This window comes from Lynx canadensis, chromosome E3, assembly GCF_007474595.2.
Source record: "Lynx canadensis isolate LIC74 chromosome E3, mLynCan4.pri.v2, whole genome shotgun sequence".
NCBI lineage: Eukaryota > Metazoa > Chordata > Mammalia > Carnivora > Felidae > Lynx > Lynx canadensis.
In genome coordinates this window covers 23,429,292-23,534,828 of record NC_044318.1, presented here as the reverse complement: position 1 = coordinate 23,534,828, position 105,537 = coordinate 23,429,292, and the positions used below count along the sequence as shown (strand labels likewise).

Genomic DNA, 105,537 nt, shown 5'->3' with positions numbered 1-105,537 from the left:
CTTTTTGACTATTTTGTTTTTCTTTTTGTATTTTTAATTCTGAAATATAGCACGCTTTCTCTCTTTTTTTAATGTTGAGATATAACTTACAAAGAGTGTGGGAAAATAGATGTGTGCAGTTTCAAGAACATTATGTAACTATAGCCCAGCCCAAGAAACAGAAGGAAACGGAGCCCAGGGGTCCCTTATGCACCCTACCCCAGGAGTAATCCCTATGCTAAATTTTGTTAATCATCCACTCTCTTACCTTTTAAAAAAGTGTTTACCATTTTGCATATCTTATCAATATATGATTGCATTGCCTGGTGCTGAATTTTATTATATGAATGGCATCTTAGTTTAGGTACACTTCTGCAACTTGCTTTTTACTCCCAACATTTTGTTTTTGAGATTATCCATATTGATGATACCTATACCTATCATTCATTTTCACAGATAAATAATATTCCACGTGTGATTATACCACAATTTGTTTATGCATTCCCTGTTAACAGATGCATGGGTTGTTTCCAGTTTTTTGTTGAAGAATCTCCCATCCCCAACCACCTCATTCTCTACCCAGAGGCAATCAATTTACCAGTTTCTGGTGATTATACTCCCAGAAATATGCTATTGCATATATTTCCCCCTTTTACAACAAATAGTAGTATTGTATGAACACTGCTCTGAAGCTTGCTTGTTTCTCTTAACAAACATCATCCGCAGTATAGCCTGGTAGTCTTTGGAACAGATTGCTTGGATTCATATCCAGCTCCATTCTAAACTGGCTATGACCTTGAATAGGGCATTTAATCTCTCTGTGCGTTATATTCCTTTTCTGTAAAATGTGGAAAGAATCATAACTCAAAGAGTTTTATAAGGACTAAGTTAATATACATAAAGCATTTAGGACTGTGCCTATTAGAACTGTAACCATTATCAATAGAATTACATCAATGTTCTCTCGTTCTGTTTTACAGTTGCTTGGATGGATAGTCTATTATATAAACATACCACAATTTATTTTAATCATAATTGATAAACATTTAGGTTGTTTCCAGTATGTTGATATTACAAACAGCACAGAAAACAAAACATCCCTACCATTTCCCACTCACAGCTCACGAGTACATCTGTAGAATAAAGTCCTAGAATTGGAACTGCTGGGCCAAAGGTATTGTATGCATTTATAACCTTAATGGATATTAGCAAATTGCTCTTCAGGGTTACATCACAGATTTTCATATATACTAACTTAAAGACATACAGACACCTGAGGACAAAAGAAGGTAAGCTACTTTGTTGTCCAGATAGATACATCACTGATGCCAGAGAGGGAAAGTGACTCACACAGGCAGTTAGTGGTGGAAACAGCACCAGAACCCAAGCAGGTGTCTGCCCTTAAAAGCCTTAAAAGATTTTTATTTTATTTTTATTGTTTATTTTTTTAATGTAATCTTTACTCCCAATGTGGGGCTTGAACTCATGACGGGGAGAGCAAAAGTCGCATGCTCTTCCGTCTGAGCCCGCCAGGCGCCCCTGAATCTTACAATTTTTTGGAGCTCATTTTAACATTTCATTATTTTGATGCTACAGTTTGCTTGCTTAATGGTAGTAACTTAATATCTAATTTTTCATTATTCGTTCCGAATTTTTCCCTGGGCTATTTTCCTAACCTGGATTGGTCACGTGCGCTGTCATGTGACCCTTGGACCTTTCTGACCTGTAATAGATCTACCAAGTGACCCCCAAATTCCTCATCTCCGAAAATGCAGCACTTGGTCAACTGCCTCTAGGGAGCAAAGTCGCGCCAGCCTCTCCCAAGAGATCGTTTAAATTACAACTAGCGGAGCGAACCAAATAGCAAACGGGTAACCTAGTCCGCACCAGTTTGGCAAACTGCTGGTTGATTTGTAATTCATCTCTTAGATGAAAGGAAGCCCGCCCTCGGTTGCGAAGTCGTCATTGGATGGCACGGCTGTCAATCACCAGGGCTATAAGTACGGGAGGCCGGCGGCTCCTCCCCCAGGAAGGCCAGGAGCGCGCGGGGTGGCGTGAGTCGGGCTGCGCGAGTCGTGCGGAGGCTGCGGTAATATCTGTTAATCCATATTAACTGGAGTAGAAAATAAAAGCGAGCGCTCCTCTCCTCTTTCCCCGTCCCTGCCGGGCAGGCGCGATGGCGGAAGCGGCGGCGACGGGCGCCGGCGGAGAGGTGGCGGCGGCGGAAGGCTCGGGCTCCGCCGGCTTGTCTCTGGGCCGCGGCTTCTCGAGCTATCGGCCCTTCGAGCCCCAGGCGCTGGGCCTCAGCCCGAGCTGGCGGCTGACGGGCTTTTCCGGCATGAAGGGCTGAGGCTGCAAAGTCCCCCAGGAGACGCTGCTCAAACTCCTGGCGGGACTGACGCGGCCAGACGTTCGGCCCCCGTCGGGTCTGGGCCTGGTCGGAAGCCATGAAGAGGCGGCCCAGGAAGGCGGCCTCCCGGCCGGGGCGGAACCCAACCCAACCTTTCCAGCCCTGGGCATTGGGATGGACTCCTGCGTCATACCCCTGAGGCACGGGGGCCTGTCACTGGTGCAGACCACGGACTTCTTTTACCCCCTAGTGGAAGATCCCTACATGATGGGGCGCATAGCGTGTGCCAACGTGCTGAGTGACCTCTACGCCATGGGTATTACTGAATGTGACAACATGTTGATGTTACTCAGCGTCAGCCAGAGTATGACTGAGGAGGAACGAGAAAAGATAACACCGCTCATGATCAAAGGCTTTCGCGACGCTGCTGAGGAAGGAGGGACTGCAGTGACTGGTGGACAGACAGTAGTAAACCCTTGGATTATCGTCGGAGGGGTTGCCACTGTGGTATGTCAGCCAAATGAATTCATCATGCCGGACAGTGCAGTTGTTGGGGATGTGCTCGTGTTAACCAAACCCTTAGGAACCCAAGTTGCTGTCAATGCCCACCAATGGCTGGATAATCCTGAAAGATGGAATAAAATAAATATGGTGGTCTCCAGAGAAGAGGTAGAGCTAGCTTATCAGGAAGCCATGTTCAATATGGCTACCCTAAACAGAACTGCTGCTGGACTAATGCACACGTTTAATGCACACGCAGCCACAGATATCACAGGCTTTGGCATTCTAGGACACTCTCAGAACCTTGCAAAACAACAAAGAAATGAGGTGTCATTTGTCATTCATAATCTGCCAATCATTGCCAAGATGGCTGCCATCAGCAAGGCCAGTGGGCGCTTTGGGCTCCTTCAAGGAACCTCAGCAGAAACTTCTGGGGGATTACTGATTTGTCTGCCGAGAGAACAGGCAGCTCGCTTTTGTTCTGAAATCAAATCTTCCAAGTATGGAGAGGGTCACCAAGCATGGATCGTCGGTATTGTGGAAAAGGGAAACCGGACAGCTCGGATCATTGACAAGCCTCGAGTTATTGAGGTCCTACCTCGCGGGGCCACTGCTACTGCTCTCGTTCCTGACAATTCCAATGCTGCCTCTGAACCTAGCTCCTGAGACGGAATAGCAGAAGTTGTGTGGACCTTAGAGTCTTTGTACACAATCATGGACGATTCTCAAAACTTTATTTTAAGAAGAAATTTCCAAAGAAGGCTGCCTGCATAGTTGTTCCGGCTGCCCTTTCTCGGTGATTTGAATCGGCTCATCACAAGCTGCACATTCCAAGGCCAGAAGTAACATTTTGGACTTCAAGGTGGGGTTTGTTCATCTCTTACATGGAAGAGAAGCAGAAAAACCTCTGTTACTTCTTTCCAAGAACAAGATGAGGCTCTTCTGGTTTGAGGGATTTTTCTTAGCATTGGGTTGATTCATGTCTGCACAGGGGGTGAGGTTATTGAAATTACATACATACCAAAAAAGGTAAATGGCAAAATGATTTAGATCAGAAGCAAATAAGTTTGGACCAATACTGTTGATAGAACTAAATTGTTAAGAGAGATCTTACATTGCAATGTCAAATTCTTTATTAGATTTGTTTTCAGAAACACTGGCTCTTTCCTGCTCTGGGCAAGAATTGAGCAGCTTGTCCAATGACTGGGAAAGGAGGACCTGCGACCATCTGATTTGGTCTCTGTTAATGACGTCTCTCCCTCTAAACCCCTTTAAGGACTGGGGGAGGCAGAGCAAGCCCCAGAGCCCAAGCCTTGATGGTCATTGAGATGTTAAATCTTGCACTGAAAATTTCTGGTGATTTAATCAATAAAGTAATTTCTAGTGAAATAAATAAAAGGGACTTTGTTGAAAAATTCTTCTGACTACTATTTGGATTCTTGGGAGTTCTGAATCTTTTACAGTCTTATAAAATGAGCCAATTGATACATTTAGAATCTGGCAAGTTGAGAGTGAAAATGTTTTCCCTGATCCTGGACCAGAGCATTTAACACCTAGATTTAGTTTTACGCCCTCCCCCTCAGTTGATAGCAAAGGACTCAAAAGGCAGAAAGCCCAAGGACTAGAGGGTGGGAAAGGAAATCGCAAAAGAAAGGTATCAACAATTCTTTAAACATTGGAAGTAGGCGGGAGAAGGGTAACAACTGACTTAGCAGAATAGGGGAAGCCAAAGTAAATGCTTTCAGAGTTGGGGAATACAAATAGGAAGCAAGGAGCTAGGCTCTGAGGGTACTAAGGGGTTAAGGGGAGGGATAAAGACAGCTACTTTTTGAAAGTTTATATACAGCATAATTACAATGAGATCTTTGAAGTTCTCAAACCTTTCCCCCATGTCACATAGCCAGATGACTGCCTCTCACCTCTGTAGGTAAAGGGAGGTTTACTTTCTGAGGAATGAGTTTTAAAAATACTGCATAGTCAAGAGACACCGCAGTAGAGAACAGAGGCCTTACCAGAAACAAGAATAAAGACAAAAATGAGACTGTCCCAGCCCCCTTCCCTAGCTACTAAAAACACCATCCAGGAAGCTTATACCACTGTTTGCTCCTCTGGAGAAAAAGAATGTGCCCAGAAAAAAACCCTATAAGTATTTAGGAAGCCCCCGGTTAAAATCCCTATATCAGGAAGACTCTCATATGGAAAGTTTCACCCAAGCACGTTCTTTTCGATGCCTCATTCTTAAATATAAGCAGTTAAGGATCACCAGACATTTGAGGCAAGCCTCTAACGTGAAAGAAGTCAAAGCAAAAAAAAAATAAAGAGACAATACAGGGAGCAGAAGAAAAACAAAAAGGTAAAAGAATATAAAGTGTCCATAAAAAGATGAGAACAAAGCACTTAGAATATAAAATATTACTAAAATTAAAAAAATCAGTAGAAGACTCTCAATAAAGTTGGGGAAGTTTAGTGGCTCAGTCGGTTGAGCATCTGACTTCGGCTCAGGTCATGATCTCGCCATTCGTGGGTTCGAGCCCTGCATCTGGCTCTGTGTTGACAGCTTAGAGCCTCAAGCCTGCTTTGGATTCTGTGTCTCCCTCTCTCTGCCACTCCCTCGCTCGCATTCTGTCTCTCTCAAAATAAACATTAAAAAACAATATTAACTTAAAATTGAGTAAGTTTATCAGAAAGTAGAATAACAACAAAAAGGTGTACAATAGAAGAAAAAAAATGTGATGGAGATCAGAGGTAAGTCAGGAGGTTCAACATCTAGAAGGAATTCCAAAAAGAGGTAATAAAGCAAATGGAAGAAAAAATTATATAAAATAATACAAAAAAAGTTTTCTAAAATTTAAAAGGTTGTAAATATCACACATCTTTTGACTTTCCAGCATAGTGAGTGAAAAATGACGTAGACTGATTGTATTAAACTTTAAAATGCCAGTGGTAAAGAGAACTGTTTTATATAAATTCATTTGAACTGCGAACAATCCCATTTTGCAAACAAGGAAGCTGAGGTGCAGAGACATTAAGACATTTGTCCAAGGTTGCACAAGCCATCTGCTAGGCAGTGTGACTCCAGAGCCCATTCTTCTGGGGAGGGGAAGAACACATAGAAAGGTCTGGGGATGGGTGTCTGGGTGGCTCAGTCAGTTGAGCGTCTGACTCTTGATTTTGACTCAGGTCATGATCTCACGGTTCATGGGTTTGAGCCCCACATCAGACTGGCAGTGTGGAGCGTGCTTGGGATTCTCTCTCCCTCTCCCCTGCTTGCTCACTCTCTCTCTCTCTTTCTCAAAAATGAATAAATACAACTTAAAAAAAAAGTTCTGGGGATAAGAATGGTATCAGACTTCTCAACAGGGAATTGGGAGCTAAAAGACAATGAAGTAATGCCTTCAAAATTCTGAGGGTAAATGATTTTCACTGTATAATTCTAAACCTAGCCACATTTTTCGAACAAGTAGAATAAAGATATTTTTAGACATGCAAGGTGTCAAAGTGGTTTCATCCCAGGGACTCTCTCAAGAAACCACTGGAAGATGTGCTCCAGGAAAACAGGGGGGCAAACCAGGAAAGAGAAAAACCTGAGCCAGCACAGAGAAGGTGAAGGGAGGTCTCAAGGTAATGGCTCTACAGCAGGCCTAGACACCAACCAGTCTGGAACAGACACAGCACACGGGAACAGGAGACTGAAGGCTCCCAGAAAAAGAAACACGGACCTGATAAGAGTATTGATACATTTAATTTTGTGGAAAATTGGAAGGTTAATGGAAGATGGAAAATGGATCAATGCTAATTATATAGAAAATTAGCAAATGAAAATAAAAGGAGGCAGTTATCAACGCCAATGAAAAATGGAACCTTGTGTGATAAATGAAATGTAATCATATATAGTATGAAGGAAGTCTACCTTCACTTCACTACCTTGCTAAGAGCACTGTGGGGGGGGGGGTGCTGGTGAATTTCAGCCTTCACCTTCCTGGGTGATCTCAGATAAGTCTCTGGGCCTCAGTCTCTTCACCTGTAAAATAGGCATAGCCATATCCACCTACAGCGAGGAAGTCATGGAGGGGATCCCATAAGACATGCTCCTATGAATTAGTATTTATTAGATTACTCAAGTACCAGGCCCTGGAGAAATAAGAGCCTACTAACGACAACAATTAATCAGTTTAAAAAATTCAATCAGTTTTTCTCTTGCCCAAAGCTCTTACATCGCTTCCATAAAATCCCTGCTATGTATCTCCAACTTCATCTCATGGCACTCTCCCTCCCTCTCTCACTAAACTCTAGCCTATTAGCCTTTCTGTGTAGGTCCAAACAAATCAGGATCCTTTTTATTTGCAGCTCCCTCTGTCTGGAACCTCACCTCTCAGGCTTACCTCATAAAATAAATAAAATAAAACCTCAGAAAAGCTTTCTCTGACGTCAACCAACACCTGGCTACTCTCCAACTCATCACCTTGTTTATTGGCTTCATAGCTCCCAACCTAATGTGTAATTATGTGTAATTGTCTTGAGAATGTGTTCGTTTACTTTATAAGTGTCCCTTTTTGCCAGTATGTGAGCTCCACGATGGCAGGGGATGTTCTGTATCCCCAGTACATAGATCACTGTCTGGTCCGTAGTCAGTGCTCAGAATATATTGAATAAAAGAATGAGTAAGTGAGTGAGTGAGGGGTGGGTACACACTGGGGACCCTAGCACCCTCTATGTCCACACTTTCCTTGCTCTTGGTGTCTCCTAGTGGTGGAGGTTGGTACCACCAAGCTCTTAAGACCAGGTTTTGGAGGACAAATTCAGACCTTAGTTCTGTTTGTTTTCATACACAGTTCTTCCAACAGGTTGGAGTGGGCGGTACAAAAGGAGGAAACTGATTGGGTGCTTCCCTGGCCTGAGTTCTCTCAGTTAACCTAGAAAGGGTTAGGGGTGGAGAGCAAGATAGGCATCCAACTTCTCCTTGGGGAGGAGCTGGGCATAGGTGGGGTGGGGGACAGGGCCTTGGAGAGAAATCATAATGGAATCACAGGTACAGAGGTAAGGAAGAAAAGAAAAGAGGCATGGAAGAAAAGAGAAAGGAAACCAAAGCAAAAAAAAAAAAAAAAAAAAAAAAGAGGAGAGGAAGTTGAAGCTAGAAGAAAAGAAAGAAGATGAAAAGATAGGACAGAAGGGCAGAAGAAAAGGCAAGGTGACCTCAGCACACACCAAGCATATGGAGCTGCCTCTTTTACTCCCTTGCAGGGGGGGGGGGTAGGGAGACTACCTTCACCTGCTAAGAAGCTCTGGGGCGGGGTGATGCTGGTGAATTTCAGCCTTCACCTTCCTGGGTGATCTCAGATAAGTCTCTGGGCCTCAGTCTCTTCACCTGTAAAATAGGCATAGCCACATCCACCTACAGCGAGGAAGTCATGGAGGAGATCCCATAAGATGTGCTCCTGTGAATTAGTGTTTATTAGATCTATTTAAGTACCAGGTCCCGGAGAAATAAAAGCCTGACAATGCTTCTGTCCTCCAGGAGACTCAGTCTAAAAGGAGATCTAGAACAGGGACATCCATCACCCCAAAATCAATTGAACTCATTACCCTTAGAGCAGGAGTCACATGCTCTACCAACTCTACCAGCTCCAGGAAGGACTTCTGAAGGTGGTGGGGATTCCTTGGCCTAAATGGGCTAGTCTACAGATTTCTCAAAGCCTCTGTCATGACTCCCCGCTGAAAATTTTAATAAGAGCAAATACTTATAGCAGCACCATTTCTGCCACCCCCCAGTTCAAAACCAACAAGGTCTATGGCTCTACTTCCAATAAGAACAGCACTGCGGTACAGACAAAAAACACATTGTCCCTGTCCTCCCAGCACACACGTGAAGGGTCCTTGGAGGCCCCCTAGGCCAGAGCCCCATTACATAGATAGAGAAATCAAAGCTCAGAGAAGAGAAACAATCTTCCCAATCACCTGACTCTTGGTTTGCCATGATACTCTATTGTCTCTGGGACCTCAGTAGTCCAGGTTCCCCCACCCCAACACCACCATGGGTCTCTGCTATTTTGTTCTCCAATAACTGTCATCTCCTCCACTCCAGGGTTTCTCAAAAGCCTTACTGGGACCAGTTGCATCGGCTTGGCTGTAGTGGGGAAGGCGGCCAAACTCTTGAGTAGCAGAAGGGCGGCGTGTGCATGTGAATGCTTGCTTGTCCCAGCCTGCCCATCCTGTCATCAAACATTTATTGGCCTACACTGAGAAAACACCTTTGGTTTGAAGACTAGGGCACCCAGTCCCTGGAGAGATAGGCTCATGAAAGGCTAATCACAAACATGAACCAAAAGCCAAGACCACGCACACTGAGGCCCTGATGAAAGCAGGGAGGTTGGATTGCTAAGATGTGTCGGAGGAGAATGGAGAAAGGTGAATTAACATGGGGGTGAGGGTGCAGAAAGAGTTTGGATGAGGGGTCCAGATCAGGGGACCAATCATATGTTCATGTCTGTTCCCTCTCCTGCGTGAGGGCCTTCCCCACCCCTCCAACACTGTGCCTCCCACAAAAAGCGCCTCCTCCTTCCTGTCAATCACCAAGGACCATCTGACCTGTGAGCTCTGGTCCCTGATTCTTCAAAAATCTGAGATGCAGAGGACTCCTAAGAAAGCTGTTTTATATTCCAGTAAAAGACTTTGGGTTCTTGTGCAGAGAAGCTTAGCGAACATCAGGGTAGGTGCTAGGGAAGGTACTTTCAGTTCCCAGGTCCATAGGCAGCTCAATGTTCTGAACTTCAGACCTGTATGGCCACCTGCCTACTGGACATCATCCCGATGTTCTAGAGCCATCTTGACCCGAACATGCTCCAAACTGATTTCATTATCTTCCTTTCCACCCCAATTCCTGGGTCTTCTGTGTTCTCATTCCAGCAAACGGCAAAACTAACCATCTATTTACTCAAGCCAGAAACCCAGGAGTAACCCAGAACTTCCTCTTTCCTCCCAGCTCCCATATCCAACTTCTGTGTTGCCTCATCCATCAGCAACTTCTGTGCTCTCATCTTATCCAGCGGCTTAGTAGCATCCAAATCAGATATTTACTCATTCTGGAACACTCTCCTCTCTTAGCCTCCCTAACACCACACTCTCTTGATTTTCCTCCTGTCTCATCTGCTTTTTCTCTTTTGCCCAACTGCTAAATGCAGAAGTACCCCAGATCTCAGTCTTGTCTATCTAGACTCTTGTATTAATTATTCCTCTTCAGGCCCATGACTTTAAGTGCTATCTAATGACTGAGACTACCAAATCTGAGTCTGAGCCCTGATCTCTCCTCTAAAACTTAGGCTCATAAATCCACCTGTCAAATTGATATGTAGCTTCACCTTGCTTTGCTTTAAACCAAACTCCTGATGCCACATGTGTTCCTTACCTTCCTCATCCCAGTATGAGTCACTGTCCATCCACCATGTTGCTCAACACTCAAAACCTGTAAGCCACACTTGCCTCTACCCTTTCTCCCATGACTCTTAATTCAAAATCAACAAAGGCTATAGATCTACCTCCAAAAATATCTCCCCAATACATCCACTTCTCTCCATCTTGACTATCAACCTGGCCCAGAGTCAACATCATATAACCCCCCTGCCAAAACCCTCCAAAGGGTTTCCATAATACTTAAAATTCCAAATCAAATATAGGATAAAATTCATGGTTGGTTGATCTGATCTAGCCTCTTGTCACTTCCCTAATACCATATCCAACCACTCTTCCTTGCTCACCACATTCCTGCTACACTGGAATTCTTTTTGTCTTTAGAACATGCAAAGATTTTTCTGCTTTAAGCATTGGTGTTCCCTCTATCTAGAACTCTATTCCCCTTGATTTTTACTCAGATTAAAAGTCACTTTCTTAATGACAAGTAACAGAAAACCCAACTAAAAGTGGTTTGATTAATAAAATGATTTATTTTCTTATATAACCAGTGTCCTGAATTAGGACTTTTCTGGAACTTGTAAAAATAAGTGTCCCCACAATTTTATCAAGGATCCAGGTCCTTTCTATCTTCCTATCTGCCAATCCCCGTTTGTGGGCTAGCTCTCCACACAAAGATTCCTTCACATACTAACATCTAAAGGCAGAAACATCCTGTGCTTTTTTAAACAAAAGAACTGAGAATCTTTTCCAGGAGTCTCCAGCAGACTTGCTCTAACTTCTCATTGTCAAGATCTAGGCCACATGCTCACCCATAAACTGATCAGGCCAGGGCAATGGGACATGATCAATCAAGTAGAGGAGGGTGAACCCGAGAATAAAACCACAGTTGTGCAAGCATGGAGAAGGGGAAAGTGAAATTGAGCTGGTAACCAACAGCACTTACCGCCTCATCCCTGGACCATGCAATCTAAAGTTACTCCCACTTCCATAGTGTTTAAATACTTTTCTTCTTATTTTTTAAATAGCTTTTAAAAATGTTTTTATTTATTTTTGAGACAGAGAGAGGCAGAGCATGAGCAGGGGAGGGGCAGAAAGAGAGGGAGACACAGAATCTGAAGCAGGCTCCAGGCTCTGAGCTGTCAGCACAGAGCCCGATGCGGGGCTGGAACTCACGGACTGTGAGCTGAAGTCGGACTTTTAACTGACTGAGCCACCCAGGCGCCCCAATACTTTTATTTTTCATAGTACTTATCATTTGAGGCAATATAGTGTAGAGGTTAATAAAACAGACTCTAAAACCAAATTGCCTGGATTTGGAACCTGGCTACCACATTATTAGCTGCGGAATTAAATTACCCCATCTCTCCGGGCACCTGGGTGGCTCAGTGGGTTAAGCCTGGGACTCTTAATTTCGTTTCAGGTCACAATCTCACGGTTAATAGGTTTGAGTCCTGGATGGGGCTCTGCACTGTCAGTGTGCGGAGCCTGCTTGGGATTCTCTGTCTCCTCTCTCTCTCTGCCCCTCCCCTGTTTGTGCTCTCTCTCTTTCTCAAAAATAAACTTTAAAAAATTACTTAATTTCTGTTTCTTTACCTGTAAAATGGGGATGACGATGCTATTACCTTATAAGGTTGTTATGAAGATTAAATATGTAAAATGCTTAGAACGGCTACCCTACCTAGTTCCTGTATCCTGGTGACATTCTTGTATCCTTATAATAAATTTCCCTTTCTTGTTTAAACTCTCCATTTCTGGGGTTTTCCCCTGGGCGTCCCAGCCTCACCTCGGCCCCATCCTTTCTCTTTGGCGCCATCTGGCGCCCACGAGAGAAATGACGCGCCTGCGCTCTCCTCGCCTTCTGACCGTTGTCTCTTCCCGGGCAAATCTGGTCCCTATACCTTTAAGATGCCAGGCCAACTCGCAGGAATCTAGGGACTGGGGCAAGAGGCGAGTGTAAATTCCACACAAGTAATTGGTCTTTCCCGTGGCTCCGCCCCGGGAAGTAGTCGTGAACGCCTGTGATTGGTCGGGGGTCCTGGAGGCAGGTTCTGAGCTTGGCGCGGTGTTTTCCAGCGCATCCCGGCTGCTGTGTGGTGGGTGGCATGTCTCGGCCAAATGGGGTCGCGCGTGGGGACACGGGGGGAGACGGCACTGCTGCTGCCGGCCCCTTCAGCTTCAGCCCGGAGCCCACGCTTGAGGACATGTAAGCCGTCCTTGCCCCAGCCTGGGGAGGTCTCCCCCTTTTTCCCTCCTATTGGGACGGGTCACTCCACGTGGTCTGGAAGAAGGCTATGCTGGGGGGCCCAGATCGGCTGGCTGTCCTGGGCGAGCCATGTTAACCTCCTTATCTGCGAAATGGGCTTAGTGATGCACACCTGAGGCAGGGGAAATGGTGCTGCCGGGTGAGTGATATTAGAACCAGCCTTGGGGAAATATGGCTATTCCGGTGCTGCTTCCGCCCGGCCCCTGCCCTCCAGGAGTGGGTGGTAGGATGGGGGCAAAAGCAGTGCTGAGAGGTGGGTGACATTATTTTTTACTAGAGGAAATCAAGGAGGGCTTCTTAGGGGAAATGTTCCTGGAGCTGCACTTTGTAAAATCAGCGGAAGCAGCATCAAGAGGTGGAATAATGGAAAAGACAGTATTGTTAGGTTTTGATAGAGTTCAGGGTCTGAGTAGGGCGCACCCACTTTAGAGATGCGGAGTCCAAGTCCCATAGAGAAGAAACGGTTTGCTTAAGGCCATCCAAAGAATTAGGTGCGGAACTAATGCCCCCACTAGGTATCACTGAGATACCTGCCTGGTCGTCCACATTCTCTAACCCTGGGTCCTGGGCTTCTACTCCTTTCTTCTGTTCCAGCCGCCGCCTCCATGCTGAATTTGCTGCTGAACGAGACTGGGGCCAGTTCCACCAGCCTCGGAACCTCCTACTGGCCTTGGTGGGGGAAGTGGGGGAGCTGGCAGAGCTCTTGTGAGTAGATGGAAGTCTTTTTGGAAGAGTCTGTGTTGTGGGGGAGGGGAACATTTATCTGATCATTAAATATCCATGCCAGGCTGTGTCTGGGGATACAGAAATGACTCACCTGTCCCTGCCCTCTTGGGGCATCCATTCTTCTGGGAAAGAAAGGTGTGGAAACAGCAAGGCAGGTCCAGGTCTTAAGAAGGGATGGTGACAGCCTACCTTGACCTCTGCCTCTGGGGTGGAAAGGAGAGTATTCTTTAGGAGACCTGCCTGTGGCCTTCCAGACCGAAGAATCCTTTCCCAAGGTAGTGAGTGGGAAAGGGTAAGTTAAATTAAGGGAGTTTTTTGTTTTGTTGTTGTTGTTTTAAAGAGAGCTCAAGCAGGGGAGAGGGGCAGAGGGGGAGAGGGAGAGGGAGAGGGGCAGAGGAGGAGAGGGAGAGAGGCAGAGGAGGAGAGGGAGAGGGGCAGAGGAGGAGAGGGAGAGGGGCAGAGGAGGAGAGGGAGAGGGGCAGAGGAGGAGAGGGAGAGGGAGAGGGAGAGGGTCTTAAGCAGGCTCCATGCTCAGTGCAGAGTTGGACACAGGGATTGATTCCACGACCCTTGGATCATGACCTGAGCCAATCAAGAGTGATGCTCAACTGACTGAACCACCCAGGCACCCCATTCAGGAAGATCCTGAGACTCCTCCAGGGTAAGCTTTTCAAGAGAGAGCAGGATTTTGTATCTGTTTCGTTGTCTAGTATGTCCCGAGTGCCTCACACATAACAGAATGAGCGGCGGGCCGTGGAAGAGAGAGGTGGCGTATGAACCCAGAGTGACAAAGTTGGAGTTAGGAAGTGATGGAGTTTGAACAGAAGACCTGACAGATTTGAAGGGTAGAACGATCACTGTGTCTGCAGGGTGGATTGGGTCACCAAGAGAATCAGGGCAGGGGAGACCTGTGAGGAGGCTGATACAGATCCGTCAAAGAGGTGGGAAGGCCTAAATCAAGGCCTGAACTTTGGGAATGGAGAAACGAGAGCACAGAGATATAAGGGCAAACCATTCATTTATTGCGGTTTTGTGAGCATCAGCTATGTGCTAGGTCTTCTAGAATTAAGAGATATAGCCTTCAACAAGATAGACATGGTTCCTGGGGTGCCTGGGTGCCTCAGTCAGTGGAGCATGCAACTCTTGATCTCAGGGTTGTGAGTTCAAGCCCAATGTTGGATATAGAGATGACTTAAAATCTTGGGGATTAATAAACAACAAAAAAAAATAGACATGGTTCCTGTCTTCAGAGTGCAAGGAGACTAACAATAAATAAGCAAACTAATTTTAAAAGACCAGGAATTGTGATAAAGTTCTATGGGGAAAACAACCCAAAGTGATGAAAAAGAAAGTAACAAGGAGAAGGCTTTTCTGAGCAGATGACGTCTGTGCTGAGACCTCAGGAAGGAGCCAGCCACAGGAAGGATCTGGTGGGGGAGCAGGGAGAAGAGCATTTAACGCAGAGGAGGCAGTAAGTGCAAAGGCCCTGTGACAGTATGGCCGGTTTGCCAGACAGGACGGGCCAGAGTGGCTTTAGGTGGGGGGCAGGAGGGAGAGTGGTGGATAATGACTTTGGAAGAGGCAGGAGACAGCTCATACAGGATCTAAAGGGCATGGTCAGGCGTTTGGATTTTATTTTAAGCCCGGTTGGAGGAAATTGTAGCAGGGGAGGGACAAAGTGTAATTTCTGCTTATAAAAGATGGTACTGAGCAAGAGTAGAAGATGAGCTAGCAAGCTTTCGCAGGTCTGAGAATTAGTCTGGAGTGGCAGTGGCTAGGGCTGGAGAGAGTACAATTGGGTCTTAGCAAGTGAAATGTTCTCTTGACCACTCCTTGGCTTGGGTTGGGGCACACAGGTCTGGATGAGTCATCTGTCGGGGTCTCTTCCCCACCCTGACTCTGCCTAGGGTACAGGTGGGTTGAGTTGTCCTTGAAGGAACTTCCTAAGAGGTGGGCGTTCCTTGCTGCAAGGACTAGGCTGCTCCCAAGAGAGGCGGAGTCTGTGGTCTTAGCATCTGTGTTTGTGCCTGTGTGTTCTGCCTCCAGTCAGTGGAAGCCTGATGAGGAGCCTGGCCCCCAAGCCTGGCCCCCCAGGGAACGGGCAGCCCTTCAAGAGGAGCTTAGTGATGTCCTCATCTACCTGGTGGCACTAGCAGCACGCTGCCATGTGGATCTGCCCCAAGCGGTGCTCTCCAAGATGGACATCAACCGGCAGCGCTACCCAGCACATCTGTCCCGTGGCTCCGCCCTCAAGTATACAGACTTACCCCATGGGGCCACCTCTGAAGACCAAGCTGGGGGGCCTGCAGACCTTGCCTGTGAGTCCACAGGCCAGGCCTCAACCTAGAACCATGCGCACAGGACCTGCAACTCGGCATGGCATCTGAGAAGCAGAGTGGCCTGGTCACGGAACTTTTTCTAGTCCTTTCCTAATAGGTCATGGGCCAAGGGGCCCTACTTCCTAAGGCCTGAGGCCCCAGAACCTCCAGAAGACAGCCTCCTGGAATTTTCTCTCTCAATAAAAGTTTTGGTTAGCAACTTCTAGATTCTTTCTGGAATAACTGGGAAGGCTCTATCCCAGCAAGTACTGGAGAAGGGAACCAGGGATGTCTCTGAGCCCAGCTCCCATGTTTCTTTAGTGTACCTCCCACCTATAGGGCAGAAAGATCTGCTTTCTACCAAGATCACTGATGTCATGCAATTCCCTGACCCCGTCTGGGCATCTAAAGGGGATTGGAGGCTGTATGTAGAGTTGGTTAAGAGCCCAGATTCTGGAGCTAGGCTGTCTGGGTTCAGATGCCATCTTTGATAGTTATGAGCTGGATGACATTCATCAAAGTACTTCATCTTTCTGCACCTTGGTTTCCTCATCTAAAATGAAAATAACGAGATCTACCTCATTGGGCTGTAAGGTTTAAGTAAGCTATTTTAAGTAGAGTGCTTAGGACAGTGCCTGGCACATAGCAGGGACTTTCCAAGTCTGCAGTTACCTGTTTGCTTTTTCAACTCAGAATTTTCAGGCCCCCAGAGCAGGAAATGTCAACAGTTAAGTTGGAGCTGGGCCTAACACCCATCCCTGTCCATCAGGACCCCAGCCCTGTGAGAGCCGAATGCCCCTCTTTGTGGGCCCCCATCACAGGGATCCCCCTCCTCTTGGAGAGGGTCTCTTGCCTCCTCCCATCCTCCTAAGGCCAATTTCTACTTGTATACCTAAAGATAGTGTTGGGTGTGTATGATTTACCCGTTGTGTGACCTCGGGCACATCACTTCCCTTTCTGGGATACCCACAGCCTGCCTCCCTCACAGTGCAGAGTGATGCTGGGGAAAAAAAACAACGTTTAAACTATTTTTGCTGCCCCTACGAGCCATTTCCACATCAGCAAAATAAGGCATACCTTTTACTGATGACCTCACTCCTTTAACCAGTGACCTCTTACTTGCCAGGTAAAACACAATCCAGATTGGAACCGCTTCAGCTTTGTGTTCCCAAACCCACCTTTCCTCCCTACCAGTGACAGCAGGACTCTCATCCTTACTGATTGATCTCTTATCACATACCCTCTCCATGGTGAGTTCTCTCCTATCTCCTCTACGTAAGCAACTTCCCTTCCTTTCCACTAGCAGATATAAAGCATCATCGAGTCTCTTTCCTATTGACAAAACCCCAACAAATCTCCAGCCACTGCGCTCTCGCTTTTCACAGCCAAGCCTCTTAAAATGGATTGTCTACACCCATCCGCTGGGCTTCCTCATTCTCCTATTTATACTCTAACCCACTCAAGGATGGCTTTCACCCCCACGCCTCTTCTCACCACTTTCCCGGAGTTACAAATACAGCATCTAAGAGAGCTGACTACTCCCTCCATGAAACACTTCCCTCTAGATTTTCCAGACGAGAAACTTCCGGTTTTCTTTCTAGCTGTGGCTGCCCTTTCACGAACTCTTCTTGGGTACCCTCTCATCCACTCCAGACCTGATATCCCCAAACTACTATTTCCAATCACCTCTCTGACCCCTCTGCGTTCACTTCACCCTCAACATGTCCAGACTGGGGTGTAACCATTGTCACCACAATTCTTGCCCTGCTCCTCATCCTGTGCCCTCATCTCTGACTCTGCCCGTCATCCAAGCTAAGAAATGAAATCAGCCGATCTCTCCTAGACTGAAGTTCATGCCTGCTCACCAACGAATGCAGTGGCTGTTTGATCAGAATGTGCAGGATTTGTGCACCCTTCCAGACCTGAAGTCATGAGGACAATCAAGGGCCAATCCCCCCACGTAAAACCGGTGCAAGAAATCCTTTTGGGCTTATAGCCTCACTTGGCTCCATGGTAACTCATTCATAGCACTCAAGCCTGGGGAAAACCCCAACTTTCCTCCTCCCCTCCCTCACCTCACTCACAGGCACGGGTGGGGTGAAGATTTAATACTTTATTCACTAACACGGGCCAAGGGGTTGTAGTGAGAGGGAGTGGGCACTGGTTCCTGGGATCGCAGTAGGGCGTTCTCCCGGCCTCCCAGTTCCAAGGCAGTCAGGCCTGCTGTCCCACCCCTTTCCCAGTGGGGCGGAGAGATCCAGGGTAATGCAGCCCCAGGTAGGGGTCCCACCGTGTCCCTGCCCCCAGCCGGACGCTAGCAGCCCCACAGGGACGAGAACGGCGGCTCAGCTGCCCTCGCACTCTGGGCAGCGCTCGGTGGCAGTGGCGGCCGTGGCGCCAGGGGGTAGCTTGAAGTCCCGGCCGCAACCAGCGCAGATATAGAGACGACGCCGCATGTGCGCGCGACGGTGACGGATGAAGTGCGAGCTGAGGCGGAAGCGCCGGCCGCATTCGGCGCACGGGTAGGGCCGCTCCCCTGTGTGCGTGCGCGCATGCTCCGCCAGGTTGGAGCGGTGGCCGAAGCGGCGGCCGCAGACGGCGCACCGGTGCGGCTTCTCGCCGGTGTGCACGCGTCGGTGCTTGGCCAGAGCCGAACTCTGAGCGAAGCGCGTGCCGCAGTCGGCGCAGGCGTACGGCCTCTCGCCCGTGTGCGTGCGTCGGTGGCGCGCCAGGCACGAGCTGCCGCCGAAGGCGCGTCCGCAGTCCGGGCACGCGTACGGCTTCTCGCCCGTGTGCACGCGCAGGTGCTGTGCGTAGTTGGAGCTCTGCGCGAAGCGGCGTCCGCAGTGCGCGCATGCGTACGGCTTCTCGCCGGTGTGGCGCCGCCGATGCTGCCGCAGGTTCGAGGCGGCCGAGAAGCGCTTGTCGCACTCGGGGCACTCGTAGGGCCGCTCGCCCGTGTGCGTGCGGCCGTGTTTGGTCAGTGCCGACTTCTGTGAGAAGCGCCGGCCGCACTCGGTGCACGCGAAGGGCCGCTCGCCCGTGTGCGTGCGTGCGTGCTTCGCCAGCGTGGAGCGGCGCGCGAAGGCGCGGCCGCAGTCCGGGCACGCGTGTGGGCGCGCCGGGTCGGCCGACGGCGCTGGCGCCTCGCTCGGGACCTGCGGGGAGAAGGGGGGGGGGGGGAGACGTCAGCCCTGACTGCGGGCGGCGGGAGCCGGAGACCCGGGTCTCCGCAAGCCGCAGCCTTTCAGTTCCCCGTTGTAAAACTGAAAAAGCAACGGTGCCCGCCTCGGGACGGTTGTGCGCTTTAAATGAGACAGTATGTTAACGCACGTATCACAAGGCCTAGTGATACTCAAGCTCTTTGTTATTAATTCGACAAATATTTATTGAGTGCGCAAGATATGCCGGACTATGTTTAGGCACTGGGGATTCAACATTAAAATTTAAAAAGTCCCGCTACAGGGAGAATAGATAAGAAGTTGCTGGCATTGGGGCAGGGAGGGGGAGGCTTCATTTAAATAGGATTGTTAAGAAACCTTACTGATAAAACGTGAGCAGAGGGACCTAAAGAAGGTGAGAGAACAGGCTACACAAGGAAGCAAGGCCCTGCAGGGGGTCTGCCTGTTGAGTTCCACGAAGGGCAAGAAAAAGTGCCTAGGGCAGAATGCTTGAGGGGGAGAGTGATGAATGGGATGGTCTTGCTGGGACTCTCTCAGCTTAGGGTCAAGTGATATGAATGAGATGGGGAACCAAAAGAGGAGATGTCAGATGATTGGGAGCAGGGACCTGAACAGATCAGACTCAGGTTGCTGGGGTTGAGAACAGAAGCAAGGAGGGGAGAGGGCAGAAGCAGGAGCCCAGAGAGGAGGCCACTATACTGCAGCCGTCTCTGAAGACGGTGGCTCACACCCAGGTGACAGGTGGAAAGTGGAAGTGGCCTGCTTCTGGGTATATCGTGTAGTTGAAGACCACAGATTTGACAATAGATTGGCTCTGAAGTATAATGAAAAAGAGGGGTCAAAATGACTCCGCCCAGATTTTGAGTTTGGCCACTGCAAAAGTGGGGTGGCCATCTACAGAGATGAGGGCGGTAGGAGCAAGGCGGTAGGTGAAATCTGTTCTGGAGCATATCTGCGGTTCTCCTTGACACATCTGGAGCTCAAGAAAGAAGCCTATGCTTGGAGATGTTAATTGGGAAGCCGGCGGCCTATAGATGGTTTTTAAAGCTGAGTCTGGATGAGATCACCCCAGGAATGGGGAGAGAGAACCTGGGGCAGCAAGGTGATCAGCTAGCAAAGAAGGCTGAACGGGAGCAGTCAGTGAGGCAGGAGAGCCAGGAAGGCATGGTATGGTGTCTTAGAAGCCAGGCCAGGACCAAGTCCAGGCTCTTTAATAAACTTCTCAGAGCAAGCACCTATCATTTTTTAAGTTGTGAAGGCAAGGCCTGAAATGGGAAGTTTTGAAAATGAGCCAGATTCATGAGGTCTGAGCCTCCAGAGATAAAATCAGAAGAAATGCTTTGTAAGAGGCAGGTGAAGAGAAAACTTTTTACTAACAGCGGAGTGAAGGGGAACACTGGGGGCACAATATTCCCTCCTTAGAAAAGAGAATGTGGGGCACCTGGGTGGCTCAGTCGGTTAAGCGTCTGACTTCAGGTCAGGTCATGATCTCGCGGCTTGTGAGTTTGAGCCCCACGTCGGGCCCTGTGGTGACAGCTCGGAGCCTGGAGCCTGCTTCAGATTCTGTGTCTCCCTCTCTCTGTGCCCCTCCCCTGCTCATGCTCTGTCTCTGTCTCAAAAATAAGTAAAACATTAAAAAAAGTTAAAAAAGAAAAAGAAAAGAGAATGCTCACCCCAGCAGAAGTGGTATTGAGCACCTACCATGAACCAAACGGGCACATTAATTCATGACCAAATGAAATACCTGGTACATATTAAGGACAAGAAAGTGTTAGCTGCTCCCCATATTCAATCTCCACAAAGCAGTTACTACTATTCTCACTTTATAGATAAAGAAACTCTCTTAAAAGGGTGAGTGACAAGAACAGTGAGGCTCTTTTCTTTCTGAAGTGCAAGGATAGCAACTTCAGGTCCTTCAATATCCTTTGTAAATAGTCAGTGGCTTTTCTGTAACCAACTCAGAAACTGGAAAACAAGGCAGTTTGGGAAATTAATGATCAGCCATGGGAATTCTGGTTTAAACGTACATATAATGATAACAGTGATAACGATATAGTTAAGGCTTTGACAGTGCTACTTTATGTACATTATTGTATTAAGTCTTCCTGTCATCCCCTTGAATTGGGTGTTATCTTTTGATAGTTGAGAAAACAGAGGCTCATTGAGATCAGATTCACAAAGCCAGAGGGAGTCAGGACTGACTGTAGAGCACTCGCCCTTAACCAGTAGGCTACATTGCTTCCCTGTACTAGAACAGCCAAGACGTGACAGAGGCTGGACTCCAAGCCTCTGGTGCTCTCCAAGAGGGATTCGAGGTTAAAATACAACTTGATACTTTAAATCAAGAAACTCCGCACAGCAGATTTGGCACAGTCTGAATTCAAGGTCATACTTTCCAGTCTTGCCCTGGTTTTGACATCTGTTGTGTTTGTTTAAACATGTCGGCCATTGTGGAGAGAATTTTTCTCATTATATTTACATTTTTGGGGCCCATTTTTTCTTTGGCACCCTTCTATAAGATGACTGACCAGCCTGAGGGCTTTCTTATGCTGGGCTCACTGACTCAGGTGAAAGGAAATCTTCACGTGAGTAACCTTAGTATCGCCAGCTTAAGGACTCAGGGCCCCAGAAAGAATTTTTTTTCTTTTCTTTTTTTTAAGTAATCTCTACATGCAACGGGGGCCTCAAACTCATGACCCTGAGATCAAGAGTCACATGCTGTACTGACAGAGCCAGCCAGGAGCCCTCCAGGAAGAATCTTGGTAAGACAGGTAGGGTCTAGCTCATTAAGACCCCAAGCAAGTCACTTCCTTCCCCTGCCTCAGTGTCCCAAGGAAGGCGGGATAGGCTAGGTGAGATAAAAATTTCCCAACCTGAGGCATGCACACCCCGTACATGCAAGAGTACTCTAGGTGTTATGTAGGGAAACTATCTTATAACCATTGTGTATTTATTTTCATGGACATTAGAAAAACAGTAGATCACATGAAATCCACAATTCCATCAGCATTATTGTTTAGATGATTGTTAGATGAAGGCAGATTTATTTAACAAAATGATGTGAATCTATCGGAAGAAAAGAGTACATAAATGAGCACAACAGGTGAGCGACACACAGGTCACTGAGGCTTGGCTAGTACCAGACTAGGGGATCATTAAAGGTCCTTCCATGCCTTTAATTCTGCAACTAGTAGACTTAGACATTAGAATGGCATTTGCACTCTAACAAGAGGGTATTATGAGGAGACAAATATAATAATATGAAAATCCAGGTAGCTGAAGTTTGTGATTTTTGTCTTCCTGCTTAAGTATTTTTTTTTAAACTTTTAATATGTTTATTTTTTGAGAGAGAGACAGACAGAGTGTGAGCAGGGGAGGGGCAGAGAAAGAGAGGGAGACGCAGAACCCGAAGCAGGCTCCAGGCTCCGAGAACCCGATGTGGGGCTCGAACCCACAAGCCGCGAGATCATGACCCGAGCCGAGGTCAGATGCTTAACTGACGGAGCCACCAGGCGCCCCCTTGCTTAAGTATTTTTTTTAATCACTTTTTAAAATTCATATTCTCCTCAGCCTTTACTTTCCTAATTAACAACAACAACAAGAACAACAACAACAACAACAACAACTACTACCATTCACTGAGCGTTCACTATGTGCCAGGAACTGTGCTAAGTGCTTTTCATCCATGTTCTCATTTTAAACTCTCACAACCTTTTGGGTTAGGTATCATCTGCTCCGTTTCTGAGTAAGGAAATAAGACTCGGCAGTAAAGTGATTACCCGAGGCCACACGGCTAATCAATGGCAGAGCCAGGATTTGAACTGAAAGTCTGTCATCATCCAAAATACCTCTTCTCTGCCATGATCCCATTCTATCTCACTGACAAGTTTGAGATCATCTGCACAGCTTGTCTCCCTCCCCTGGACTTTTAGCAATCAGAATCTCCCCTCTTTTTGGTACAAAGTATAAAATAAGACCCTATCCTCTTGCTCCTAGCTACAGGAACTGTGGTCCACAGATCAACATCAGCATCACTAGGAATTTGTTAGAAATGCAGAATCTTGGGGCCCCTGGGTGGCTCGGTGGTTAAGCGCCCGACTTTGGCTCAGGTCATGATCTTACATATCCTGAGTTTGAGCCCTGCGTCGGGCTCTGCTGACAGCTCAGAACCTGGAGCCTGCTTCGGATTCTGTGTCTCCCTTTCTGCCCCTCCCCCACTCATGCTCTGTCTGTCTCTTTCTGGAAAATAAAGAGTAAAAAAAAAAAAAAAAAAAAGATGGGGTGCCTGGGTGGCTCAGTCAGTTGGGTGTCTGACTTCAGCTCAGGTCATGATCTCACAGTTCCTGGGTTCGAGCCCCACATCAGGCTTTGGGCTGACAGCTCAGAGTCTGGAGCCTGCTTTGGATTCTGTGACCCCCTCTCTCTGCCCTTGGCCGGCTCTCACTCTGTCTCTGTCTCTCTCTCTCTCAAAAGTGAATAAACGTTAAAAAACAATATATTAAAAAAAAAAAAAAGAACAAGAAAGAAGGAAATGCAGACTCTCAAGTCCCACCCCAGACCTGCAGAATCAAAATCTCCATTTTAACAAGATCACCAGGTGATTTGTATGCATGTTAAAAGTTAAGAAATCTGATCTAGAAGAGACAAGAGCAGCTCCCGAAGAAAACAGGTAGAAAAGGTGAAGAGGGGTTTACAGGCTGACAGACCATATGGGCAAAGTCTTAGAGATGAGAAAGGGTCAGGTGTGTTTGAAGTCAGGGCTTGGGATAGGAGCTGAGTGATTAGAGATAAGCCAGGACATGAGGTCAGATGGTGAGGAGCTCTGAATGCCAGGCTTAGGGAGCTGAGACTTTATCCTGAAGGAAACAGAAAACCACTCAAGGGTTTAAGCAAAGAGAGAGAGGATTGGATGTGCATAGAGCCCTCTGAGAAAATCTTTTCTATTCATTAAAGATAGATTGGATTTTGATGGGCAGTGACAGGATACTCCAGGCCCTGAGTGCAGCATAATTAAGGCCTATTTTGGACAATGACTGGCCATGAGCCTGGGTGATAGCTAAGAGTCACAGAATGTTAGCACTGGGAAGAGATTTGAGGTCACTCTTTCATAGAAACTGAGACTCAGGGAGACCACACAGCAAGTTAATGAGCTATGCTGCGGGCACAGTTCGCGGGATGTCTGTGTGTCATCCTCAATCCCAACCCCCGCCACCCCCCCAAATCCAGTAACCCAGATGATACCTTTCAGGTGGGCAGTCAAGGATTTTAACTCTCATGACTCCTCTATACAGACGAGAAAGCCAAGGCAAAGCTGGTGACTGGCAGTTAGGATTGGAACCAATGCTTTTCACTGCTACATGACACCATTTAGAGTCTAGCCCTACATACCTTTGACGACTAGACATGCCCACTCCCCATATCCTCATCCTTACCTCCAGCCAGTCCAATCAGGATTCACAAATGTCCCCTTCTCTCCCTCTTTTCCCCATTGCTGTCAAAACCTGAGACTAGGCTACCAGCCTTACCTGGCTTGGTACCTACCCCACAGCAGCCAGTGTTTCTTCTAAAGAGAAAATCACTCATGTCCCTCCTCCGATTTGAGACTATGTCTAAATTTCTATGTTGGCTTCCAATGCCTTTTACACTTTGGCTCCGCTTACTTCTCTGGCCTCGTCTCCTCTGAACCTTTGGATTTGCTATTTCCTTCTGGGAGGCCTTTCTCCTCCTCCATTTACCAATCACCAAGTCTTGAAGGACCAAGTCATCTCCCTGAAGCCTTCCCCATTGCCTTGAGTTGTCTGCTCTCCGTCCTCTGTCTAGGCCTCCGTTGGCTTCTCTGTCTGCCCCAGCCCCAGGTTTCAGCCCACAAAGTTCTTTGATAGAAAGGACTTGAAACATCTCCAAAAGGATTACCTAGTGTCCGGTCCTGAACCCCAGGGAGAAGAATGAATGTCAGCAGCATATACTTACGTTGTGTTTATTATGCACCACAGTTCTGACTCTTTACATGTATTAACTCACTTAGTCCCCACAACCTCAGGAAGTGAGTGCTGTTATGATCTCCCTTTTACAAATGAGGAAACTGAGCCACAAAGAGGTTAAGAAGCTTGCCCAAGGTCACACAGCTGGAAAGTGATAGAGTTGGAAGTCTACACCAAGCCCTGGAGTCTGGGGTCTTAAATTATAGGCCAAAGGTGGAGATGAGGGGATCCACAGAGCCAGAAGACACAGGCTGAACTAGGATGACAGGCCAAAGGAGGCCTGAGGAAAACGGAACTAAACAGTTATTTTGACTGGAAGCAGTTGCCAAAGCAGCCAGCCCCCGCCCCCTAAGGCCCACCACACCCACTAGGGGGCAGCAGAACTGTCTTTCCCAGAGAACTGGCCCCTAGCCGAACGAAATGAGAGGGAGCCTGGGCCCAGAAACCCCGCCCAACAGGAGCCCTCCAGTTGGACTCAGGGCTCCTCTGGCTTGGGGTGAGAGTTCTAGGGTTCTGGAAGTGGAAATATATACCTGGTGGCAGTTAGGATCTCCAGTGGGGAAATCTAACCCATATTGAGATCTCCTTAAAATTCCTTTCTTTAAACCTTCAAAACCCTCAGGGTAAAACCAGAGGTTCCCCCGCCCCAGGCTGCCAGCCACCCTACTCTCATCCATGCTACAGCCTGATTGAACTACTTCTCCCAGTGCCTTCCCTTCTCCCAGTGCCCCACCCACTCCCCTGGGCCACGTAAGGGGGCCATTCCTTTTAAATCTCAGACCCCCATTGGCCTCAGCTAAGCCATCCCTTTCCTAACTTTGAGACCTTGGGCCAGTCACCAAACCGTCCAGTTTCCTGGGCCTCAGTTTCCTCACCTGTGAAATGGAACAAATCCTAACTACAGTACAGATTTGCGGTACTTAGAACAGTGTCTGGTGCATAGCAAATGCTACTAAGAGTAAGGTGTTCCTAATGCTGTTGCCTACCTAACCACCCCCTCCTCACCCCTAAGTGTGCATTAATTTCCCAGCTCTGGACTTCCACACCTCCTGTGCCTGCACCCATCACACGGGATTGTAGCTGTGTGGTTACTTGTCAGTTTAATCCCGCTTGTCCTCGAGCTCCACGGGGAACCGGGGGAACCAAGGAGAGCATTCCCTGTCCAGCACCCAGCACAAAGCCTGGCAGAGCAAGTGTGACATCTGTATGATGGCAGCATGGGCAATAGAGCAGAAGGATGGGCCACCAACTTGAGATTCTAGGTCTAAGATGCAGAGAAAAGTTTAGGCTGGATTGATGGTTTGTCTGAGGGTGGCTGGACCCGACCAGACGTAAGAGAAACCAGGCCCCCTGGTGTGGGACACGTACCTCCTTGTTGTCCATGGGGATCTTGAGTTTCACCACCTCATATTTCTCCTCACCCTCATCTTCCTCACCCTTCACCAGCAGCACCATCTCCTCTTGCATCTCTTCCTCTTCCTCCTCCTCTGTCTGCTGTTCACCAGGCATCTTGGTGTTCTGGGGTGAGGGGCTGGGTCAAAAGCTCAGGACTTGCACCCACTCCCACCCCGCCCCGTGGCCCTGACCCCAGCAAGTCGGTGAAGCCTGGGCTTCTCCCGCTCTGCCCTGGTCTCTGGGTCTGCCCTCTTCCCTCCACCCAGCCCAGCCCAGCCCCACGCCCCAGGACCAGCTCCGAAGACACTCGTTCTCCCCACTCATCCCGGCATTCAAGGCCCTGTGCAGTACGAATCTCCAGCCCCAGCAAGTCGGCACCCTCCCCACGCTGAGTCACTCCCCCGCGTCTGGGCCAGAGGCCCTGAGCTCTAGGGCATGGTCTGGGGGCGGGATCGGGGCGGAGACCCCGGTGGGGTGCGCACTCACCAGCCGCAGATTCGGCGCTCGCACAGCCCCTGGCCAGGGCGCCGGGCGGTTGGGCACTCTGCGAGGCCGCGGCTCCGGGGGCGGGGTGGGGCGGGGCCTCGCAGACGGCCAGTCATTGGTCAGGTCACCTAACCCCGCCCACGAGGAGGAGGGGCCCAGAGGACCCAGGCGTCCGGCCAGAACTGCCCCGGGAGGGTGGCGAGCCCAGATCTGGCGTCCTCCGCTGTACCCCAACTCCCAGGAATCCCCGGCCACCCCATCCCGGCGTCCAAGGTCTTCGCAGTCCAGTTGTTACCTACCTTCAAGGATCGTCTCCTGTGGCCGCCTCGGAGATCTCCGCTGCGGCCAAGCGCGTCTGCTCCGCCCAAAATAGGCCACGTGCGCTCCCGCCCCGGCCTGGGCCTCTCGCTGGCGCCCCGCCTGGAGGGCGGACCCGGTTGCCTGCTCACCTCTTCCCTTCCCTCTTTTTTCCTCCTCTCCTATTTTTTCTCCTTTCCCGGCGTCGCCCTCCCAGTCTCCTGGTGTCTGGGATGTCTTGCCCCTTGAATATGTACTTCGCAAATCAACAGCCACCCAAGCTACCGCAGCCACTTAGGGTGTGGCGTGCCTACTATGCGCCAGCATTATGCTAAGTGTTTTACACACATGATCTTTGATCTGCACAAAGGTGGGTCCATTTTACAGATCAGCTATCAGAACTTGAGGGAGATAAAACCGATTTTATACAGTAAGTTATACAGTAAGAATTCGCATAGCGTCCCTGACAAGTAATAGCCTAAGTGGGAAATTAGTAGTCCCACGGGTCAAACCCAGTCCACAGAAGTATCTTGTTTGACTCTCAGGGTGTTTTTACTTTTTTAAAAAAAAAAAAAATTAGTTTTAAAAAATACAGGTCTTTTACACATTTTAATTTGCCACATTTAAGAATTGAGGTATTTTATGGGGGCACCTGGGTGGCTCAGTTGGTTAGGCCTCCGACTCTTGATCTCAGCTTCTCAAGGTCTCGATTCAAGCTCTCTGCTGGGTGTGAAGCCTACATACAAAAATAAATAAAAATTTTAAAAACTAAGATATTTTGTATGAAGAGCTGTATTTCCCACTTCTGAAAAAGATACTTAATTCTCCCATTCTACGAACGGGGGAACTAAGATTCAGAAAGGAAAGAAAAGAGAACTAACATTCAGTAATTGCTTATAATCCTTATGTCTCTATATATCAGTCCGGTGGGAATCAATAATAATGTCTCCCTCTGACAAACGAAAGAACAAAAGCTTAGAGAGCTTAAATGATTTACTCAAAGTCACATAGCTGGTAAGTACCAGATTCCAAAGCTCACGTCCTTTCGATTTCACCAAATTATCTTTCAGAAATGAAGTTACATGGGGAAGCTGGTGGCAGAGCTAGGACTCAAACCTGAGTCTCAGTCTTCAGAGGCCAGGGCATAATTTGGAAGTTGGGATTACATCTGGTAAACTTTTGTTCTTCCTCAGAGAAAGTGTGCCTGGATACTCACACTCAAGATCACCAAGACCCACTTTGGTTGTGTTCATTCTCTTATCAAGTATTTCTTGGGCTCTATTACATGCCTGGCACCATTCTGGGTATTGGAGATGCAGTAGTGAACAAAACGGACAAAAATCTTGGCTGCTATGGAGCTTTTAAGAGTGTAAAAATGGTAAGCAAGTAAGTCAACAAGATAATTTCAGATAATGAAATAAATAGGGCAAGATGATGCAGTAGAGAGTGTGGCTGTGGTTGGGGGTTTCTTTCATGTGGATAGGGGGAGCATCTCTGAGGAAATAATACTTGAGATGAATCTTGAATGGGGAGAAAGGATTAGCCATTTGAAAATCTGGAGGAAAAGTGGTCTAGACAGAACTGCAGAGGCCTAAGGTGAGAATAAGCTTGGCATATCTGAGGAACAGAAAGAGGTTTATGTGACTGGAGCCAAGTGAGTTAGCAAAAGGGTAAATCTAACATGAATGATGGAGAAGAGGTAGGGAGGGGCCAGGTTATGGCTGGAACCCCACTTCTAGCAAAAGGCAAGGCCTGCTTGCCCTGATTCAGTCAGTGAGGAGACTCCACTGGGAACAGTGAAAGTCACCCCTGGCAGGGTGTCCTGCTGTGGGAAGGCTTTGGAATAGATGCTTGCGAAAAAGGAAAAAGAGGGCTTCTGTCCATTTGCTCTACAAATGTGTACAAGCATATACCAGGACTCAGATCTAGTTTCTGTGCTTGAGAATCTTAGAGTCTAGTAAAAAAAGATTGTGATATATATACACATGTACACATACATATACATATATGAAAGGGAAAACAATAGGTATATAAGTGTTCCGGCAGCATAGTAAGATGAGTGAATAACTGAATAACCCCCTTGGAAGGGAGTGGTTATTGGGTGCAGCCCTCGCTGAAGAGAAAAATGTGAAGGACCTTCAAAGATGAGTGGGAGTTTGCCGTATTGACAAGGAAGTAGCAGTTTATGGGATTGTAAACTCCTATGAAGAGCCCATCATGTTTCAAGGACACTGTTCACCGAAGTATTCAGTGAGGCTTATTGTGTGCCAGGCTGCTGTTAGGACGGGGCGGGGGTGGGGGAGGGTGGGGTAGAAAGTTGAATTTGGAAAAGGCTTCATCTTACACCTCACCCCTCTCCATTTCACTATTTGCCTTCAGACGCACTAGAACTTTACTTCAATTCTTGGGTGCCCAAAGACTTGGTGCATACTCTTCTTCCTGCCTAGAAGACTCCAGCTCCTATCCTATCCCCCACTCCTTTTCTTAGCTTCTAGTTGCCACTTCTTTGGCGAAGCCTTTGAATCGGGCAGGATTCTCTTCTGTGTGTTTGCTTCCTGTAGAGTCCTTACTACACTTGGAATTATTTGGCCAACGTCCATCTTCTGCATAGAAACCGAGGGCAGAGACTTTGGCTTATTCATCCTCCTATCCCCCATACCCAGCACACAGTAGGTAATGCTGTTGAGTGACTAATTAGCCTCAAGAAGTTCTGCAGGTGTTAAGTATTGAGAATAAGTAGATTCTAACCCAGGCTGGAGGTTCAGGGAAGGCTTGTGGGGGAAAGTAATGCTTGAAGTGTTCTGACTTGGAGAGGTTAACAAGGGGGAGGGAGTGGGGATGGGGATGAGCATTCCATGTAAACGGAGCAATATTTGAGAGGCACAGGGCGGAAACCACACAAATGGAAGACCTTGAATGCCAAGGAGTTACGTTTTACAGAGAAATGTGGAAATATGGCAGGGTTTTTAATAGGGGAGCGACACAGTCAGATGTAATTTTACAAAGTTCGCTGCAGGCTGGCTTGGAGGTCGACTGGTTGGGAGGGGAAACACGGAACCCAGCAGGGGCAATCTTCCAAACACCCCCGGAGACCTCCATTCAGATCTGTGGGTGTGTGTGCACTTAAGGACCGAAGTCTCCAAGAACCCCAGGCTTGAATGCAGCATTCTAGGGTTTCGAGAGTGTATTTAACAATTTGGCAGAGGTGGGAAGACCGGAGGAAGGGCTCTCTAGCAAGCTTTCGTTGGTTTCTAGGGAAGCCCGGCGGATGGTTACGATCTCGCGAGAGCGTCTATCCGGGGACCATTCCCCCCACGCAGAATAGCGGAGACGCCCAACTCGCGAAGTTGCTAAGCGGGCTTGTACTTCATTTCTCAGATGGGTTAACTGCCCTCGTCTTCTTTGTCCCTGGCCAATCAGGTCAGTTCCTCTTTTCCTCCCCATTGGCGCCCTCCTCGGAAAAAGCTAGGAATTGTAGTCCTGCTCCTAATGACGCATGGGTCGCTGAGAATATATGGTTGTTTTTTTTCCAGGGACTAAAGAGGCATCCCCTTTGCCCTCCCTTTGGACTATGCAGTCAAACGACCTGTTTCCCGATAAATAAAAAAGGGCTTCAGGGAGGTGGGGTTTCCCAGTAGGCCCAGCATCAGTGTCGGGGACTTCTGTGCCTGTACTAGACGGACGGCCACCTTTCCCCGGGTACCTGTCGCCATAGCAACGGCGCTCACGGACCGCTCACCCCTACCCCAGCCCGCCCTGTGGCGCCGAGTTTTTCCTTTTAGGGGCCGCGCTCGACGTTGTGGTGTAGGTGGCGCCCGTGGACAGCCAGAAGTCAGTCAGGAGCATCAGCTGACAAACCTGGTGGCTGTTTTTTCGACCAGATGTCACACCTAGATAGCGGCAGACTATTCCAACTTCTTTATTTGCTGGGCTCAAAGAAGACAAGAGACCCTCACAGGGTTACACATGGCTTCACCTCTGGTGGGGCTTTGACATCTTTTCCACCCCTCACCCTGCACACACACAGAAGCACAGAGTCCAAGCTTCAGACAAGAAAGTTTATTGGCAAGGAGATACATGGAAATGTGGCTGTCCTGCCTTGGAGCTTCCCTGGCCTCTCCTCACTCCAGTCCTGCCCTTCTCCCAGCCAGTTTGTCTCTGCTGACGTCCACCAGGACCTGGGCTTGGCATCGAGTGGAGTGCTCCTTCTGCTGTCTCTGGTCTATTCTGCCAGTGTCCAGGTGTCAGGGCAGGTTGGGGTTCTCCAGGGCAGATGGGTCTGGGCTGTCCAAGAGCGCCCTTCCTGGCTAAGGCCATGTCCAGGGGCCTGAGCCTGCGTACTGCAGTCCACACAGCAACACTCTCCCCATCAGAAGGTTCAAGATGCTCCTGCCTCTCTACCACCCCAAACTCCTGAAGTCTCGCTGTTGTAAACACAGGTCAAACCCTGTTTGGTGCTGGCCAGGGTGCTGGTCTCCTAAGGGCAAGGTTGGGTAGGAGCAATCCTTAACAGGTTAAGAGGCAGCAGGAATTTAGAGTTCTTTAAGGGCCCTCAGGCTAAGGCCAGTTTATTCATTCAACAAGTACTTATTGAGTGCCTACACTATTCAGAGTACAAGGCAGTGTTCTAGAAGCTGGGGGTATAGACCACGCTGTCAAGATCCTGACTGAGCCCAGCCAGGACAGTTTCCTGAGCTTCAAGGTCATTGTCTCCAATCTCTATTTCTATCTATTCACTCCTTTCTCCCATTTCTTCCCCTTCTTCTCCCTCCCACCACCTCCCCGGCCCTTTCTTCTCTGCTTAAGCAGCCGATACCCTCCCTTTGGTCTCCTGGGCCTCCACCTTCCCTGGACCCCATCATTCCAGTCCTGTTGGTGGCTCCTCTTTGAGGGGCCTTGCCCGACCATCCCCTGTCCCAAAGGGCCTCAGGACCAAGTGCCCACGCTGGTGCTTGATTCGGGCAGAACTGTCACCAAAACCTTTGCCACACTCTGCACACTTATATGGCTTCTCCCCAGTGTGCGTTCGCCTATGTTTGACCAGATCTGAGCTCCGGGGAAACTCCTTCCCACAGAAGCCACACACATGGGGCTGGCTGGGTCCAGAGGGCTGGGCTCGGACTCGGGGTCGAGGGGCCATGGGTGCTGGGCCAGGGGGGTTATGTGGCCTCAGGAGAGTGGATGGTGGTGGTGGCCGAGCCCGTTCACCTCGGTGGGTGCGGAGGTGCTTGACTCGGGCCGAGCTGTCAGCAAAACCCTTGCCGCATTCAGGGCAGAGGTAGGGTTTCTCCCCTGTGTGCACACGATGGTGTTTCACCAGGTCCGAGCTTCGGCGGAAGCCCTTGCCACACTCAGGGCACTTGTGGGGCTTGTCACCTGCCAGTGGTGGGGGTGGCTCCCCAGCCTGTGGGCCCCCGGGCTCTGGCTCCAAGCCAGGCAGGCCAAAAGGCCCATCACCTGAGTGTGAAGGGCTTCGAGGTGTCAGTGGGGGGCTTGTGCCAAGAGGAGGTGGGGGTGGGCTTGAGCTGGGGGGTGGGCTGGGGATCAGGGGGGCCAAAGGGTAGCCTGGGAAGCTGAAGTCCTGGGGCTCCATGTGAGTGAGGCGGTGGCGGAGGAGGGTGGAGCTGAGGCTGAAGGTGCGGTCACATTCCGGACAGGCGTGAGGCCTCTCCCCACTGTGGGTGCGGAGGTGTTTGACCCGGGCAGAGCTGTCGGCAAAGCCCTTGCCACACTCAGGGCACAGGTAGGGCTTCTCTCCCGTATGCACCCGCAGGTGCTTCACCAGGTCTGAGCCCCGGGCAAACTCCTTTCCACACACATCACAGCCAAAAGGTTTGGGCCCCAGGTGACTGCGCTGGTGGCTCAGAAGGCTGCAGCTGAGCACAAATCTTTTGCCACAATCGGTGCAGATATATGGCTTGTCCTGGGCCTTGGGTCCCTGTGGGGCTGCCGTGGCTGCTCGAGAAGGCTGCCGTCTGGGCACCACGGGCCGGGGTGGCTGCTCCCCCCGGTGTGTCCGCTGGTGCTTTATACGAGCAGAACTGTCGCCAAAGCCCTTGCCGCAGATGCCACATTTGTAGGGCTTCTCACCCGTGTGTGTCCGCTGGTGTTTCACCAGGTCAGAACTCTGCCGGAAGCTCTTGCCACATTCACCGCAGATAGTGGGGCGCTCACCAGCCGGGATCCTGGACCGAGGAATCTTTGGGGGACCCTGGGCTGGTGGTCGGGCTCTGTAGGGCTTTTCACCACTATGAGTTCGCTGGTGTTTGATACGCGCAGAGCTATCCCCAAAGCCCTTGCCGCAGACCCCACACTTGTAGGGTTTCTCCCCTGTGTGGGTCCGCTGGTGTTTCACCAGATCTGACATCTGCCGAAAGCTCTTGCCACACTCACCACACACGGCAGCCCGATCGCTAGCCTGGCCCCAGCGTGGCTCTCCCAGGAGCCGGGGACCTCTGTCCCGAGCCTGAGGTTTTCCCGGTCCCTCTCTCTGGACCCACAAGTCATCCCAGGTCTGGATGCCTTCAGGTTTGAGAGAGGCATTTCCTACTTCATGACCTGGAGCCGGATCTTCCTCTTCCTTGAACCCCAAGTCATCCTCCTGGGGGGGATGTTCAAACTCATCCGGCTGAGAAATCTCCACATTCTCACTCCCTAAACCTGGGGAGACAAAAGGGAGTAGTAGACCCTGCCCTTTGGCTCAGCTCCTATCTTTGATGGCACCTTCCCCAGGAAGGCTTCCTTGGCGATCTGTAGTCACAAGGATGTCTCTCCCTCTCTCCTCTGAACTTCTGAAATACTTATTATTGCTGCCTCTCATCAACAATGGTAACTTCCTGTCAACGTGCCCTTAATACGTGCCGGTCACTGAACTACCCATCACCGAATCCTTGCAAACAATCCTATGATACAATGCTACTACTACTCCCATTTTACAGACATGGAGATTCCAAGAACTTAAGCCACTTGCTTAAGGTCATAAAGCATCACGCTGGTAAGAACAGATACTACACTTGGCCAAAAGGCCAAGCAGCGATGGGGTTAGGAAGTATTAAAGCTATGTTTCTCACTCGGGTCTGTCTGATTTCCAGGCCTGTGTTAACCACTACATTATACTGTCTCTATATAGAACACCTACTATTTACTATTTCTATCATATCTTCTTATATTAGCCCATTGTGTAATGTATTACTTCAATTATCTTGCATATACCTGAGAGGACCCAGACCCACACCTGTCCCTCAAAATGCTTAGGAGAGGTAAGATCAAGCACAAATAATTATAATTGTGGGCTCAGAAAAACTGCGGTCACAAGAGAAAGAGGAAATAAGGAGATAGGGCGAAGCTTTCACAGCACAGAAAAGAGTAAACCATGGAGAGGAATGGAAGATAAAGCTGGAAAGGGATGTTGGGACTAGATTAGGCATGTAAGGCCTAGATCGAACACTACATTAAGGCTTTTAATTAGCAGGCAGAAGGGAACTAGGGAAGGTTTTTGAGAAGGCAAACAGGATTACATCTGGACTTGGATCAATGTGGCTGCTGAGTGCATCACTGAAGAGAAAAGGGCTGTGGGGAGGTTTTTGCAATTGTCAAGACGAGACAGAACGAAGCCTGAAGTAGGGCAGAGGCTGTGAGGCTGCTGATGAGTCTCCAGGAGTGGGGAGAGTCCTTGCGATGATGCCCCTTCACGGCCTGACGCACAGTAGGTGCTCAGAAACGTTGGCTCCCTCCCTCGGTTTTTGCTCCCCTCCCCCTCCCCCTGGAAGCACGGTTCACGTCCGATTTTTCTGGGCTTCGGCCAGACACAGCCCGGCACCGGAGTCCCCACCCAGCCTTTACCTGCCCGTGGCGGGACACTGCCCCGGCCCTCACCTGTGCGGGCGCCTCTCAGCTGCTCCCTCTCCTCTGCGCCCTGGAGATCCGGGCCCCAGGGCTCCACCGCGCGCTCCATCGCCCGCACGCCGCCCTGAGCAAGGGGACAGACACAATCCCACGGTCACACAGCCATGTGCGGCCCGCGGCACCCTGTCGCTGCCCTCTGCCGGCCAGCGCGGGCACCGGGCAGCGGCCGGGTCCGAGGTGCGGGGTGCGGCTCCCGGTGACCCCCGCCCGCGCCGCCGGCCGTCCCTGCACCTGCTGCTCCTTCCGGCCCGCAGCGCCCCCTTCTCCTCCCAGCCGCCTCCGGCTGTGCCACACCGGCGCCCTCACGAGCTCCTTGGCGGGGTTTCGCTGCCGGAGCCGCCGGCGGCCGGGGTATGCGGGCTCCGCGCCAAATGGGGAGGGGGCTCGGACCCAGGCGTCCCGGGGGCGGCCGCCGGGGGCGGGGACGGGAAGCGGAAGCGCCAGGCCGCACCAAGCCGCTCTAGGAACTGGGAGGAGCTGCAAGCCTGTGGAGGCCGCCCGCGTCGGCCGGCGCTCGGTGGCCGGCGGAAGGCCGCGTGCCGCGGAGAGGGCTACTCTAAGCCGAGGACAGTTGCCCGAACTCGGTGGTATTAACCGTGTACCTCCTGGGCCGGAGCCGGGTGATGAGGGCCGAAGACTCTTCCTAATTGTCGCTGTGTCGGGCCACCTGCGCCGACCCCCGGGGCTGGCCGACTGCGCCAGCCACCCTGGCCCGGAGAGACAAAGAGAGATCGAAGACTGACCCAGGGAAAGGGGTGGGGGAGAGACCCAGGCAAACAAAGGGCGGCGGAGACCCCAGACGGGGCGGGGGCGGGGCGCCGAGACACAGGAAACAAAGCGCGGCGGGTCCGAGAGGCCTGGGGCCGGGGGTGGGGTGGGGATGGGGGCTGGGCTGGGGGAGACCGAAGCCTGAGCAGCAGCTAGAGGCTAGAGGCAGACGCCTGGGAAATGCTGGGGAGAGTCAGCCTTTGAAATCAGGCCCGGGGCGGAGACCCTGAGCCAGACACAAAGTCGTAACCTAAGAACCCCCAGTCAGAACGCAAAAGCCGAGAGAGACCGAGAGAGCGGCGAACCAAAAATACAGGAGCAAAAGATTGGCCTCCAGAGACAAAGAGATGTAGAAACATAAGAGATAGATGAAATCATTGGAGCACAGTCGGAAGAGCTATAAGAAAAGGAAGGGAATCTGCAGAGAAAACAGGCCCAGAGGCAGAGAAACAAAAGGCAGAGAAACTGGCAGAGACAAAGAGATAGAGACACAAAGAAATAGGCCACAGGGAGACTAGGGACAGGTCGACAACCCTACAAAGGCCACACCCAGGGAGAGGCTAAAACATTAAACTATCGTTCCCAGCTTGGTGGGCCGTTCCAGTGGACCCTGGGGCGCGATCCCCAGTATCTGTACTCAGCAAGCTTGCCTTTGGGGAAGGGGGGAGTGCTTGGAAGTGTTTATTATCTGATAAGTGAGGGGTGACAGAGGTTTGTATATCAATTCACAATTTATTAGCACCTCAGTGCTAAGCCAAGAGTTTGGGATAAGGAGGTGAAACACATGTAAGATATATCCTTGGATGCTACCAGTTTTAAGGGGCAAGTACACAAACCATGAAAAAGAATGGTAAGGGTGTGAGTTACATGGACCAGTTCAAGATACTGTGCGAGAGCAGGAAGAATTCTAAATTGGGAGTGAGTCTGCATGGTTCTCGATGCCTCCTATTCATGGGTATTAGACACAGAAACTAGGACCACAAATCAATCAGTACATACTTAAGCATCACGAACCAATATCTAGACACTGTCTACTCCCTGGACTTACAAAGAAACTCTCCAGGGAGCTCTTGATCCAGTAGAATATGGAGATGTGGCGACGATGAGACAGATCTATACCAATCTGACGAACAAAATATAATAGGAATGTAGTGCAGAGAGATACCTTCTGTAGAGTTTAGTGGCTGTGGACTCTGTCTTTAAGGCCATTTATGCAGTCTGATTCCTGACCTTGTCACTTAACTACTGTTTGACACTGCGGAAATTAGTTCTGTTTCCTAAACTGTAAAATGGGGATGATAATACCGAATTTGAATGGTTGAGGATTAATATGTGTAATATGTATAAAACACTGAGCCAAAAAATATCAGCTTTTACTCTTTTGGCTAGAGTAACCAAGAAAGAAGGTGGCATTTTTGAGCTAATCCTGACAGAACTAAGATTTCGACAAAGTCCAGAGCTGGCTGAGGTGGGGGCTGAATGAAGAGAGATGTGCCCCCACATTAACAGTTGCCTACACACTAATCGAAAACCTACTATGTGCTAGAAGCTTGAGATCCAAAGATGGCTAAGACCTACCCTCAAAGAGGAAAATAGAGAATAGTTCTGTTTTAATGTGTCACGATGTCATGAGTTTACATAATAGGAAAGCAGTGGAAGCTAGAGTGGTATGTTTATTCATTTGCTCCACAAACATTTCCTGGGGGTCCCCCATGTGTCAGGCACTTGTACAGGCAAACAGAGGTAAGAGGGTACCAAATGGCAAAGAGCTAGCCCCTCTCGGAGGAACCCTCCCCTGAAAGGCGGCCAGCCCACACACCATACTCACTCTTGGAGCTAGCCTTGACTTTGAGAAGAGAAAGCCTGGAGTCACTGAGTCTGAACCTGAACTCCGGTCTAAAAATACAGAAGCCCTTCTAGGGTCGCCAGGTGGGGCCTTAGGTAGCTATGCAGGTTTGATGGCAAGATGAAAAAGAACGAATCTAGATAATTAAATGAGAAAACTGTCCACCATATATTGCCCATAGGAATGTCAAGGCAGGATCTTCCTTTCTCTGAACAGGCCCCAAACCTTATAACATGAATGACTGGACACATTTGTTTGAATAATAAGCATGTAAATGAATATTATGTCACTAGTAATTCATGTCATCTCTATACTAGACAAACCGAGAGCCTTTTCTGCAGGACAATTTGTTGATATGCACAAATGCCTTAGATACGTGACTTCCTTTGATTCAGTAATTCCCCTTCCCCTAAGGAAATGGGACAAGTACACAATGATGGCACCACAAACACGCCCAACCCATTTCAGCATTATCACTGGGAAGAATGGGAATCAATCTAAATGCCAAATATCTATGAATAGACACATGAAAAGATGTTCAACACCACGGATCATCAGGGAAATGCAAATCAAAACTACAATGAGATTTCACCTCACACCTGTCAATGTCTAAAATCAGAGGCACCTGGGTGGCTCAGTCGGTTAAGCATCTGACTCTTGATTTCGGCTCAGGTAATGATCTCGAAGTTCGTGAGTTTGAGCCCTGCATCGGGCTCCGCACTGACAGTGTGGAGCCTGCTTAGGATTCTCTCCCTTTTCTTCTGCCTCTCCCCTGCTCACTCTCTCTCTCTCAAAAATAAACTTAAAAAAAATGTTTAAAATCAACTACACAAGAAACAACAGGCGTAGGCTAAGATACAGGGAAAAAGGAGTTCCTGTGCACTGTTGGTGGGAATCCAAACTGGTGCAGCCACTGTGGGAAACAGAAAAATGGAGTTTCCTCAAAAAGTTAAAAATAGAACTATCCTATGATGCAGCAATCGCACTACTGGGTATTTACTCAAAGAATTAAAAAAAACACTAATTCAAAGGGATATATGCACCCCAGTGTTTATAGCAGCATTATCAACAATAGCCAAACTATGGAAAGAGCCCAAATGTCCGTCAACTGATGAATAGATAAAGATGTGATATGTATATGCAATGGAATGTTATTCAGGTATAAAAAAGAATGAAATCTTGCCATTTGCAATGACATGAATGGAGCTAGAATATGATGCTAAATGAAGTAAGTCAATCAGAAAAAGATAAATACCATATGATTTGACTCATATGTGGAATTTAGGAAACAAATGAACAAAGCGGGGGTGGGAGGGGGAAGAGACAAACCAAGAAACAGACTCTTAATTATGGAGAACAAATTGATGGGATTACCAGAGGGGAGGAGGGTGGAGAGATTGACTAAATAGGTGATGGGCATGAAGGAGTGCACCTGTCGTGATGAGCACTGGGTGATGTGTAGAACTGTTGAATCATTATAATGTACACCTGAAACTAATATAGCACTGTGTTAACTGAGTGGAATTAAAATAACAACTTTAAAAAAGCACTCTTATCAAATTGTTAAATGTCATTTTCCTAAAAATAAATGAACAGGGGCGCCTGGGTGGCTCAGTCGGTTGAGCGTCCGACTTCGGCTCAGGTCACGATCTCGCGGTCCGTGAGTTCGAGCCCCGCGTCGGGCTCTGGGCTGATGGCTCAGAGCCTGGAGCCTGCTTCTGATTCTGTGTCTCCCTCTCTCTCTGCCCCTCCCCCGTTCATGCTCTGTCTCTCTCTGTCTCAAAAATAAATAAATGTTAAAAAAAATTTTTTTAAATAAATAAATAAATGAACATGTCAAAAAATAATATATAGATGTGTATTCACTACAGAACAGTGTACAAAACATATGAAGTGACAAAAACAGGATTCCAAACAAAGTTATAGTATGATCCTAGTTTTGTAAATATGTTTATTCACATTTATAGAGCTAGGAGAGAATCTAGAAGGATAAACATCAAAATAGGGTTATACCATGGTAGTGATACTGGATGTATATATCTTTTTAAAAATTGTTTTTAAATGTTTACTTTTGAGAGAGAGCAAATGAGCAGTAGAGAGAGGGGGACACAGAATCCGAAGCAGGCTTCAGGCTCTGAGCTGTCAGCACAGAGCCCAACGCGGGGCTGCAACTCAAAAACTGTGAGATCATAACCTGAGCCAAAGTCGGATGCTTAACCAACTGAGCCACTCAGGTGCCCCTAGATGCACACATTTCTATTCCATTTGCATTTTCTATTTTTTCTGTAAGAATGTGTTGATTATACAGCAAATAAATGAATATACATGTTATTTTCTTAAAGGCTCTTCAATAACTCAGGGAAGACCTGATCAGTTTGAACCCAGGGCAGATGCAAGGGGGTGGAAGGTGTAAAGAGAAGGAGGCCAATTATTTCTGATAGGAAGGTTCTGGAAACCAAGTGGATATTCAATTGACCCTTGAACAATGCAGGGATTAGGGACGCCAACCTTCTGCACAGTTTGAAAATGCACGTACAACTTTTGACTTCTCCAAAACTTAACTACTAATGAAATACTGTTGACCAGAAGCCTCAACAAGATAAACAGTTAACCCATATTGTGTATATATACTGTGTTTTTACAATAAAGTAAGTTGGAGAAAAGAAAATATTATTAAGAAAAGCTTAAGAGGGGCTCCTGGGTGGCTCAGTCGGTTGAGCTTCTGACTCGATATTGGCTCAGGTCATGATCCCAAGGTCGTGAGATCAAGCCCCCCATCACACTCCACGCTGGGCATAGAGTCTGCTTGGGATTCTCTCTCTTTCCCTCTGCCCCCTCCCTCACCCCCACATGCTCTCTTTCTCTCTTCAAAATCAAAAAAGAAAAAAGAAAATCATAAGAGAAAATACCTTTATAGTACTGTACTGTATTTATTGAAAAAAAAATCTTCATAGGGGCACCTAAGTGGCTCAGTCGGTTGGGCGTCTGACGTTGGCTAGCGTCATGATCTCATGCTTCGTGGGTTCGAGCCCCACATGGGGCTCTGTGCTGATAGCTCAGAGCCTGGAGCCTGCTTGGGATTCTGTCTCCTCTCTCTGCCCCTCCGCTGCTTGTGTTCTCTCTCTCTCTCTCAAGGATGAATAAACACTAAAAAAAAAAAAAGAAAAAAATCTGCATATAGATGGCCCTGCACAGTTTAAACCCATGTTGTTCAAGGGTCAACTGCACTTGTGGAGAGCAGCGGGGAGGAGCTCAGAGTTTTAATTAAGACCTTAGGGCTGCTCGGCGAGATAACAAACGCTGGAGGAAGAGCTGTGGTGGCATGAGGAGGGGTATAATTAGCCCTTCCCTTGGCTTCTCAAAGTACTCTGTTTATCTTCTTGTTACACTACATTTTTAGCACCAGTGCTCTGTGACACACTTACTTGTGGCTGTCTCTGTCTCCCCAGAGGGCCAAAACCCTGACTGATTCACTGTCTGGATCCTCAGCAAGGAGCAGATTTGAGATGATGACATGTCACACCCCTCGGCTCAAGTATTGCTGCGTGAGCTCATCTCATATGCTGGGTACTCAACTAAGAGCTTAATGTGGATTAGGCCATAGAATCCCCACTGTGACCCTAAGAGGTAGAATTATTAACATTTAACAGATAAAGAAACTAAGTCACAGAGAAGTTAAAGTCAGATGCCCACGATCACACATTTCTTAATCACGATGTCTCCATAATCCTAGGACTCTCGCACAACATTGGAGTTTTGTGTGGCAGGAGATTCCAATCCTATCTGATAAAGAAAGTAAAGCTCAGAGAGGTTTTCTCCAAGGTTACATGAAGGGGACAGTAATAGAAATGAGTGTGAAGTAAGGGTAAGATAGACACATGGCAACATGGATGAATCTTAAAAAATAATGCTGAATGGGGGTGCCTGGCTGGCTCAGTCAGAAGAGCGTGCGAGTCTTGATCTTGGGGTCGTGGGTTCGAGCCCCATGTTGGATGTAGGGATTATGAAAACAAAACTTTAAAAATTTTTACTCTGTCTTGGGACGCCTGGGTGGCTCAGTCGGTTAAGCGTCTGACTTCAGCTCAGGTCATGATCTCACGGTCCGTGAGTTCAAGCCCCGGGCTCTGTGCTGACAGCTCAGAGCCTGGAGCCTGTTTCCGATTCTGTGTCTCCCTCTCTCTCTGACCCTCCCCTGTTCATGCTGTCTCTCTCTGTCTCAAAAATAAATAAATGTTAAAAAAAAAAAGTAAAAAAAAAATTTTTTTTTAAATAGTGATGAATGAAAAAGTTAACAAATACATATTCATAGATATATAACCGTTTGTGTCAACATGCACTGCATACTACACATTTTTCAAAATGTATACAAAGCAAAAAATTACACACAAAGCACATTAGGGTGGTTGCCTTAGGGCGAGGGATAGGAGTGAGCTATGAGGCTACCTTAGTCTGCTTCAGCTGCCATAACAGAATACCACGGACTAGGAATCTTGAACAAAAGACATCAACTTTCTCATAGTTCTGGAGACCGGAAGTCCAACATCAAGGTGCTAGCAGAGTTGGTTTCTGGCGAGGTTGATTTCTGGTTTCCTTGGGTCGCAGACAGCCACCTCCTGTGTCCTCACATGGTCACATGGCCCCTCCTCTGGGCCTGCGCAGAGATCACAGCTGTCTTTTCTTATAAGGACCCCAGACCTATTACTGGATTGAAGTCCCTTATGACTTCATTTAACCTCAATTACCTTCTTAAAGGCCCCATCTCCAAATACAATCACATTGCGGGTTAGGGCTCCATCACATGAATTTGGGGTCGGGGGGGGGACACAGTTGAGTTCGCCACAGGGGTTAACAGGGAAACAATAAGTAGAACCACAAGGAATGGGAAAAGAAAACGAGATTGGAGCAGTAGACAGGATCCAGATCAAGCAGGGCCCAATAGGCCATAGGAAGGAGATCATCTGTAAAGGCTCAGAGAGGTCACTCAGTTCGTAAAGTCTAACGCCAGGGTTTGTGTATGTAGCTGATTGATTCCAAAGCACATGTCATCTGAAACTGCTTGAGTCCTGATAACTAAGTGGAAATGCATGTATTTCATTTTACCATGAGGAAAATGGAGTTTAGAGAAGTCAAATGACTTGCCCAGGTCACGTAGTAAGTGGTAGAACTGAGGTTTGCAGAGTTCTTTCTGCCTCCAAAGCAAGGCTCCTTTTATATGTTCCGCAGCCTCCCAGCCTTTGGCCCTGACCAACTTCATTCACTTGTTATTTTATGCACTCATTCATCGAGTGTATTATTTATTGGCACCTTCTCTGTGCCAGGCCCTGTGCAAGACACCGAAGACATAGAAATGAAGAGAACATGGTCCCTGCCCTCAGAAAGCTCAGCCAGTAGAAAAGATAACCAGATAAACAAATGCGAGCATTGGAGAGGCTTGTGAAAGGTGTTAGGGTCTGGAGGAGGGAAAATGACTCTGCCTGGGGTAGTTGCGCAAGATTTCTTAGAGGAAGATCTTTGAATCAAACCCTTGAAAGATCAAGAATACCAGAAGAAAAAACTCAATGCGGGCAGAACAAAGGATGTGGGCACTCTCCAAGGGCAAGTGAGAGAAGGGGTGATGAGTCCAGATGTGGAAGGCTCTGACTACCAGGCCAGAACTCAGACTTAATTCTGAGGCCACTGGGAAACCCCTGAAGGGGCTAGAGCAGGTGAGTGCCTTGGCCAGGATTCTAAAGTAAGGTATCTCTGCCAGGGGTGTCCAAAGACTTGAAGTCCTTTTAAGAATCAGTTGAGCTGGTAAGGAAAATTGACGGCCCCTCCCACCTCTAACCTTGTTATGACTTTTGGTCCACGTAGACCGTGGGAACTTTAAAAAATTTTAACCATCCCAGTCAAAGCCTTCATCTCACTTACTAGAGATACTAACTTGCTTCCTTCCTCTCTGCCTACACCCACCTCCCACCAGGGTGATGGGGCTACAGTGGGGGCTTGGGGAAAAGGTGTGAAGAGAACCGAGGGGTTGAAGCTTCCCATGGTGGGGGGTGGGGTGGGGGTTGCCAAAGGGATCCCGTGAGAACTCCAGGTATTCTTGGTCTTGGCTTTCCCCACCTCTCCGGCCCAGTTTGAGCATCTCAGCTTCCTACATTGCCCGCCCCCCCCTTTTTTTTTTTTTTGCCACACTCAACTTCCTGCCTCACCAGAGGAAGTGGGGAGAGACAGCAGGTGCAGCGACAGCTAGCAGGACCATGGTGAGTCCTTATGCCCAGGAATACAGGCATCTCTGCCTTCAGCCCCCAGCCCCCAGAGTAGCCAGATCCAGGCCAACCCACAGTAGGCTGACTTCTCGCTCCTGAGGTCAGGTTATACCGGAGGGCCCTTCCTGCTGCCCCCAGCAGCCTCATACTGTCTACCCCCCACCAACAGGACAAGGAGTATGTGGGTTTCGCCGCCCTCCCCAACCAGCTGCACCGCAAGTCCGTCAAGAAAGGCTTTGACTTCACACTCATGGTGGCAGGTCTGATGGGTTTTGTATAGGGGACCGGTGGGGGGAGGGGGTCCTCAAGCCACTCTGGCTGTCTCCTCACCTGACCAGGAGGACCTGTCCTGTCTACAGGGGAGTCAGGCCTGGGAAAATCCACCCTCATCAACAGCCTGTTTCTCACCAATCTCTATGAGGACCGGCACCTGCCAGAGGCCAGTGGTAAGATCCTCCCATCCTCTCCAGGTTCTCTGTCTCTCCCATCCCCAGGCTGCACTCTCTTTCTTTTCATCTGGGTCTCCCATGACTTTCTGGGGGACTCAGGCAGCTCGCTGCTTTCTTGAGACTCCCCTGAAAAATGGCTGGGGGCAACTGTGATTCTGAGAACAGAGATCAGTCCTGTCTCAGGCCCCTACCCAGCTCCCTGTCCTCCCTGTCCTCTCTCTGTCCTCACAGCTCGCTTGACACAAACGCTGACCATTGAGCGCCGGGGCGTGGAGATCGAGGAGGGGGGTATAAAGGTGAAGCTGACCCTGGTGGACACACCTGGCTTTGGGGACTCAGTGGATTGCTCAGACTGGTGAGGAGCAGGGGAAGGAGCGGGGGCTAAGCTTCACGGTATGGCTACTCTATGAAGACTAAGGGATCAGTTACAGGGCTGGTCTGCTCTGCCCCTGCCCTCCCCAAAAGGTGGGGTCTGTTTCTGGTGTCCATGCAGCCAAAGTGCCCAGTGTTTCCTGACACCCTGCCAATCTCCTCTGATGTCTTTAGTTGGAGCCAAAGAAACAAGTCCCCCTGCCCCCCCCCAAGTCCTGGCTAGCCTTGGCCCCTTCCCTATGCTGTGGCCCCTCATCTCTGACTGTACTCTCTCCTCCCATACCCTAGCTGGCTGCCTGTAGTGCGCTTTATTGAGGAGCAATTTGAGCAGTATCTTAGGGATGAGAGTGGCCTGAACCGGAAGAACATTCAGGACTCCCGCGTCCACTGCTGCCTCTACTTCATCTCACCCTTTGGCCGAGGGTCTGGGGGGATACCCTGGGGGGCTGGGGTGTTTGGGGAGGGGTGGGGGAGGGTCTCAGTGGCTTAAGACTGAACCCTGACCAAATCCCTCGGTGCAGGCTCCGTCCCCTAGATGTGGCCTTTCTCCGGGCAGTGCACGACAAGGTCAACATCATCCCAGTCATTGCCAAAGCAGATGCCCTGATGCCTAAGGAAACCCAGGCCCTCAAGCAGAGGGTAGGTCTGGTGACCTCTGACCTTTGGCCCTACATGAAACCAAAAGTCGCCATCAAACCTGAACTCAGCTTTGACTTCGTTGATCTTGGGCTAGCCTTTTGGAAGCATGATGTGTCAGGCTAGTCTGTGGGAGAAAATTCCTGAGGAAGATGGGGAGTAAGCTGACTGAAGGAGCTGTGTCTCTGGAGGCTCAGAATGGAACCCCTGGGCTGGATGCTTTGCTAAGGCCTGAGAGTGGCAGCAAAGATATGATCACTCTTGATAGCCCTCCAGCCCCAGGATAATGACCCCCACTCCAATGACTTAAGTAATCTCTACACTCAACATGGGGCTAAAACTCACAATCCCCGAGATCAAGAGTCACATGCTCCACGGACCGAGCCAGCCAGGCACCCCTTTGAGATTTTGGTTTGGGGTATCCTATATGTCCACCTCTCACCATCTCTGTCTTTCATGTCTTTCTCTCTGTCTCTGACCACCTGGGACCTGTATCTCACTGTCTCCCACCAGGCAATGTCTGCTGCTCACAGCCTCTGTGTTTCTCTCTGTGTCTGCTCCCAGATCCGGGACCAGTTGAAGGAGGAGGAGATCAACATCTACCAGTTTCCCGATTGTGACTCTGATGAGGACGAAGACTTCAAGAGGCAGGATGCAGAGATGAAGGTGCAGAGGCAAAAGGAGGAAGGGGCAGAGAAGCAGGGGAGGAGGAGGTGTTGGTGGAAGCTGACAAAGAGGTTTCTGGCGAGGAGGGGCCAACGGTGATTCCCTGACTTCTGCCCTCCAGGAAAGCATCCCTTTCGCAGTCGTCGGTTCCTGCGAGGTAGTGAGGGACGGTGGGACCCGTCCAGTGAGGGGACGCCGCTACTCCTGGGGCACTGTGGAGGGTGAGTAAGGTGGGGCACGCGTTCTGAGGCCAACAGGGAGCCCAGAACGCCGCTGAGTTAACAGCACCCAACATATGAAGTTGGGACGATCTCCGGTCCCGGGGGTCTTAAGAATCAAAAGAGGGGTCCTTGGACTGCAGACCCTCACCTAGAGTGGGGGCAGGACTCCGGGCAGACTTGACCCGGCCAAGAAGCTCCCTGACGCTCGCCGGTCCGCCCCTCAGTGGAGAACCCACATCACTGCGATTTCCTGAACCTGCGACGGATGCTGGTGCAGACACACCTACAGGACCTGAAGGAGGTGACCCACGATATTCTCTATGAGGGCTACCGGGCCAGCTGCCTACAAAGCCTGGCCCGGCCTGGGGCGCGTGATCGAGCCAGCCGCAGGTGAGAGCCCGAGCTCAGTCCTAGATGCTCCCAAGGCCCGGCCCTCACTACCCCGGACCCCGCCTTCACCATCCAGACCGATCCCCCAGAATCTTTCCCCACCCACTTTGCTGACGGCATTGGAAGGACAAGGCCCCGCCTCCTAGACCCCAACCTCGCCCCACGCCCTGCTTCGCGGCTGTGACCCACAACCAAGGGTCCCGTCCTTGATTCCCTGTCCTCCCTCCCACCCCCCCCCCCGCCCTCTAGTAAGCTTTCCCGCCAGAGCGCTACAGAGATCCCGCTGCCCATGCTGCCTCTGGCCGAGACCGAGAAGTTGATCCGCGAGAAAGATGAAGAGGTGAGCAAGTACCTCGCTTCCCACCCCCCCTCCCCGACCAAGAACCCAAGTCCTCTGCGAAGTCCCTTTCTGGCCTCGCCCGGTCCCACCGCCTGCAATCTTGCCCCGCGCAGCTGCGCCGCATGCAGGAGATGCTGGAGAAGATGCAGGCCCAGATGCAGCAGAGCCAGACTCAGGGCGAGCAGTCGGACGCACTCTGAGGCCCCCGCCCCGGCCCTGCTTTACCTCGGCTCCGCCTTCAGTCCGTCTTTTGTCCAATCCCCGAGCCTCTGGCTGCCGGGCGCTTAATCCCAGAGCCCCAAACTGAGAAGTCCGCCCCGGCGCTGGGTTCTCGGGCTAACAGGTTCCCGCAATGCCAGAGTTTGTAGCTCCGACTTTGGCCCCGCCCCTCCCCGCCCCGCCCCGGGCTTCCCACCCCGCCCCCTGACTCCCATCTCCGCCCCTCTTCCCCCAAGTTGTGACTTCAATAAAAAGTTTCCCTGAAGCCACTCGCGTCTTCGCTTTCCCAGCAGGAATAAGTAGCGGGTGAAACCGCCCCACCCAGGCCTCCGGGCCACTCTTTACTCATTCATTTGTTGGGAGCTGCCTTGGTGCCAGGCAGTGTTTCAGCCGGGCATCCCACCTGAGCCCCTCTCCCACAAATGCACCGAAGGCGCCGCAGCTAAGAAACAAAGACCAGTTGAGTTTTATTAGGAGTCGGGGTGGGGGGTCGGACTGGCAGGAGGCATTGGCCAGCAGAGGCCTAAGAGGGTCCCCTACTCCTGGTCCTTGGCGTCGCCATGCGTGATGACGTAGCAGATGTTCTTGTAGTCTACATTGCCTCCCACGTCGGGGGGGAACGCTGCCCACATGTTCCTGATCTGGGGAAAGATTCAGGGGCGTCTTCTACCGGTTGCGTACGCTCCCCTCACCCCTCCCTCTGCGTCTCCCGGGCCCCTTCCCAACTCACCTCTTCCGGGGAGAAGCGGTCGCACTGCGTGGTAAGCAGCTCCTCCAGGCTGGAGAGAGGTGACATATGGGGAGTTGAGACTGGGCTTCGTGGTTCCTTTCCACTCCCTCCCACCTCATCCTTGTTGTCATTCCTGGTATCATCTTCAAAACCGAAGTCACTGTAGATCCCTCACTGGTCTCCCAGTCTGGCCTCCCTGCTTTTGCTCTTCCCCTCCCGAATGTGCTATCAAAATGTACTCCTATTGCCCATTTCCACAGTTCTAATTTTTCCCTTATTCCCTCTCTTATACCTAACCCTTGGTAAGAATTTAAGGAGGCTTTCTGTGTGTGAGCAGCTGGAGAGGGTCACTTACAACTGCTTCTTGATGGTGCCCTTCCCCTCATGATCCAGGACCTTGAAGGCTCCAGTGATCACGTCCTCAGGATCAGCACCTGCAGGGTCAGAGGGCATGTGAAGCGGAAGGGTCCCTGAACGGTCTGTCCTTGAAAGGTCTGGGGAGGAGCGGTTGGGGGCTTAGACCCAAGACACTTCATTCACCTTTAAGCTTCTCTCCAAACATGGTCAGGAAGACGGTGAAGTTGATGGGACCACTGGCTTCCTTCATCATGGCATCTAGCTCCTCATTCTTCACATTGAGGCGCCCTGGAGCAGGGTGGGGGGAGCTGGAGTGGGGTCCTGGGGCCAAGGGTTGATCCTTCCCATAATTTCAGATCATCCCACCCACTTTTTGCCTGGGCAGGCTGAGGCACAAGGTGGGGCTAGCAGGGCTGAAACCCAAGGCTTCCATATTCCCAGTACTTCCTCAGTCTTGAGTCTTTATGGGTGGGATAAGGGGCTCACCCATGGCTGCGAAGGTGTCCCGCAGATCTTCCTTGTCGATAATGCCATCACGGTTCTGGTCGATTACCGTGAAGGCCTGCGCAAGGTAGGGGCAGGGAGGGGTTAGGTCCCTTATGGCCGGGCTTCAGCATCCCTATCCCAGGCAGATCAGATTCTGGCCCCCAGCCAGCTGTCTTCTTACATGCCAAGCAGGGAGGGGAGCAAGGAATTCTAAACCCTTCCCCTCCCCCCCCCCCAAACAGGTGCACATTCCAGGGAGGGGTATGAGGGGGGAGGAACAGCAGGGGGTGCCTTTGGTCAGCCTTCAGTCTCCCTTCTCCTCTCACCTCCTTGAACTCTTGGATCTGAGTCTGGTCGAACATGGAGAAGACATTGGAGCTTCCACCCTCTGCTGCCGCCCTTCTCCTGGCCTTTTTGGGTGCCTGGGGGGTGAGGGATGGGCAAAGGGGTCTATGGGCCAATCCCTACTCCTCTCTGGAGGCAGTGGATTAGATTCAGGGTTCTTTGGGTCATTTTTCTAAAGCAACTGTTCTGGCTCTAGGCTTCCCCTTCCTTATGACCTCTGCTGAGGGGACTTGCTTAAATCTGTATCCCTAAATTCCTGTCCTTCATCCTACCCAACAAGTGGGACTTCTCAACAAGTCCCCTTCTCTGTGCCCTGAGCCTGTCTCCTCTGAGTCCCAGACTTGTTGTGTGACCTAATCTACTCATTCACCCTGTCTGAACCTCTACTTCCTCATTTATAAAATGGGAGTTGGACTTCTTGCCTGGCTGGTCCCAGAGGGTTTGGGGAAGAGGGAGTGCAGAAAGGTGCAGAGGATGCTTTGAGAGGGACAGGTCTGTGAGTGGAGAGTCTGGGCAGATTATCCTTGGTTGGGTCCTTTAGGCCATCATTCTGTACGATCCCCATTAGTAATGCCAAGAAAGGGAGGATTCATCTTTTTTTCTCTTACTGGACTGGGAATCGGCTATGTTCTTTTCAAAAGTGAAGCTGCCCTGAGGTCTGAGGGGTCTGGGGGATTCTCACTCACCATGTCTTCGGTCTCCTGGGGGCAAGGCAGTGGCTCTGGCTGGAAGGGAGCAGAGTCAGCCTGGGGCAGTCCCTCTGGGGTTATATAGTCCTGCCCCAGGGAGCCCTCAACATTCCAAGGTAACCTTAGCCCTTTCGGTGCCCACCCCAGATACCAAAATAGCCCAGCTGAGGGCCTCTCCTTTCTTGGAGGGCCAAGCAGCAGCTGGAGCCCAGGGAGGGAGGAGGGAGTGGGTCTTGGGATGCATGTCTCACTGGGACCTGGGCAGAAAGGGATGTTCTCTTTCCCAAAAGCGGGCTGGAATGTGCCAGAGTTCAGAGAGGACCCAATCTGAGGGACAGTACTGGGGGAGAGATGAACCAGGCCCCTGTACCCCTGAGTGGGTGGGTCCAGATTTATTTATTTACTTTTGAAACATTCCTTATTTTGAAATTAATTTTTTATGGTTTTACTTATTTTTTTTAATATATATATTTTTTATTTTTAAGTAATCTCTACACCCGATGTTGGGCTCAAATTTAACCCAGAGATCAAGAGTCGCATGATCTACCAACTGAGCCAGCCAGGCACCCCTCCAGATTTAAACCCAGTAAAATTATTGAGCACTTACACTGTGCCAGGCACTGGGCTGTGCTTCGTGGGTGCATTTTGGCAAGCACAATCCCTCAACTCCCATTGTGGAGTTCACAGTCAAGTGTATGTATGCCTGTGGGTTAGTGGCAGAGTTGAAAGGGAGACAGCTGTCTGGGAAAGCTGAGGAATAGGAAAGTCTTCTACCTCCCCTTCACGGTGGAGGGGAGGGTGTTTCAAGAAAAAAAAAAAAAACGCCAAGCATAGAATGACCAGGGACCAGAGACTAGACAGAAAGCCTGCTCTGTGAGTTTGGGCTTCGTGCTTCAACTCCCTGGGTCTTGTTTCCACCCTCTATAAAATGGGTATTAATTCCCATCCCACAGAACTTGTGGATATGAACACCATTTGGGAACAGTTTAGTGAAATATAATCATTACAATGAATAGTTAGGCCCTGTCTTGGTGGACTTAGAGTCTAGCTGTGGAGACAGGATAAATGCAGAGAATGATTCACAGCATTTGGTCAGGAGTACAGAAGTAGAGAGCATAGCAGCCGTGTATGGGAGTATGGGGATGACTTTATGAAGGCCAGGAGAAGTGGGTCAGGTGGAAGTGGAGGGGCAGGTGTGCTAAGCAGAGAGCACAGACGGGCAAAGCCCTGGAGAAGTGAAAGATCAGGTTGCCAGAATGGTAATGGGGCTTGAGCAGAGGGTGCAAGGGGCTGGAGACCAGAGACTGGAGGGGCTTCAATGCCAGGCTGAGGGTTGAGAACTTGGCAGCCTTGGAAAGGTTTGAAACAGGAGAACATAATGGAATGTGAGTCTGTAATCATTTCTTTGGGTCCTATTATGAAAGTTGGAACCGAGCGGAGGGGAGTCAAAGACCCCAAGAGGACTGCTACTTGGTCACCTCCGCCTGGGGGGCTGGGTTGGCCAGTGGCCCCTTTCTCCATTCTGGGCAAGAACAAGTTTGGCTGACTGTATGACTTTGAGGTGCCCTCTCCTGGGGAAATAGTGGCTGAGGAAACCCCAGGAGGCCACGATTGGCGAGGACACCCATCTCCTTCTTCATCTGCTTCCTTTAGGACCCAGTGTCCTGAGGAAGATGCCTCCTCCGTCTCCCTCCTCCAGCCTCATGCCAATGCCTCTAAGACATTTTCTTTTCTGGGCACTGGGGCCCAGCCACCTGTTGTCTCTAAGAAGAGAGAAGGAGCCACCCTAAACTTAGCAGCTGCCCTTGGCCTCCTGCACTGGCCCCTCCCTACTTCAGTGGACAGCTGTCTCACCTTATAAGGTTACCATGGGGGTCTAGGCCCAGGGAGGAGCCTTATTCCTGGATTCTGGGAGGGGAGGAAAACTCCAAAGAGGGGAAAAGGGAAAGTGCTCAGGTAGCTTGGGCCAAATGAAAAGTGGGGAAGTTGAGGAGGAGATCAGGAGCTGTATATCTTATTCAGACACTGAATGAGAATACACAGGATCTGGGTCTGAGCTGGGAGTGAGTAGCCTAAGAGAACTCAGAAACCAAGGAGGACCTGGGCATTGGGAGCTAGGTCTGACTGAAATTTCAGGATGGTGGACTCTGTATGGAAATTTGGGCCCTCTAACCCTGAGGCTCAGAGGGATGTGGGTCAGAGAAAGGAGAGGCGTGTAAAGTCAGGGCTTTGTGTTTGTGGTCTAGGGTAGCAAGGGCGGGGGGCTCAGGAGATTGGGGTCTGGTTTCTTAGAAAATGAGGAGTATAGAGAGGTGTGGCAGTGAGGGGAGAGGAGTTGATGGGATAGGTCCTGGATACCCAAAAGAATAAGAATACAGATATGGGAGTTCCTGTTACTGGGAATTCATAGTTTGGGTCTAGGATGCCTACTAGAATGCTGGGGGGGGGGGGGCGGCACTCAGAGGATGAGGTCCAAGCAATTAGAGCCTGGATTCTGGGGAGGAGCTCAGATAGCTGGGGAGCTAGGAGAAGGACTTAAGGGCTTGGGAGGATCTAGAGAAATGGGTCGCTTAGAGGATTTGGAGGCTCTGGTTATAGTCGCCTGGGCTTTGGAGTATTGAAGTTGGTTGTGAGACCGAGATGAGAACTAGAGACGGAGTGGAGGTTGAGAGGACTTGATCAAGGCATTGGATCTGTGGTAGGGTCTCACAGACCACGAGAGTGAGGTGGCTCTGAAGCTGGATGGAGAAGGGGAGCCTAGGAGGCGCTTGACTGGCTCAGTTGGTAGAGCATGCGACTCTTGATCTCGGGGTCGTGAGTTGAAGCCGCACGTTGGGTGTGGAGCCTACTTAAAAAAGAGAGAGACAGACAGAATGGGAGCCCAGAAAGGACTCAAACAAAGCAGCGCCATGCTCTTATTGGCTAAGGGCTGCAGTAATGTGCCTGGCCCCCGCCCCCTCACAGTGCTATCCCCAACTGTCACCCCCCTTCTGCGCTTGTCTCCGGTTGTCACCGATATCCCTGGGCTGGCACCGCCTGCTGGCAGCACCCCTACACTTTGGATGCTTCCATTGGCTGAGACAGCCGTCTATCTTCCTCCCAATTGCTTAAGCGAGGGAATGCGTTTATTGGCTGACAATGCAAATTGATTGCAAATTTGGCCCGCCCCCCCCCCCCCCCCCAGCTGTCATTCTTTCGTGACCTTCTTGGGAGACTTTAAGAATTCCTCAGCCCTTCCTATTGACTGCGGATGCCGTCTGTCACTGCCCACATAGACACCACTGTCTGTCAACTTGCCCTCCACCTACTCGCCCTTTTCATTGGCTCCCTTTTTAGTATTCCTATTGGCCAGGCTAGCCTCTTCTCGCACAGCACCCGCCTCCTTCCGCGGTCATTCACTCTTTAGCCATTTTTATTGGCCAGGGCGTTCAGCCTCGCGCTTTTCTATTAGTTACTTCTTTCGTCCCACCTCCTCCTGCCTTCACCCCCCTTCTCATTGGTCTTCCAGCCCTTCTTCTTCTCCATTTCCTCTTCCCAAATTACCCAGCCCCTTCCCACCTCCAGCCCCACCCACCCTTCCCAACGATTGGCAGAAACCCAGTTCCCTCTCTCCTATTATTCGCCCAAACACTCTGACGAGGAGGGAGAAAAAAGGAGCGCGACGGCACTGCCCGCGCGCAGGCGTGAAACGCAGAAATGCTGGCCGCTTAGCCGGCACTGAGGGGTGTGCGCAGGCGCGAGGTCGGCCGCTCGCCCGGAGCAGGAGGGAGGGGGCGGCGGCGAGAGAGCGCCAGGGGTGAGAGGGCGCGAGCGAGACCCCGGCGCCTGGCGCCCCAGGACCCTTGCCACGCCTCCGCGCGCCCGGCGGCGGCCCGCGCGCCGCCCTCATCTGCGACGCGCGCCGGGCCGCGCCCTTCGCCTTCTCCTCTTCCTTGGCGGGCGGCGCGGAGCGGCCTGAGGGGCGGCGCCTTCTGCGTCCGCCCCGGCGGGGTGATGTGAGGGGTGGCCCGCGGCCATGGAGACGGGCCCGGCGCCCCTGGTGGCCCCGCCGCGCCGTCATGGCGCCCCCGCGGCCCCCTCGCCGCCGCCCCGCGGGTCCCGGGCCGGGCCTGTCGTGGTGGTGGCTCCGGGGCCGCCAGTGACCACGGCCACTTCGGCCCCCGTCACCCTGGTGGCCCCCGGGGAGGCGAAGCCCGCCTGGGTCCCTGGGCCCACCCAGACTTCGGCCCCGGCCTCGACCGTCACAGGCAGCACAGTGGTGGTGCTGACTCTGGAGGCCTCATCCGAAGCCCCGAGGGCGCAAGTCTCCGCTGACCCAGACCCCCTGGTGCCCGCGGCAGTGGCAGGAGCCGAGATGTCCGTGGCTTTGGGCCCGGGGACAGATTCTCCGAAGACGGAGGAGGCTAGAACCTCACCCGCCCCTGGACCAGGTACCCCCACCAGGACCCCTTCCAGAACAGTTCCTGGGGTTCTGACCGCCAAACCCCCGCTTGCCCCCAAGCCGGGAACCACAGCTGCCTCAGGAGTGACCGCGCGGGTTGCAGCAGTGACAGCAGGACAGGTGACAAGTGGACATGAAGCTGCAGCAGCAACATCAGCATCAACTGCACAGGCTCCAGAGGACCCCTCAGGGTCTGGCACAGGCCCTTCAGGAACTTGTGAGGCTCTGGTAACTGTCGTGACGGTCACCCCAGCTCCGGAGCCTGCTGAAAACTCTCAGGACCTAGGCTCCACGTCCAGCCTGGGACCTGGCATCTCTGGGCCTCGAGGGCAGGCCCCGGACACTCTGAGCTACTTGGACTCTGTAAGCCTCATGTCTGGGACCTTGGAGTCCTTGGCAGATGATGTGAGCTCCATGGGCTCAGACTCGGAGATAAATGGGCTGGCCCTTCGCAAGACGGACAAGTATGGCTTCCTTGGGGGCAGCCAGTATTCGGGCAGTCTGTGAGTACCCAGTGGGCACCCCGTGGGGCTTCAGGGAAGCAGAGGTTGGGGAGGAGGAAATGATCCACCTTGCCCAGATCCTGGCAGCTCAGCCTCCTCCAAGGCTCCAGGGGAGTGGCTCCAGCAGGAGTGAGCTACTTGGTGATCCCTGTCCTGCCTAGAGCATCCTGAGGTTTTGGTGGCACTTGCATGTTAGAGTTTCAGGCCAGGTGTCAGGAGTTCTGGGTTTGAGCTTTGCTTTTAGTGTGTTGTGTGCCCTTGAGCTAGTGTTTTCCCTATTTCTGTGTCTCAGTTTCCATCTCTATATAGTGAAAGGTTGAATGAGGTGATACTTAAGGTCGTCCCAGCTCCTTGATGTGAAAAACTCCAGCTGTGAGTCAGATATTCTGGAGGGTTGGCTGGGCAGGGATTCTGGTAGAGATATTTGGTCCCTGAAAGGGAAGGAGTCTGGGAGGGATGCAGTCATCTTCCCTCTCCCATAGCCCTAGGTCTGATGGGATGATGAGCTGGGGGAGGCCTGGTCGGTAGAGGGGAGACCGTGAGGGTAAGGCTCCTCTGCGAAACAGAGAAGGGCAATCTTGTGTTTTTACTGAAGGAAGGGGTTGGGGGAGGCCTCTTCCCCATTTCCTCATCTCCTCAGCCGGGCTTACTCTTTCCTAGTTCCCTCCAGGGGCCTGAGTCACTCCTGATGTGGGGGTGTGATTGCCTCTGACTTCTTCCTTCCCTCTCTCTGGGAAGGATCCTGCCCATTGTTCATGTACCGCTTTAACCTGCTGGTCAGTTCAACCTACAGCATCACCTGAGCACCCAGGTGCCAGGCCCTGTGCTAGGTACTAGGGATAAAATAGTTGTTTCAAGGCACTCGTCAAAAGGGAGAAACAAATACTTAAACAATTGATGTCAATGTATTTTAGGTTTAGCCTAGAGATCTTCACAGGATTTTGTGAGTGTTAGGGAAGGGACCTTTTGCCCACTCAGAATTCAACTGAGTCTGTTCCAAATCCTGAAGAATGAGTAGGATTTAGTCTAATCGTGTTATGTGTGTTGGGGTGGGGGGCACCTGCCTGGAGTTGGGGAAAACACTGTGGGAAGGTATTCTAGGTGTTTTATAATCCAACAAAAAACAGAAAACCTTTGATTGAGCACCAACATTCATGGTCCTAGGAAGGCAACTGAAGTTTGACCTTGGTGTTTTCCCATGCTGGAGGGATGCACTGTTGTACCCAATGTATAGGTGAAGAAACAGGATTAGAGCAGTTGAGTGAATTGCCCCACTCACACCTGGATCTGTGTGACCAGTGGCTTTCTCCTCAATACTCTGCTGCCCTAAGGAACTTGGATTGAATTGGATTTCAGTGAGCCCCTCTTGTGTGCCAGGCACGTTGCTCGATTATGTTTCTCTGCTTTGTAATTTTGTCCCTCTAAAATCTATCGTCCATGCTGGAAGAACATACTTCTGAGGCCAGGCTGACTGGGGCACATGTTACCTTAAAAACTTATGGTAGCTCTCCCCTGGCCACAGGATAAAGTCCCATGTGCTTTATTCTGCAGATGGACTCCTTATTTTCTCCCTTTGCCAGTCTTTCTGGTCTTCTCTCCCACCACTTCTCACCATGCACTTAATACTGTGGTCCTGTTGAACTGATTGTAGTCTCTCCCCCTTCATACTCAGGCTGTTCCACCTGCTAGGAATGCCTTTCTCCTCCTTCTTGTCTTGGTATGTTCTACTCAGTCCCTCCTGGCTTATAATGAAGATGTCTCCTCCTCTAGGAAGCCTTTCCTGATATCCACTGCCCCTACTCCAGTCAGTGCCTCTCCTGTGCATTTTTGTTATTGCATTTCCCACACCACATTGCAGTTATCTCCCCTGCAAGCTTGTGACCTTCTTGAGGGCAGGAAAGATATTACCTAATTCTTCCTGATCCTTAGTAGGGTTTGGAACCAACTTATGATAGAAATTAATGAGCAATGATGGGCGCCTGGGTAGCTCAGTTGGTTAAGCGTCTGACTTTGGCTCAGGTCATGATCTTGAGGTTCGTGAGTTTGAGCCCTGTGTCAGGCTCTCTGCTGACAGCTTGGAGCGTGGAGCCTGCTTCAGATTCTGTGTCTCCCTCTCTCTGTGCCCCTTCCCTGCTCACGCTCTGTCTCTCTCTCTCAAAAATACATAATAAATATTTTTAAAATATTAATGAGCGATGATTAAGTGGTTCTAAGACAAAAGAAACTAATAGTTAATGAGCCCATCCATTTGCCAGTCCTTTATATACAGTTTCTCAGTAGTTCTCTCATACCTTTGTGATGTAGATGGTGGCATCCCTTTTTGACAGATGAGGAAGAGATTCAGGTTATCTCTTGCCAAGATTTCCCAATTTCTAATGGACAGAACTGGGATTTGAGCTCAGGTTGGTCTGGAAATTCAAGCGCTTTCTTCCATTCCACTCATTTCCTGGTACTGGCTCCTACAAGTAACTGTTTCAAGACTCCTGGGGTATCTTGAGTGTGAAGCGGTGACAGAACAATGGGCAAACAGTGCAAGGAAAGCTTCATTTGCTTGAGAATCTCGGGTGACTTCAGGAAGGAGGTAGAGGGAATTGCAGGTGGCCCAGGGGATCTCAAGAGTCTGATAGGAGGAAACTCAGTTGCTTCTAAGGAGGCAGAGAAGTATATTTATATTTGTTCTGTATTCTGTTTTATGGATAACAATTGCTCTTACTGAGCACTTGCTATTATATAACCTCCCAAGTAGATCCTATTTTTTTCTCCACCTTACAAATGAGGAAATCGAGGCTTAGAGGAATTCTATGACTTGCCCAAGGTCACACAATGAGTAAGTGGTAAAGCTAGAACTTGGACCCAGGTCTAATGCAAACTGTGGCTTTTAAATATTCTGTACCCTCTCTCTAAACTTGTATGTGCCATAAGCAGGATTTGAACACACCCAACATGTACAGAGATCCAACATGAGAACACCATCTCTGTACAGAGATTCCTTCCAAGGGAAGAAGTCCTTTCAGTGTGGTGAACTAGGCCCTTCGATGGCTAAGTGGCCAGATATCCTGATATTTAGTAGCTCACAAAATGCTTTTACATCCAGTCTCTCATTTGAGCCTGGGGAGGTGGGTGGCTTGCTTCAGTTCCACCAGCAATCCATGTTTTATACCACTGCTATTGACCCTTTCCATGCTTTCTTCATCCTGCAGAGAGAGCTCCATTCCTGTAGATGTGGCTCGGCAGCGGGAACTCAAATGGCTGGAGATGTTCAGTAACTGGGATAAGTGGCTGTCACGGCGTTTCCAGAAGGTTTGGAAGGCTGACTGGTGGGCAGGGCAATGGACAAGTTGGGAGGGGGTTAGGGAGAGCTCATATACTCCAGGGAAGCCATGATAGTATTTGTTCTCTAGACCACATTGGGGATGGGTGGTTCTTGGGCCTGGGGGGAGGAGTAGTTTTAAAGATAGAAGGCCAGGCCAGGTCCAGTGGAGTCAAGCCAATGAGATGTGGGAGGGCTGTCCCAGGAAGCCTGAGGACTGCTGGGGAAAGCCTGGAGGCTATGCCAGCCCCTGAAGCTGTCACCCTGCCTGCCACTCTGCCTTAGGTGAAGCTGCGCTGCCGGAAGGGGATCCCCTCCTCCCTCAGAGCCAAGGCCTGGCAGTACCTGTCCAATAGCAAGGAACTCCTGGAGCAGAACCCTGGCAAGTTTGAGGTGTGTCCAGGGTATGGGGACATGTGATACTGTGTGAAGGGTATCATCAGTCCCCCTAGATCCTGAGATAATCCCTGATGTCCCACTGCAGGAGCTGGAACGGGCTCCTGGGGACCCCAAGTGGCTGGATGTGATCGAGAAGGACCTGCACCGCCAATTCCCTTTCCATGAGATGTTTGCCGCTCGAGGAGGGCATGGGTAAGATGGCCTGATCACGTGGGTCAGTCTGTAGAAGGCTCCAGGTGGATACAGGGCTGGGTTGAAAGCTGTTCTTGCCCTCCAGGGCTTCTAGGAAAGTGGTCCTTAATGTATTGAGTGTCAAGCCATATTGAGGGAACTGTCCTGGGAAGGAGATTCTGACTCCGGGCTGGGGGGTTGTTGGAGGGGAGATGGAGAGGCACAACAAGGATTTATTGAAGAGGTTGCATTCGAGTTGGGTTTTGAAGGTTAGATGGGAGCAGAGCCAGGGGCAGGTTTTTCCTGGCTGGGGGTTTATATAAGCTGTCTCTGGGATGTGGGGTTGAGTGGAGCTGAGGCTGGAAAAGCAGTTTCGGGTCAGATCACCAGAGGGCCTTAAAAATTGTTCCGAGGCACTTGTACTTTTGTTCTATATGCTAGACTTCCCCAAGATGTATATATATCACTCCTTAGTAATATGCAAGATGGTATTAGGTGACTCTCAGATGCACATTTTTCATCAGTTGGTTCATCTTTTCAGCAAATATTTAACTGAACACCTGCTATCTGCCAGGAACTGGTCTAGTCACAGATGATAGCAGTTAACAAGACAAAAACTCCTGCCCTTATGGGGCTTATTACATTTTAGTGAGGATAGACAATAAGTAAATAAGACAAAGAAGGAAAGTATGTTGTATGTGAAAGGGTGGTAAGCATTAAAGAGGAGTTTAAAGCAAGAAACGGGAATAGAGAATGTGAATGGAGATGTGGTTATAATGATCTGACTTGTGTTTTAAAAGGATCATTCTGGCTGCTGTGCTGAGAATAGTATAAGGAGACAAGGACGGAAGCAGAGAGACTTGTTAGAAGACTATTTCCATAATCCAGGAGAGAGAGTATGATAGATATATCAGAATGGTAGCTATGGAACTATGGGGAAAAGTGGTTGGATTCTGTCTATATTTTGAAAGTAGAGCCAAAAGGATTTGCCAATAGATTAGATGTGGACTGTATGAGAGAGAGACAGAGAGAGAGAGACAGAGAGAGAGAGAGAGAGAGAGAGAGAGAGAGATTGGAATTAAGGCCGACTCTGAAGGTTTTGGGCCTGAGAAACTAGACAAATGGAGTTGTTCATATATTGGTGTGGATGAGAAAAGGAGGTTAGAGGGGTATGTTAAGAGCTCAGTTTAGGAATGTGAAGTTTGAAATGCTAATTGGACATCCAGATGGAGAAGTCAAGAAAGTTGGATGTACGACCTGTATAAGTCTGGAATTTGGGGAGAAGTTTAAACTGGAGGTAAGCTGGAGATTGAGAGTTACTGGCCTCTAGATGGGACTAAATTTCACCTGTGGGATTGGACGAGCTCATCAAGGCAGCAAGTGTAGATACAAAAGGAAACTCAGAGATTGAGCCCTGCAGTTCTAACATTTCAAGAATGGGAAGATAAGAACGAACTAGCACAGGAAGGAGAAACTAGAGAGGTAGAAGGAGAACCAGGGCAGTGTGATTGCTGGAAGCAAATCGAAGAGGGGTTTTGGGACCAGTTGTATGGAATGCTGCTGATGGGTCAAGTAAAATCAAGTCTGCAAATTGACCTCTGGACTCAGCACAGTAGAGGTCATTAGTGATCTTGATAAAGGCAGTTTGCACAGGGCAGTAGTGTAGAGCCTGACTGGAGAATGGGAGGAAAGAGATTAAAGACAGCAAGTCTGTATTCTGAAGTTTTGCTGACTAGGTAAAGAGAGAAATGATGTAATGTTTGGAGGGGAAGGGGGGTAGTCAAGAGACTTTTTTTGTAACATAGAGGAAATAACAGATACTGGTATGCCACTGGGAATGATCTAGTAGGGAGAGAAAAACTGATGATGCAGGAGAGGTGGGAGGCTTGCTGGAGTGATGGACTGTGTAGGTGAGAGGGGATGGGACGCAGTACCCAAGTGGAAAAGCTGTGTTTGGCCAGGACCACAGACAGTTCACCCACAGCAACAGGGAGAAAGCAGGGACACAGATGCAGGTAGGTGGGTAAAAATAGCATGGGAGCTTGTGGGAGTTACATGTTTAATAGGTATTAGGTAAAATAACTAGTACATCAAACCTGTCATTTCATGGATGCTATTGCTAAGTGGAGAAAAAATATTAAGTAAATAGTACTGGGGAGGTATGCAGGTAAAACACAAGATGACACTTCAATGACTGAATTTGGGGATGTAAGAGGTTATTACTTTTTTCTGGGTAAGAAATGAAAGTCTGAGCTACGGAATGGCTGTGGAGGTAGAGAGAAGGAACAGGCATGAATGAAACTCAACATGTAGTGTTGATAAGACTTGATTAGCCACGGGGAGTGATGTAGGGCTCTCTTTTCCAACGTGGGGCTAAGTGAATGGAATTCTCAGACACAGCAATGGGCACCCTCAAGAGGACAGGTCTAGGGCAGAGATTTTATTCTTTGCGATACAGAGACACGAGAAAGGTCTGAGGCACAGCTGGCTTCTCAAGCCTTCACCAAGAACCAGGGCCCAATGGACATGTTGGCAGAGAACTGATGAAATCCACTGAGGCAGATAGGGCAGGCCCTGCTCTGGGGTGATCAAAGAATTCAGACAGTGCTACGGGAGGTCTGATGCTGTGGACAGTGGAAGCTTTCTGAAGAAGGTGACCTTGAAGGTCTATGGGGTGGTGGCAGATGAAGGATGGAGAGAGAGCACATCCTGTGCTGGGGAATGGGTAGGGAGCACATAGGATGTGGAGGCAAGGGTGGAAAGCTGGAGCCTGGAATGCTTTGATGATGGTCTCGGTCATTGGCTTAACCTTGATAGCAGTGCTAGGAAGGTCGGTGGAGGTGCGTGGTGGTGAACCTCTGAGGTTAATCTGGAACTGGATCTAGGAGGGGTCTGGGCTGGGGCTGGTTGTGGGGGGCAGGCTTAGTTTGGGGCAGAGAGCCCCCAGCTCCTGTGATTGCCCTCATGGTCTTTCCCAATACCCACAGGCAACAGGACCTGTATCGAATCCTGAAGGCTTACACTATCTACCGGCCCGATGAGGGCTACTGCCAGGCCCAGGCCCCAGTGGCCGCCGTGCTGCTCATGCACATGCCTGCTGAGGTCAGCATACGCTGGTCCTGGTTGGGGAGGGACTGGGAGGACCTTGGCCCACAGTGGTGATGGGGGAGCTCTCTGCTCCCTGTTTCTCAGGCCCCTCCCTCCTTCCTTGTTCTCGCTCTTCTCAGCAAGCTTTTTGGTGCCTGGTGCAGATCTGTGACAAGTACCTCCCCGGTTACTACAGTGCAGGGCTGGTGAGTGTCTGGGGGCTGGGTGCACCCAAGGTTGTGACTTTCTCCTGAGGCTGCAGGGAGGTCCTTGTCCTGCCTCCTCCCTCTCCCCCCCCCCCCCACCTTTTGTCCTTTTGTCCCTCTGCTCTGGGCCTCTCCCACTGAGGTGAGGATCCCCCACTAGGGACAGTCCTACCCCACGGGAGCCACAGTAGGCCTCTTCTCATGGCTCATCCCACTTCCAGGAGGCCATTCAGCTGGACGGAGAAATCTTTTTTGCACTGTTGCGCCGGGCCTCCCCGCTGGCACACCGACACCTGCGGCGGCAACGCATTGACCCCGTGCTCTACATGACAGAATGGTTCATGTGCATCTTTGCCCGCACCCTGCCCTGGGCTTCAGTGCTGCGTGTCTGGGATATGTTCTTCTGTGAAGGTACTTCTGTAGCCGTTCAGGCCATGAGGGGGCCGGGGTTTCCATGGTGGCTGCCAGAGAGTGGCCTGCTGCCCGAAGTTACCTCTGGGACCTAGGCTTCCCTGTAAGCAGTCTGGGGGCTGGAGAAACTGGGGCCTAGTCTTGGCTCTGCTATCAGTCCAGAACCTACTGTTCCTCTCAGGAACTCGAAACCCATGGCAGCTCATTTCCCTTCGTGGGACCTCAGTTTCCTCATCTGTACGGTTGGCAGTAGACAGGGATGGGGCCTGTTGAGTCCCTTCTGACTGGGACACACTGAGGTCCCAGCCCTGATCACCCGCGCTCTCTTCTTTCTGACCTTGCAGGCGTCAAGATCATCTTCCGCGTGGCCCTGGTGCTGCTGCGTCACACGTTGGGCTCAGTGGAGAAGCTGCGCTCCTGCCAAGGCATGTATGAGACCATGGAGCAGCTGCGCAACCTGCCCCAGCAGTGCATGCAGGAGGACTTCCTGGTGCACGAGGTAGGCCGTGGCCTTAGCACACCCACACCTGCTTCAGCCCATCCCCATCCTCACCTTCACTCCGGTACCCGTTTCTTCTCCGTCTAGGTGACCAACCTCCCAGTGACAGAAGCACTGATTGAGCGGGAGAACACAGCCCAGCTCAAGAAGTGGCGAGAAACCCGGGGGGAGCTGCAGTATCGGCCCTCTCGGCGACTACATGGCTCCCGGGCCATCCATGAGGAGCGTCGGCGGCAGCAGCCACCCCTGGGCCCCTCCTCCAGCCTTCTTAGCCTCCCTGGCCTCAAGAGCCGAGGCTCCCGGGCAGCTGGAGGGGCCCCCTCCCCACCCCCTCCTGTCCGCAGGGCCAGTGCTGGGCCTGCCCCAGGACCTGTGGTCACCGCTGAGGGACTGCATCCATCCCTTCCTTCGCCTACCGGCAACAGCACCCCACTGGGTCCCACCAAGGAGACTCGGAGGCAGGAGAAGGAGCGGCAGAAACAGGAAAAGGAACGTGAGAAGGAGCGGCAGAAACAGGAGAAAGAACGGGAGAAGCAGGAGAAGGAGCGGCAGAAATGGGAAAAAGAGCAGGAGAAGGAGCAACAGAAGCAGGAGAAGGAACGGCAGAAGCAGGAAAAGAAGGCCCAAGGCAGGAAGCTCTCACTGCGTCGAAAGGCAGATGGACCCCCAGGCCCCCAGGATGGTGGGGACAGGTCCTCCGCATCTGAGGCCCGGCAGGATGCTTACTTCTGACCTCTGTCCCCGGGGCTGGACTGCATGGCCTCCCTTGTTTTCCCCTCAGTCAGGAGCAGGCCTGGCCTGGGGTGCTGCCCCGAGCTTCCTGGGCAGACTGTCCTTCTGGGGAAAGTGGTTTGATTTCCCATCTCCTTGCCAGCTGCTGATCCCTACACAGCTGGGACAGTGACAGTGCATGGGGCAGCTGCCTTTCCTCGGGGCAGGTGTGAACAAGTCTGGAGCCCCTTCACCTCCAGTTAGGTCCTGCTGGGGTCTCTGGCACTCCTGCCCCGATTTCCTTTGGGGTTCTTTCCCAGGTGCAGTCCTGATTGGCCTTTTGTCACCTCAGGGGTGACTTGGCAATGGGAATCAGCAGTTTTCAGATTCTTACACCAGTTGCTCCCCTTATCCATGAGTGGAGCTGGGTTCCTTTTTCCCTTCTTCAGCCCTGCTGGTCTCCCCCACTTCCTGGCTGGGGGCCACGGCTCTCCTTGCTCTACTTCTGGACATCTCTGTTGTAATTATGTACAGAGCAGCTGGTCGGCCCAGGGTGGGGGTGCTTGCTCTGTCTTCTATCCTTTGGTTCTCCTTCCATAATGTTCTCGCACTCGTTTATTTAAGGGGACATGCACTGGCACAGGAAATGTCCCCCCTTTCCCCACCTACCATTCTCCTTGTTCTCTTTCACCCACCCTCCTCTGTGTTCTCAGGCCTCTCCTGCTTTGTCTTACCAGGGCCCCTGCCTTCCACCTTGTTTCCCCTCCAGCCCCTATCTGGGTAAGGGGTCTTCCCCTGAGCTCCAGGGGGTGGAACCCAATGTTTACATTCTCTTGTCTCTGCTCCCACCCTGTGCGGCGCTTCGAGGAATCAGAAAAGAACCTGCTGTTGTACCTGGGCCTGTCTCCTGCCTTGTTATTTGATAAAGGGAGTTAGAATAAGAACTAGGTGGGGTGGGGGTGGGGAGGAAACAATGGAGCAGGCCAGGATCTGGGTGTCTGCTGAAGCACTCAGCTGGTCTTGGCAGGGAGGGACCTTTTGGCCTTTGGTCCATCTTTCAGTCACTCGTCAACAACTGTTGAGCTCCTGCTCCCCCTTCGCCTGGGATCTGCTGCCTCTGTTGTCACTGGACTGAAGTCCTCTACGCACCACCTGCAGCACCCGGATCTCTTTCCCAAAGTGCTCGTGCAACTCCTGGAAGCTGGAGGGGGGACTGAGGGTGGCTAGGAAGCCACAGTCGTCTGGGGGTGAGCTGGGTTCTTGGCCAGCTGCCTGGCACAGCTCCCGGTACTGGGCCTCCAGTGGGGGTAGTAGCGCCACCAGCCGCCTCCAGCTCACCCCAGCCAGTGCCCACAGCCACGCTGCCAGCTCTCCCTGGTTTTCTGCTGCCAGCTTGTAGGTCCGCCCACCTTCTGTGCCCTCAGCCCCGGGGGTCAAGATGGTAAAGGCATAGGGTTCTGTGGCCCCGAGGCGTGGCTCCACCTGGCAGTTTTCTAAGAGGATGAGGCCCAGGGGTGTGCGGTCTGCCTGGTGCTCCAGGTAGAAGAGGAGGTTTCCCCGGAGGACAAACCAGCGGCGTTGATAGCTGATATTTCGGGCTCCCTTCTTTAGCAAGATGCCCTCCCGGTCTGGAGCCTGTGTTCTGTATCCGTGGAAGAAACTGAGCACGGACTTTCGGTGCAGTTTCATGGTAGTTCAATCTGGGAGTTAACCCTGGGGGCAGGAGAGAGGAGGGGTGGTCTCATTATCATGGGTACCCCATGCTGCCCTCCTGGGGCTCCAGTAGGTTCTTCCTGGGCATAGCCTTAGTCTAGTGGGATTCAGGACTGTCCTAAAGAGCTAGAGGTCTTGTCCCCACAGCACAGGGACCCATACCCACCCCCCCATCCCCCCCTTTAGCTCTCCCCCTTGGGCCAGCTTACAGATTCTGGGCTGGGGCCGCTGGGGCCCTACTTGCCAGCAGTGGGGCTTTATCCTGAGGCTGTGGTCTGAGAGAGAGGCATTGTTGCCTCTTTCCAGGCCTACCTGAGATCGGGGCACAAGAGGCTTCTAGCCTGGATTCTGGACACAGGAACCACTGTCACCTGTACGGTGATGGCTCTTCCCACCTCTGAAACCAGGAACTCAACCAGGGGACAGGCGTGGGGTAAATGACTTCCCCTGGGTCCTAAAGAGAGCTGGGTTCGTAAAGTGCCTTCAAAGCCAGCTGGGCGCTCCAGGCGGGCCATCGTGGGAACTCGGTCTCTCCTCAGGGAGAAGAGCAAGGCCGCACCTCGGACTAGGAGAGGACAGAACTGGACGCTGACTGGGAAAGCAGGATTCCTATGGAGACGGTGAGGGGCACAAAGCCCTTGGCCAACCCTGGGGAAAGGTGACTCAACTCTGTAAAGGGAACCGGGCCGAAACCCACTGTCCCACTTCGTCCCTCCATGATGCTGGGCGCCCCTTTAAGTAGTGTGCTTCACTTTCTCCTCAGAGTCTCTAACTGCTGTAGGAGGGAATCTAAACCGCATCCGGCCATCCCTATCGTCTGATCAGGGTCTAGGCGTTCATTTGTGGCCTGTTCTCTCCGTTGTCGCCCCCAAACTGCTCACGTCACCCTGGGGAGGGCGGGGTTGTCTTCCCCGCTCTCGGCGTACTTCCGCCCGCTTTTCCAGTTAGTCATCTAATCGGAGTGAAGCCACTTCCGGCCTTCTCTGGAGCCTTCCGCAGTTCTCTTCCGGGTGATGGCGCCCGGCGCCCCGGATGTAGCCCTGGTGAAAGTCTCTCTTTTTCTTCCCCCACGGCCTCCCGTGGATCCTGAGGTGAGCGCGAGCCGGTGGGGCTTCTCGAATCCCCGCGGCTCTGCCGCCTCTCTTTGTACACTTAGGCTTGTACACTTAGCCCGGGACAGTTGGGGGTCACCCCGCGGAGCTGGGAGTTCAGCGCGGGGCGGAGGGGGTGGCCAGGACGCCAGGTCCTGGGTCCGTCCAGGCCCCGCGGGCTCTGAGGGAGCTGGGGGTGGAGGAGAGGGTGTCAGCCCGCGGATCCCCGTCGCACCCAGGACTGCGGGGGCTAGGGATTGGGGGGGTATGTGGGGGAGCCTGCCTTTTTTCGTCAAGGGTGGGGGTTGCCCGTGGGGCGCCCCTCTGCGCCACCGCCCCTCCGCCCCCGCTCCAGCAACTCTTTTGGATGCCGAACCAAGTCCCGGGGGCCTCCTGGCGGCCAGCTTCCCTTTCGGCCCCTCATTTTGTGCTCCCTCTCCTCCCGAGCTGGATCTAGTGCGTACCGGGTGATTATTTGTTGTGCTGGGGCTCTTCCGCGGTGAGTAGCCTCGCCCACTTCCCTTAATCTGCATCCTTTCTCTTGGCTCAGCCCAGGGAAGGCTCTTCAGTCCAGTCATGCCAAAGAGGAAAGTGACCTTCCAAGGTGTGGGAGATGAGGATGATGAGGATGAAATCAGTGTTCCCAAGAAGAAGGTGAGGGGGCCAGACTCCTGCATTCTTAGGAGGAGTGAGGGGAGAGAAAGAACTAGAAGCCAGAAGAGAAGGAAGGGGGCGGGGGGCACAGAAAGCAGAGAGGGGGCTAGCTTTTCCGTGTTCCCTGGGAAATGGGTTTGGAGAATTTCCAGTTGGGGAAGGTTTTGAAGAAAACTCTACCTGGGGTATTTTGAGGAATAGCCAGTAACCTGCGTCTCTCAACTTGCTGGCCCTTCCTCACAGCCAGTGGATCCTGTGGCTGGGGCAGGGGGTCCTGGGAGCCGCTTCAAAGGCAAACACTCTTTGGACAGTGATGAGGAGGATGATGATGAAGAGGGGGGGTCCAGCAAATATGATATCTTGGCTTCGGAGGATGTGGAAGGTGAGCTAAACCCAAGAATTGATTCTTCTGGAGGAACAGATAGAGCTTTGGGGGATGGGGGGGGTGGCAAGGGCGCACGCACGTGCACGTGTGTGTGTGCATGTGCGCGTGCGTGCACCCAGCACGGGATGCCTGTGTCTTTCATGCAGGTCAGGAAGCAGCCACGCTCCCCAGTGAGGGCGGTGTGCGGATCACACCCTTCAACCTGCAGGAGGAGATGGAGGAAGGCCACTTTGATGCTGATGGCAACTACTTCCTGAACCGGGATGCTCAGATCCGAGACAGCTGGCTAGACAACATTGACTGGGTGTGGCCCAGGGGCTGACATGGTGGGGGCCTGGAGGCAGCCAGTGCTGGGCTTGGGCCCTGCTCACGGTTTGTAGGAGATAACCACCCCCACCCCTGTTTTCACATTACAGGTGAAAATCAGGGAGCGGCCACCTGATCAGCGCCCACCGTCCGACTCAGAGGAAGAGGACAGCCTGGGCCAGACACCAATGAGTGCCCAAGCCCTTCTGGAGGGCCTTCTGGAGCTGCTGTTGCCAAGAGAGACCGTAGCTGGTGCACTGAGGCGTCTGGGGGCCAGAGGAGGAGGCAAAGGGGGCAGCAAAGGGGGTGGGCGGCCCAGTTCCCCCCAGCGCTTGGATCGGCTCTCTGGGTTGGCCGACCAGATGGTGGCCCGGGGCAACCTTGGCGTGTATCAGGAGACAAGGGAACGATTAGCCATGCGGCTGAAGGGGTTGGGGTCCCGGACCCAGGGACCCCCTGAGCCCACACCCCCTCCCTCTCTGGACATGTTTGCTGAAGAAGTGGCAGAGGGGGAGCTGGAGACCCCAACTCCTACGCAGAAGGGAGGTAAGATTGGAGGGCAGAGGAGGAGTGCTGGGGGCAGGGGCAGGGGCAGGGGCCAGGGAACTTGAGGCCCAGATGGCCTTGTCTGTTGTTTTAGAAGCAGAGTTGCCAGGAGATGGTCTGGTGGACGTGATGTGGGAATATAAGTGGGAGAACACAGGGGATGCTGAGCTGTATGGGCCCTTCACCAGCACCCAGATGCAGGTAAGCCCCTTTCTACTTCTTTCTGCCACTTCTCTTCTCCCCCACCGCCCATACCAGTCCTTTCTCAGCTCTTGCTCTCTTTTCCTGCAGACCTGGGTGAACGAAGGCTACTTCGCAGATGGTGTTTATTGCCGGAAGCTGGACCCTCCTGGTGGACAGTTCTACAACTCCAAACGCATTGACTTTGACCTCTATACCTGAGCCTGCTGAGGGCCCGGTTTGGTGGCCCCTTCTTTCCTGAACTCTCTGGAGGAGGCCCCAGCTGCCTCAGGCAGTGAGGACTTGAGGGGCCACTTTTCAGTCAATTTCCCTTTCCCAATAAAAGCCTTTGGTTACATATTAGGGCCTTGGCTGTGCTGATGGCCAGAAGCCAAGGACCCCTTTGGACTCGCCTCATGAGTGTTTTCTCATGAAGTTCCTTCTTGGGAGTTTCTGGTTATTTGAACCACTTCACCTTTGTCACTCTGGGGGCAGAACCAGGGCTGTCAGGTGGCCTCTGGAGTTTCCTCACCATCTAAAAATCCCTTTCACTCACATGCTGTCCTCCGGTATCCTCAGAGGGGACTCCTATTTTGCAGTTGTTAGGTCTTTGGCCTTCAGAGCCTCAGAGTCTCTGTCTTTGTAGCCGGTGTAAGGTAGAGCACCAGAAGTGGAGATTTTAGGCCTTGGGGGTTGGGACATCTGTTTGGGGGGAGTAGGAAGCCTGGTATCCACTGACTCCACTGTATTAGGCTTTGTAGGGGAAGTGCATACTCAGTGTTGGCACTCGAAAGCCCCTTCAAGGCCACCTGGGCCAACCCCTGAACTGGCACAAAGAGGTGGCACAAAGAGGGCCAGTGCCTCCCTGGAGCTCACACAGCAAATCAGAGAGCTGGCCCAGCCCCAGTGGGCTTCTTTTCCCAGACCTTTCTTCGCACCCTTGAAGTCCTGTGAGGTTTACATTTCCTGAGCTCCCAGTGTGCGTGGGCAAGTGCGGTGAAGGAGCTGAGATAAGTGGGTTAGTCCTCTTCCAGGAATTCAGATTCTGGGGGGTGTGGTTGGGAGGGAGACTGGTATAATTGTATTGTCTGGACCTAGCACCTCCCACCTCTCGCCAGTGCTGCCTTCTGCCTCTTTCTTGTACCAAACTAGGTTGAACCCTCCACTTTTCTACCTTGGTTGTCCATTGGAGTCTCAGGGGAGCTGTAAAATTACTCCTCAAATTCTAAACGAATTAGTCTAGATAGTGGCTCAGTGGGTGGGGCTTTTTGAAAGCTCCCAGGTGTTTTCCAACGTGTGGACAGGTGGAGAGCCACTGGGCATGACTCGGGACTGAGGTTACACCCGGAGAGGCCACTTCCCAGGTCCTGCTGTGGTGGCAGAGCTGAGCGTGTGTGGCCAGGGTTCTGCTGATCTGAAACAGGATTGCTGAGCACCAGGACCCCAGGTGGAAGGATCCAGGCTTGGAAGTAGGAAAGACGGCAGGTTGGGGATATTTGATGCTCTAGTGAGGCCTCCAACTTCTGTATTAATTGGGTCCATGCCGGTGCCAGCCCAGACTTAGTGGTCACTGATTCCAAAATGCCTTCAGTTGTAAGAAGTGTTTATGTGTCATTAAGAAAACCCTGCCAATTGCATTTGTAAGATGTCCTTGATTAAGAGGTGCATCTGGATTTCAGAAGTGAAAAGCAATACAGCTGGTCACCTTTATAACCCCAATGACTGACTGACTCATGGGAGGTGTTTACTGTTGGGTGAATAGATGAAAGCCAAGGGGGCGGTTCCCTTGGATGTACCACTGGCACCTCGGGCTCCACACATCCAGATGTCACCCCATCTACCCCTCACAGTGTCCTCCTGTGATCACCTTCCTGATGTCAGGCTGTGTAGGCAGAATAATGGTCTCCCGGCGATGTCCATGTCCTCAACAAAATCTGAATATGGGACCCTACGTGGCAAAAGAGACTTTGCAGATGTGATTAAACTAATGACTGACGTGGGCAGGGGGGGCGTGCTATCCTGGATTATAGAGGTGGGTGGGCCCAATGTCATCACAAAGGTCCTATAAAGTAAAAGCGGAGGGTCAAACACAGCTGCTGGCTTCGAAGATGTAAGACCAGGCCATATGCCAAGGAATGCAGTGGCCTGTAGAAGCTGGAGAAGGCAAGAGAACAGTCCTTCCTGAGCTGCTACCAAAAAAAAAAAAAAAAAAAAAAAAAAAAAAAAAAAAAAGCCCCACTGAGGATTTGAACCCAGTGAAAAGCATTGTGGACTTCTGACCTCCAGAATCCTAATAAAGTTATGTTATTTCAAGCCACAAAGTTTGTGGTTATTTGTTACAGCCCTGATAGGAAACTAACACATACCCCACCTAGCTGAATGCCTCTCCCCTTCCACGAGCATCACTGGAGTTCTCTTCCCTTTGGCTGTGGCCCTGCTGCAAGCCCCTATCAGCACTTCACTCCTTTGCCTTTCCTAAAACTGTTAGGTGTGTACATAAAATTACTATTTTTTACCAAGAGATTTACTGAGATGTAATGCACCCATTTGAAGTGTACACAGTTCAGGAGGTTTTTTTTTTTTTTTAGAACATTCACAGGGTTGTGCAGCCATCACCACAATTTTAGAGCATTTCTGTCAACCGTGGAAGAAACCGCCCCTCTTACTCCCCACCCTCCTCATCCTCCAGTCCCTGGTAACCACTAATCTACTTCCTGTCTCTGTAGAGTTGCCTATTCTGGCCATTTCGTACAAACGGACTCCTACAATTTGTGGTCTTTTGTGTCTTCTGTATCTACTTAGCCAGTTTTTGAGATTAAGCCATGTAATATGCAATAGTAATCTTTTTTATTGTTGACTCTTCCACCGTATGAAGGTATGGTATATTACCATTAACTAAACCTCACACTTTCTTTGGGTTTTACTAATTTTTCTCTTCTGTCCCTTGTCTGTTCCAGAATATCTTCTGGGACACCCCTTCACGTTCAGTGATCATGTCTCCTTAACCTCTGGTCTGACAATTCCCCAGAGTTGTTTTTGCTGACTTTTGACAGTTTTGAGGAGAATTGGTTAGGTATTTTGTAAAATATTCCTCAAATTTGGGTGCATTTTTTTTTGGTCTGGGATTTTTCTCGTGATTGGATTTGAGTTATGGTTTTGGGGAGGGAGACCATGGAGGTGAAGGCCCTAACCTTTTACTGGAAACTTATAATGGCTTCATTTCCCTCGAGATAAAGTTCAAAAGCTTGAAGGTGACTGAGAAGGTCTTCCAGGGCCTGGCTCGATGCAGCCCCTCCAGCTCCACATCTGCCTTTGCTTTCCTTCTCCATTTTCTTCCCTGATTCCAGGCTCCAGCCTTATCCCAGAACAGGGCAATTTGATTTCTCCAGGCCTGGCCAGTGATGCCTTTCTCTTCTCTATCTGGGAAAGACCAATTAATAGATCTGTTGTACTTAATTCTAGGTCTCCTTTTTTTTTTTATGTTTATTTTCTTATTTTGAGAGAGAGAGAGAGAGAGAGCGTGCGCGCGCGCGCGCACACACACACACACACACACACACACACAAACAAACGGGGGAGGGGCAGAGAGCAAGAGGGAGCCACAGAAACCAAAGCAGGCTCCAGGCTCTAAGCTGTCAGCACAGAGCCCAATGTGGGGCTCGATCTCGTGAACCACGAGATCATGACCTGAGCCGAAGTTGGACACTTGACCAACTGAGCCACCCAGGCATCCCTAGGCCTCCCTTTCCTACAGGCTTCCTAATAATCCACTCCCCACCCCCCTGGTTGGTCATTGTTTCTTCCACTGTGCCCAATAGCACAGATGTCTGGCCCCATACCCAGAGCAGTTTTTGCTGGCCTGTCTCCACCAGTTGGTCTGAGGAGTTCAGTGCTGATGAATGACTAGGGGATGAGCCAAGTCTTTCCCGGTGGGACTGTTTGTCCTTGCTGTCCCAGAAGGGGTGAGGTGTGACCTGGATGGGCAGTGTACAGGTGTCTAGACCCAATAGTCTCTCAGGGAGCAGGGCTGAAGGATCAGTAGGGTCATTTTTACTGAGGCCATGGGCAAATTTACAGGGGGGCTCAAGGTCAAAGCTGCAGATGTCATCCCTGTATCTGGGACACCAGAGCCTTTTGTCTGTGGCAGACCATTTTCCAGAAGACTAGCAAGAGTGGGAGAAGGCGAGTCCAGGCTCAGGCTGTCACACCCTCCCCTGGGCATCTGGTGGGGTCCTGGGGGAGACAAGGATGGCGGAGGACTTCAAAAAGAAGTTAAAATTGGCAAAGAGTCAGGCTCCACAAAGCCCATGGAGTTTGGGGGTCCCTTAATGCCTTTGACACATCTGTCACCCCTTCCAGACCCACCTGGCTGGTTTGATGCCTCTTTGCAGGGCCACTAATGCCAGGCTCCCAGGCAGTGGGGAGGCCTGAGACTGAGCGGCTTGCCTTCCATTCTGCTCCCAGCCAGGGCCAAGTCGAAGCCCTGGAGATGCCCAGCTCTTCCTGACACTGAGACCCAAGGGGAGTTTCTTTCAAGGGCGGATTTGGAAGCGGATGTTTTGCATGAGGCCCAAGGGTGGATGACGTTTCTTCCGAACTCCACATGGAGGCCAGGCTTGCCCCTTGGTCCTTTCTGGCCATTCCCCGGGTTCAAGGGTATGCCGTTCTGTGGTTGGTTCAAGCGGCCACCAGACCTCCTTTTGCCCCCTCCGGGGGGCCATCCCAGCACACATCTCCCTCTGGCCAAGTGGGGTCTGCTCACCCTGTCCCCACCAGTCTCCCTGTTCTCCAGGAAGCTTGTCTGGCTCAGCCTGCCCTGTAGATAAGACCCCACTTATCTGTGGAGACACCACACGTGACAAGCCTGTACAACCCACTGTAGATGCTGGCGCTGCCTGAGACTTGCTTGGGTAGCCTCTGGTTTTCCTGTTCTGATGCTATTGTTCTTGCCCCCGTTTTCCTGTCTCCACTGACTACCCTACGCATCTCTGCCCCGCAGCTCCAGGGGCATCAGCTCCACTACCCTGTTTTGGACACATTTCTCTGTCTCAACTCTTCAACTTGCTTAAATACAATGTTGGCTTTTCCCAGGCTTAAAATGTGGTACTAAACCTATCTGCATTTGAAAGGGCATCTGGCATTTCTTTTCTTTTTCTTTTTCTTTTCATTTCTAATGTTTATTTATTTATTTGGTGGGGGGGAGCGCAGACAGAGAGGGAGAGAGAGAATCCCAAAGCAGGCCCCACGCCAACGTCAGCCACGAGATCACAACCTCGGTTGAAATCAAGAGTCAGATGCTCAACCGACTGAGCCACCCAGGTGCCCCTGGCATTTCTTAAGTATTTAAATAAGTTAGGAATATTATGTGTAGTCTTTCTGACTACCTACTATTCAGTTACGAATGTCCTCCATTTTGCTGATGAGAAAAGCGAGGCTCATAGAGGTGAAGTGATCTATCTCATGCCACACAGCCTGAAAGTGTGTGGGTTCACGGCCTTTGAACCCAGGTGTGTGATCCTGAAGTCCAGCCAGAATATTTGGTGAAATGTCTGCTCCTATTTTTTTTTTAAGATGTTATTTTTAAGTAATCTCTATACTCAACCTGGGGCTCGAACTCACAACCCCAAGATCAAGAGTCACCTGCTCCACTGATTGAGACAGCCAGGCGCCCCTGTTCCTATTTTTTGTCTATGATAAAATTGGGTTATTTGTCTTATTACTATTGAGTTTGTAGCAGACAGTTACATATCCCAGATACAAGTCTTTTGTCAGATATATCTTTTGCAAATATTCCTCTTGGTCTGTGGCTTGTTTTTAACTTCTTTTTAATCAGTATCTTTTGAAGAGTGGAAATTTTAAATTTTGATGAAGTTCAATTTTGGATTTTTTGCCCTTATAGTTTGTGCCTTTTTGTGTCCCACCTAAGAAATCTTCATCAAACTCAGAGTCACCAACATTTTCTGATTCTTCTAGAAGTCTTATAGTTTCAGTTCTAACATTTAGGTCTATGATATCTTTGTGTTAACTTTTGTATACACTTCACTTTTTTTGTGTATGGCTAGCCAGTCACGTGAGCACGTTTGTTGAGAAGATTCTCCTTTCCACTGTTGAAAAATTGCCTTGCCCCCTTTCCAGAACATCAATTGTCCACATATATGTTCATCTATTTCTGAATTACATATTTTGTTCCATTGGTTTCTATGTTTATCTCTATACTAATACTATACTGTCTTTTTTTTTTTCTCATTTTTTTAAAAAAGTAATCTTTAAGCCAGCCCATCAAGGGGCTTGAACTCATGACCCTGCTATGAAGAGTTGCACGTCCCATTGACTAAGCCATCCAGGTGCGCCTCAGTACCATACTGTCTTGATAACTGTAGCTTTTTTTTTTTTTTTGCCTTTTTTTTTTAAAGTTTATTTATTTATTTTGAGAGAGAGAGAGAGAGAGAATGCACGTGCGCTCATGCTGGCAGAGAGAGAGAGAATCCCGAACAGGCTTTGCACTACACTGTCAGTGCGGAGCTTGTTGCAGGGCTCGATCTCACAACCCTGGGATCATCACCTGAGCTGAAATCAAGAGTTGGATGCTTAACCGACTGAGCCACCCAGGTGTCCCGGTAACTGTAACTTTATGGTGAATCTTGACATCAAGTAGTGAACATCCTCTAACCTTTTTCTCTTTAAAGATTGTTTTGGCTAGTCTATGTCCTTGGCATTTCTTTTTCTTTCTTTCTTTCTTTTTTTTTTTTTTAAATGTTTTATTCATTTTTGAAAGACAGAGTGTGAGTGGGGGGGAGGGGGCAGAGAGAGAGGGAGACACAGAATCTGAAGCAGGTTCCAAGCTCCAAGCTGTCAGCACAGAGCCCAATGTGGGGTTCGAAATCACAAGCTGCGAGATCATGACCCGAGCTGAAGTCAGACGCTTAATCGACTGAGCCACCCAGGTGCCCCTGTCCTTGGCATTTCTAAATAAATTTTCGAATCAGCTTGTCAATTTCCCAAAAAACCTGGTTGGGATTTGAAGGGAATAATGTTAAATCTATGTAGAATTGATATTATTTCTTCATTAAATGTTTGGTGGAATTTACCAAAGGAGCCATCTGTATCTGGAATTTTCTTTGTGGGAAATTTTTTTTCCCCTGAATTTTTCCGGGTATTATCTCCAGTTTATGGGGACCATGAAGGAATTCAATTGGTTTTATCAAGTTCACCAGCAAAGCAACAATGCGAAACCTGAGAGTGAATCCTTTCGGCTTCCAAATATTTTGAAAGCTGGCTCCTGAAAAATAACAACAAAACCGTTGTATGGGGATGCCTGGCTGGTTCAGTGGGTGGAGCGTGCAACTCTTGATCTCAGGGTCATGAGTTCAAACCCCATGTTGGATGTAGAGTTTAGTTAAAAATAAATAAATAAAATCTAAAAGAAAAAAAAGTTGTACGATGAGAAAGTATTTCTGGGATTGAAAGAGAAAAACCTTGTCTCTCAGTACCTAGAAGTCTGTGCTGGTTCCAAAGAGAATGTTTTTATTTTAGGCACAGAGCTCCAATTAACGTTATGGGAAGATTTAACTACAAATTCAATTTCGTTAATTATATGTGAGGCTATTTAAGTTTTCCGTTTCTTCTTGAGTGTGCTTTGACAGTTTGTTAGTTTTAAGGAATTTCTCCATTTCATCCATGTGATTGAATTTGCTGGCACAAAGTCGTTCGCGGAATTACTTCCTTAATTTCATTTTTGGTCTGTTGCACTTTGAATATGTCATTCTACTCACTGACTTCTGGCCTCCATTGTTTCGGATGAAAAGTTTGTGTAGATCAGTGTTGATGCTCTCTGCACACGGTGAGTCTTTTTCATTGCTGCTTTTATTATTTTCTCTTTGTCTTTCTTTAAAAAGAATTTTTTTAATGTTTATTCATTTTTTGATAGAGAGAGAGAGAGACAGAGTGTGAGTGGGGGAGGGGCAGAGAAAGAGGGAGACAGAATCAGAAGCGGGCTCCAGGCTCCGAACTGACAGCACAGAGCCCGCCGTAGGGCTCGAACTCACGGACCGGACCGTGAGATCATGACCTGAGCCACCAGGCGCCCCCTTTTTGTCTTTCAATGGTTGGCTATGATGGGTCTAACTGTGAATCCCTTTCCATTGATCCTACCTCGTATTCACTGAGCTTCTTGGATGTGTAGATTAATTTTTCAACACATTTCGAAGTTCTGGGCCATTGTTTTCCTTTTTTTCCCTCCTTTTCCCTGATGCAGTGCTCTATGAGTTCCTGTGGTGACATACTCTGTGACAAAATGTTTAAGATTTTGGTGTCTTAGTGTCCCAGGTTTGAATTCCAGCTCTGCCAGTTATTAGTTGTGTAAACCCAGACAAGCCACTTCATTGCTTTGAGTCTTTATTTAAAAAAAATTTTTTTTAATGTTTATTTATTTTTGAGAGGGAGACAGAGTGTGAGCAGGGGAGGGGCAGAGAGAGAGGAAGACACAGAATCTGAAGCAGGCTCCAGGCTTCGTCCGAGCTGTCAGCACAGAGCCCAACGTGGGGCTCGAACCCACCCACCGCGAGATCACGACCTGAGCCGAAGCCAGATGCTTAACCGACTGAGCCACCCAAGCACCCCACAGTCTTATTTTATGTTTACCACCTTATTATAAAGGATATGAGAAGGGATACACATGACAACATGAACGGCCAGATGAAGAAGTACATAGGGTGGGGTCCTGGAGCTTGGGGTCCCAAGTTCAGGAGCTTCTCTTTCTATGAAAGTGGGGTGTGTTACCATCCCAGTATGTGGCCTCTGGTGCGACTCAGCTTGGAAGCTCTGTGATTCTTTCTTCAAATCTTTCTGCTCTTTTCTCTCTTTTCCTTTCCTACTGGGACTCCTGTTATGTTTATGTTCGTACACCTGATGTTGTTCCATAGATCTCTGCGTAAAGATTCATTTTTTTCTTGCCTTTTGAAGAAAGAATCTGAGTTCTTCAGATTGGATAGTTTCTGTTGAACTTTCTTCATGGACATAGATTCTGTCATCTGTCATCTGTCATGTCAAATCTGTTGTTGAGCCCCTGTAGTGATTTTTAAGATTTTATTTTTAAGTAATCTCTGCACCCAACATGGGGCTTCAACTTACAGCCCTGAGACCAAGAGTCACACTCTCCACTGACTGAGCCAGTCAGGTGTTCCTCTAGTTGTGCATTTCAAGTCTGGAGTTCATTGCCATTTTAACCTTTTGTTTTGTTTTGTTTTGTTTTGTTTGGTTTTGTTTGGTTTGGTTTGTTTTTTTGGGGAGAGAGAGAGAGAGAGAGAGCGAGAGCACGAGCTGGGGAGGGGCAGAGAGAGGGAGAGAGAGAATCCTAAGCAGGCTTCATGGTGTCAGTGCAGAGCCCGACTAGGGGCTCCATCTCATGAAACGCAGGATCATGACCTGAGCCAAGATCAAGAATTAGACGCTTTAAAAAAAATTAAGCTTATTTATTTATTTTGAGAGAGAGAGAGAGAGAGAGAGAGAGAGGCAGAAAGAGAGGAAGAGAGAGAGAGAATCCCAAGCCGGTTTCGAACGGTGAGCACGGAACCCGATGTGAGGCTCCAATCCGTGGAACCACAAGGTCATGACCTGAGCTGAAATCAAGAGTTGGACGTTTAACCTGTGGTCGGGTCCCCTCCCTAAGGAGCGAGAAAAAGAGAGAGAAAACTTCAAGGTAACCTGGCCATGTGCCTACGTGACAACATCCCTCATGACCTTGTAAACAGACTACTTAATCAGACTACATGTTTGTGTGTGTTATCATATATCATATGATATCATATGATATCATATATCATATATGGGAGACAAAGAAGTAGAAAATGTATAAAAAAAACTATGCCGTGTGACAACCGGTGCTCAGTTCTTCGGGTATGAACCCAACTGAGCGGTGCCGGCATGAATAAAGTTGCTTCTTGGAAATTAAAAAGCCTCAGTGTCTCTGTGTGAGAATCTTGCTACATTGCTTGGGGGCTCACATCGGGGATTTGGAGATGGTGCGTTTCTACCTCTTTTGCCACTGGGGTACAGCCTCAGAGCGCCAGGAGAAGCCACCTCGCCTGGTGCCAGCGGACCCTTTCACCCGTAGGAGATTAGCCTATCCCGGGGTGCCAGGGTGCCGGGGCGAGGACCCCATGTGGGCTAACAAAACCTGTGAGGCCCAGGAACCAGCTTAACGAGTGCCGCCCGTCAGACTGGTAAGAACCCGGGTTCGTTTTGGCAGACCTGCCCCTAAGAGGCAGAGGGGAGCCTGATCACCTCCCAGAGTTGCCCTAGTAACTCTCCACAAGGGTCAAGGAATGCAGCTGTAACTCAAAGGTGCTGAATGTAGAGCGGTGGGTTGGAGTCGTTGTGTGGATGTGTGTGAATGAGACTACAACGGGAAGGTTCTGACCTGACCAAGGGCCGAAGCGGGTGTCGAGTCCTGGTCCAAGGTTCCGTGGTGAGGCTTAAGGCGGTGTCAGACTTCCTCGGGAGTCTGATCCTGGTCGGGAATTGAAACTGAACCCGCCAATGCTAAGAGGTGCCTGAAATATCTTCGAGAGGAGAGCGGGCGGGAAACGGACAAAGTGGGTGTGCATCCTCTCCAAACTAGTCCCCCTCCTTCCTTTTTTCCCCCCTCTCGTGTGTGTGAAAGTCGTCTGTTAGGGGCAGGAAATGGGTGGAAAGCAGAGTAAAGCGCCTCTCCTAGAGTTTATGTTGAGAAACTGCAAAAAGGGATATTCAGGAAATTATGGTGTGAAATTAACTCGTGAAAAGCTCCAGGCATTCTGTGAAATTGATTGGCCATAATTTGGGGTGGGCTGGCCCTCCCAGGGTTCACTTGATAAGGAACTAGTTGGTGAGTGTTCAGGGTCATCCCCCGGGGGATCCAGGCCACCCTGACCAATTTCCTTACATTGACTGTTGGCAAGACCTGGTCCTATCCCGGCCGCCTTGGCTAAAAAGTCTCTATTGAGAGAGCGGTAAAGTTATGATGGTTCACATCATGGCTTCCTCCAAATACGGCCAGAGATTAAAAAGCCCATACTGTTGGGAGAACCTGAAGAAACACCATATGTCCCACTGCACCCCTTACTGCCACCTGTGCCCCCAGCAGCCCTAACTGCAGAAACCTCATCAGAGTCTGCCCCCAACCCCGAGGCCTCACCACCCCCAGCACCACCAGCCCCCCTGAATGTGACCGACTTCCCCTGGACCACCAGTCTTAACCCCGTATATGACTCCTGAACGACGACTAGAGAATCAGACTGGTGGAGGCAGCCCCTCCCTGCAGCCACACCGGAGAGCCCTACAGATGCCACTGAGGGAAACCAGGGGACCCATCTATTATGATCAGGAAGGCCAGATCCAAGGAGGCCAACGTGTTTTTATGTACCCACCCTGTATCACTACGGATCTCCTAAAATGGAAGCACCATACCCCCTCTTATACAAAGCTCCAGGCCATGATGGACCTAATGCAGTCCATAATTCAAACCCACAAACCTACCTGAAAGGACTGCCACCAACTTCTTCTGACCCTCTTCAACACTGAGGACGGTCGCCGAATTACTCAGGCAGCCCTAGAATGGTTAGAGGAGAATGCCCCGGCCGGGACACTAGACCCCCAGGCCTACGCTCAGGCTCACTTCCCTGGGGAGGGACCCAGGGACCCAAATGACTCAAGTATAGGTAAAGGGTTTGCAAGGACTGAATGATATCAAGAAGCCCTTCTAAATGGCAAAAAGAAGGCAGGGCAGGGGTGGGTGGGGGAAGGCCATAAATATGAGTAAAACATCAGAAGTGCTCCAGGGACCCGAGGAAAGCCCGAGCCAGTTTTATGAGAGACTATGTGAGGCATTTCGTCTCTACACTCCCTTCAATGCAGAAGCACCTGCCAACCAGCAGATGATTAATGCAGCTTTCTTAGGTCAGGCCCAGGGGGACATTCGGCGCAAGCTGCAAAAACCAGAAGGCTTCACTGGCATGAATACCTGTCAGTTGCTAGAAGTAGCAACCCAGTTGTTTGTTAACCGTGACCAGGCGGCACGGAAGGAAGAACGCGGAAGGATGCAAAAACAGGCATACTTGTTAGCTGCCCCTTGGTGGAGCACTTCAAACACCCCCAGAAGAGTTCCCCACAGGGAAAAGGGCCAAAGCCAGAAAGGGGAACGGCAGGGAGGAGGGTCTTGCCCCGGACCAAAATCAGGGTGGAATCAGTGTGCTTCCTGCTGTCAGGAGGGCCACTGGAACAGTGAGTGCCCCCAGCGACCTGGTAATTCTCAGCAAGGCCCCAGGCAGAAAAAAAAAAAAGCCCCTGTGGTCTAGGGCTGGTACCAACCAGCATCATGGCCTCATGGGGCCCCCAAAGATGATTTTGGGAGGATAGCCACCATAGAGGACTACGAGGAGGACTAGGACAGACCGGGCTCTATTTGGTTAGGCCCCCAGGAGCCCATGGTCCGAATGAATGTGGGGGGCCGACCCATTGACTTTATGGTAGATACTGGAGCAGAACACTCAGTAGTGACCTGACCCGTGGGCCCCCTCTCACAGAAACAGCCACCATCGTGGGGGCCACAGGCAGTCCGACATGCCGTCCCTTCCTGTTGCCTCGGCAATGCAATTTACGTGGCCATGAAGTCATCATGAATTCCTGTACCTCCTTGACTGCCCCGTGGCTCTAATGGGCCGTGACCTATTGGGAAAAGCTGCAGCCCCAGGTAGCTCTCGGGGACAGACTGCTCTGACCCTACTGAAACCAGATGCAAAGATTTTGACTCTCACGATTCCCCAAGGGAAGGAGTGGCGTCTCTGTAGTCTCAAGGCAAAACCACAGCCGGTGCCCGAGCTTCCCTTTAAGGTCCCAGGATCGTGGGCTGAAGACAACGCACCAGGAGTCAGTCCAAAACATACCTCCAGTGGTTGTGGAATTAAAGTCCGGGCATAGCCCACCTGCCAGAGACGATACTTCATCCCTCGCAAGGCACAGGTCAGGATCCAAAAACACCTGGAGAGACTTTTATTATTATTTTTTAAAATTAAAAAAAAAAATTTTTTTTTAACGTTTATTGATTTTTGAGACAGAGAGAGACAGAGCATGAACGGGGGAGGGGCAGAGAGAGAGGGAGACACAGAATCCGAAACAGGCTCCAGGCTCTGAGCTGTCAGCACAGAGCCTGACACGGGGCTCGAACTCACAGACCGCGAGATCATGACCTGAGCCGAAGTCGGACGTTTAACCGACTGAGCCACCCAGGCGCCCCACCTGGAGAGACTTTTAAAGTATGGGGTCCTCCAGCTGTGCCAGTGGCCTTGGAACATGCCCCTCTTGCCTGTCCATAAGCCTGACATAGACAACTACCTGCCGGTTCAGGATCTGTGAGCAGTAAACCAGGTAACTGTCACCATACACCCGGTGGTCCCAAACCCCTATACACTTTGGGGGCTCATTCCTGCTGAAGCCACCTGCTTCACCTGTTGGGACCTTCAGGATGCCTTTTTCTGCATCCGTCTGGCCCCCAGAGCTAATTGATCTTTGCCTTCCAATGGGAAGATCCCGAAAATGGTGACAAGGGCCAATTAACTTGGACCAGATTGCCTCGGGGGTTCAAAAACTCCCCAGCCATTTTTGGCACTGCATTGGCCTCTGACTTAAAAGCCTTCCCAGGGGATCAGTACGGCTGTGTCCTGCTTCAGTACGTGGATACTTTGGTGCCGGCTGGGAGGTCCCGGAAGGGCTGCATGGAAGGGAATCAGCAGCTCCTTACCCTCCGGTGGAAAACCGGTTACAAGTTCTCCAGGAGAAAGGCCCAAATCTGTCAGGAAAAGGTTAAGTATCTCGGCTTCCACCTGTCCCATGGGCAGCGCCAACTCAGCCCAGAGAGGAAGCAGGCCATTTGTTCAATCCCGGCCCGACAACCCGACACCAGGTTCGAGAGTTTCTCAGGGCTGCAGGTTTCTGTAGGATCTGGATACCTAACTTTTCAGTCCTGGCAAAACCCCTCTATAAGACTACAAAGCAGGGAGAGAGAGAACCCCTGAGGTGGGAATCAGTACAGCAAAAGGCCTTTGAGGAAATAAAGCGAGCCGTTACTAATGCGCCTGGGTTAGGGCTCCCAGACGTGACCAAGCCTTTCTTTCCATATGTCCATGAGCGCAGTAGTATTGCAGTGGGAGTCCTAACTCAGATGTTGGGATCATGGCATCACCCGGTGGCATATCTCTCCAAGCGACTTGACTCTGTGGCCCAAGGTTGGTCCCCCTGCCTATGGGCACTGGCAGCCACAGCCCTCTTAGTGTCTGAGGCTGACAAGTTAACTATGGGACAGGAATTGACAGTCCGGTTGCCACATTCAGTATTGACGTTAATGGAGTACAAGGGACAATACTGGCTAACCAACGCCAGGATGGTCAGATATCAGGGAATGTGATGTGAGAACCCGGAAGTACTGCGGGCCCTGAACTCTGCAACCCTATTTCCTGTTGGGCCAGGCCAGCCAGACCATGACTGTACTGAAGTCATGGATGAGGTGTTCTCCAGCCGACCAGACTTGAGGGATCAGCCCCTCAAAGACCCCAACACTGAATATTTCACTGATGTTAGCAGTTTTGTAAAGAGGGGAGAGCGTCTTGCAGGTTATTCCGTGGTGACCCTGAACTCTGTCATTGAAGCGGAGCCCCTGCCGAAGGGGACTTCGGCACAAAAGGCAGAGCTCATTGGTCTAACCCGAGCCCTCCAATTGGCAGCAGGGATACGTGTTAATATATACACAGACTCTAAATATGCCTTCACCACCCTCCACGTACCTGGGGCCTTATACAAGGAGAAGGGTCTGATAAACTCGGGAGTAAAGGACATAAAATATGGTAAGGAAGTCCTTGAACTCTTAGACGCTCTGTGGGCCCCTAAAAGTGTGGCAGTCATGCATCGCCAGGGACACCAAAGGGGAGACACCACGGCTGCACGGGGAAGCCGTAAGGCAGACTGAGAGGCAAAGCAAAATCAGCAGCTTTAACCGCTGCACTGTTCCCCAACCCACTGGCAGAATGGGACCCTAATTACTCACATCATGAAAGTACTTGGTTTAAGACTGAAAATGGAAACTACCCCCCCCCCCCCCCCACCGAGGCAGATGGTGAAAATTTGAAGACAGCGGAGTAGCAATTCCTGAGACCTTGGCGCCAGCCTTTGTTAAACAGTTCCATCAGGAAACTCACATTGGCAGGACAGCCTTTGAAACAGCGTTAAGCCGGTATTTCTACCTCCCTCCACTCTCCGGCATAGCCCGGGCGCTTTGTGAGCATTGTGAAACCCGCACCCGGAATAACCCACATCAGGGACCCCAGGCTGCTCCTGGGGTGCAGAGTGTCGGGGCAGCCCCATTTGAAAATGTGACTGAGCTCCCCCGGGATCCGGGTTGTAAATACCTGTTGGTCTTTGTGTGCACTTTCTCAGGTTGGGAGGAAGCTTTCCCTACTTGAACAGGAAAGGCGCACGGGGTGGCCCGACTTCTTCTAAAGGAAATTATCCCACGATTTGGGGTCCCTGTCACTATGGGTTCAGATAACGGGCCAGCACTCGTGGACTTAAGATCTCCTGGAAGTTACACGCGGCATACCGACCCCAGAGCTCCGGGAAGGTGGAACGAATGAACTCAACCCTGAGGCTACAATTAAGTACGCTGTGCCAAGAAACCCACCTGCACTGGGACCAGGTGTTGCCAACAGCCTCGTTAAGAATCAGGCGCAGCCCCACGAAGCAAACAGGGCTTTCCCCCTTATGAAATCCTTTATGGGCACCCTCCCTCAATTATCAAGGGCATAGCGGGGATTTAAAGGAAATGGGCAGGCTAACCCTGAGGCGGCAGGTGCGGGCCCTGGGCTCTACTCTAAGCACCCTACACCGATGGGTCAAAGAACGATGGCCTGTGAGTCTGACCACAGATCGTCACTCCTTTGAGCCAGGAGATGCTGTATGGGTAAAGGAGTGGAAAGTCCAGCCACTCAAACCCCTTTGGAGGGACCCGTTCACTGTCATTGTGTCCACCCCTACTGCAGCAAAAGTAGCCGAGGTGGGTCCCCGGATTCACCACGGCAGAGTGAAGCCGGACTCCCGGGACTGATCCATCCACGCCGTGCAAGCTGACCACCCGGAAGAAGCAATCCGCAACGCCGGGGATTCCAGCGGGGGACCGCTGCCCTGCTTTAGTCACTCCGGAAGCTGACCAATCTACACACAGCAGAAGCTTGAGGAATCGCCGGTCCGGTGAAATAAATAGACTGTCCTTGTTTTCTATGTCTGTCTTCTTACCGTGATGCACTGCCACCCCTTGTCTTCTCACTGTTATTGTAATTTTTGCCCTACTTCTTGCTATCGGATTGGCGAAGGTTGCCCCAGCCGGCTGAAAATGTGGCAAGAGGTTGCTGTCAGCACTCACTTTCCTCTTGTGGGCAGGATGCTTTGTTGGTATTTGTTGCTTTCAATCTGGACCCTGTTTGTGAATCTAGATCTCTCATCGTGTGACCCATGTATTCGCATAACCAGGTCAGGCCAGGGAGTCACCTGGACCTTACCATACCATACCATACCATACCCACTTCTCACGCCAGTCAAAGACCTGGTGCCCTGCATACACAGTAAGACCCCCTATTCCATCTGCCAATGGGGGAGTCAATACACTTGCTTTGTGTCAATACCCCAGTGCTCCCCAGATGAAGACTGCTTAGAAGTCCTATCTTACCAGGAAGTGGGGGGTCTTGATCAGCTGGACACAGATCACTAACCCCAAGCGTCTGGTGTCAATATTGTTTGATATATGTGCAGTTATAGGTATTGGCCTGGAGGCATCTGTTGGACGAGAAAAGCGGGCACTTGTCATGCAGGGCCCGAGGACTCTTGATATAACATGTGGAGGCTTGGATTGGGAGCGAAAATACTGACTCAGTGACAAATACACGTGTGAGGAAAACGGTGTATGTGCCTGCACACCTGAGTTTTTATGCCCCAGTTTGGAGCTGTGTTTCATGGGCTACTTGGGGGGAAAAAAAAAAGGCACAACAGCGCTCCTTCAGGAGGGAGCTGCTACATCAGGTTGTCAATCAAAAGCCTGTAACCCTGTTAATTTCACCATCATTAACCCAGGAGACTACACGTGGCAATGGGGCGCCCGAATTGGCGTCCGAGTCTATGGGTGTGGCAGACACCCAGGGACTGTGCTATATTTCAAGAGGGTCACTACCACCCATCCAACCACGTCCCGTCAAGTCTTCCACTCTGTCTCTGAAGAAATAAGTAGTCCCCCTCCCATTTCAGTCCCAGCAAGGAACTTGTTTCTAGTCCTGGCAGAGACTATAGCCCGGACCCTAAAGATCTCTTCATGCCATATATGTGGGGGAACCAACCTGGGGATCAATGGCCATGGGAGGCCAGGGAATTAGATCCCCCCCAAGCCTTATAATGGAACAAAATACCCCAGTTCCACTACCGGGGTTTGGCTCCTCAAAACCTCAATCATTGGGAAGAACTGTCTTGCCCGATGGGGGAAAAAGTTCACCATCCCTGTTGGAAGCTTAATATGCCTAGGCCAAAGGTTTTATAATTCAACCACCTGCGAAACCCAACGGTGGGGGTCCCCTGGTCACATTGAGCCAGACCCTCACCCCTTGTTTAACTTGTCTCATCTCTGAGAGGCTTGGGACAACATTGATGCAGCCATCAAATGGCAGGCCCCAGGTGGGCTATACGGGGTATGTGGGAAAAGAGCCTCTATGGTACTTCCTTCAGGCTGGTCAGGGTCATGTGTGCTAGGGACTATCCGTCCATCTTTCTTCCTACTCCCATTGCAGGAGGAGAACATCTGAGAGTTCAAATGTACGGAGATAGGCTCGAAGAAAGTGAAGTACCTTGCAAATTGGCAAATGGAAAGATGATGAGTGGCCTCCTGAGCATATAATCCAATATTATGGCCCTGCCACCGGGGCAGAGGATGGGTCCGGGGGCTACCGCACTCCCGTTTACATGCGAAACCGCATAATTAGACTGCAAGCAGTTGTAGAAATTATAACCAATGACGGGGCGCCTGGGGGCTCAGTCAGTTAAATGTCCAACTTCAGCTCCGGTCATAATCTCGCGGTTCATGGGTTCGGGCCCCGCGTCTGGCTCTGTGCTGACAGCTTAGAGCCTGGAGCCTGCTTTGCATTCTGTGCCTCCCTCTCTCTGCCTCCTCCTCCGCTCATACTCTGTGTCTCTCTCAACGACTGGTGCCCACAGACAGATGATGAGGAAAAAGTCATGGAGGAGATCACAGATCGAATGAGAAAGGTTGCTCATGTCCCCCGTCCAGACCTGGAAAGGTGAAAACCCCAGGGAAAGGTGAAAATCAACTCTCAGAGGATGCAAAACCTTCATGGGAATGATCCTCCTAATTTTGGGAGGGTGCTGGATCTTATCCTGCTTCGTCCCCTTGGTTGTACGGTCCGTCTCCAGTCTCATTGAGGCCATGGTTGAAAGAAAGACGGCCACTCATGTAATGATGTTCTGGAAATACAAACCTCTAAACCAAGATGATGCTCTTTGACCCGAAATGGAGGGGTCCGAGCATCAAAGCGGGGAATGTGGTAGGGTCCCCTCCTCAAGGAGGGAGAAAAAAGGGAGAGAAAGCTTCAGGGTAACCTGGCTATGCACCTACGTGACGCCATCACTCATGACCTTGTAAACTGAGACTACTTGATGAGACTGCATGTTTGTGTGTGTTATACCATATATGGGAGACAAAGAAATAGAAAATGTATAAGAAACTATGCCACGTGGCGTTCGGTGCTCAGTTCTTTCGTGTACGAACCCAACTGAGCGGTGCCGGCAGGAATAAAATTGCTTCCTGGAAATTAAAAAGCCTCAGTGTCGCAGCTCTCTGTGCGAGAATCCTGCTACAAACCAACTGAGCCACCCAGGCACTCCTCAAGAGTCAGACACTGAACCCACGAAGCCACCCACGCACCCCTAACAATTTTTAAGTGTATAATCCAGCAGCATTAAGTACGTGGACAGTGTTGTATATCTGCTATTATCCATTTCCAGATGTTCTTTATGATACATTGTCTCAACAGAAAGTCTGTACCTATTAAACAACAACGTACCATTCCTCCCTTCCCCCAGCTCCTGATAGCCTCTGCTTTTTCTGTCTCTATGAATTTGTATATTCCAGGTGCCTCATATAAATGGAGTCATACAATATTTTTCCTTTTGTGTCTAGCTTCTTTCACTTAGCATAATGTTTTGAAGGTTCATCCATGCATATTGTAGTAGGTATCAGAACTTCATTCCCCACCCCCTTTTTTTTTTTTGGAGGGGGGTGGGAAGAGAGAGAGAGAGAATCTTAAGCAGACCCCACTCCCAGTGTGGAGCCCATGCGGGGCTTGATCTCATGAACCATGAGATCATGACCTGAGCCAAAATCAAGAGTTGGGTGCTTAGCCAACTGAACCACCCAGTGCCCCAGAACTTCATTCCTTTAAAAAACATAATTTCTGGGGCACCTAGGTGACTCGATCGGTTAAGCATCCGACTTTAGCTCAGGTCACGACCTCACGGGTCATGGGTTCGAGCCCCACGTCGGGCTCTGCACTGATTTGCAGAGCCTGCTTGCGGTTCTCTCTCTCTCTGTGGCCATCCCTGACTCGCACTTTCTCTCACTCTCAAATAAAATAAACTTAAAACATGAAAATAAATTTAAAAACGTAATTTCGGTGCACCTGGGCGGCTCAGTTGGTTAAGGACAGACTCTTGATTTCAGCCCAGGTCATGAGCTCATGGTTCATGAGTTCGAGCCCCATGTCGGGCTCTGCGCTGACAGCATGGAGCCCGCTTGGGATTCTCTCTCTCTGCTCCTCCTCTGCTCACTGCCTTCTTCTTTCTCTCTGTCAAAATAAATGAACATTAAAAAAATAATAAAATAAATAATTTCTATCCTCTTACCAAGATGATCTATTTTGTCACAATTTCCTTTGAGTTTTTTTTTTTAATTTTAGTTCTTTGACCATATTTATCATATTTATAATAGCTGCTTTCAAAGTCTTTGCTAAATGCTAAATGGCTTTATCTTCAAAGATGCTGAATGCATCTGGGGACACTCAGAGGCGGGGGGGGGGGGGGGGGGTCTACTTGTTTTCCCAGAGTTTAGACTGCATTCTGATGCCCCCTACAGGTCGGTGTTGTCATTGGTTTTTGTTTGTTTTTCTTTGTTTAATAATTTGCTTCTGCTTGATCTGTGAAATCTGCCTCACCCATGGTGGATATCCACTGATGTCCCTGCCCCATTTAAAATAATTCTTGCTTTGGGGTGCCTGGGTGGTTCAGTCAGTTAAGCGTCCGACTTAGGCTCAGGTCACAATCTCGTGGTCGGTGAGTTCCAGCCCCGCTTCAGGCTCTCTGAGGACAGCTTGGAGCCTGGAACCTGCTTCGGATTCTGTGTCTCCCTCTCTCCCTGCCCCTCCCCCACTCTCTCTCTCTCTCTCTCTCTCTCTCTCTCAAAAATAAATAAAAATTGAAAATTGTTAAAATAATTCTTGCTTTTATTTTTAAGCCTGGATTCCCAGAAATACCCCTGTCTGTGTAGCTTAATGGTCAGCTAATTATTGGACAGCGGTTGTACTCAGTCACGCTGAGCCAGTGAGAATTCTGTCCTCTGCCAGTGGATCTATGGGTGGGTAGGAGAGTCCAAAGTTCAGGCTGTTTGCAAGTTGACCATAGCTTTGCTTTCCCCTGGGCCCTTCTGGGCCTTCTCTGTGCATACAGCCCCAGGGTTTTAGCCAAGAATGTACGGGTAACGGGTAATGTGGGCTCTCCCTGCTGCAAATGCACACAGCTTTAGCTGGGAAGAGGCTCCCTTCAACCACAACCACAACATCAGGCTAATAGATGTTAGCTTGTCACCGAGCTGGCCGCTTCCTCTGGCGATATCCCCGGACATGAACATCATCCAAGTGTCCCAATCAAATAAACCCCTTTCAGCAGTGGAACTGCCAGTCCTCAAGGCCCACCCCCACCCCGGCAGAACTTCTGCACCTCCCTAGCTGCCAATGGAGAAAGAGAGAGAGAGAGAGAGAGCAGCCCCAGTCGAGAACACCACCGACTCCCGGTGTTCTAACTCAAAGTTGAGCGGGGTTCTCAGATTGTGGTATGCCTTTGGCGGATCTCAGAGAAGCGACTGTTTTGTTTACCTTGTGTGGCTTTATAGGTGAGTTGGGGGAGAGGACTTGCTGACCTCCTCACTCAACCATAGGTGGAAATCTCCTCTTTTAAATACTTTGAACTTTGTCCTGGGAAAGAGTTCTATTACTTGGCCAAGAAGTTTGGAGGGTTTGAATGCCTTGGAAACACTTGGAGCCTTCCAAGGCTTGCCTTTACGTGTTAAGTGGGACCAGAATAGCCTTCGGCCTGGGGTTAACGTGGCCCCACTGCTGAGGCTATGCCCTTCTGAGTTCTCTACTAGATGTCTGTGCGTTTGGTGATCTTTTCACGATGGCTGGTGGGACCATGAGCCACTTCCACCGTGCGCGAGCCCCGGGGATTGTTTGCTCAGTACTCAGATGAAGCCTTGTGGCAACCGAGCTCTGCTGGTATCTAGAATTCTCTCCTCCCATCTCTCCGGCCTGTGGATCCTCCCTATAGAACTCTGTCTCCTCACTTCAGGGAGACTGCTGGAGTCTATTTGGGTCCCCTCTTCTTGCGCTCTAGGACTCTCCAACCTGCACTGCCAGCTGTCCAGTGACCGAAAGTTCTTTCTTCTTGTTTAAGGTAGGCAGGTGTACCTGGCACTTTTTACTTCATTCTGGTCAGAAGCCCCGGTCAGGCTTTTTGATTCCACGATGCTGTGCCCCAACCCCATCCCATCTTGTGCCCCAATATCAGTGGCAGTAGAGACAGTGAGCAGACTCTGGTTTCCCACAAATGTACCCGAAGTCCTCCGGGGAGGTCAGCAGAGGGCACTATTCTCTGTCTTCAAGAGCAGTGTGGGCGAGAGGCAGGCTAGGGAGAGCAGGGTGGCAGAAAGAGCCTGGCTGTCAATGTCCCAGGGCTTCCTGTGAACCTATTGCCACCAGCTAATCTGGGATCCATGAGGAGGCTGGACACGTGACATCGACCTGGAGCCCACTAGAGATGTCCAAACTTCCAAATTTATTAAACACTAATGATGTGCACTTAGACTCGAGGCTAAGTTTTATTTACTTATTTTTAAAGGTTTATTTATTTATTTTGAGAGAGAGCTTGAGTGGGGAAGGGCAGAGATCAAGGGAGAGAATGAGAAGCCCAAGCAGGCTCCATAGAGCCTGACATGGGACTCGAACTCACGAACCGTGAAATCATGACCTGAGCTAAAATCAGGAGTTGGACGCTTAACCAACGGAGCCACCCAGGTGACCCTAGGCTAAGTTTTATATACACGATGCCTACATGATATACATGCTATTTACATGATATCATGGGATGAGGTATACTAATTGTTCTCCAGGTGTAAACCTTTCAGTACCTGGAAAGTGAGGCCTTCCGGAGTTTCCTAAAGGAGAAGCCAGAGAGACTGGCATGGGGAATACTGGAGGGATGTCTTGGACCGGCGGCTCTTTACAGAACTATTTCATATTGGGGCGCCTGGGTGGCTCAGTCGGTTAAGCGGCCGACTTCGGCTCGGATCACGATCTCGCGGTGCGTGAGTTCGAGCCCCGCATCGGGCTCTGTGCTGACAGCTCGGAGCTCGGAGCCTGTTTCAGATTCTGTGTCTCCCTCTCTCTCTGCCCCTCCCCCCGTTCATGCCCTGTCTCTCTCTGTCTCAAAAATAAATAAACGTTAAAAAAAAAAAAAGAACTATTTCATATCTTAACAACACCAGTGTGTGCCAAACGAACTTGACTCCTGTGGGGACGTCAGGAAGATTGTGGGCTATGCAAGTTCTAGCACGGGCAGTAGGCGGGAAGGCACCAGCACGATCCTGCATGGGGTGTCATTACTGACAAGACTGCGTGTGGGGGCACCTGGGTGGGTCAGTCGGTTAAGTGTCTGACTTCGGCTCGGGTCAATGATCTCACGGTTTGTGAGTTCGAGCCCCGCATTGGGCTCTGTGCTGACCGCTCGGAGCCTGGAGCCCACTTCGGATTCTGTGTGGGTCTCTCTCTCTCTCTCTGTCCCTCCCCCACTTGTGCTCAGTCTCTGTCTCTCAAAAATAAATAAATGTAAAAAAAAAAAAAAAAAGAAAAAGACTGCGTGTGGACCCCGGGCCTATAATAGAACAGGACGCCTGGCCGGTTTGCTCTCACCTTTCCCAGCAAGGGTCTCCAGGTCTGTGTTTGCTTCTCTCACCACTTCCCAAGCCCCCACACTCTGGCCACATTGAGCTCCTTCCAGCAATTTCCACATCCGAGGCTCTTTGTTGCCTCCAGGCCTTTACTAAAGCTTTTCCCACTTTCTTGACATCTCTTCCCTCTTCTCTCTGCCTGGACAACTTCTACTATTTAATCTTCAGGCAACACATAGGCAACTCTTCCTCTAGGAAGCCTTTCTTTCTCCCTTCCTTTTTTTTTTTTAAGATTTTATTTTATTATTATTATTATTTTTTTTTTTAAGTAATCTCTACGCTCAAGATGGGGCTCAAACTCACAACTCCGAGATCAGGAGTCTCACGCTCCACCGACTTGAGACAGCCAGGTACCCCCAGGAAGACTTTCTTGACCTCCAGATTTGAGTAGAGGCTCCTGTCATGTGGCCCATGGGTCCTTGTGTTCCTCCCTCATAACCCTTATCGATGGCTGCAGTAGGTTCCATGAGAACTGGGGGCCCGTGTGTCCCCAGCACTGACTGCCATGCCTGGAACACACAGTAGGTGCTCAATAAGTATTCTTTGAGGGCGCCTGGGTGGCTCAGTTGGTTAAGCATCTGACTTCAGCTCAGGTTATGATCTCACAGTTTGTGGGTTCAAGCCCTGCATCGGGCTGTCTGCTGTCAGCGCGAAGCCCTCTTCGGACTCTCTGTCCCTCTCCTCTGCTCATGTTCTCTCTCTCAAAAATAACTAAACATTTAAAAAAATAGTATTCTTTGAAAAGGGCTTGGAAGGGTGGTTTGAGGTGGAGACCACACTTACATAGAGCCCCACAGTCTCAACAGCCCCAAGGAGGGAATTGAAGACTGGGGTCCAAGGGATCATGCCAAACTGAGATTTGGGATACAAGGGATCTTGACAAGCCTCTTCCTGGCCCAAATGCCATGAGCTCTGAGCCCAGCCTGTTTCCAAACTGTTTTTCTTTATACCCCTTTATCCCATACTCCAGTCCAGCCAGCCCTGGCCCCTTTCTGCCTCTGCTGTGTTCAAGCTTCTTTCCCACTCTGGAACACCCACTCCGGCTCTCCCATGGAGCCCTCCCACATCCTGTTCTTCTACCCTGTCCCGTGAGGACTTATTTGACCTTTTCTTAGGCTCATGGAGCATGGTTTTGTCCCTCAGTGGAAACAAGGCAGCCTACTGACTCACACTAGGTTATTTATGTGAAAACCACTGTCCTGGGTAACATACGTCTCTAAACACGGTGTGTGTGTGTGCGTGTGTGTGTATGTGATATGAACTAAGCTCTTCTTTTTTTTATTCAAGTATAATGAACATACAGTGTTATATTAGTTTCAGGTGCACAACACAGTGCTTCCACAATTCTGTACATGACTTGGTGCTCATGGCAGTAAGTGCACTCTTAATCCCCTCCACCTGTTTCACCCATCCCCCACCCACCTCCCCTCTAGTAAACCATCTGTTTGTTCCCTGTAGTTAAGAGTCTGTTTTTCTGTTTGTCTCTTTTTCCTTGGTTCATTTGTTTTGTTTCTTAAATTCCACATATGAGTGAAAGAAATCATGGTATTTGTCTTTCTCGGACTTATTTCTCTTAGCATAATACCCTCCAGATCCATCCATGTTGCCACCAATGGCAAGATTTCATTCTTTTTTATGGCTGAGTATAAAAAAAATGAAACCTTGCCATTGGCAGCAAGGTAAATATACATATCTTCTTTATCCACTCATCTATCTATAGACATTTGGGCTACTTACATATCTTGACTATTATCAATCATACTGCGGTAAACATAGGGGCACATATGTCTTTTTGAATTAGTGTTTTCATTTTCTTTGGGTAAATACCCAAGAGTGGAATTACTGGATCATATGGTAATTCTATTTTTAATTTCTTGAGTAACCTCCATACTATTTTCTGAACTAACTCCTTAAAGGAGCTGTTTTAGACAGCAAACTCCTCCTTTTTTTTAAGCCTTGTTTTATTTTAAAATTATGGTTTTTGAGGCACCTGGGTGACTCAATTGGTTGAGCATCTGACTCTTGATTTCGGCTCAGGTCACGATCCCAGGGTTGTGGGATTGAGCCCCGTATCGGGCTCCACACTGAGTATGGAGCCTGCTTGAGTTCCCTCTCTCCTCCCTCTGCCCCTCACCCTGCTCAAGTTCTCGCTCGCTCTCTAAAAATAAAATAAAATAAAATAAAATAAAACTATAATTAAATTAAATTAAAAAATGATTTGTTTTTCTATCAAAATAGTAATACATATAATTTTAAGAATTCAAATAGCCTTCCAAGGCTTGAAAAGCAATTCCTTGCACTCTCCCCCGCAAATCTCCCTCCTGTACAACTACTCTCGACTCTCTTGAGCTATTTCTACTGGTATTTACCTCCATGTTTCTTTCTTTCTTTTTTTTTTTTTAAGATTTTATTTTTTCAGTAATCTCTACACCCAGTGTGGAGCTTGAACTCATAACCTTGAGATCAAGAGTTGCCCGCTCCACAGACTGAATTAGCCAGGGGCCCCATACCTCCATGTTTTCTAATAAGATACTGGCTTTTATTTCATTGCTTTTAGACCTTGTGTCTTTTTCTTATAATTACTTTATGGAGCTAAAGTCACATACCATATAATTCACACATTTAAGGTGTATCCTCGATGATTATTTCCCGCATCCACAGAATTGTTCAGCCATTGCCATGATAATTTTAGAGCATTTCCATCCCTGCAAAAAAGAAACCCTGTACCCCATTTCTCTCCTACTTTTCCAGCCCCTGGCAACCACCAGTCTACTCCTGTTTTTATGGATTTGCCTTTTCAGGACATTTCAAATGAATGAATTATACAATATATGGTCGTTTGTGCCTGGTTTCTTTCACTTGCCATGATGTTTTCGTGGTTTATACATGCTGTAGCAGGTATCAGCATTTCATTCCTTTCATAGTTTTATTTATTTATTTATTTATTTATTTATTTATTTATTTATTATAAGTGGGCTTCACACCCATTGCGGAGCCCAATGCAGGGTTTGAACTCACAACCCTGAGATCAAGACCTGAGCAGAGATCAGGAGTGGAACACTTAACTGACTGAGCTACCCAGGTACCTCTTATCCCTTCTAAAGCTGAATAATGTCCCATTGCATGGCAACGCTACATTTTGTTTATTCATTCATAAGTTGATGGCCACGTAGATTGTTTCCACTTTTTTGCAGTGATGAATAATGCTGCTTTGTGAACAAGTTTTCATATGTGTATAAGTTTTTATGTTTTCAGTTCTCATGGGCAATGGCTAGGAGTGGAATTTTGGGGTCATATATGGTTATGACCACATGGTTAAGCATGTTTTACCATTTTGAGGTGCTGCACCATTATAGGTTCCCCTCTGCAGTGTATGAGGGTTAAACATTACCTTGAATATCTGTTAGAATGGTTGAGGGTCAATGACAGTTGAAACTGGATTCGCAAATATGTAAACCGGATAAAAATGCTTTGGTTTTGAGAGACGTGGGGCATGTACCGGTCAGTCCCAGCAGGGGACAGAATCCAATTCCAATGGTTTTAGAGCAGTGGCATCCAATGGAACCTTCTGTAATGACTGCAATGTCTCTATCTGCGCTCAGCAAAATGGTGGCCACTAGCCACATTCACTATTGAACCTTGGAATGTGGCTAGTGCAATGGAGGAGGCACATTCTAAATTGTATTTAATTTTAAGTCATTTGAATTCAGAATTTTTTTACATTTATTTATTTTTGAGAGAGACAGAGCACAAGTTGGGGGCAGGCAGAGAGAGAAGGAGACATAGAATCCAAAGCAGGCTCCAGGCTCTGAGCCGTCAGCACAGAGCCCGATGCGGGGCTCGAACTCACGGACTTTGAGATCATGACCTGAGCCAAAGTTGGACGCTTAACCAGCTGAGCCACCCAGGCGCCCCTTAAGTCATTTGAATTCAAATACCTACATGTGTCTAGTGGCTATCATATTGGACAACACAGTTCTAGAGGCTTTAATATTAGGACTCTATGTAGAGGTGGGGATAGTTAGAAGAACCTACAAGGAATGTGGAAACACTCGGGGCTTAGCCACAATGGAGAGCTGCTACTATGATCAGGGCTCTCTGGGAAGGGGAAGAAATCATGAAAGTTGGAGATACAGAGGAGGAGGTAAAATTCTGAGCACCAGTTGCAGCGTGTGCGTGCGTGTGTGTGTGTGCGTGTGTGTGTGTGGTTTGGGGAGCTCTGTGCCAGAAATGGGGACAGAGACCAAATATATATTCCTTATAATAAGTCCCAATATCACAGGTGTCCACCTGACAGATGCTAGACATGGGTTGGTGATGAAGCCAGTGTCAGAGATGTGACTCAGGTTAGGAAGGAAGCTGGGAAGAAACATCCTGCCTTCTCTCTGCCTCTCCCTCTGATCTCCAGCCCATCCTACCTTTAGCCAAACCCAAGTGGAAACCAGAGGGCAAAAGGACCTCCGAGGCATGGAGCAGAGCAGAGGCTGGATCTGGGGGTGGAAGGCACATGACAACCAGCCTAGGGCAACAAGCTCCAAACCTTCCACCCCTTATAAGCTGCGTGTCCTTAGGCAAATCGCCTGAGCTCTGAGCTCCTATGATCCTCTCTGTGATTGGAGCAGTACCCATCTCACATGTCAATGCTGGGCCTTCGTCTCTTAATCAACACTCACTTTTAAGGTGAACTCGTCCAGACTCATGGCTTTAAACGCCATGCAAATGCTGATGTTCATCAAATTTACATTTTCAGGGTAGGCCTTTTCTATGAGGTTTGGAACTTTCTACCCCCCCTTGGGTGTCTAATGGGCTTCTCAAACTTAACCTGTTCCCAGATAAACTCTTTATCTTCTCCTCCAAACCTGCTCCACCCTAGGCTTCCCATATCAGAAGATGCAATTCCATGCCTACAGTTTGTCGGGCCAAAAAACCCTGGTGTTGTCCTTGATCCTCTCTTGTGCACCCGCATATCCATTATGTTAAAAATGACCCTGTTGCTTGTACCTCAACAGACGTTCAGCAGCTGACCACTTATCCCCACATCCCCCCATCATCCTGGTTTGGACCTGGTAGTCTCCTGGTCAGTGCAGGAGCCTCCTCACTGGCCCCCTGCTCCCATGGTGCCCCCCTCCACACCCTGCGGCAGCCAGAGGGGGCCTTTTCAAAGATGGAGCCCATCAACAGGTCTCCTTTGACTCAGAGCAAAAGTCCTTAAGATCACCTCACCGGCGGGTGGGGGGGGGGTGGCTTGTTGGCTCAGTCTGTTAAGTGGCTGGCTCTTGGTTTCATCTCACATTTCATGAGTTTGAGCCTGGCATTGGTGCGCAGCCTACCTGGGATTCTCTCTGCTTCTCCCCTGCTCATGCCCGCATGCTCTCTCTCTCTCTCTTCTCAAAACAAGTAAACAAACTTAAAAGAAAAAGAGATCACCTCACAGGATATGGCCCTGTTTCCTCTCTGACCTCCCCCTCCTACCCTCGATCTGTGGTATGCCCTGCTCAAGCCACACTGGCCTCCCCTGGGTCCTCAGAGGACACCAAGCATGACCCAGTTTTGAAAAAGGCCTCCGACTTGGTGTTGTCCTTTCCTGGAATTCCCTTCCCCAGGGATCACATGGTTGGGGCCCCCACTGCCCACAAGTCTCTGCCCCGATGTCACCCTGACACCCCTCTCTCTGAGAAAGAGGTTTCCTATAGAATAGCACCCCTTTACTGCTTTATGTTCCTCCATAATACCTAACAGTATGGATTTTTCTAGAGTCTGTGTCACCTCAGGAGAAGGTCACCTCCAGGAAGGCACATGAGTGGCACTTTATTTGGTTCATTACTATATCCTATGCCCGACACATGGTTAGTATTCAACAAATATTTGTGAAATAAATGAACAAATATTGTGACGTAGATCCTTTATTTCCATTTTAAAGGGCAGGAAGACTGAGGCCCGGGAAGGTGCCTGGTGCACAGTTTTGACTGGTGGAGTCGCCTGTGAGCTAGTTTGTCTGACTTCAAGACCTGGGCCCTTACTACTGATGCATTGTCCATCGGCCATTACAACCATGACATCAACTGGCAATTGAAGTATGTTCTCACATGAAAACTATTTTTATTTTTTTAAATTTAATTAATTAATTTGAGAAAGAGAGAGAGAGAGAGAGTGCGAGTGGGAGAGGGGCAGAAGAAAGGGAGAAAATCCCAAGCAGGCTCCATGCTGTCAGCGCAGAGCCTGATGTGGGGCTCAAACCCACAAACCGTGAGATCGTGACCTGAGTCAAAGTCAAGAGTCCGACACTCAACCAGCTGAGCCACCCAGGCACCCCGAAAACTAATTTTAGTAGTGAGTACTAGGAAAACACTGGACTCCTCTGAGGAACTAACTACTGTGTTTCCTCCTTTTTGATTAAGTCCTCTCATCATGTAAATTGTCCCTTCTGGGTTAGTCCCAGGAAGCTCCCAGTCAAATGTGAAGTTGGTCCCTCTATGAGCCTTTTACTAGGCTTGGGTTTTTTTTCCTCATTAACCTCATTGTGTATATTCTTTTTTTTTTAATTAAAGCAAATGTGACATACAATTTTATATTAGTTTGAGGTATACAGCATAATTTGTATCAATATGATATGTCAATCAATATTCGTATATATTGTGAAACCACCACAATATGTCCACTTAAGATCTATTGTGACACATAGCTACAAACATTTTTTCTTATGATGAGAACTTCCAGTATCTACTCTCTAACCAACTTTTTTTTTTTTAATGTTTTGATTTTATTTTTGAGAGAGACAGAGACAGAGTGCTAGTGGGAGAGGGGCAGAGAGAGAAACACACACAGAATCCGAAGTAGGCTCCAGGCTCCAAGCTGTCAGCACAGAGCCCGATGTGGGGCTTGAACCCACAAACCTTGAGATCATGACCTGAGCTGAAGTCAGACAACCGACTGAGCCACTCAGGCGCCCCTCTAACCAACTTTCAAATAAACAATACAGCATTATGAACTATATCATCAAGCTGTACATTACATCCTAGGACTTACTTATTTTATAACTGGAAGGCTGTACCTTTTGACCCCCTGCGCCCATTTTGCCTGCTCCCTCCTGTCCCCACCTCTGGCAACCACCCATCTGTTCTCTGTATCAATGAATTCATTGTTTTGTTTTGTTTTAGAGTCCACCTATATGTGAGACCGTATAGTATTTGTCTCTCTCTGCCTGACTTATTTCACTTAGCATAATGCCCTCAAGGTCCAACCATGTGGCCACAAATGGTAAGATTTCCTTCTTTTTTATGGCTAAATAATATTCCTGTGTGTGTGTGTGTGTGTGTGTGTGTGTGTGTTACACATATAGCACTTTTTCCCCCATTCATCCATTGATGGACAGACACTTAGGTTGGTTCCATGTCTTGCCTATTGTAAATAATGCTCCAATAAACATGGCAGGGAAGATATCTTTTAAAATTAGTGTCTTCATTTCCTTCAGCTAAATACCCAGAAGTAGAGTTGGTGAATCACATGGTAACTCATCAGTTTTTAGGTTTTTGAGAAATCTCCGTACTGTTTTTCATAGTGGCTTCACCAATTTACATTTCCACCAATGGCACACAAGTGTTCTCTTTTCTTCACATCCTTACAAACATTTGTTAATTCTTGTTTTTGTTTTTGTTTTTTATCGTAGCCATTCTAACAGGTGCAAGGTGATATCTCATTGTGGTTTTGACTTGTATTTCCTTGATGATTAGTGATGTTGAACACTTTTTTTTATGAATCTGTTGGCCATCTGTATGTGTTCTTTGGGAAAATGTCCATTCAGATCCTCTGTCCATTTTTTTAAGTAGGCTCCACACCCAATGTGGGGCTCGAACTCATGATCCTGAGATCAAGAGTTGCCTGCTCTATGGACTGAACCACTGAGAGGTGGTCCTCCTCTGCTCATTTTTAATTGAATTGCTTTTGTTATTGAGTTGTATGAGTTCTTTATTTTTTTAAATTTAAAAAATTTTAAAAATGTTTATTTTTGGGAGCTTGGGTGGCTCAGTCTCTTGAGCCTCTGACTTCACTCAGGCCATGATCTCTCGTGGTTCTTGAGTTCAAGCCCCACGTAGGGCTCTGCGCTGACAGCTCGGAGCCTGGAGCCTGCTTCAGATTCTGTGTCTCCCTCTCTCTCTGTTCCTCTCGCACTCATGCTCTGTCTCTCTCTCGATCTCTCTCAAAAATAAATAAACATTAAAAAAAAATTTTTTTTGAGAGAAGAGAGAGAAGGAGGGACAGACAGAGGCCAGGTCAGAGAGAGAGAGGGGTCAGCATATCCGAAGCAGGCTCCGTGCTGACAACAGACAGCCTGATGCAGGGCTTGAACCTATGAACCATGAGATCATGATCTGAGCTGAAGTCAGACGCTTAACTCACTGAGCCACCCAGTTCTGCTTTTTGATGTGGTTCCACTTGTTTATGTTTGCTTTTGTTGTCAAATCCAAAATATCTTCACCAAGACCCACATCAAGGAGCTTACCCTCTCTATTTTCTTCTAACAGTTTTACGATTTTGGGTCTTATGTTCAAATCTTTCATCCATTTGGATTGATTTTATTATTTTTTTAATTAAAAGTTTTTAAATGTTTATTTTTGAGAAAGACACACACACACACACACACACACACACACACACACACACAGAGTGCAAGCAGGGGAGGGGCAGAAAGAAAGGGAGACACAGACTCCAAAGCAGGCTCCAGGCTCTGAGCTGTCAGCACAGAACCCGACGCAGAGCTCAAACCCACAAGCTGTTGAGATCATGACTTGAGCTGAAGTCAGAATGGACTCAGCCACCCAGGTGCTCCTTGAGTTGATTTTTGTGTATGGTATAAGATCAGGGTTTATTTTCTTTCTTTCTCGGAGAGAATCCTTTTTTTTAATGTTTATTTATTTATTTTGAGAGAGAGAAAGAGAGAAAGAGCACCCACACACGAGTGAGGAAGGGGCAGAGAGAGACAGAAAGAGAGAATCGCAAGCAGGCTTCATTCTGTCAGCACAGGGCCAGAAGTGGGGCTCGATCTCACAAACCATGAGATCATGATCTGAGCCGAAGTCAAGAGTTGGATGCTCAACTGACTGAACCACCTGGGTGCCCCTATTTTTTCTTTTTAATGTGGCCGTCCAGTTTTCCCAATACCATTCATTGAAGAGACTATCCTTTCCTCATTTGTACATTCTGGCTTCTTTGTCATAAATGAATTGACCATACGTGTGTGGGTTTACTTCTAGATTCTCTATTCTGTTCAGCTGGTCTGTGTGTCTGTTTTTCTGCCAATATCATATAATTTTGATTACTACAGCTTTGTTTGAAATCAGGAAGCATGACGCAATACCTTCAGCTTTGTTCTTCTATCTCTAGGTTGCTTTAGCTATTTGGGGTCTTTTGTGGTTCCATACAAATTTTAGGATTCTTTGTTCTTTTAAAAAAAAATTTTTTTTTCAACGTTTATTTATTTTTGGGACAGAGAGAGACAGAGCATGAATGGGGGAGGGGCAGAGAGAGAGAGGGAGACACAGAATCGGAAACAGGCTCCAGGCTCCGAGCCATCAGCCCAGAGACCGACGCGGGGCTCGAACTCACGGACCACGAGATCGTGACCTGGCTGAAGTCGGACGCTCAACCGACTGCACCACCCAGGCGCCCCAGGATTCTTTGTTCTAATTCAGTGAAAAAGGCCACTGAAATTGTTTCAATGTGATTATTGAATCTGTTGATTGCTTTGGGTAGTATGGACATTTTAACAATATTAATTCTTCCAATCCATGAACATGGACTGTTTTTCCATTTATTTTTTTTTACTAAAAAATTTTTAATGTTTATTTATTTTTGAGAGAGGGAGAGAGACAGAGTGTGGGCAGGGGAGGGGCAGGGAGAGGGAGACGCAGAATCTGAAGCAGGCTCCAGGCTCCGAGCTGTCAACACAGAGCCTGATGTGGGGCTCGAACCCATGAGCCATTAGATCATGACCTGAGCCAAAGTCGGATGTTTAACCGACTGAGCCACCCAGGCGCCCCTGTTTTTCATTTATTTGTGTCATCTTCAATTTCCTTCATCAATGTCTTATAGTTTTCGGTGTAGAGGTCTTTCACCTGCTTCGTTAAATTTATTCCTATGCATTTAATTCTTTTTGATGCAATTGTAAATAGGATTGTTTTCTTAATTTCTCATTCTGATAATTCATTGTTAATGTATAGAAGTACAACTGATTTAGGGTGTCTGGGTGGTTCAGTCCGTGAGCATTAGACTCTTGATTTCAGCTCAGGTCATGATCTTGCAGTTTGTGGGATTGAGCCCCATGTCTGGTTCTGAGCTGACAGTGTGGAACCTGCTTGGGATTCTTTCTCTCGCTCTCTCTCTCTCTTCTCTCTGCCCTCCCCCACTCATGCACATGCTCTCTCTCTCTCAAAATAAATAAATACTTAAAAAAAGAAACACAACTGAGTTTTGTTATTGATTTTGTATCCTGCAGCTTTACTGAATTCATTTATGAGTTCTAACAGCTTTTTGGTGGTCTTTAGTATTTTCTTTTTTAAAATTTAAAAATTTTATTTATTTTGAGAGAGAGAGAGAGAGAGTGAGTGGGGAAGGGGAAGAGAGAGATGGGGAGAGAGAGAATCCCAAGTAAGCTCCACACCTGACATGGAGCCCAATGCAGGGCTTGATCTCAGACATGAGATCATAACCTGAGACAAAATCAATAGCCAGATGCCCGAATGACTGAACTACCCAGGTGCCTGTGGTATTTTCTACATATAATATCATGTCATCTGCAAATAGAGGGTTTTAGGAATAAATCCCACTTGAGGATGGTGTATGATCCTTTTATTGTATTATTGAATTCAGTTTGCTAATATTTTGTTGTGAATTTTTTTGTCTATGTTCATCAGGGATATTGGCCTCTAATTTTCTTTTCTTGTAGTGTCCTTGTCTGATTTTGGTATTGGGGTAATTCTGGCCTTGTAAAATGAGTTTGGAAGTATTCTTTCCACTTCTATTTTTCAGAAGAGCTTGAGAATGATTGGTATTAATTCTTCTTTAAATGCTTGGTTGAATTCAGGAGTGAAGGCATCTGATCCTGGACTTTGGTTTGTTGGGAGGGTTTTGATTACTGATTCAATCTCCTTCTGTGATCAGTCTGTTCAGGTTTTTTATTTCTTCACCATTCAATCTTGGTAGTTTTTACATTTCTAGGAATTTATCCCTTTTCTCTAGGTTTTCCAATTTGTTGGCATGTAATTGTTCATAGTAGTCTCTCAAGAGCTTTTGTACTTCTGTAGTATCGGTTGTAATGTCTCCTTTTTCATTTCTGATTTCATCTATGTGCTTTGGACTCAACTGCCTCCTATTCCTTAGGAGAGATGTAAGTCATACGTGGCATCTTTGGGATTGTGAAATGTCTGGGCATGAGTCTTCTTTTATTGGGCAGGCATTTCAGTCTGTAGCAAAAAGAATAAATTGTGGGGCACCTGGGTGGCTCAGTCAGTTAAGGATCTGACTCTTGATCTCAGCTCAGGTCATAATCTCACAGTTGTGAGATCAAGCCCTGTGTCAGGCTCCGTGCTGAGGGCGGAGCCTGCTTAAGATTTTCTCTCCCTCTGCCCTTCTCCCTCGCTTGTTCTCCCCCACTCCCCCCCCAAAAAAAGAATAAATGGAGTCAAAAGGAATAAAATACATAGGAGTAAATTTAACCAAATAGCCTTTTATTGGAATGGGCATTTCAGTCTGAAGATGCATTTTTTCAGCTAAATGAGTATCTTATGTTATTTCTCGAATAATTACCCCTTTCCTTTTTTAATTTTTTTCTTTTGGTTCTCTCTTCCTGGTGTGGTTGGCTTGAACCTCTTGGATTGATCGACTGTGTCTCTGTGGCGAGCACTACTCATTGTCTACCAAAATCCAGTCATCCCCTCTCCCATTGGGAACATGGCTGAACTACATTTCCCAGCCTTCCTTGCAGTTACATATGATCATCCAACTGAGTTTTCACCAACAGAATATTTTGAAATTGATGTTTAAGACTTCTAGGCATAAGTCTAAGAAGGTGGGCAAAGCATGCCTCCTCCATACTCTCTTTTCATCAAGACAGGAGATTTATCTCTGCAACAGTGGACAGCAGAAAAATGCTAGGAAGGAGTCTGGTCCCTGAATGATGCGAGGTACAGAGCTGTGTCACCAACCACCACCACTTAACTTGGACTTGTTTCATTAAAGATAAATAATCTACTTTGTTCTTTTGGCTACCTTACTGGATCTCTTTGTTAGAGCACATAGATTTACCTGAAATAATGTGGCCTTACATGTTGTCTCTCATATTTTCTCCTCCACCTTCTACTTTTGGGGAGGGTTATTTTCTAGGATAGCTTCTTTTTTTTTATTATTTTTTTTATTTTAGAGAGAGAGAGTGAGAGTGTGAGGGAGAGGGGCAGAGGGAGAGAGAGAGAGAGAGAGAGAGAGAGAGAGAGAATCTTAAGCAGGGTCCATATTCAGTGTGGAGCCTGATGCGGGGCTTGATCCCACAACCCTGGGATCACGACCTGAGCTGAAATCAAGAGTCGATGCTCAGGGCGCCTGGGTGGCTCAGTCGGTTGAGCATCCGGCTTCCGCTCAGGTCATGATCTCGCAGTTTGAGTTCGAGCCCTGTGTCGGGCTCTGTGCTGACAGCTTGGGGCCTAGAGCCTGCTTCCTTCCGATTCTTTCTCTCTGCTCCTTCCCTGCTCACACTCTGTCTCTCTCTCAAAAATAAATAAAGATGAAAAAATAAAAATAAAAAGAGTCGGATGCTCAACAGACCAAACCACCCAGGCACCCCTGGGATAGTTTCTTGATTGTATTGTATTGTATGTATGTATGTATGTATGTATGTATGTATTAAAAGCAAGAAGGGATTTACTGGCACAGGCCAGAAGAATACGGGACATAACACCAAGGAGTTTGTATTTTTAAGTAATCTCTACACCCAATATGGAGCTTGAACTCACAACCAAAATCAAGAGTCACATACTCTACTGACTGAGTCAGTCAGGTGCCCTTCTTGATCTTATATTCTAGCACTTTTATAATTCAGTATCACAGTTTTAATTTCTTTTTTAAAAAAAATTGATGTTTCTTTATTTTTGAGAGAGTGAGAATGCAAGCTGGGGAGAGGCAGAGAGAGAGGGAGACACAGAATCCGAAGCAGGCTCCAGGCTCTGAGCTGTTAGCACAGAGCCCGACGTGGGGCTCGAACTCACACACCATGAGATCATGACCTGAGCCGAAATTGGACACCTATCCGACTGAGCCACCCAGGCGCCCCTCACAGTTTTAATTTCTAAGAATTCAGTCTTGTACTCTATTTCTTTTTCATAGCATCCTGTTCTTATTTTAAGGAAGCAATATCTTCTCAAAATTCTCCAAGAATATCAGATCTCCCTTCCTTCCTTTTCTTTCTTTCTTTCTTTCTTTCTTTCTTTCTTTCTTTCTTTCACTTCTGTTTCCTCAAAGGTTATTTTTCATTTTGTTTATATACTTATGATGCTCTTAACTACAAAAAACTGAAGATCCAACTCCTAGGAAGACCACAGAAGGGGACAGGTGGTATTCAGGGGCCACTGACCCACCTATTACAATGCCTCAGGGATCCCATGCTCTTTGTCTCCCTGCCCTGCCACTCACAACACTGTCATCATCCTAGGGTCGGTTCCTTTCAGAGTTGTTGGATGTGTCCTTAATCATGTCTAGAGGGAGAGAGAAGTCAGTGCCCTGGTTTTCTTTTAAAAGTAAGGAGGAGTTGGGGCGCCTGGGTGGCTCAGTCGGTTAAGTGGCCGACTTCGCCTCAGGTCATGATCTCGTGGTCCGTGAGTTTGAGCCCCGCATCGGGCTTTGTGCTGACAGCTCAGAGCCTAAAGCCTGTTTCAGATTCTGTGTCTCCCTCTCTCTGACCCTCTCCCATTCATGCTCTGTCTCTGTCTCAAAAATAAACATTTTAAAAAAATTAAAAAAAAATAAAAGTAA

The 105,537-nt window shown here is 49.4% G+C and overlaps 9 protein-coding genes across 16 annotated transcripts; 5 read left to right on the top strand and 4 right to left on the bottom strand.

Moving 5' to 3' along the window:
• The first annotated feature begins 2,013 nt into the window (after window positions 1-2,013).
• Window positions 2,014-4,247, top strand: SEPHS2 (selenophosphate synthetase 2). Its single transcript, XM_030301068.1, has one exon. It carries the CDS (start codon window positions 2,156-2,158, stop codon window positions 3,494-3,496), a length of 1,341 nt encoding a protein of 446 aa, XP_030156928.1. The 5' UTR covers window positions 2,014-2,155; the 3' UTR covers window positions 3,497-4,247.
• Window positions 4,248-12,288: 8,041 nt separating this feature from the next.
• Window positions 12,289-15,770, top strand: DCTPP1 (dCTP pyrophosphatase 1). The gene is made up of 3 exons (XM_030301542.1): window positions 12,289-12,440; window positions 13,095-13,205; window positions 15,273-15,770. The coding sequence occupies exons 1-3, from the start codon at window positions 12,340-12,342 to the stop codon at window positions 15,571-15,573; spliced, it is 513 nt and encodes a 170-aa protein (XP_030157402.1). The 5' UTR covers window positions 12,289-12,339; the 3' UTR covers window positions 15,574-15,770.
• Window positions 15,771-17,642: 1,872 nt separating this feature from the next.
• On the bottom strand, window positions 17,643-27,362 carry ZNF771 (zinc finger protein 771). Of its 4 annotated transcripts, none has more exons than XM_030300870.1 (3): window positions 26,888-27,362; window positions 26,076-26,238; window positions 17,643-18,702 (listed from the first exon to the last, which is right to left on the bottom strand). In XM_030300870.1, the coding sequence occupies exons 2-3, from the start codon at window positions 26,214-26,216 to the stop codon at window positions 17,890-17,892; spliced, it is 954 nt and encodes a 317-aa protein (XP_030156730.1). In that variant the 5' UTR covers window positions 26,217-26,238; window positions 26,888-27,362; the 3' UTR covers window positions 17,643-17,889. The 4 variants fall into 4 exon arrangements, with proteins under 4 accessions (XP_030156730.1, XP_030156729.1, XP_030156727.1 ...); XM_030300869.1 differs by having other exon boundaries at window positions 26,076-26,225; window positions 26,888-27,361; XM_030300867.1 differs by lacking the exon at window positions 26,888-27,362 and adding an exon at window positions 26,589-26,868.
• A 3,567-nt stretch (window positions 27,363-30,929) lies between these two features.
• Window positions 30,930-37,871, bottom strand: ZNF48 (zinc finger protein 48). Of its 2 annotated transcripts, none has more exons than XM_030300865.2 (3): window positions 35,393-37,871; window positions 34,761-34,854; window positions 30,930-33,545 (listed from the first exon to the last, which is right to left on the bottom strand). In XM_030300865.2, the coding sequence occupies exons 2-3, from the start codon at window positions 34,837-34,839 to the stop codon at window positions 31,744-31,746; spliced, it is 1,881 nt and encodes a 626-aa protein (XP_030156725.1). In that variant the 5' UTR covers window positions 34,840-34,854; window positions 35,393-37,871; the 3' UTR covers window positions 30,930-31,743. The 2 variants fall into 2 exon arrangements, with proteins under 2 accessions (XP_030156725.1, XP_030156724.1); XM_030300864.2 differs by lacking the exon at window positions 35,393-37,871 and adding an exon at window positions 35,022-35,352.
• A 5,484-nt stretch (window positions 37,872-43,355) lies between these two features.
• SEPTIN1 (septin 1) lies at window positions 43,356-47,217 on the top strand. Its single transcript, XM_030301038.1, has 12 exons — window positions 43,356-43,400; window positions 43,602-43,649; window positions 43,825-43,915; window positions 44,015-44,101; window positions 44,336-44,459; window positions 44,765-44,899; window positions 44,998-45,115; window positions 45,677-45,778; window positions 45,900-45,999; window positions 46,224-46,389; window positions 46,639-46,729; window positions 46,843-47,217. The coding sequence occupies exons 1-12, from the start codon at window positions 43,371-43,373 to the stop codon at window positions 46,927-46,929; spliced, it is 1,179 nt and encodes a 392-aa protein (XP_030156898.1). The 5' UTR covers window positions 43,356-43,370; the 3' UTR covers window positions 46,930-47,217.
• A 174-nt stretch (window positions 47,218-47,391) lies between these two features.
• On the bottom strand, window positions 47,392-49,690 carry MYLPF (myosin light chain, phosphorylatable, fast skeletal muscle). The gene is made up of 7 exons (XM_030301039.1): window positions 49,553-49,690; window positions 48,848-48,943; window positions 48,522-48,597; window positions 48,219-48,323; window positions 48,034-48,112; window positions 47,679-47,727; window positions 47,392-47,589 (listed from the first exon to the last, which is right to left on the bottom strand). The coding sequence occupies exons 1-7, from the start codon at window positions 49,553-49,555 to the stop codon at window positions 47,485-47,487; spliced, it is 513 nt and encodes a 170-aa protein (XP_030156899.1). The 5' UTR covers window positions 49,556-49,690; the 3' UTR covers window positions 47,392-47,484.
• Window positions 49,691-53,570: 3,880 nt separating this feature from the next.
• Window positions 53,571-64,191, top strand: TBC1D10B (TBC1 domain family member 10B). The gene is made up of 9 exons (XM_030300077.1): window positions 53,571-54,499; window positions 57,700-57,799; window positions 58,095-58,202; window positions 58,294-58,400; window positions 61,367-61,481; window positions 61,607-61,672; window positions 61,894-62,083; window positions 62,428-62,582; window positions 62,670-64,191. Exons 1-9 carry the CDS (start codon window positions 53,571-53,573, stop codon window positions 63,312-63,314), a joined length of 2,415 nt encoding a protein of 804 aa, XP_030155937.1. The 3' UTR covers window positions 63,315-64,191.
• LOC115503740 (sesquipedalian-1-like) lies at window positions 63,626-65,399 on the bottom strand. 2 transcript variants are annotated; one of them, XM_030300081.1, is made up of 2 exons: window positions 65,319-65,399; window positions 63,626-65,006 (listed from the first exon to the last, which is right to left on the bottom strand). In XM_030300081.1, the coding sequence occupies exon 2, from the start codon at window positions 64,980-64,982 to the stop codon at window positions 64,362-64,364; it is 621 nt and encodes a 206-aa protein (XP_030155941.1). In that variant the 5' UTR covers window positions 64,983-65,006; window positions 65,319-65,399; the 3' UTR covers window positions 63,626-64,361. The 2 variants fall into 2 exon arrangements, with proteins under 2 accessions (XP_030155941.1, XP_030155942.1); XM_030300082.1 differs by lacking the exon at window positions 65,319-65,399 and adding an exon at window positions 65,216-65,318.
• CD2BP2 (CD2 cytoplasmic tail binding protein 2) lies at window positions 65,353-68,585 on the top strand. Of its 3 annotated transcripts, XM_030300078.1 has the most exons (9): window positions 65,353-65,439; window positions 65,546-65,626; window positions 65,770-66,097; window positions 66,648-66,751; window positions 66,995-67,133; window positions 67,283-67,440; window positions 67,553-67,988; window positions 68,083-68,189; window positions 68,258-68,581. In XM_030300078.1, exons 4-9 carry the CDS (start codon window positions 66,674-66,676, stop codon window positions 68,369-68,371), a joined length of 1,032 nt encoding a protein of 343 aa, XP_030155938.1. In that variant the 5' UTR covers window positions 65,353-65,439; window positions 65,546-65,626; window positions 65,770-66,097; window positions 66,648-66,673; the 3' UTR covers window positions 68,372-68,581. The 3 variants fall into 3 exon arrangements, with proteins under 3 accessions (XP_030155938.1, XP_030155939.1, XP_030155940.1); XM_030300079.1 differs by lacking the exon at window positions 65,770-66,097; XM_030300080.1 differs by lacking the exons at window positions 65,353-65,439; window positions 65,546-65,626 and having other exon boundaries at window positions 68,280-68,585.
• Window positions 68,586-105,537: the final 36,952 nt, after the last annotated feature.

Excerpts from the sequence above, each read along its gene's own strand:
- SEPTIN1 (XM_030301038.1), top strand. The coding sequence starts at position 43,371 with ATGGGGCTACAGTGGGGGCTTGGGGAAAAG. Across the intron at positions 45,116-45,676 it reads CCCAGGCCCTCAAGCAGAGG|ATCCGGGACCAGTTGAAGGA; the intron begins GTAGGTCTGGTG and ends GTCTGCTCCCAG. Across the intron at positions 45,779-45,899 it reads GGCAGGATGCAGAGATGAAG|GAAAGCATCCCTTTCGCAGT; the intron begins GTGCAGAGGCAA and ends TCTGCCCTCCAG.
- CD2BP2 (XM_030300079.1), top strand. The coding sequence starts at position 66,674 with ATGCCAAAGAGGAAAGTGACCTTCCAAGGTGTGGGAGATGAGGATGAT. Across the intron at positions 66,752-66,994 it reads TCAGTGTTCCCAAGAAGAAG|CCAGTGGATCCTGTGGCTGG; the intron begins GTGAGGGGGCCA and ends CCTTCCTCACAG. Across the intron at positions 68,190-68,257 it reads TCACCAGCACCCAGATGCAG|CTCTTGCTCTCTTTTCCTGC; the intron begins GTAAGCCCCTTT and ends GTCCTTTCTCAG.
- LOC115503740 (XM_030300081.1), bottom strand. The coding sequence starts at position 64,982 with ATGAAACTGCACCGAAAGTCCGTGCTCAGTTTCTTCCACGGATACAGA.
- ZNF771 (XM_030300867.1), bottom strand. The coding sequence starts at position 26,704 with ATGACTGGCCGTCTGCGAGGCCCCGCCCCACCCCGCCCCCGGAGCCGC. Across the intron at positions 26,239-26,588 it reads GAGCGCCGAATCTGCGGCTG|CCCCTCACCCCAGAACACCA; the intron begins GTGAGTGCGCAC and ends CTTTTGACCCAG. Across the intron at positions 18,703-26,075 it reads TCCCCATGGACAACAAGGAG|GTCCCGAGCGAGGCGCCAGC; the intron begins GTACGTGTCCCA and ends TTCTCCCCGCAG.
- ZNF48 (XM_030300865.2), bottom strand. The coding sequence starts at position 34,839 with ATGGAGCGCGCGGTGGAGCCCTGGGGCCCGGATCTCCAGGGCGCAGAG. Across the intron at positions 33,546-34,760 it reads GCTGAGAGGCGCCCGCACAG|GTTTAGGGAGTGAGAATGTG; the intron begins GTGAGGGCCGGG and ends TTGTCTCCCCAG.
- DCTPP1 (XM_030301542.1), top strand. The coding sequence starts at position 12,340 with ATGTCTCGGCCAAATGGGGTCGCGCGTGGGGACACGGGGGGAGACGGC. Across the intron at positions 12,441-13,094 it reads GAGCCCACGCTTGAGGACAT|CCGCCGCCTCCATGCTGAAT; the intron begins GTAAGCCGTCCT and ends CTTCTGTTCCAG. Across the intron at positions 13,206-15,272 it reads GGGGAGCTGGCAGAGCTCTT|TCAGTGGAAGCCTGATGAGG; the intron begins GTGAGTAGATGG and ends TTCTGCCTCCAG.
- TBC1D10B (XM_030300077.1), top strand. The coding sequence starts at position 53,571 with ATGGAGACGGGCCCGGCGCCCCTGGTGGCCCCGCCGCGCCGTCATGGC. Across the intron at positions 54,500-57,699 it reads AGCCAGTATTCGGGCAGTCT|AGAGAGCTCCATTCCTGTAG; the intron begins GTGAGTACCCAG and ends TTCATCCTGCAG. Across the intron at positions 61,673-61,893 it reads GTTACTACAGTGCAGGGCTG|GAGGCCATTCAGCTGGACGG; the intron begins GTGAGTGTCTGG and ends TCCCACTTCCAG.
- MYLPF (XM_030301039.1), bottom strand. Across the intron at positions 48,324-48,521 it reads GGACACCTTCGCAGCCATGG|GGCGCCTCAATGTGAAGAAT; the intron begins GTGAGCCCCTTA and ends ACCCTGCTCCAG. Across the intron at positions 47,728-48,033 it reads GGCACCATCAAGAAGCAGTT|CCTGGAGGAGCTGCTTACCA; the intron begins GTAAGTGACCCT and ends ACCTCTCTCCAG.